This window comes from Argopecten irradians, chromosome 3, assembly GCF_041381155.1.
Source record: "Argopecten irradians isolate NY chromosome 3, Ai_NY, whole genome shotgun sequence".
Classification (NCBI taxonomy): domain Eukaryota; kingdom Metazoa; phylum Mollusca; class Bivalvia; order Pectinida; family Pectinidae; genus Argopecten; species Argopecten irradians.
Genome location: NC_091136.1, coordinates 2983869 through 3128047, shown reverse-complemented (window position 1 = coordinate 3128047; position 144179 = coordinate 2983869). Strand labels below are relative to the sequence as shown.

At 35.2% G+C, this 144179-nt stretch overlaps 3 protein-coding genes and 1 pseudogene across 7 annotated transcripts; 2 read left to right on the top strand and 2 right to left on the bottom strand.

The window, feature by feature from the left end:
* Positions 1-4469: 4469 nt before the first annotated feature.
* LOC138317312 (EH domain-binding protein 1-like) lies at positions 4470-51289 on the bottom strand. Its single transcript, XM_069258882.1, has 6 exons — positions 51269-51289; positions 48727-48847; positions 48313-48412; positions 32534-32607; positions 15710-15824; positions 4470-5337 (listed from the first exon to the last, which is right to left on the bottom strand). The coding sequence occupies exons 2-6, from the start codon at positions 48809-48811 to the stop codon at positions 5253-5255; spliced, it is 459 nt and encodes a 152-aa protein (XP_069114983.1). The 5' UTR covers positions 48812-48847; positions 51269-51289; the 3' UTR covers positions 4470-5252.
* Positions 51290-57757: 6468 nt separating this feature from the next.
* On the top strand, positions 57758-59071 carry LOC138317153 (protein jagunal-like; annotated as a pseudogene).
* Positions 59072-89872: 30801 nt separating this feature from the next.
* LOC138317310 (EH domain-binding protein 1-like) lies at positions 89873-130442 on the bottom strand. Of its 5 annotated transcripts, none has more exons than XM_069258877.1 (21): positions 130352-130442; positions 118152-118322; positions 114458-114515; positions 113844-113993; positions 112689-112870; positions 111441-111703; positions 108741-109290; positions 107854-107923; positions 107420-107586; positions 106655-106703; positions 105463-106244; positions 105140-105182; positions 102713-102901; positions 101932-102076; positions 100996-101061; positions 98385-98506; positions 96718-96799; positions 94070-94137; positions 92849-92875; positions 90316-90436; positions 89873-90000 (listed from the first exon to the last, which is right to left on the bottom strand). In XM_069258877.1, exons 2-21 carry the CDS (start codon positions 118250-118252, stop codon positions 89897-89899), a joined length of 3339 nt encoding a protein of 1112 aa, XP_069114978.1. In that variant the 5' UTR covers positions 118253-118322; positions 130352-130442; the 3' UTR covers positions 89873-89896. The 5 variants fall into 5 exon arrangements, with proteins under 5 accessions (XP_069114978.1, XP_069114982.1, XP_069114979.1 ...); XM_069258881.1 differs by having other exon boundaries at positions 111543-111703; XM_069258878.1 differs by lacking the exon at positions 130352-130442 and adding an exon at positions 119259-119365.
* Positions 130443-130818: 376 nt separating this feature from the next.
* On the top strand, positions 130819-142694 carry LOC138317309 (uncharacterized). The gene is made up of 9 exons (XM_069258876.1): positions 130819-130906; positions 133417-133559; positions 133710-133965; positions 134221-134289; positions 134688-135401; positions 135865-136043; positions 136375-136527; positions 137135-137272; positions 138005-142694. Exons 1-9 carry the CDS (start codon positions 130819-130821, stop codon positions 138401-138403), a joined length of 2139 nt encoding a protein of 712 aa, XP_069114977.1. The 3' UTR covers positions 138404-142694.
* Positions 142695-144179: the final 1485 nt, after the last annotated feature.

Genomic DNA, 144179 nt, shown 5'->3' with positions numbered 1-144179 from the left:
TCTTAATGACCCTACCTAATTGAAATTCCAATAAAGATTAATTAAGAGCGTTATCTTTCATCAACAAATGTACAGCGGATGTTTAGAGAAAACTACACAAGTATAACCTTAAGCTACACCCTGATAACATATATACTGTAAAACGAAATGCCCCATCCAGAATAAAAATTCACAACTGTTGTTTTTGAGAGCTGCCAAATTCATTTTTGTTATATAAGAACTATCAATCTTTTGAACCAAAATGTAACTTTCTATTTATCTTCAGATATATTGATAAAGCGAGAAGGTTTCTGATCACAGGGATTTGTACAAAAACTGGAACATTTCTGACCACAGGGCCTTGTACAAAACTGGAACATTTCTGATCACAGGGCCTTGTACAAACTTCCTATTGGTCACATGATACCTTCAGATTTAAAACATCAATTTCTGTACCCTTAACGTCTTCATACAACTACCAATTCATAATATCTTTATTATCTTATTATCTTTAACTAAGTACAGTTACAGGATTTTTCATGCCATCCTGCCGACGATCCAAGCTTAGTCTGGCAGTGACATTTTATAATCAAGAGTTACATGCCCTTGTTATGATACATCACATGACACTGTGAGTAGCTCCATGCCCAGCTTAATCTAACAAATCTTATTTGTTCTTAAATATATCACAAAATAAAATTTCTGGAATATGACACTTTCACCACATATTTTGAATAAATTAAATGCTATAATTGAATAAATAACATCTAAATTGAATGGATTTCTTTGTTTCTAGAATAATAGGATATTAAAGCTACAGTATGTAATGGTATTATACTTATTGATAATGTAGAATTTGTGTCATATTTTAATAAAGATATTGAAATAAAGAATAAATACATAATGGGCTCTTAAATAAAACGGGCTTTCTTTACATCTATACATGTATTGAAATTAATTTAACATTTTATGGCATATATATTATTATTGATATCAATTGTTGACATTTTTTATATTCCCAAGGAACACAATTTAAAGAAAATATTATATACAGAGAAATGTGCACCTCTATCCTGTCAGAAATATTGGGTTGTGAAATGTAAATATGGATCCTCAATTTCCAATTGTGCCACTCTTGCCACCTACCTTAAACAAAATAAATTCATCACTGTTTATAGAAAAACTTGATTATTGTTTAAAAGTAAAATATTGAAATGCAGATGTATGTGATTTTTTTAAAAACTTGAATTAAAAAAAAATATATTAAGTAATTTTATTCAGTTACAAAAGTTACTTACTTTACACCATAACCACCATTGAAAAGTTAATTTTACGTCAAGATAAAAACATTAAAGATAATTAATTGCATCCCGAAAAAATTCCATGGCACTATTTCCTATATGGAATGAAGTACTGATTGCACATGCACCAAAAGCTAAATGAATTATTAAATATTATTTTTGTGTTAATTAGACATATATATACACGATTAAACACCAATTACTATTCAAATGATGAGTTTCATTTATGCTCTGTCGCGATGGAGCATCCTTAAAAGTAAAATATTGAAATGCAGATGTATGTGATTTTTTTAAAAACTTGAATTAAAAAAAAATATATATATATTGAAATTATTGAATTTGTCCCTGAATAACCTATATATTATTTCATCTACTTATTGTCATTCTCTCTCTTCTTTCTCCATTCCACTCTGTCACTCCATCACCCCTGTTCCTCCACCTTTATGATAAATAATTTATCAAGAATAAATGTGTGTTATAAAATTAACAGGAAAACTTAGGAATATCATACAAATCTGTTTTTACAAATCTGTTTTTACATGTGCACTTTTTTTTCTTTTGATATCAAACAATTTCTTATTTGTTTTCTGAGCTCTGTACTCAAATGAAGACACATTTTTTTTGATAATGGTTGATATGGTTGTTCAATTTTTTTCTTTGACTTTTACAATCAAACCTGTCTCTAAGGGACACCAAAGGGATATAGCAAAATGTCCTTAATGGGCACTATGCCCTTCATACAAAAGTCCATCATATCAGTAAATTGCATCAGATGGGGTTGATGAGCCTGTATGTTAAAGACAATTATATAAAAGTGTCCTTTACAGAAAAGTGTCCTTAAAACAGAATTGAGAATTAAACATCTTTTGCATAACTTATGTCAAGGATAGATATGATATTATAAAGACCCATGTGCTTATGATAACAGTAACAATTCATACCTAGATCGTCTGCCTGTTTATGTACATACGGTACCGGATCTAATAAATCCCCTCTTCAATGGATCAAGTATATTTCTGGCTTTGTGATATCTTCAGCTTAAAAGAAGACTTCATATTGAAAGGTATTAATAACTTTTCTGGTATCTTGTGTTCAGTATTTAGAAAACACTTAATCCATTTGAAATCTACATCTTTATGATGGGATATTCTGATTGTGTTTCCTTCCTGGCAATAATTTTTAAACCCTGTCATAATAATCCTTCTTGGGACAAACAACCAAACCTCCTGTCCTCAGCCCATTACAATCTAAACATAAGTCTCCGTCGGCTCTCGAGCATTGTTGATTCCTAGACCTTACACCAATACCCTAAGTCAACACGAGCACATTCCTACACAAGGGTGTGTCAGAGTTTACATACACCCATACCTATATCCTTCTGTGGTTTGTGCCACATGTGTGTCACCCATGTCCTACTATCCTTTACTTGGTTGCGGTACACGTGTGTCACCCATGTCCTACTATCCTTTACTTGGTTGTGGCACACGTGTGTCACCCATGTGTATCTTTACTTGGTTGTGGCACACATGTCCTTCTATCTTTACTTGGTTGTGGCACACGTGTGTCACCCATGTCCTACTATCCTTTACTTGGTTGTGGCACACGTGTGTCACCCATGTCCTTCTATCCTTTACTTGGTTGTGGCACACGTGTGTCACCCATGTCCTACTATCCTTTACTTGGTTGTGGCACACGTGTGTCACCCATGTCCTTCTATCTTTACTTGGTTGTGGCACACGTGTGTCACCCATGTCCTTCTATCCTTTACTTGGTTGTGGCACACGTGTGTCACCCATGTCCTACTATCCTTTACTTGGTTGTGGCACACGTGTGTCACCCATGTCCTTCTATCTTTACTTGGTTGTGGCACACGTGTGTCACCCATGTCCTTCTATCCTTTACTTGGTTGTGGCACACGTGTGTCACCCATGTCCTACTATCCTTTACTTGGTTGTGGCACACGTGTGTCACCCATGTCCTACTATCCTTTACTTGGTTGTGGCACACATGTGTCACCCATGTCCTACTATCCTTTACTTGGTTGTGGCATACGTGTGTCACCCATGTCCTACTATCCTTTACTTGGTTGTGGCACACGTGTGTCACCCATGTCCTACTATCCTTTACTTGGTTGTGGCACACGTGTGTCACCCATGTCCTTCTATCTTTACTTGGTTGTGGCACACATGTGTCACCCATGTCCTACTATCCTTTACTTGGTTGTGGCACACGTGTGTCACCCATGTCCTTCTATCTTTACTTGGTTGTGGCACACATGTGTCACCCATGTCCTACTATCCTTTACTTGGTTGTGGCACACGTGTGTCACCCATGTCCTTCTATCTTTACTTGGTTGTGGCACACGTGTGTCACCCATGTCCTTCTATCTTTACTTGGTTGTGGCACACGTGTGTCACCCATGTCCTACTATCCTTTACTTGGTTGTGGCACACGTGTGTCACCCATGTCCTACTATCTTTACTTTACTTGGTTGTGGCACACGTGTGTCACCCATGTGTCCTACTATCCTTTACTTGGTTGTGGCACACGTGTGTCACCCATGTCCTTCTATCTTTACTTGGTTGTGGCACACGTGTGTCACCCATGTCCTTCTATCCTTTACTTGGTTGTGGCACACGTGTGTCACCCATGTCCTTCTATCTTTACTTGGTTGTGGCACACGTGTGTCACCCATGTCCTACTATCCTTTACTTGGTTGTGGCACACATGTGTCACCCATGTCCTACTATCCTTTACTTGGTTGTGGCACACGTGTGTCACCCATGTCCTTCTATCTTTACTTGGTTGTGGCACACGTGTGTCACCCATGTCCTACTATCCTTTACTTGGTTGTGGCACACGTGTGTCACCCATGTCCTTCTATCCTTTACTTGGTTGTGGCACACATGTGTCACCCATGTCCTACTATCCTTTACTTGGTTGTGGCACACGTGTGTCACCCATGTCCTTCTATCTTTACTTGGTTGTGGCACACGTGTGTCACCCATGTCCTTCTATCTTTACTTGGTTGTGGCACACGTGTGTCACCCATGTCCTACTATCCTTTACTTGGTTGTGGCACACGTGTGTCACCCATGTCCTTCTATCTTTACTTGGTTGTGGCACACATGTGTCACCCATGTCCTACTATCCTTTACTTGGTTGTGGCACACGTGTGTCACCCACCCATGTCCTTCTATCTTTACTTGGTTGTGGCACACGTGTGTCACCCATGTCCTACTATCCTTTACTTGGTTGTGGCACACATGTGTCACCCATGTCCTACTATCCTTTACTTGGTTGCGGCACATGTGTGTCTCACTTGCTTTTGTAAAAGGTGGTTCCAACTTGGGTAGTTCCATCATAGAGGTTGACATTATTTAATCTTAACTTCCAGGTGTGTGTCATCCAAATTAAAGAGGCAGAATTCTTTTTCTCGGTTTTGATGCATGCTAAGTCATAACTTCTTTCAAATTGTTGTACAGTACCATTAATGTTAAGGTGTTGGTTGCAAATTCCACAGGAAATAACACTCCTAGACGTTTGTGCAACATCCATGAATAAGGGATGCCACATAAATAGTTGATGCCACATAAATTAGCTTGTGATTGGGCATCGATAGTTGGTGCCACATATATTGACCAGGTAGGGATGCCACACAGATAGTTGATGCCACATTGACCAATTAAGGATGCCACACCAATAATTGATGCCACATCGACCAGGTAAGGATGCCACACTGATAATTGATGCCACATCGACCAGGTAATTATGACACACCGATAGTTGGTGCCACATCCATCAAGTAAGGATGTCACACTGATAATTGATGCCACATCGATCAAGTAAGGATGCCACACCGATAGTTCGACCTGAGTTCAGGACGTTACACCAGTTTCTATCCATCCTGATAAGAGGCTGTTTAGGCTGGCAGTAAAGTCACTCCTCGTAGAAGCACGTCACGGTGGTTGTTTACTGAACACAACATTGTTTATCCTGGTGGTGAAGAAACTTCCCCTCCGACACGACCTGGTCAAGCTTCTCCTCATCCTCGATTCTGTAAACAATAAAACATGATAATAGAAATGTGAAGCCTTCCCCTGACCTGATATGGTGCTAATAGTGACCTTATATGGTGTTTAGTGACCTAATACGGTGCTCACTACATCCTCCATTCTGTAAATAAAACAGGATTTTAGATGGAAGAATTCTCTCTCACCAATCATTCATACAACATCATAATTTTTCTTACAAAACAACAATACAATATTATATTAGAGATGTAAAGATTTCCCCTGGCCTAATATGACGGTTATTGACATAATATGGTTCTCACTTCATCCTCACTTCTGTAAAAGATACAATATCTTACAAGATGGAGGATTTCCATTAAAAATCTTTTAGAGAATCATGAGATTGAAGGTTACGTGTGTAGAGTTGTTAGCACAGCACTGCATGGCTGTAGGTTGGTGATTTTTTTCTTGGAACTGAAACTCAACTATCACAAAACCCTGCTATGCTCTTAAATGGATTTTACCAGCTAAAATGACCTAAAGAGATAATCAAATTCAACCAATGAAATATTATAGAGTTATCTGCTTTTTCCAATGAAAGAATATGTTTTACCTGTGAATTGTGAGCCAGGTAAAGTTCCAAACTGCCTGTAGCTCGGAGTGTATAGTAATGCCAGTATATACGAGTATTCAGAATATTTAATAAGGATGTTTTATAGCAGCTTCTTAGCCTGTAAGTAACTTGTTGGAGTGTTAGTAATAGCATTAAGGCAATCCGTTTGTGGAATTTTAAATCTGTTTTGTAAATATTACATGTACCAAGGCCAAAGAGGAAACAGTAATACAGACAGTCCACAATGTTGGGAGGTTTTCGGCTGAAATTTAATTACATTTATATTTCAAATCTAATTTTAGCCCACAAAATATCCTAATGACTGGATATATAAAATTGCATTTGTTTTCTAATGGTTTTATTTTTGTTGCCTTTTTTTCCTATTTATAACACAGGTAAGGTTTTTAACAAAACAAAGCTAGTATTGTTTGATTTCCATTATAAAAATAGTGACAACGCATTCTAATATTATCAAATCAATCACCATGAACATGAAAGAAATTCAACTGAAGCCAATTTAACAAAAGGAAGAGAGAATCATTTGATGTTACATGTCTTCAACGGTAGGTTCATTTAACACCGTGTAATATTACATGAACATGTTAAATATGTGGAAAGTGAAAGTAAGAATTGGGCTAATTTAACAAGAGCTGCGGGAGATAGATTGGCAATAAGGCCTGAGGACCAGATGTCACAGGGTCGCAATCCACTGTCACTGTTCTGTGAGGCAGAAAAACACAAATAGGACCAATGCTGGCCGGCCTCTGCATCTTAATTCACAGTTAATGAAGCGAAGATATACATCAACCCAGCCAGTTTAAAAGTAGAGAAACATTAAGACAACTAGCACGTTAAAATTGCGAATGATTTTTTTTCCTGTCGTCTATATATATCTCTGGCAATGTTACCTGTTTACTGTAGAGAGCTTATAGCTGTTTTAATTCCACTCAAGTGACCTCTCTCAATTCATCTGCAGCGGACATGGTAATGGGTGAATAAAAAGATGTGCAGAAAATTGCGAAGGGAACTGGTGAAACCATCAACTTGTAGTTTCAGATGAATGAGCTTGAATGGCAGCCCAACATGAAGAAATTATCTTTTCATCACCAAACCATTACGCCTGTGGCACTATCTATTCAGATGTCCATACACTAGGGAAAACACAGCCATTTATACTATCAAATATGGAAACATCAGTCTTATATAGACAGCCAATTTGATGACTTCATCTATAGACCATTAACATACTTATTACCTGTAAATAAAGAGGTTACAAGGTGATGCTGCAACCAACTGGAGGCTACACCATTACGACGGGGAATGAAATGAGGCCACATGTACACAGGGAAAGAAAGGAAGCCGCAACATTAGGACGAGGAATGAAAGGAGGCCACATGTACACAAAGAATGAAAGGAGACCACACCATTAGGACGGGGAATGAAAGGAGGCCACAGCATTAGGACACGGAATGAAAGGAGGCCACAACATTAGGACAGGGAATGAACGAACGCCACATTAGCACAGTGAATGAAAGAATGCCACATTCGGATGGGGAATGAGAGGAATAAAAGGAGGCCACAACATAAGGACAGGGAATGAAAGGAGGCCACAGCATTAGGACAGGGAATGAAAGGAGGCCACAACATAAGGACAGGGAATGAAAGGAAGCCACAGCATTAGAACAGGGAATGAAAGGAGGCCACAACATAAGGACAGGGAATGTAAGGAAGCCACAGCATTAGGACAGGGAATGTAAGGAAGCCACAGCATTAGGACAGGGAATGTAAGGAAGCCACAGCATTAGGACAGGGAATGAAAGGAAGTCACAGCATTAGGACAAAGAATGAAAGGAAGCCACAGCATTAGGACAGGGAATGTAAGGAAGTCACAGCATTAGGACAGGGAATGTAAGGAAGCCACAGCATTAGGACAGGGAATGTAAGGAAGCCACAGCATTAGGACAGGGATGTAAGGAAGCCACAGGACATGGCGGAATTAAAGGAAGCACAGCATAGGACAGGGAATGTAAGGAAGCACAGCATTAGGAAGGGAATGTAAGGAAACCACAGCATTAGGACAGGGAATGTAAGGAAGCCACAGCATTAGGACAGGGAATGTAAGGAGGCCACAGGACAGGAATGTAAGGAAGCCACAGCATCAGGACAGGAAATGTAAGGAAGCACACATTAGGAAGGGAATGTAAGGAAGCCACAGCATCAGGACAGGGAATGTAAGGAAGCACAGCATTAGGACAGGAAATGTAAGGAAGTCACAGCATTAGGTAAGGAAACCACACATTAGGACAGGAATGTAAGGAAGCCACAGCATAGGACAGGGAATGTAAGGAAGCCACAGCATTAGGAAGGGAATGTAAGGAAGCCACAGCATTAGGACAGGGAAGAAGAAGCACGCATAGGAGGAAGGAGCCACAACATTAGGACAGGAATGTAAGGAAGTCACAGCATTAGGAAAGGGAATGTAAGGAAACCACAGCATTAGGGCAGGGAATATAAGGAAGCCACAGCATTAGGACAGGGAATGAAAGGAGGCCACAACATTAGGACAGGGAATGTAAGGAAGCCACAGCATCAGGACAGGGAATGTAAGGAAGCCACAGCATTAGGACAGGAAATGTAAGGAAGTCACAGCATTAGGAAAGGGAATGTAAGGAAACCACAGCATTAGGACAAGGAATGTAAGGAAGCCACAGCATTAGGACAGGAAATGTAAGGAAGTCACAGCATTAGGACAGGGAATGTAAGGAAGCCACAGCATTAGGACAGGGAATGTAAGGAAGCCACAGCATTAGGACAGGGAATGTAAGGAAGCCACAGCATTAGGACAGGGAATGTAAGGAAACCACAGCATTAGGACAGGAAATGTAAGGAAGCCACAGCATTAGGACAGGGAATGTAAGGAAGCCACAGCATTAGGACAGGGAATGTAAGGAAGCCACAGCATTAGGACAGGGAATGAAAGGAAGCCACAGCATTAGGACAGGGAATGTAAGGAAGCCACAGCATTAGGACAACATTAGGACAGGGAATGTAAGGCCAAGCATCAGGACAGGGAATGTAAGGAAGTCACAGCATTAGGACAGGAATGTAAAATGTAGGAAAGGAATGTAAGGAAACCACAACATTAGGACAGGGAATGTAAGGAAGCCACAGCATCAGGACAGGGAATGTAAGGAAGTCACAGCATTAGGAAAGGGAATGTAAGGAAACCACAGCATTAGGACAAGGAATGAAAGGAAGCCACAGCATTAGGACAGGAATGAAAGGAGGCCACAACATTAGGACAGGGAATGTAAGGAAGCCACAGCATTAGGACAGGGAATGTAAGGAAGGCCACAACATTAGGACACGAATGTAAGGAGCCACAGCATTAGGACAGGGAATGTAAGGAAGCCACAACACATAGGACAGGGAATGTAAGGAAGCCACAACATTAGGACAGGGAATGTAAGGAGGCCACAGCATTAGGACAGGGAATGAAAGGAGGCACAACATTAGGACAGGGAATGAAAGAAGGCCACAGCATTAGGACAAGGATTAAGGACACAACATTGACAGGAATGAAAGGAAGCCACACATTAGGACAGGAAATGTAGGAAGCGACAACATTAGGACAGGAAATGTAAGGAAGCCACAACATTAGGACAGGGAATGTAAGGAAGCCACAACATTAGGACAGGGAATGTAAGGAAGCCACAGCATTAGGACAGGGAATGTAAGGAAGCCACAGCATTAGGACAGGGAATGTAAGGAAGCCACAGCATTAGGACAGGAAATGTAAGGAAGCCACAACATTAGGACAGGAAATGTAAGGAAGCCACAACATTAGGACAGGAAATGTAAGGAGGCAACAGCATCAGGACAGGGAATGTAAGGAAGCCACGGCATTAGGACAGGAAATGTAAGGAAGCCACAGCATTAGGACAAGGAATGAAAGGAAGCCACAGCATTAGGACAAGGAATGTAAGGAAGCCACAACATTAGGACAGGAAATGTAAGGAGGCCACAGCATAGGACAGGGAATGTAAGGAAGCCACAGCATTAGGACAGGGAATGTAAGGAAGCCACAGCATTAGGACAGGGAATGTAAGGAAGCCACAGCATTAGGACAGGGAATGTAAGGAAGCCACAGCATTAGGACAGGAAATGTAAGGAAGCCACAACATTAGGACAGGAAATGTAAGGAAGCCACAACATTAGGACAGGAAATGTAAGGAAGCCACAACATTAGGACAGGAAATGTAAGGAGGCAACAGCATCAGGACAGGGAATGTAAGGAAGCCACGGCATTAGGACAGGAAATGTAAGGAAGCCACAGCATTAGGACAAGGAATGAAAGGAAGCCACAGCATTAGGACAAGGAATGTAAGGAAGCCACAGCATTAGGACAGGAATGAAAGGAAGCCACAACATTAGGACAAGGAATGTAAGGAAGCCACAGCATTAGGACAGGGAATGTAAGGAAGCCACAAGCATTAGGACAGGGAATGTAAGGAAGCCACAGCATTAGGACAGGGAATGAAAGGAAGCCACAGCATTAGGACAGGAAATGTAAGGAAGCCACAACATTAGGACAGGAAATGTAAGGAGGCAACAGCATTAGGACAGGGAATGAAAGGAAGCCACAGCATTAGGACAGGAAATGTAAGGAAGCCACAACATTAGGACAGGAAATGTAAGGAGGCAACAGCATCAGGACAGGGAATGTAAGGAAGCCAAAGCATTAGGACAAGGAATGTAAGGAAGCCACAGCATTAGGACAGGGAATGAAAGGAAGCCACAGCATTAGGACAGGGAATGTAAGGAAGCCACAACATTAGGACAGGAAATGTAAGGAGGCAACAGCATCAGGACAGGGAATGTAAGGAAGCCAAAGCATTAGGACAAGGAATGAAAGGAAGCCACAGCATTAGGACAGGGAATGAAAGGAAGCCACAGCATTAGGACAGGAATGAAAGGAAAACATAAGTTCAACAATTTGTTCACATTTTGTTTTGATTTGACACTTTAAAGGTTATCTTATTTCAATGTCGATTGTTTTAGCTATTTTCCATTTTTTTATCAATAAACAATATTATTTACCAATGTCTATAAAAATTCTAATGGCAAAACAAATCTATAGAGCAGAGAAAATATCATAAAATATAACTACATGTACTGTATGTAATAAATATTGGTAACGTTTGGGCCCCATTCTCAATTACATGTATTTTATAAATATTGGTAATGTGTGCGCTCTAGTATGCATCTACTATACTTTATAAATACTGGTAATGTTTGGGCCCAATTCTCAATTACATGTACTTTATAATTACTGGTAATGTTTGGGCCCAATTCTCAATTACATGTACTTTATAAATACTGGTAATGTTTGGGCCCAATTCTCAATTACATGTACTTTATAATTACTGGTAATGTTTGGGCCCAATTCTCAATTACATGTACTTTATAAATACTGGTAATGTTTGGGCCCAATTCTCAATTACATGTACTTTATAAATACTGGTAATGTTTGGGCCCAATTCTCAATTACATGTACTTTATAAATATTGTTAATATTTGAGCTCTATAGTATGTCTGTACTATACTTTATAAATATTGGTAATGTTTGAGCTCTATAGTATACATGTACTATACTTTATAAATATTGGTAATGTTTGAGCTCTATAGTATACATGTACTATACTTTATAAATATTGGTAATATTTGAGCTCTATAGTATACATGTACTATACTTTATAAATATTGGTAATGTTTGATCTCTATAGTATGCCTGTACTATACTTTATAAACATTGGTAATATTTGAGCTCTATAGTATACATGTACTATACTTTATAAATTATTGGTAATGTTTGATCTCTATAGTATGCCTGTACTATACTTTATAAACATTGGTAATGTTTGATCTCTATAGTATGCCTGTACTATACTTTATAAACATTGGTAATATTTGAGCTCTATAGTATACATGTACTATACTTTATAAATATTGGTAATGTTTGATCTCTATAGTATACATGTACTATACTTTATAAATATTGGTAATGTTTGATCTCTATAGTATGCCTGTACTATACTTTATAAATATTGGTAATGTTTGAGCTCTATAGTATGCCTGTACTATACTTTATAAATATTGGTAATGTTTGATCTCTATAGTATGCCTGTACTATACTTTATAAATATTGGTAACGTTTGAGCTCTATAGTATGCCTGTACTATACTTTATAAATATTGGTAATGTTTGATCTCTATAGTATGCCTGTACTATACTTTATAAATATTGGTAATGTTTGAGCTCTATAGTATGCCTGTACTATACTTTATAAATATTGGTAATATTTGATCTCTATAGTATGCCTGTACTATACTTTATAAATATTGGTAACGTTTGATCTCTATAGTATGCCTGTACTATACTTTATAAATATTGGTAACGTTTGATCTCTATAGTATGCCTGTACTATACTTTATAAATATTGGTAACGTTTGATCTCTATAGTATGCCTGTACTATACTTTGTAAATATTGGTAATGTTTGAGCTCTATAGTATGCCTGTACTATACTTTATAAATATTGGTAACGTTTGATCTCTATAGTATGCCTGTACTATACTTTATAAACAGTACAAAGCAACCCAAAAGAGCAGATACTAAATTAAAGAAAATAATTTAATTGCCAATTTACATTTTAACAACCCCAATTATGTGCATTTTGATGAATGTGCAAATTTGTTTTTAAATCTAATTGACAAATCTGTTTGTCGATAAATGGTAGAAATGCTGCTGTTAAATTAACAAACTCTTCACAAATGTTCTACAAGAGTTTGAGTTTTTTTTGTTTCATGTGACATGGGTTTGGGATATGAATTAGCGTGATTTTGTCTTGTCATCTACAATAGGAGGTAGCGGTGATTACATTGTCTTGAAGGCATGAGTTAAATCCCCTGTGAGTTGGAGCTAGCCCGTTAAAACATATCCATCCCTGATTCCGTGTGACAGGCCTATTGGCCACCTAGCTGTCCATAAGAAGATTACATATTTAATTAGTCTCCCTTGAAAGGACAATAAGGGATTAGGTATTGAGCTTTAAAAGGGATTAAACGCCAGAAAATTTACAGTTACACAAAATCTATGCTTCGCATTCATCATAAATTGAACAATATTTTTTTTCTTTTATTTTCCGTTAAAGTATTAAACTTTTAGGAATTCACTTTTCCCATTGTGTAAGGGGATTAAATGAATGTGAGGTAGAAATTTAGCTAAAATGGCCTGTTTACAAGAACTAATACTGATTGTTTTGGAGATAGGGTGTACCAGTAAACATCAGCATCTGAGCTGCATTGTCATCAACTGTCTCATCCATACTTCCTAAATGGTTAACAACAAGAGGACATTGGGGCCTGCGATTGACAAACTGAGTTTATGGCCCAGCATATAAACTATTCTCAGACAGATTTTTTACTTATGTATATGATTCTACAAAAACTTGAGTAAAATATCAGTCTAAGAGAAAGGTTTATTGTGTCAGGCCCTGATACTGTATATTGATGTTAGAATTAATGTTGACTCGTTTTGATGCCTTATGTCCATCTGCTCCTTGATTCTACATGGGACCAATATCGGCAAAATATCAAACTGCTATTCCGTCTTTTCATATTACAGAGTTAGCTCCCGTGCGGGTAGGTATGAATAGTTACATTATTATTTTGTGAGAGCAATTCAAATTCTTGGAGAAAGAATGATATCACGCTCGCAAACACATGACGTCACAATCAGTACCTACTTGCAGGGCAGATAACTCTCAGTAATAATCAAATGAATAATATATTCCATTGGATGAGCCAAGAGTCACTGGATTCATAAGTCTGATAAAGAACATTAAGACCATTCTATACATATCTAGATTTGTTCCACCTATAAAGAATAATTGATAAGAGCTAAGATTCTGATTAAAATGTTTATTGGTTAATGTGATCCCTCTGTGGGCGGGAGTCGATCAGGACCCTTTTTGTCTGTGGGAGGGAGTCAATCAGGACCCTTTTTGTCTGTGGGAGGGAGTCGATCAGGACCCTTTTTGTCTGTGGGAGGGAGTCGATCAGGACCCTTTTTGTCTGTGGGAGGGAGTCGATCAGGACCAATTTGAATGTCATGTTAAAGTGTCATCTCACAAACAGAATGATAATTATACCAAAATCTCATTCATCTTCTATAACCATTGATCAAATAATACTCAGAAATGTGTTTTCCAAAATTATAAAACTTGAATGTCTCACCTGTAAGACAATCCTAAAATTCACAATTGTTTGTAAAGGGCCATCATTAATTAATCAATTGAGGCCTTTTGATCAATGAGATTGAATATCTGATTCTACCATATCTGGGAGACATAAAGAAGATCTAGAATTTCTAATGACTTAAGACACCTTTTGGCCTCTTAGAATTGTATAACATTTGTAGTCGACTTATAAATTTCTGCATTTCCTAGAATTTGGATCAGGAGTATTTCTAATGAACAAAAAATCATATATTTTTTTTATGAAAAAACTAAAATATTACACTTCTAAGAAATGAAGCAGAGACAAATCTATATGCAAAATGTCTTGTAAGAGATCAATGTCATCAGAACTTCATCAAATATTTTTTCGTTAATGTCAATGTAAATCTTTTTTCTCTCAAAAATTTCTATCAATAATAAAAAAAAATCTGCCTTATTTAAAAGTTCTATGTAATTTAATCATGGAGACATGATGAAGACGTGACATTTGATTATATTGGTAAGGCGCATCCCAGGACAGCTGATCGAAACCCTTCATTTTATGGCCGTAATCCATTGATATACAAAATGGAGTCCACTTAGCGTGGTGATAAATGACTGATACCTGAAACACGAGCCAGGTATTTTACTTCTAAAGGAGCTTAGTGTAGTAATTACATAGAGGAAACTGGTGGTATGAAAATGAGATGGCTGGCACAAGAATTAGCTCGCACGACAACGTTACTGGACGACGTCACGAAACATACGGGTTGTCGAAGTAACAAGATAACCTTGTACTGGTGCCCGTTAAAGGAGCATACTCAAGTGCACTTTTAACTCACAGAAACAAAAAATTACTGAAGTCATTAGTTCAACAGGTGTTAGGGGAGATAAATCAAAAGGGAAAGAGGTGAATGAAAGAGAACCAGAGGCATCAATGGATAGAAGGAGAAAGAGACAGAGAAAGAGATAGAGAGAAACAAGAATTACCAGTTATTAGCTCTACAGGTGTTAGTATACTGATAAGTTAATAGGGAAGAAAGTGAAAGACAGAGGAAAAAAGACATCGGTAAAAACTAAGAGAGAGAGAAAGAGGTAGAAAGAAACTCACAGAAACAAAAATCAACAAAGTAATTAATTCTACAGGTGTTAGGGAAAATCCGTCAAAAGGGAGATAAGTGAAAGGAAGAAGAAGAAAGAAAGGTAGGAATAAAGAGACAGAGAAAGATGCAGAGAGAAACAAGATAAAAGCGACAGAAAGAAAGAGATTAAAACTAATAATAAAATGTAAAATGTAAATGCTATCATCTCCATACATCAAAGCAGTACGAGTCTATGAGAAATCAAGATTGACTGGATGTGATGGGACAGGACAGAAAGATATAAGGTATTGTACACATACAAACCCCATCCGCACCTATTTCATGGCAGGAGACATAGTAAGTAATGGAAGATAACAGGAAAAACAAAGAGAGAAGACGACGAAAAAGGGAATTCATAGGAGGAAGAATTTAATGGAAACTTACGCTCGTTCCTGCGTATCAAGATGCTGGACAAGTTCATCACGCTTGTTGACGATAGCAACAAGTTCCTCCAGCAGTAACTTCTCTCTGTGTTTCTGTGCCTGGGTTTTCTGCCAGTCTGAAAAATAAATTAAATCACTGTCATACGAACATTTAAGTTCTGATGATAAAATTATTATTCTGTAATAAAAACAATGTGAATAGACAAACACAAAAACAATTAAGTGTTCAAATGATTTCTAAAAATCTGACGACATATATTGTTTTCAAAGAAATATTCGAAAATTTTTTTCTTCAATTAGTGACATTATAGTGAAAAGAATAAAAACACTGTATTCGAACCAGTAAACGCCCCCATCCCTATAAGCAGCCCTCCCCTTTTTAGGCTTCAATTTCACTTAATTTGAATTAAATACAGACTGAAAATATGAAAACTTTGTTGGTTAACTTACTGATTTCTTTTGCAAATTGATAATTGGTTTACTTTGCAGAATAATTTTACGAAAGGCAAGTTAAAATTTGTTTCTATTAAGCGCCCCCAGAGTTGTTCAATTTGTTAAGCACCCTAGGTGCTTATGTGGTGGAATATGGTCAGACATTTTTTTTTCACAAATAAGCATTTACAGTTTTTTGGTTTTTTAAAAAATATTACATCCTCGTTACTTCAAATTATTAAACTAATCATGATTTTTATCAGTTTAAAAATCACCCATAACTATTTTCACCATATAATATACAACTTTTGATAAAAACAGCGTACGTCATCATAAAAGGTAAAAGTAACAAGCCACAAATCCTCTTTGGTAAATGTCAAAATGTTAACTATCAAATCGTGCTGATGATTATTTTATTTACCAGAACCTCTGGGACCCTTTATATCATAAACAAATCATCTTGATGTTTAACAGGGAAATAGGGCCTCTGCTTTATACTGGGAATTTAAAAGGAATTGTTTCCAAAGTTAAACCTTAATCAATCTATTCATATTCCCAAAGTCTATGTCAGCTTTAGACTGAATTCTTGAATCTCTACAAACAAGTTTTAAGGAAATATCTTCAATGTGAATATGTAGCAGGAGAAATATATAGATGGCAGAATTCTATCACAAAAAAAAAATATTTCCCTCAAATATCAGTATAAGCACAACATAAATATGTGGTAAATGGATATATTATAAGACAAACAGACAGACGGCCAAACGACGGACGGCCAGAAAATTTACAACATTTAATGAAAGCCTTCCTATGATATTATACTGATTTACTTCCTGAACTCGGGGAGGTCTGTATCTTAACAAAAAAAAAAAAAAAAAAAAACTTACGAAAAAGTAAACCGCAATGAACGCTGTATATCAAAAGATTTTTTTTTTTAACAGTGGGTTTTAAAGTCAACAGGAAACAGAAGAGGGCCAATTAGAGTAAAGGAGAGTTGAACATATAAATTAAGGTCAGACATTTGAGAACCTTATCTGTAACATAAACAAATAATACAGGTATACACTCAAAATACCTGAATAAACACGATAAAAAACACCTGTTACAATACAAATAGATAAACTGTGAAAAAAACATCACCTTTCTCTGTCAAACCAATATTGATCTTACGCTGGCTTATTTATTTATATCTTATTTTCAAACAAACACAAATTAGGCCAGACAGTGTATGGTGGATTCGACAAAAGGTGTTAAGTCGTCATTGTGAAAACAAACAATGTTTATTATGGAATACGATCGGCCATAATACTGCCATCAATATCAATTTACACTTCTAATACTCTCATTAAACCCTCACCAAAACACATTTACCACTGTCTTCAGTCCATAATCATACAATTTAGTTACGTCTCAAGAACCTGTCAAACAGTCACGCATGACTGACTACAAATCGGAATAACTTTTATTCCTTTTGATATTTTTCTTTCTTCAGTTTTATTGAGTCAATTTGTTTTGGAGATAATTAGCATTGCCTTTTAGCCACCACATGCCCGCAAATATGATTTAGTATCATTAACAAACATAAACATGAACTGTTTGATTGGCTTAAATGGCCGATTCGCTGTAATACTTATACAGGATGTCGACTCAGGGAAACGGACAATTAAATAACCCAAAAATCCACCACACCAATCAATCACACTTCCAAATCTTGTAGATTATGTAAATATCTCGCGATAGCAATTGTACGTTGATAGGAGTCACAGGATCACTCAACCGTACTGCCTTCTCCGAAATCTGACACACAACCAAAGACAAAAAAAAGATGCCTCAATTTCATACATGGAAACTGTTTTTTAAGCATAAAATTTATTCAATATTGTTCTGACTGAATCGCGGTGGCACGAAACATTTCATATCCTGTCTGTGACGACGCTACACCAATAAACTGGTGTCTGACAATGTATCGTCGGCTAGCTGTTCAATCAGTCAGAAAAAATATCTTTTCTTCTCTCGTCAAAATAAAGTTACAGTAAGGCTCTATACCGTCTTCTGTCATTGCCCTCCACCTAAAGAAAATAAACCGGAATGAAAAACGGCATGAAAAGATGTAGTGTCATTGCAGCTTTGTCTTAGTAATTGTACCCGTCGACGAAGACGGTCAGATATTGTCAAAATACGGAGAAAATTGGTGTAATGTTTTTATCACTTCTTAGGTGAGAATAGCAATTACAAAATTGATTCATTAAGTTAATTTACCATAAAAATGATTAAATTAACCATATATAATGTAACTTAATGTTTTATATAATTATTTAGAATATTTAGTATATGATTGTCCAATATCCTCTGTAAATTATAGTGTATGATTGTCCACTGTTTGTATACTACTGTACTAATAACCTATCAGTTAACACATTCTAAATCAGATTCCTGGTTGTAATCTGGATATGTCAATAGAATCATAAATGGTCATACACTTAAAAAAAAAAAAATTCTAAATAATATTTTCTTTCTCTCAATGTTTTAATTCTTAACCTCATATTCTTAATTTATATGCCTATTCAAAGTTTTTTTTTAATTTTTGTAATACCAAGTTATAAACTTTTATTTCAATAATCAACAAAATGTTGACAATATTTCAATACAATTTTAAATGTTTTGCACACACAGCAAGGAGATAAAAACAATTTCTATTATTGGTGAATTTGTAAGGCTTCTTATATACAATTATATATATAGCATACCAAGTCTAAAATATAACACTGACTTTAAACTAAAATCTAAATTTTAATATATATTTTTAATATCAAACTAAAATGTTCAACAAAATTGCAAAAGTAATTATAACATTCTTGCAAAAATTACTGATTACAAGAGAATATTTTTGCTGAATTAAAGATGCTCCAACGCTGACAAATGGTATTTTTTCACTATCAAAAACAGCCATAGACGATTTAGTATTTTTCTTCAGTTACAAAAGTTACTAACTTTACATCATAACTGTCGTTGAAAAGTTTGAGCTTCTAATTTTACTTCAAATTAAAAATATAACAAATAATTAATTGCATCCCGAGAAAATTCCGTGGCACTATATCCTATATGAAATGAAGTAGTGATTGCACACAACCCAAAGGCAAATTTTTTTTTATATTATTTTTTTGGTGTTAATTAGACATATATATACATAATTAAACACCACTTATTGTTCAAATGATGAATATCATATATGCTCTGTCAGCAGTGGAGCATCTTTAAGTGATAACTTTACATATTAGTGTTATTTTTCCATGGAGGAGAAAAATTTCTTACAATATTTTGTTAATTAAATTAAAACAAATATATTTGCTTGTTAGATTGCCTACCGGTATGTTATTGTAAGTACAATGGCATCAGCTCAGTATGAAAATTATCATAGAGTGCATTAAATAAGAATTTTTTAAAATGATGAGATGGCATGATTTGTTTCATCTCTATACAACAGATTAATTGTTCTATGAAAAATTATGAAACTTTTAGAATCAATTGTTGCCATCAAGATGATTTACAATAAACATTGACTGTATAACATGACAGTATTTCTGGTAAATTTAATTAGAAATTTTTTAGCTTTTATTTTCATAATTTAGAAACTGCTTTGCAATGATGATCTGATCGATTTACACTTGTTTTGGACGAAATTTTCTTTGCTAGTCTTGGTTGTGCGTTTCTTGATGAGAAATTGAATGATAGGGTGTTTTCCTGGAATTAATAGACATTTAACCCGGCTGATAATTGTGGGGCAAGCAGGGAGAGGAAAAGTGGGAGATTTCTGTGGTAGTCAAACATTGTTGTGTGATCAGATGATGGATTAAGGAGGGGATTGTCAGTCCTTACACTGCAGGTGTCGGCCTCTCCCGTAATCTGTGTACATATCACTGTGAGTCTGCCCGAGAGAGTGGAGCTTTGGGAGGGGAGGTGGGAGGATCCATGCCTAGTTAACAGCCAAACACGTGTACCGTGACTCCCTCGCCATTGTCTGTTCGGAACTCTTCAGTGTATAGGTTTTCATGTTGATGAGTCGAGATGAAACTTGACTCTGTGTCTCACTGTCGAGCTCATTGTGATCAGGTGGAGGGGGCGAGGGTTGGGCGGGTGGCGGGCACTCTCACACCCCATAACATCATGTCAGTTTAAGTCTGCAAATCATCGCAGGACAAACAAAAAGACAGAGACAACGTTAGTTCATGAACTGAGTTAAAGTCCATCAATATGAATCCCCCTCTCAGTAATAAATGGCCATACATTGATAACTACAATTATGAAGATATTTGTCGGGCTTCAAGCCTCCTTCCTCCCTAATAGTCTTATCCCCGACCCCGTAAATACAGACACGCATATTACGTCGCGTCCTCGTCCGTCGCCCGATGCTGCTGTCACATGTATGTACTCCTAATGGGAGTTGTAAAGCTGTTTTAATGGTCAAAAGAAAAAGCCTTGGGTTCCCCTGGGACTGACTTTCACTTTATAGTTGCTGTTTCTTACGGGTTTCCTTTAATTTTATTTGCCCATTTTTTACAGTGAAGATGTAAAAAATCGGCAAATAAAACTGATGATACTGTCAACAGAACTGACTGATGGGGCGTGAAGTACGCCATGCTCTTAATTCCATGATAAAAATCTCAAAGACCATTAGTATCTCAGACGAGGTTAGGTTGTGAAAACTTAGGTCAGCATCGCAAACAAACCGCCTACCATAGGCCAAGCAAACTACCTACACGGGCCAAACAAACCACCTAGCCATACAAGTCACCTTTGTGGGCCAAACAAACCACATACACAGGCCAAAGAAACCGCATACACAGGCCAAAAAAACCACATGCATCGTCATCATTTTGTGTTTTATGATCTGTTAACAGACATGCTCATTTAAAGATGTGTCAAGTTTAGGATATTGAAGTAAGTCAATATAACTGAAGAAGACAATTTGGCCAGTATGGCCAGTACCTAGCAACTGTCCCACATTGGATTCAAATTTGTAACTCAGGGGTGGAGGTTTTTAAATGTGTGTCGCGACACTTAACCACGCAGACACTGTGGCATCAGCTCATCCTGGTACTTCTGGCCAGTTGAGCTTAAACATTGAATAAAATCATTAATGAATGTCATGAAGAAAAATATTTTTGATTTAAGTAAACTTCATGCCATTATTGTCAGCATCATTTGTCTCACTATGTACCCATACATACAGCTATTTGTGTACAGTACAGGTCACTGACAAAATATCTCAAGATTTCAGTTCAACTCGGATGAGTGTACCTGGTATAGAAACCCCTGTTATACACAGTTCATATAGGTATGCACATTGATTAGAAACCTGTGCCAATTTTTATTCATTTTTACCACGACAACAGAGAAAAGAAAGTGAAAGCTGTTCCTCAGTGGCAGCAATAATTGACGGTGTACAAGGTGAAGCAGACGTTACTTTTAATCTGACGTCGTGTAGAAACTTGGAGAGGCTGTGGTCTTTTCACGCTCCATTTATCAACGCTATTGTCCATCGCTCCAAATGGGCCCTTCATTCTTATACAATATTTCATATTCATGATAATTTTCCATTGATACACAAATTGACTGGGATTGTGCGTGTATGTTTACGGCTCTCGTCTAACAGGTAAGGCCGTTAAAATGTTTGCACACAGGCTGTTTCCCTGAACAGCTGGGACAAGAGAATAGATGACTGATTGATGAGGCCAAACAGTTCCAAAATACTGCACATACACCAAGTTTGCCGGAGACATTTCGCGGGGCCACAGCAGCATGACTATCAATCGACCATTTACTTTTATTTTTACAGCAGGACATTGATTTTTACGAAGCTGGTATGTCTTAAGGTGTCACACCGCCATTGTGAGCAAATTTTATTGTTGTCTTTTTTTACCATAAACATTAACCAAACTGTCTACACACATGGTGCTGGCGGGGCAGACTGCCAAACACTTTTACATAACGGACCTGTAACTAGTACCATACAAATGCCTCACCAAACGCGGGTTAGATTGGCTGGTTGATTAAGAATATCATTCTATAAACAGCTTATAAGGGTTTAGGGTTACACTTGTATGTAGCATACTTGTAAGTAGGTTTAGGGTTACACTTGTATGTAGCATACTTGTAAGTAGTATCATACAAATTCCTCATCAAATAAGGGTTTAAGGTTACACTTGTATGAAGCATACTTGTTTCTAGTATCATACAAATTCCTCATCAAATAAGGGTTAGGGTTACACTTGTATGTAGCATACTTGTTTCTAGTATCATACAAATTCCTCATCAAATAAGGGTTAGGGTTACACTTGTATGAAGCATACTTGTTTCTAGTATCATACAAATTCCTCATCAAATAAGGGTTAGGGTTACACTTGTATGAAGCATACTTGTTTCTAGTATCATACAAATTCCTCATCAAATAAGGGTTTAAGGTTACACTTGTATGTAGCATACTTGTTTCTAGTATCATACAAATTCCTCATCAAATAAGGGTTAGGGTTACACTTGTATGAAGCATACTTGTTTCTAGTATCATACAAATTCCTCATCAAATAAGGGTTAGGGTTACACTTGTATGTAGCATACTGTTCAGTAGTAGTATCATACAAATTCCTCATCAAATAAGGGTTAGGGTTACACTTGTATGTAGCATACTTGTTTCTAGTATCATACAAATTCCTCATCAAATATGGTTAGGGTTACACTTGTATGAGCATACTTGTTTCTAGTATCATACAAATTCCTCATCAAATATGGGTTAGGGTTACACTTGTATGTAGCATACTTGTTTCTAGTATCATACAAATTCCTCATCAAATAAGGGTTAGGGTTACACTTGTATGAAGCATACTTGTTTCTAGTATCATACAAATTCCTCATCAAATATGGGTTAGGGTTACACTTGTATGAAGCAAACTTGTTTCTAGTATCATACAAATTCCTCATCAAATATGGGTTAGGGTTACACTTGTATGAAGCATACTTGTTTCTAGTATCATACAAATTCCTCATCAAATATGGGTTAGGGTTACACTTGTATGAAGCATACTTGTTTCTAGTATCATACAAATTCCTCATCAAATAAGGGTTTAGGGTTACACTTGTATGTAGCATACTTGTTTCTAGTATCATACAAATTCCTCATCAAATAAGGGTTAGGGTTACACTTGTATGAAGCATACTTGTTTCTAGTATCATACAAATTCCTCATCAAATAAGGGTTAGGGTTACACTTGTATGAAGCATACTTGTTTCTAGTATCATACAAATTCCTCATCAAATATGGGTTAGGGTTACACTTGTATGTAGCATACTTGTTTCTAGTATCATACAAATTCCTCATCAAATAAGGGTTAGGGTTACACTTGTATGAAGCATACTTGTTTCTAGTATCATACAAATTCCTCATCAAATATGGGTTAGGGTTACACTTGTATGAAGCATACTTGTTTCTAGTATCATACAAATTCCTCATCAAATAAGGGTTAGGGTTACACTTGTTCGTAGCATACCTGTAACCTGAATATCATACAATTTCCTTACGAGATATTTGACAAGTATAATCAAATACATGTAATTACCCAAGGAAAGACATAAGGCCATTAAATTCAATAAAACGCCATTACTATAATCTTTTTCATTTTGTTCAATGATAAATTAATTTGATTTTATCAAAATTCAAGGCAAATCTCAATGCAACATTTTGAACTCTGCTAAAATTGAATCTGGAAAATATTTCTTTAAAGAACGCATTTGACCATTTTCGTCCTAACAATCTCCATCCAAACCCGGTTAATGTGATGGTGACAAAAGTCTCGACACCCTGGTCAGAATCAGCGGTTGTCTGCCGTCTGCTCCAGGGAGTCTCCAGCTCTAACACCACCGGCACACCTGTGTCCGTCAATAATCTCACAGGAAATTATGTGTCCTTTCCATGTCTGCGACTTAGCACATTTTTCAAGTACTAGCTGGTAAAGCTTCTCTTGACAGGCAATACATATTGTTTGGTGTTTTCTCTGTTTGAGAAATAAAACCTATCTATGCTTTACACTACATTTTAAGTTAGAAGTCCTGAAAAATCCAGGAAGCAATGGAATATGATTAAGAAATCCAAGTAACAATTGGCATAGAATTAAGAAATCAAGAAAATTTCAAATAGAATTAAAATATCCAGCTAACATGGCCTAGAATGAAGAAATTCAGGTAACAATTGGCATCGAATGAAGAAATTCAGGTAACAATTGGCATCAAATTCATAAATCCAGTAAAAACATGGCTAAGAATAAGAAATCTACGAAACGTGGCATAGAATAACGGTAAAAAAATCTAAAAAATCTAGCAAAGAACTAAGAAATCCAAGAAACATTTGGCACGATGCCAGTTCAATCCTCTGAATTTAATTTAAATGTCTTCCTCTGCAAAAATGAGTAAAAAACCTTATTGTTTATATTTCATTCCATCGCAAAATTACAAATGGTATCGGCCTGGTATTTGGTAACATGGGGTAACTTTGTCATATTCAAATTGTCAGTCTTAATTATTCAAATTGTCAGTCTTAATTATTCAAATTGTCAGTCTTAATTATTCAAATTGTCAGTCTTAATTATTCAAATTGTCAGTCTTAATTTTAAATAAGACAGCTTCATGTTAGTAGCATGGCATAGTACTGTTGTGACAAATTACAAACTGGGAAAATACTCATTGAATATAACTCAAAAGGAGTTGTTGTAAATAGGAAACTAATCATTTGATAAACAGGAGCCTCTTCTTTCTTTAGTTCAATTTCAGGATGTACTATGGTATGGAACTGCAGGAAAGCTTGAGGACCACAGACAGGTAAGGTATGCAATGTCAATACCTATCATGTCTGCTCCAGGTGGGCTTCAAATCTAGGACCTAAAGGTGGAGGGCTAAATAAGGTAGAATGTTAGGACATTTTAATATACTGAACACTTTTGGTCATTCCTCTCTGACCCTGCAAGGATTACACTACTGACCCTTCATATTTTGAATTTAGAGTTAAAATCCCATTATGGGGGAGTTGCCATGAACATTTGTACTTTTTTTCTCTCTCTCTTTTCCATGATATATAATACAAGCACATCCTATCTTCTGTATAATTCTTATTTTGATTCCATAGGAATACATAATTAAGTTAAATATCATCATGATGGATCCATTTATCAGTTACATAGATAAGTTTGTTACAAACATGATCTTTTGGTAACATGCAGAATACACAGAAAGAAATAGGCTATATCCATCAGGATTGTAATGGTAGAATTGGATAGACAGAAGGAAATAGTCTATATCCATCACAGATTGTAATAGTAACATTGGATAAACAAAAGGAAATAGGCTATATCCATCAGGATTCTTTTGCAATTTTCTGTAACATTTCGCTGACAGCCTTCCCTATCACAAGTCAATACCACAAAGTGCTCGAGTCCAGCTAATAACCTATCAACCTTACTGTACCTGCTGACAAACGTCAGATCACAAGGCAACATTCTCAGGTAAAATCGCGGATTTCATCTTAAGAGGCCTAATTCACTTGAATATACCTGTGACAAAAAAAATACCCGTTACCTGAATAACGGTAAATTGATGAGTATAGTCATCAGACAAAAGCTCCCTATCTTCAGATTCATCATCTCAATTAGAAAATAGGATAAAAATTTGTTCATCACCGAGACCAGTGGCAAAGAAACTTAGTGTCATAGCAGCAAGTTTGATCTTGATGGATATGCAGATCAAATGGAGCTGCCTTCTGATTGGGCAATCAGGGGATGAAACCGTATTAGTTTGGCGGTGTGATCAGTGCCAATTAATTACTGTCCCTACTTGAATCACACTGATGCAGTGATTTCAGACACTCCTGTACCCTTCAAACTCCTGCCTGAGGTTAAGGCTTACGACACGGCACGCGAACCTGATGGGGCAAGAATGTCAGCTAATGTATGTTCAGATATTAGTATGAACTATGATTTTTGTTTTCTCATCTTCTTACACTTCCACAGTGTTCTCTCCATATCACGATGAGGCCACTTAAAGTTTAATGCAAAAATTAAAAGAATAAATCTATTATTTCTTGTGATACAGTTCATTAAAAATATGGTTACTATTTTTATTCGTTCATTAAAATAGTGTACATGCACTCAACACTATTTTCTTATAACAAAATGATAATTTATCTGTCTGTCGTTTTTTCTGCGTTCCTGAGAAACCAGAAAAATTTAATATAATATATTTGCAATATGAAATAATGTGATAGTTAAATTCATAATCAGCTAATTATCCTTTTTCTTTTAATTCTATTTTGAACAAGTATTTATTACGTAACTTTCACTGTATATAAAAATATGGTTTCTGTTCTGAATTTTGCCTGTTTCAGCTACCATCTAATTAGTATAACCTCAATAACTCTAAAACCATCTTAATCATCATGGATTTCAGTGAAATAATATGAAGCAATATTTTGCAATTAATATTTCAAATTTTTCTCAATTTCCTTCGAATCTGACCTCATCCCTAAATTGTCTGTATTCTAATTCCTTCAAATAAACAGGTCACGAGCTGACTTCCTGTACACAAATAGAACCAGAAGAAAATTGCCTGATGAATTCTGCTCTAATTTCGAGGAGGATTTTTTAAGAATTATATTTTTTAAACAAATCTTTTTTAGTGTTCAAATTTTTTTTTATTATTAGAACAAAATCCTTTTTTACTATCTCATTAAGATGTTTTCAGAATTTTACAGAACAATGAGAAATAACATTTTTTATTTGTTCATTTTCTTTTCTTTTAAATTTTTTTTTTCTTATATACATCCTAAATCTAGTTAGCAAAGTTCTAAATACTCTAAATGTTAGCAAATTCTTCCATTCTATTAAGAGTATGATAAAACAATGGAACAGAAAACCTATTGTTCATTCAATGATAGTGTAAATATGCTTTAGATTCTATTACACATCATGTAATAGATCAGATCCGCAGTAAAGGCTCATATTTACCGACACCATTCATGTCTAAATACTCACAATCTGCCTCTCATTGACATTTAAATGAACAAATTTACGGAAAAAACGTAAAACACATTACAATAGCATATGTCACCAGTGTGCTTTCACTGCCGAACTAAGCAATACGACAGAAACTCAGGTAGACAACCTAACACCCAAATTACAAAACAAACTGTAAGCTTAATGTACTAAAAAATTCCAGAGACATTACCAGAAAATTGAGTTAAAAAAAGGTAAAAATATTTTTGGTAGTATTTATTTTCAATCTACAAAAATAAGTGATTTATGTAACACATATTCATAGTACAGAAGATCTGATGATTGAAATAAAATAAGGGTATGTTTATATGTTTAACGGTCCTCGGCTGATCGTACTTTGATGGTTTAGTCTAGAAACGTTAACAGAGGAAGTGGTGAAGAGAGAGTGCTGGTCATGTTTGATGATAAAACAGGTGAACAGACGGAGAAATCGTGCAGGCAGGTAGAATCACCTGAGTGTTAACTGTCCACAGATCGATCAGCGATGGAAATAGAGACATATGGAACCTGACAAGACAAACGGGGAGAGTAGAATCACGGCCAGAAACAGGAACCCACCATACAAATCAACACTTAATGCATGCATCACCTTATGACAGAGCTAACCCAACTTAAAACAATCACACTGTCATTTTGTCAAGCCATCAAAAACAAACCATCGGCGCTTTCTTCAGCCTGATGGATGGGCTGGCTTTGTTACTCAGCTACAGCAGCTGACAAGACACAGGTAACAATGGCCAGGTGAGAGGTCACATGACCTCCACGTCCAGTTTGACCGACAGCAAGTCTGTCCACCCAACCATACGGCCAAACAAAAGACTCGGAACACTGCCATATGGTCTTTCCCTTTCGTTCTCATCACCGTACATAAGAAATTGGTGGCTTTGTTCTATAATTGCTTGTCCATAACTTGATACACTAATCTTACGGTAATTGTTAAAGAATAACCTGGTCATGTCTATAATGTTTACATCTGGAATCAAACGGATTCTTCTAGGAAAGAATAACAAAACAGAAAAATAATTTCATAGTACCGTTACCAAAAAAATATGAATTTATGAGAATAAATAATTTTAAATGTTTGTTTTTTTTATACTCTAACTTGTTGATTTAATTAATTTTACATTATTGGTTGTTGTAATATAAGTGATCCTTATCAAAACTTCATTCTTGTGACTAAAAGAGACTTTTCAGGTAAGTAGGACAGATAATTAATAGTTTCTGGCAACTTGAAAATGATTATACACAATGTATATCATTTATCAGGCCTTCTATAATTTTTTTCACTCTTTCAACACATTTCAAATTTTTAAATGGATTTATCTATGCTGGAGAAGATATTTTTCTCTTTATTTTTCTCTCTCTCAAATCTTAGTTATTATTATCATTATAATTTATAAAATATAATTTCCATATGCCATCAGATAATTTTATTGTTTTCAATATATAATCAGATAATTTGTTTGTATTTCTATCATTAGATACCAGGTAATCCTCTGTGTTCTATCTCTTGTATCTCCTGATAATTTTACATTCATTCTTTCTAAGATAATTTTTGTGATTTATTCAGTGTATCTCTTGAACAAATTGTATATCTCCAGGTAATTTTCAGTTAACTATCTGCAGATAATTACGCTGAGTTTTAGTGAGTTAAGAACCATAAAAATTAAACCAATATTAAATAGAAGCTCCCAACAGCATATTTTTCATATCCATTACACTCCGACGATCCCGTTATCTAGCGGAAGAGCAGTGATTTACCTGAGCAGGTAATACAGGTGTAAATAGGTGTGTATTGTTATCCAGGGTTAATTACAACCTTCCTACCAACAGTCAATAGTAGCTTCTCCCATTCAATAAAGAGCTGTGTGCATTCAAGCGTGAACCCCTTAAACCTCGGAATTCTCATCTTGGTTGCTATCAATTACATTATTTAGTGACATGAAAAGAAAATTTTCTTGCTTTAAGTTTCGATTTTGAAAAACATTGCTTTCAAGGTAATGTTGTAATGAAACATGTTGTAATGAAACAAACACTGCTATTGGTCAGTGATTAGTTTATAATTAATTTATAACAATTTTGATATTTGTTTTCTTTAAATTAATTTTATATAACAATTTTGATATTTGTTTTCTTTAAATTTATCAAATTTTAATGGATAGGTTTGTGATTTGTTTATTTAATTGTTATCAAAAACATGGAAACCAAAGAATGGATAAAACTGATATGAAAAAGAAACAAATATATATCATAAATCAACATATTAATATCATAAATAAGAAAATAATAGATTATAGATAAATAATGATAAATATTAGATATATATAGGAAAGAGGGACAAAAAAAAGTTGCCAACTCAAAAAGTATTAAAAGATGTACTAAAGATAGGAATGAAAATAAAACTTCAAAAAACATTATATATTCCTTATATCATGGTATCAATTTCACAAATATATATTATAAGCTTCAGATTGTTATTTAAACTAAATCAATTATTTTTTTTTTTTAATATTTTTTTATTTTTTTTTTTTTTCTATGATCAATATTTTCTTTGTTCCATTGGAAAGGTGAAATCTCTTCTAAATAATTTATGCCAAAACTTAATACATATCTTCGAGCGAATATCGTCACTTCAGAGTGAAACAGTTTCAATTCAGGTAGATAAATAAAACAACAAACCAAACAACAGATCACTGAAAGGTCAGTCAAGTATTGTCCACTGAGCTTGACCAGCAAAAATAACCAGAGGAGTAAGAAACAAATGTTTTTACGATTTGACTGCAACAAAGTTTGATTATAAGGCTGAGTAGTGCTTGTTACACAGGTGCCCTAAACAAACGAACTGGTCAAATGTCCAGCGGAACTGACCAGTCCAGTGGTGGACAAACTAGAGTGGTCAGTCATGGACACCTAAGTGTCAACACCACATAGGTAAACACTGACCGGCCAATTACAAACTAATTATAGCTACGAATGAAACAACTAGAATAACATTTACCTACAATACGAGTAAGGATATTCCCCCTATGATAACAAAGTTCCTGTAATTGACCCAAAAATTCGAACTGACTATTCAATGGCCGGAGATTAGTGGACGCTGTTGTCCAGACATAATGAAAGTATGATAACATCATTATGGCCAGGACAAATGTAAAAGCAATTCTCACACCAGCAAGTAACAGTATATAGAGGACTTAAATTCCAAGTTTATAGTCCAACATAATTAGTGTTAAATGATACAGGAATATACTCGAATATTCTATTGATATCGTTAACTTATAATAGATGTCAATCGCTTCGTGTCATATAATTCTGACAGGTGAACCATTTTTGCTTCCTTTTGTACAAAAAAATCCTACAATCCAAAAATACTGAAACAATATTTTGGAGGGTTCATTATATTCAGTTAATCTACAAATGGTGTCTTAGGACAAAACCAAAATAAGAAGGCATCAGAAAAATAAAGAATAACTTAATTATCAGTAATCAAATGTATATATGTATGTGTAATTACAATTAATGTGTATACTATTACGGCTTAATTATTACCAAAACACTTGTATTGTGATAGTTGACCACGATACATGATACAAGTTTATTGCTTTATTGAGTTTTAGGGCTAATTTTTCAAGAATCTTAAATTTTCCTCTTCTCTCTCTCTCTCTCTCTCCGAAAAAAAAAAAATCAAAAAAAAAAATCATATCTTCAGTGTATCAAAGACTTATAAATTATAATCACTGATGGTATAAATAATTAAATTTGTTAATGATTTTTAATAATTATATAAGGTCAATGATTAAACTATAATTGACTTAATTAATGCCTAACATTTAGCAGTTAAAACAGTCATACTGATCATATCATTTTAAATTTAAATACAATATTATTTTTACAGTCCATCAAATAATTATTGTTATATAGACCAGAAATTTATTTGAATCTATATAATATATCAATAATTATATTGTGAATTGTACAATCTCTGCTATGTTTTATATATTTGATAATTTGGGATTTTATGCATTATTATACATGTAAAAACCAAGACATGACTATAAACATCTGTATTTATACAATAAAATATCCTCAAACTGAAAATTTATATATATATATAAAGCCATATTTTTGTCTGTTCTTTTTACACATTATTTTTCCCTTCAGATTTAATTTCAAATAAGACAAAGCTCAGTATATCAATAATTAAGTTTTGTTTGACTGACATAAAAAAATTGGTGCACGTGGTTCATTGGGTATAAATCTCGATTTCACGCTAAGTATATGTCAAACTGTGTAATATTACAGTGGTCTTATAATATATATAAAACAAACATTTGGTACAAGCATATGCATATTCAGAGATTGTACAAAGAATATTAGAAATATGCGTTTGAGATATACCTAAAATCAAATAAAATTGTATAATGTATAGCTCTTTCAATGTTCATTTTTAAAAATAATCTGATTTCTAAATTTTATTGTATTGCTGCTTTAAAAAAATTCCACATCATTTTTTATTAAGATCAATTACATTCCATTTTAATTATTTTTTCTCTGTTTTAAATGATATCAAATTTCAACTGGAAATGATTAGATAGTGCTATTTTAATGGCCGCAAATAAAATGGTACATTCCACGAAAAATAATCAATTATTATTTTAGCATCAAAATTATGAAAGTAAAGAACTATCATTGAAATGAAATGATTGACAAACAAATTGTCAGATATTGAGACACATTCCTCACAGATAAAAGTTTCAAAACTAAATAATGTTTTATATTGGAAAGAAACCTTACAATAATTTTCAATTGTCTTAAATATAAAGATATATACAATCCATTAACACCAATGAAATGAGAATTTAAACACAAAATTTTAGTTTTCTATGTCAATTATTTGTAATTTTATCTATATCTAAATTATGAGACTATTTTTTCAAGAATTAAACTTGATAACATGATAAATCTCTTGAAGAACAGATTTAAAGATTTGAGTGTAGCTACTTGACTGTCAAGACTTTTAGTAGCCAGTACTTTAAAATATATCTCCTGGAAAAAAATCCTGAATCTCGATACAATATCAAAATCTAAAAAGATTATATCTAATTTTTTCCTGTAGACTTTTAAATGAAATGACAAAAAGATAAATGTCTTGAACTTTTAATTAGGTGCCAAAACAATAGTTGTCGTAGATTGTTAATATTTGTATTTGTTAGTCAGTAACAAACCATATCTGTAGTAAGTGAACTGTGACAGTATTTCCTGTACGGACTTGTACAACACACCAGGCTTGTCAACATACTAACCTTCTATAGACATCATAGCACGCAGTTCACGATTCAACAACTCAAATCGACGTTCCAAATCGTCCTCTTTTTCTCTGCAGAAGAACAAATGTAAAACTTTTACTCCTGTTAGTTAGAGGTTACAAACAAGAATAGCTCTTCCTGCATGCTACTTATATATGCTGAGAAACTTTACAGAAAAGCTGATTTCTTAACTAGTATTATAGTAATGGGTTTATGTCTAAAGATGATAATATTTTCACAATATACTTACAAGACTTAGAAGTTTTCTCTTGGGACAGCTATGTAACTTATCCTTCCTAAACCTTTATTTGAGTAAATGAGAAAAAACTACTAATACTGGGGATCTGTCAGGCACATTTTGGGAGAAATTGCACATTTGGGCAGATTATGGCAACGGGGAAAGGGTAGAGACGAAACAGCTGGCAGAAAAGGCTGAAATTAAGATAAAGAAATAAAGAAGCTAAAGAGATTGTGGGCTTGGATTGATGTACACTGTGAGCCAGCTAAGACTACGTAAGACCGGCAAACAGCAGAAAGCTGCTTATACTCTTAATATTTTTCTCCTAAGGAGCTTGGCTTGAATGTTTCAGATAAAGTCTTAAATGGTCTTTGAAAAATTCATTCCACCAGCCACATTTGCTGTGTGGGGTTTCCTTGCCGGTCTTCTCTGCTGTCAAGCAAGGAAATGAAACAGAATCCTTGGAGGATATTAAGCCTGCGATTTATTAGACGAGAGGAGATATAAACAGCCACCATACCCAGTCAACAGAAATTCTGAGACTGACAAATCAGAACACCGACAGTTTTCTCCTGCGACATCATAAAACAGCCGCCCCAATCTGCCAAGACAACGTTGAGGGTCGCATAACTTGGCTAATTGTGATATTAAACACACTAATGATTATAACATTCTGCCGCCTAATTTCCTGGAACTCGTCCAAGTGCTCATATTTTTGCTAAAATTGTTTATTTCCAGAAATGTTGTTTTTTGGAGTGTAGTGGCATGCTATTGGGGGGAAATGATAAAATGTCCTTGCTAGGACTTCACTGTGAATCACTGTACCATCGCCGCCGCGCTCCTCAAGGATTCTGATGAGGTTCTACGGCAGCTAGTTCTTAGACTGATTCTCTGCTTTCCATACATAATGAAATATGGAAGTAAAACATGTTTATCAAATTGATAAATCATCAATGGTATCTCCATCAATTTGTATAATGAAACTTTCTCATAATCTCCATGGAATTTTACAATCTAATTTCAAACATTTTCTTTTCATTTCATTTAGTTATGAAATTACAAATATTACTTTAAATGCAATTAAAATGCTTACAAAATGTGTCTTTTCATCAACAGAAAAGTATTTTGGTACATCTTCATCGAAAAAAACAAAAAAAACAAAAAATTCTTTATTTTTTGAATTCAGTTTAATACAAAGGTAAAGATTGTTAGCATAAGAGAGCTTAAGAAAGTTTAAAAACTTTTTAATATCGTAGGAAATGTGAGCTAAAGATTATACTCCAGTATTGACAGAGCTGATAACAGGATATATTGTCCTATCTAAACAAACAACCGACTTCAGGAAATAGGCATTAACTGATGATTTTCAGGATGTAAATATCAAGATAATCATGACATTCTCCACGTTTTACATCCTTAAGAATTTAACAATATTTTCTGAATGCTGTCACCGTCTTTTCCATAGATAACCATGAAACTCTGTGTTATATAATCATGAAATCTTTTTAAACATCTCTAAGTTTTTGTCATTAAACAAACAGGATCTTTTATCAATTTAACAAATTATTGATTGATGACGTATCAAAATTAAATTTTCATCAAAACAATTCTTGATTAATGGCGTAAGAAAATTAAACTTTCATAACTTTTAATAATTTTTGATTGATGTTGTATCAAAATGATACAAAACTATTTATCTAGTGATTAACGCTACATGATCCATGACTTCTATAGAAAGTACATTTACAGAGAACTGATTCTTATTTTTGAATTTCAGGGAAATCAGCTTCACTATTTACAGCCATTAGATGTTACGTCACACGGCAATAAGACTGACTACAACTTCTTTGTAAAATTATATCAATGTATCAAAACTACTGTCAGCACTAATGGCTTCCAAAATTCATGTCTAAAATAGGATTTTTATTTATTTCAATTCAGCTTCACTTTTTCATTTAAGCTGAATGCATTGCACAAATCTGTTTTAAAACTTATGTTAAATTCTCCACTGAAGGAGCGTGGTCTGTCACTGAGTAACACTATCGTAATTAATCACAAAATGTTTTTCTACAAATATCTCCATTTTTTTAATTTTTTTTTATCAAATTGACGGTTACACATCTTGTGTTAAATCAAATAAAAAACTGCAGCCTGATCTATGGGTGATTTGTCAAATTCTCTTTAAATATTTAAGTTACTGTTAAGTCAACAGAAAGGTACAAAGTGAACAAATTCTAGCATATGTGTGTCGGTGAATTCAATAAAAAGTCCAGATTTGTACAGCACTTTCATGATGGCGATCAATCAACAACAGAAATTCTAACCTAGAAAAAAAAGACTATCAAATAGTTTTTTTGTTTTTAACCATATGCCAATACATTTTTTTAAAATCAATTATGGCCATTTTTTTTTTAGATTTGCAATTTGTACTTTTGATGAAGGTGACAATGAAAATGCATCACATCAAATGATTTCCCCCCCCCCCACATATTTAAAAAAAATAATAATAAAGAATTAAATGTTGTATGCATGATAAAAAAAATAATTACTGACATATACATGTTTATATTTTTGAGCAACTTTGGAGGTTTATTTCCTAGAAAAATATATAAAAGTATTTAATTTCATTTAAGATTTTTTAATATATTGTATTTAAGATGTTTTCTTTTAATTCTTGTTGAATTTTTGAAAATTATTTTATTTTATTTTTTCATACCGACTATAATGTTTCTGTTTTCCCTCTCCGATACAATACTTATTAATGACAATGCTAAATTATGCTATCAACATGAATTATGTTTTAATTAAACAGATGTTCACACTATACAATATATTTTCTATGTTCATACAGTATTTTTTCAATTATAATTATCAAATTACTTATAATAAAAAATTATGAACACTGGAAATATTGTTCCGTAGTTATATGTTAGTGATTTTTTTTGACATACCTGCACTACATTTTTTTCCAACTTTAATCTTAATGATACAAATTCTGTATAAAAAATACAACACATCTATTGAAGTATTTACTGTTTGTCAAACATATTTATTATACCGATATCACACGAGTTATAACGACTAAACAACAGGATATTGGAGGTGTTTAATAATCTCCAAAACTCTTAGACACAGTATTAAGAGGCCGCGTTGGTCTCAGAAACATGGCGCGGTGCCAGCAATGAAATAATACAAGATTTAATCTTTTATGACAAAATATGAATTCCATAATGACATGGGTCTCATTAGGCATAACGGTCCCTGTGGCTGTCCGTCTAATCTCCCTAAGTTACTCAACGTATCCAAAGACTACGGCCCTGGAATGTCTACACAGTGGCCGGTTTATGGACGGATTTAGACAGGTGCTACAACAATATGGCTACACATGAATACTATTTTCATTAATCATTATCCCTCCTACTAGTTCCCTAATATTCTTAACCGGGTCAATATTGTTTCTCAACATTTTCAAAATAACATCAAGTTCTATAGAAAATTACTCACGGCCTTACAATTTTTCGACTAGAATAACATTATTTGGCTTGCTTTTATAGACTTCCAAACTAATTTTTGCGTCTCACTTATTTGGAATATTCCACTCTGAAATATGGTCTTTAGAGCATGTTTAGTCATGTTTGTTTTATTCCTGACAGGTGCCCTAATTAGTCCTAATACGACCGGGTCACATACGGGGATTATTAGGGGATAAACATTACACCATATTAACAACACTATCGCCGTGTTACGCTCCCGTTTGTAATATTATGTTATCATAACAGCTAATATTATTTCGCACTACGCCTGTGGATTAGGACCTTCAGACAAAAAAAAAGGTGTTTTTTCTATATTGTTTAATGTCTATTGTTTAATGTCATTTATTATGTAATGCCTGTGACACTTTAACATTAGGGATAGCGACAGCGCTTGATCTAACTTCTGGCGGTTTTTTATTAGAGATGATAGCAGCTTAAAGTAATGGAATCCAGAAGGAAAACTGATCTATGTTTAACCATTTCCTTATTGTGAAATAGTTATTCAAGTAATACATCAGTTAGTTTGATTTCATTGACATCTCAGATTTACCAGTAGGGTCATTTAAGGATATGACAGGTTTAAGACATATTAGAAAGCCGGAGTATCCAGAGAAAACCAATGACCAACAGTCAGTACAATGCAACAAATATGTGGGGCTCAAAATCATGTTCCACATGATGAAGGCTTAAAAAGTGTTAGAATATTCCTGAACATCTTGACAACTTCATTCCCTTTTGAAATATTTTTCAAATTGGGAAAAATAACCTATTTAAGGTAGTATAATCAGAATTGCGTCCATGATCTTAAACGAGGCACCATCCTTATAGTATAATCATGCATTCAGCTCATGATCATCTAGAAGTATGGCCACTAAATTAATGGACAAACTATACAGATATCATTTGTGACCTTGACCTTTAAGTCTTTGAAAATTCTCAAATGATCAAACAGTCCAGGACCTAGCTATACTATCTGTATTTTATTGTAGGAAGGATGTGCAAGAATCCTTGTTTATACAATTGAGTGGTTGTTGTATGTGAACAATGAGGTTTTTTTGTCTATGGATATTTCCATTTCTATTGTTACCGACTATATTTATAAATAATTATCTATTTCGTAGCCTCCTTTTTAGAGCCCCAGACTATCATAATATGTTTTCTTTTGGAAAAAGATTAAACAATGAACTTAATGAGTGCACTGATGACCCCACAAATCACATTTAAACATGTCCAAATATGTCAAAAATTTATTTCCATATTCTTGTTTTAGAAAAATGATAAATTTATTTCCTTATCACCTAATTTTGGCAATACAATTATGTGAATTTATTTTCCCTGCTTATAATATTTTGTACATTATGAACTTTGTTCATAAAAAAGTCTAATAGTGTATTCACCTATTGGGAAAATACCAGAACCATTAAAATTTTATTAATTGTGAAATTAAGCACACACACAAATACACACATTTATAGTAATTTGTCACAGATAAATGTTCCTGAAATTTGCAAAAGTAAATCACATGCAAAAGAAAATCAGTTTACAGTTGTTTATAGCATGTTCTTAGAAAATTATTACTTTGTTCACTTTCTGGATACCCATCATGCAGAGCAGATAGCTTAAAATATGCTTAAGAAGGGGAAGAAAGGAGAGCAAATAAAGTCTCAAGTGTAGCTTTTTTTCCTCCAATGACCTGGGCCTCCAGTAGCGACTTTCCTCCCTCCTTTAAATTCCCAATGCCAAATAACCTTTGTTTCATAACTGAATACATCTTTTCAAAGAATAGAAGGAAGAACAATTCTAAACATGATAAAATTCAAAACACACTAAAGATGCCAGTTAAGGTTACAGATAATTAATAGGAGAGGAAATAAGTTGGTGCGGTTGGTCAGTGCGGCAGACAAATGCAAAGGTCAGTGCGTAGTGGCCAGTGGCTATTTTGTCATAACTTTGATGTTAATAAAACGTTGTATAGCTGCCAACACAACCCAAAGTAAACAGTCAGGGTAGGAACCTCTCCCACTTTAGTTTAGAAAACAACAACTCCTCTGAAGACATAATCAAAACGGCAAGTTGTTTTAAAACACATATGGGATTAGCGGAACAAATCCTCTTTTACTAATCCTGCCCCAAAAGCAAATTTTTTTTTTGGTGTCGTTCTGGGTGATTGATGATGACAAGTACCGCTTTCTGGCGGGATTTGGACAAGGCGCGACCAATTCAAGCACGGGGAATGTTTAGTATCAGTAATCCTATACTGAGTGGCCTAACAAGCGCTAGATTTTTAATGTAAACATATTCCTTTTCAGTGTACTCTTCACCAAGCTGACTTTTATAGACAAACTGCAGTGCACCATTACTAGACTGATTTACTGGTAATTTATTTCCAGGTGATTAAGGCAGCAACTACTGAAAGCTTGTCAAACAGTTTAACTCTGTATATCTGTTTTGTACATATACTTAACCGAAGTAGGTCTTCAATGATACCTGTGAATCGGGTTATGGTGTTAAAATCACACCTTAAGCTCATCATATTGTGGCTTTTATAGAGTCATAGGTCAACAATCATAAAGATTAGAGAAAAAACATACATATTAGTAGGAGACAAGGTATTCAATACACTCTACACAGTCATTACAACGGATCATCACAGAGTATATCCGAGGTGTTTGTATTTCAGTAGTAATAGCAAGACACTATTAAACCGCTCTCTCTCTCTTTTTCAAATAGATTCTCCGTATGCTGACTAGATGTTGACACTTTTTATTGATTTTTTTTATTTGATCTAAATTTTTTAATTTTTTTTATGAATGATTTATATGTAATCCAAATGTTTTTTTTTTTTTTTTAATTTTATACATAAAAGATAAAAAATATATAAAAATCTATGCATCCAATTTTAAAACAGGAACATTTATTCTAGTTAGTAAAACTGGAAAAAATCAATGCTCCACTGTCATTCCTTTTTAAAGTAAATAGTAATTTTTCATTACCAAAAAATAACATGATATTAAGTAAAGGTCCTACCACCACAATTCTTTTTATTTTTGTCAATAACTAGAACATAAATATCTATTACCAAGTAAATGAAATCTCTCTGAGCATAAGTACAGGTAAGTACTGCTAACTCTCAATTAACACAGGTTCATGCCTATTCCGTTTTTGCATATTACAGAGTTAGCTCCCTTGCGGGTAGGTATTGATTGTTACGTCATTATTTTGTGAGCGCAATTTACCTCGTTTTCTCCAAGAAGAATGATGTTACGCTCGCAAACACATGACGTCACAATTAATACCTAACCGCAAGGGCAGATAACTCTGTAATATGCAAATACAGAATAAGCTAAAGTAAATCTTGATTAGCAAATATGTATCTGTATAAGCTAAGGTATTGTATTAGCAAAAATGAATTACCTATTAGCAATTTAGCAAAACTAAATCTCTAATAGAAAGTAAAATTTCCATCAGCAAAGGTATATCTCTATTAGCAAAAGTAAATATCTATTAGCAAATTAGCAAAGGTAATTATCTATTAGCAAAGGTAAATCTAATTTAGCAGGGAAAGGAATTTATATAAGCTTTAAGCTTGTTTTCCGATCCCGAAATGTGTTTATTTACTGTATTATATGTATCATTATATGAATAAAATACTGTTTAAACTAAATCTAATTAGTAAAAGCAAATATCTATTAGCAAATTAGTTAAGGTAAATATATATTAGCAAATTAACAAATGTAAATCTTCATTAACAAAAAGTCATCCAAAAGTCAATCTTATTACTAATGATAAATACATCTTTTACACATAAGGTTAATAATTCTGACTACATTTGATTATGACTTCACAAAAATTTTGATTCTAAGAAAACAGGATTTAAATACTAAAATTAGAAGAAAATGAGCTAAAATAAGAATGTGCCCTGTGGGGAGTAAAAGTTATTAAAGGAAAGCCATTGTTAGTTTAGGGTGGACTGGGGTTGGTGGGGGAGGAAATATTACTCAAATCAATGGAACTTGAGACTCAGTAAAATGAATAATACAGGAAAGCAGTGTATTGTTAGCAATGCTTTCATTATACACAAACATACTACAGAGTCAATATTTCCTCAACTAAGAGAAATTCCATGTTGACATAAACAAGAGGGTTTGTTTGTACAGTACAATGACATATCTAATTAGTTACCAAAACTGGCCCTACCCCCAGTGATATGTAGACTCAGCGTGAAGGAGCAGTGAAGTGCGACCACATCGCCCAACAAACATGCATTACACAACGCGACAACGTTAGAATATTATCGTCGTGTTTACCTAGGCCCCAATCTCATTTTACCCTACACCACTTAGTTTTGTTCTCCATTAAATGTGCCATCTCTCTAGGACTGAAGCTGTGCAATGGAAATGGTTCATTAAATTATTCAATTTGTAAAAACAGGCCCAGCTGTATTGACTGACAAGGCTTGAGTGGACACACACCTGAAAATGGTCATTTAAACTGGACGATGGTCAGTACTCTGTCCACAGGTATGCTATTGTACAATCTGGAATTTGTCAATAATCATTCCACAAGTATCGAAATGTTTTTAATGAGCCATGGGACGCCAATATTTGGACAAATTTTTGCACAATTGCTTTTGAAGAAATGTGTATATGGACACCCTTATTGGTTTGGATACTTCACATCTCGTACAGGACTCAAATTTGTGCTTTTTATGTAGTTAAGGCCACTTGATATTAAACCTGACCTATCCTGTCTAAAATTAGAGTAATTACGAGGGTAGGTCAGTTTGGACAGACAAACAGACAAAAGAACTGTGAAAGTTTGAGAAAGAAATATGAATTTTGAGAATTTATCTTTTTTTAAAATTATCTTTTTGGTTACCTCCCTTTATATTCAGGTTCAACTTTAGGTTATAATGAAGGCTATTTTTTGAAAACATTTCACCTACAATTAAATTGTTCGTATTTTGGCACTATCCCCATGGTGACGATTAATTGATTTATAGAACTTTCTTCGCAAATGGACTTAAGGTCACCATAAAAAGGTGACTTGAGGACAAAACCTGTCTGATTTCTTTATCCGTTTTATTTCCTTTTTTGAAACAGAAGTATTTTTTTTTATTTCCCTTTCCATCCGTTCCTATATCTCTATAGCAGTTTGAAAACTAAATGTCCATAATTTGAAGATGTATCTAAAATGACAGTTTCCCTAACACACCTCGTGTTTATGTGGGCACATTTAAAGGTTAATTATGACGTTATCTACATAATAACTGAGTAAATATACTGGATACTTTGTCCTATTTGGACAAAAACACTTAACAATATAGGATTCTAATGGGGCTCTCGAGTTGGGTGTGAGCATGACAGATAATTACGTATTAATACGCTATGGCCGTCAAAATGATATAGTGGTGATAATCGGATCCATCATCAATTTCTACACCAAAACTATCATGAACAATTTGACAGGCATTTTACCCTTATATTTCACCTAAAACCTACAGACTGAGCACGTTGTTCCATCCAAAAAAATCTTAATTTGCAAATTAATACAAAAAATATATATACTTGATGCACATAAAAAAAATTAATGTTCATTTGATTAAATACATGTATAAAGGAATTATCTAGAAAGAAAAAATAAGTTAACAATTCAATAAAAAAAATGAAGATGACAAAATTTTTTATATTTGAATAATCTTAAGCTGGGGTGGTGGGGTGTTGGAGGATGTTAAAATTTTTTAGAGCTCAAAAAAGTGAAGTCATCTTGAAGTTAGGGGTCCTCCTATAATAGATAGATAAATAATTGAAAGGTTTAATCTGAATCTAGTTAAATATGTGCTTTTATCATTTAGTCTATCGCAATGAAGCAAACACAATCTAATATTGGACACGATTAAATCTTGATTAAGGTTCACAGAAATGGAGAATGTGTTACAATATATATGTATGTGCTGTATATGTTCATATAAATGTAACGCCGATCCTCCTACTTAATCAAACTTCAGATCAATGTGTCGATTTACACATGACAGCCTCCATTGTACACCAATTCACTTTCAAAACGTCGCCACCATCATTGAGCGGTGTAGCAAAGCATATGTATCATTGGACGATGTTCCAAAGCATATGTGGCACACTTAAAGTATCGTTAGGGACACCTGTGACTGAAGTGATAATCCAGAGCATTTGTGTAAATTCATGCAGAATCAATCATGTGACATCATATGAAATCATCTGTTCTTATTTATCAGCTACAACACAAATGGTTCCAGACGGCCAGAAAACATAAACACGGCACCTTACGCTGTGATTGTTTGTTTTGATGGTGCGTAAGAAAATCACATTGTTGTATACTTACATACACAATCAATACACTGCCAAATGTCACACTCATAAAAATCGCTCAGTTCAGAATTATCATTTATCATTTATCAATATCCAGTTATAGGAAAAAATTATCATAAACACTTCTCAGTCTCAAGTGCTTTAAGAAAAATCTGAGATATATATCGAAATTAATTATTTCAGATATTAAAGATGCTCCACTGCTGACAAATGGTATTTTTTCACTATCAAAAACAGGAGCAGACGATTTAGTATTTTTCTTCAGTTACAAAAGTTAGTTACTTTACACCATTATCACCTTTGAAAACTTTGAACTTCTAATTTTACTTCAAGTTAAAAATATGAAAAATAATTAATTGCATCCCGAAAAAAATCTGTGACTCTATATCCTATATGGAATGAAGTACTAATTACGCATGCAACCAAATGCAAAATAGAATTTTTTATATTATTTTTTTGCGTTAACTAGATATATATATACACAATTAAACACCAAATGATGGATATCATTTATGCTCTGTCGGCGGTGGAGCATTTTTAACTTTATGAAGAAAATTCCCAGAGCTTAGAAGAAATGTGTGATCTACCCCCCCCCCCCCCCCCCTCCCTCCGTCCTCCTCCACTTTCCACTTTCAGTTATATTCTCTTATTCCCTTGCAGAATTTAACCTTTGGACCATGGGGCACTGGTCAAGGCTAGCTGCAGAAGAAAAGCTTGTTTGAGCTCAATACATGTATCCTCTAATGCTTTAAGTGGTGTACTGCAATTCATTTTTTTTTTATTCCTAAGCAACTAATATGAAGTTTTTTTTTACCTCATTCTGACTTTGTTAATTATGACATGAAATGCCTTTCTATGAATAAAAAGAATTGAACACTTTAGTACTTTTACCCTAGAAATAAAAAAAATATACACAATTTTAAACAATTCAAATTCTCCAAAACTCAAATGATGACAAAACAAAATATACTGAGTGCAGGAAATATCTTAAAGTCTTGCCAACATCGAGAGTTGGTGATGTTGAGTTGTTGACAGGGAGCAGCAAAGAGATCACTAGACCGTCGTGCCACAGAGAAAGTCAAATGGCAAAGGGTCTATCTACAAAGTAATATGGCCAGAGCCCAGCAGACCTTTAATGACACGAAGATTTGTAGTGAGGAAACCGAGGCTTAGTGAGAAAATCGTTACTTGGCAGGCATGGAAATGTTGTGGTTTATGATAAAACAAGCCAAGGAAACCATTCGCAATAGCCTAAGAAGCAGGAATTAACACAGTCTTTAATAGGGGTTTCATTATCTTTCAGGAAAAATTGCAATTTCAGGGGGTAATTTTCTATGCTATCGGTATGTTATCTGATGTAATTCAGCCCAAATCAGGTGGTTCCACAGGCAGGTTTAAGCAACAAAAAGTAGCGGGTACCACCTGATGTTGAAAACTCCTGCCTTAAAATCTATGCAGTAAGCACTGAATTATGCCAGTTATTTATAATTTTAGCAAATTTTTCACTTTTCACTTTCTGCAGTGTATCTCTGTTCTCAGAGTATAGATAGTGGTTTAGTTTGTTTTAAAAGATGCTCCACGCCCAACAGAGCATAAACGATACTCATCATTGGATAAACAATTGGTTTTTAATCATGTATATGTCTAATTAACACAAAAAATAATACAAAATTATTGATTAGGACATAGTGCCACAGAACTTGTTCGGGATACCTTTTTTTTTTTTTTTTTTTTTAAATTTTGAAGTAAAATTAGAAGCTCAAACTTTTCAAAGGTGCAAAGTAAGTAACTTTTATTACTGAAGAAAAATTCTTATTTGTCTGCTCCTGTTTTCAACAGAGAAAAAATACTGTTTGTCAGCGGTGGAGCATGCATCTTTAAAATGTTTGAAAATAAGCCAGAGTATCTGAATAAAAACCACTGACTAGTCTGTACCCGAGATTCAAATTTGCAGCCAAGACATGGAAGGCTATATGTAATTTAACACCTTAACCACTAAGCCACCGTGACTGCTGATTTGAAATACATAGGTTATAGTACATATAAAGGTTAATGCTCCACTTCTTATCTTCCATATTGTTTCCATTACGCTTTAAAGAATCACATATACCATTTTTATCTTAAAGCATTCCATTTTCTTTTAATTTTGTCCTACTGTGAGGCACATAAAATACAATGATGGTATCATTAAAAATTCCTGCTGTTTTAGGATCAAGACGATAATCCTAAAAGGGCTAAACACGATTTAACAATTATCTTCGACAGGAAAGACAACTACCCCGCATAAGTATTGATCTTAAACGACATCTTTACCTGCCTCATGCTATTATCATGGTACTATCTATACATAGTGAGATGAGGATGTGTCGCTTCAAAAAATAAAATGAATAGCATGTCTCCAAAAACAGGATTTACATGACTGCATAATTATCCTGATGTATTTTTAGGACTTTTAACAATATCACAATGGTAATGACATTATTCATGTTTTTAATCATCAATCATTTTTTAAAAAGTCAATAATTATATCTTATTCTGTAATGTATATACTTAATATAATTTTGCTATTCAGATTCATCAAAAACCTATCTTAATATTTTAATAGCAAAGAAAATTTTCAATTCTGAAATATTGATTTCTTTGCAACGCTTCATAAATATATCATTTACTTGAACAAAAACAAATATAGTAAATCTGTCTGATTTAACAACTGCATGATATTGCATTGAATACAACAAATATGGAAGATTTACAACAAGAGGCCCATGGGCCTTAACGGTCATCTCACTATTGGCACAGCTAGTACAACATAGTCGTTTAAAGATTTTAGCCTATTTGACCCCCTGTAAATGAAGATCAAAATATGGTAGCCCTTCATCCCAGCATGTCACAGACCCAATATCAGGTCTCTAAGCCTTTTAGTTATTCATAATCAAAGTGCCAAGGCCACTCATAGATGCTGTGAATGAAGGACTCAAACAAAGGAATTAAAAATCTGTTTTTCATTTAAATATTGAATTTAGTATACTAAGTGTGCAGTGTTGAATTTTAGAGTTAAACATATATATACGGTATAACATATATTTATTTTATGATATTTAAAGTTGTTTCAAGAACAATAAGTTGAATAACTCATTTTCCTAAAATAACTGAAATAATTTTAACATTTAAATTATTTCTGAAATAACGATTTCAACACCAATAAATCCGGTCAGAATCTGAGTAGAACCTATCATTTTTTATAATTCTTTATTAATCACTAAAATTATCATTTTTATCAATGTCTCTTAAATGTAAAAGACAAAAGAATAATAAGTTAACATATCCCTATCTTAATATCCACTTAATATTTTAGAATATTTTCGGAAAAATATAATCCCAGGACCTTCAAGGTCAGTCCAAGGTCATTAATTTGAACAAACTTGGTAACCCTTCCACTCAGCATGCTGCAGGCCAAATATAAGTATCCTGGGCCTTTCGGTTCTTGAGAGGAGTTGTTTAAAGATTTTAGTATATTTGACCCCTGTGACCTTGAATGACGGTCAAGGTCATTCATTTGAACAAACTTGGTAGCCCTTCATCCCAGCATGATGCAGGTCCAATATGAACATTCTAGACCTTTCCATTCTTGAGAGGAGTTGTTTAAAGATTTTAGTCTATTTAACCCCATGACCTTGAATGATCAAGGTCATTTATTTGAACAAACTTGGTTGGACTTAATCCCAGCATGTTGCAAGCCCAATATGAGAACCCTGAGTCTTTCTGTTCATGAGAAGACGTCGTTTAAAGATATTAGCAAATATGACCTCTGTGACCTTGAATGCAGGTCAAAGTCATTTAATTGAAAATATTTGGTCTTCCTTCATCGCAACATGCTGCAGGCCCAATATGGGTATCCTGGGCCTTTTAGTTCCTGAGAAGAAGCCATTTAAAGATTTTAGCCTATTTCACCCATATGACCTTGAATGAAGATCAATGTCTACATTTGAACAAACTTGGTAGCCCTTCATCCCATGACCAGCATGTCAAGGGCCCAATATCAGGTTTCTAGGCCTCTTCGTTATTCACAAGACGTTGTTTAAAGGATTTAAGCCTATTTGACCTCTGAAACCTTAAATGAAGGTCAAAGTAATTTATTAGAACAGGTAGTCCTTCATACCAGCATGCTGCAGGCCCAATACGATTTTAGCCTTTTTGACCCCTGTGACCTTGAATGAAGGGTAAGGTCATTCATTTGAACAAACTTGATAGTCCTCATCCATGCATGTTACTGGCCCAATATCAGGTCTCCAGGCCTCTTAGTGATTCAAAAGAATTTGTTTAAAAGATTTTAGCCTATTTGACCCCTGTGACCTTAAATGAAGGCCAAGGTCATTCATTTGAACAAACTTGGTAGCCCTTCATCCTAGCATGCTGCAGGCCAAATATCAGTATCCTGAGCCTTTTGGTTCTAGGGAAGAAGTCGTTTAAGATTTTAGTCTTTTTGACCCCTGTAACCTTGAATGAGGGTCAAGGTCATTTATTTGAACAAACTTGGTAGCCCTTCATCCCAGCATGTCATCGGCCCAATATCAGGTCTCCATGCCTCTTAGTTATTCAAAAGAAGTTGTTAAAGGATTTTAGCCCAATTGACCTCTGTGACCTAAAATGAAGGTTAAGGTCATTCATTTGAACAATATTGGTAGCCCTTCATCCCAGCATGAACCGGCCCAATATCAGTACCCTGTGCCTTCTGGTTCTTGAGAAGTCATTTAAAGATTTTAGTGGTTTTGACCCCCGTGACCTTGAATGAAGGTCAAGGTCATTCATTTGAACAAACTTAGCAGCCCTTCATTCCAGCATGCTACAGGCCAAATATTAATACCCTGGGCCTTTCGGTTATTGAGAAGAAGTCGTTTGATTGAAAAGTTTACGCACGGCGGACAGTGCACAACGACGGTCGGTGCTTGATGACAATAGGTCATCCGGACCCTTCGGGTCAGATGACCTAAAAATTCTGGGAGGGAAGACAGTTAGGAACGTATGGGATGTAAAACAGAGGTGTTGTAGGGATATTAATGAAGGCTAATGAATGTTAGACCTACAAATTCTGGAATGGGAAAAGGGAAATAACTCTAGATTGAGTAAATCTTAGAGAAAGAACCAGCTGTTACGTCTACCACCACCTAAAGGATTGTATGAAAGATAAGAATCACACACATTTGAGAAATTTCAATTTCACTAAAAACCTACTTCCTCCTTCTTAGAATCATCAGAGATAATATCTACATTTGAGGTGTATCAAAACTGGAACAAGAGGCCCTAATGGCCTTAATCATCATTCAACTTCCCGAAGCATGCAACTGTTACACTAAACACAAAAAGAATGCTATGTAGCACCTTTTGAAAAATTATGAAAATTCAGAAAATGTGTTAGCTGAATCAATTCAGGTGAGTTTTAAAGTTGAATCAATATGATGAAACTGAAAAAGTATTGTTGTTTAGGAGTGATGGTTTGAAGTTGGCTCCTGTGTAAAGGGAGATAACTCCATTAAAAGCAAAGCTAAAGGGTTAAGCCAAGTGTAAAGGGAGAAAACTCTTCTAATTTTGATAAAAGCAAACAAAAAACTGGTAACCCTGACATATTTCTTCCTGATGCTTAGGTTATGGATTACTTACAGTATATTGAGCTGCATCTGTCGGCGAATGAGAGCGTTTCGTTTGTTGACCAGTAAAAACCATTCCTGCATGAGCTTCTCTTCTAATGCTTTGTTTTTACCTAAAATTCAGAAAAAATGGAGTTCCATCCCAAAAGTTTTCCTTTTTATCTCCATAAAAAAACAGCATATCATATGTCACTGTAAAGCTTTGGTTTTTACCAAAAATTATGAAAAAATACATTTCCATCCCTATTACATGTATTTTCTCTCTCTTTTTTTCTCTCTCTCAAGAAACAAAACACCATATCATATTACACTATAAAGCTTTTTTTTACTACAACAACACCACCTGGTGTCTGTCACTTGGCCCAATCTGCCTTTTCTTTTCATAACATCATTTACGGGCAAGTTGATAATTTTAATACCGACATACCTTTGGCCATGACGACTCGGAGCTGACTCTCTAAACCCTGAGCTTCGTCGTCGATCTGTTTCTGCTCTCTCTCTAAAGCCTCCATCTCACTGTGGACATACTGGTTGGTGTCCTGTAAGTTCTGAGGAATCAAACAGTACAAGTTAATGGCAGGTTTATACAGAAAACCTGGTTCCTTGACAATAAGGTATATCTTTTAATTATTTAGTGATGAACAACTTCAGGTGTATCTATAAAAGCTTTAAGTTTCAATTAATTATAGTGAAGAATTAATATAACCTGCTTTGAAAAAGACTTTTTCTACAGATATAATGCACTTTGAATTTTCATTTTGTGTAAAGACTGTGCAATATGTTTTTGTTTCAAACTGTTTGTAATTTTGATCTTAAAAGATAACTCTTATTTATCTCTTTCCTTATGCACGTAAATTGTAAATACAAACCACAGAAACCAATTAGGACCCCGTGATATTAAAAGTTTGAAGTGTATGTGTGTGTTTGCTGTAAAAGTTTGAAGTGTATGTGTGTGTTAGCTGTAAAAGTTTGAAGTGTATGTGTGTGTTAGCTGTAAAAGTTTGAAGTGTATGTGTGTGTTAGCTGTAAAAGTTTGAAGTGTATGTGTGTGTTAGCTGTAAAAGTTTGAAGTGTATGTGTGTGTTAGCTGTAAAAGTTTGAAGTGTATGTGTGTGTTAGCTGTAAAAGTTTGAAGTGTATGTGTGTGTTAGCTGTAAAAGTTTGAAGTGTATGTGTGTGTTAGCTGTAAAAGTTTGAAGTGTATGTGTGTGTTAGCTGTAAAAGTTTGAAGTGTATGTGTGTGTTAGCTGTAAAAGTTTGAAGTGTATGTGTGTGTTAGCTGTAAAAGTTTGAAGTGTATGTGTGTGTTAGCTGTAAAAGTTTGAAGTGTATGTTACATGTAGCTGTAAAAGTTTGAAGTGTATGTGTGTGTTAGATGTAAAAGTTTGAAGTGTATGTGTGTGTTAGCTGTAAAAGTTTGAAGTGTATGTGTGTGTTAGCTGTAAAAGTTTGAAGTGTATGTTACATGTAGCTGTAAAAGTTTGAAGTGTATGTGTGTGTTAGCTGTAAAAGTTTGAAGTGTATGTGTGTGTTAGCTGTAAAAGTTTGAAGTGTATGTGTGTGTTAGCTGTAAAAGTTTGAAGTGTATGTGTGTGTTAGCTGTAAAAGTTTGAAGTGTATGTGTGTGTTAGCTGTAAAAGTTTGAAGTGTATGTGTGTGTTAGCTGTAAAAGTTTGAAGTGTATGTGTGTGTTAGCTGTAAAAGTTTGAAGTGTATGTTACATGTTAGCTGTAAAAGTTTGAAGTGTATGTGTGTGTTAGCTGTAAAAGTTTGAAGTGTATGTGTGTGTTAGCTGTAAAAGTTTGAAGTGTATGTGTGTGTTAGCTGTAAAAGTTTCAAGTGTATGTGTGTGTTAGCTGTAAAAGTTTGAAGTGTATGTGTGTGTTAGCTGTAAAAGTTTGAAGTGTATGTGTGTGTTAGCTGTAAAAGTTTGAAGTGTATGTGTGTGTTAGCTGTAAAAGTTTGAAGTGTATGTGTGTGTTAGCTGTAAAAGAACCAAACTTAGAGTTCATCTCTTCAGGTTTATTGAAGAAAAAACATGTTTTTTAAGTATTAAATGTTCACTTCAAACAAAACAAAAATAACAACAGAACTGTTACACTATAATGTTGTTTGAATTTTATTCAATTTAAATACCTTTTATTCTAACCCGAGTTTCATTAATTTTAAAAAAATATTTGGCTCATTTAAATGAAATTTTGCATTGTTTTCAAACCCAGTGAGTCCCATGGCCCGATATGTACACATGCACAGAAATCCTAGATCTATCTCTGCTCAATAAGAATTAAATGTGGCATCATTCCAACATTCGTCTGAAGGTAATGCATAGATTTAGCGACTGGTATGAACTGCATAACATTCTATAATCATATCATAATACAGGGATCGGTCATGCAGTGAACAGGGGAAATAAACAATGCAAGGTTGTTGTTTTTTTAACTAGAGCATGTTTGTGAAATTCTTTCAACTTATTGAATAAAATTTAAAATGAAAAAGTTAATTAAAACATGACAAAACAACTTTATAACACAAAATGTTAATTAAAACATGACTATTATATCTTTTGTTGTCATATCAATGTTTAAGTATGATGTTAATTCATGTGTAGATTTCACGTTATCGTAACTAACAGATCCGTGTGAATTACACATTTCGATATGTGATAAAAATATTGTATTTTAATAGGTATAGTAATAAATACGGTCTAGCTGTCTATTTACTTAAATTACAAGATTCAGAAGAGAGTGTCTCTCTGCTTGCTATAAAGAGAAATATGATGATCGGTTCAGACGCAGGAAACTCCCTGTGGTCAGGAAACTCCTTGTAAAGAAAATAGATGCATATGCAATGATCTGGGATGTAAGGAATATGGGGGTAGAATCATGTTGCATTCAGTTTCAAAGCGGAGGATGAATTATAGATTAGTAATTAGTGTCCCATTATTCAGAGGAAAGTGACGGCAACATTACCAGGTAAGCTTCAGTGTCCGAATGAACCTAGAATATCAAAATACTCATACATCGAGGGTCCATGTGTAAATCTACGTCCTAATTATGGATTAATTGGTTAATGTAATAGCTAGGTGTAAACAAAACAATTGCATTCATCCTAATTAAAAAAGATCTTGTCTGATTCAAAAGAGATCCAAGAGGTATCTAGATAATCACGCTTGAATGATCTTCATCAGTCAATGTAGAAGGATCTTGTTTCTTGTATTTTTTTCGTCTCTCTACTTTTTTTAAATAACACAAGCTTTCATAAATTAACTGTCGTAATACTGTCTGGAATATACACACCTGAAAGGACCATACAATTACAATATTCAAGACTGCTACCAGTCAAATAAGCAGTTTTCTTGTTGAACCCAAAATTGGAATAAGCATATATAACAAGCTATAAGGAATCAAGTAAGGTTTACTTAATACTTTCTGAGAAATAGCAGTATGAACTAGAATTGTCAAAATCAAAGAGGGCTGCCAGGTGACCATTATTTTTACAACTGGTCCTAAAAATATTTACTGCAAAACAGTTACCAGAGCTTAAAGGTAATGATAAGATAGCCGATTCTGTATGATGTCTAAACTGACAATCTTAAGGTAATGATAAGATAGCCGATTCTGTATGATGTCTAAACTGACAATCTTAAGGTAATGATAAGATAGCCGATTCTGTATGATGTCTAAACTGACAATCTTAAGGTAATGATAAGATAGCTGATTCTGTATGATGTCTAAACTGACAATCTTAAGGTAATGATAAGATAGCTGATTCTGTATGATGTCTAAACTGACAATCTTAAGGTAATGATAAGATAGCTGATTCTGTATGATGTCTAAACTGACAATCTTAAGGTAATGATAAGATAGCTGATTCTGTATGATGTCTAAACTGACAATCTTAAGGTAATGATAAGATAGCTGATTCTGTATGATGTCTAAACTGACAATCTTAAGGTAATGATAAGATAGCCGATTCCGTATGATGTCTAAACTGACAATCTTAAGGTAATGATAAGATAGCCGATTCTGTATGATGTCTAAACTGACAATCTTAAGGTAATGATAAGATAGCTGATTCTGTATGATGTCTAAACTGACAATCTTAAGGTAATGATAAGATAGCTGATTCTGTATGATGTCTAAACTGACAATCTTAAGGTAATGATAAGATAGCTGATTCTGTATGATGTCTAAACTGAAATCTTAAGGTAATGATAAGATAGCTGATTCTGTATGATGTCTAAACTGACAATCTTAAGGTAATGATAAGATAGCCGATTCCGTATGATGTCTAAACTGACAATCTTAAGGTAATGATAAGATAGCCGATTCTGTATGATGTCTAAACTGACAATCTTAAGGTAATGATAAGATAGCTGATTCTGTATGATGTCTAAACTGAAATCTTAAGGTAATGATAAGATAGCTGATTCTGTATGATGTCTAAACTGACAATCTTAAGGTAATGATAAGATAGCTGATTCTGTATGATGTCTAAACTGACAATCTTAAGGTAATGATAAAATAGCTGATTCTGTATGATGTCTAAACTGACAATCTTAAGGTAATGATAAGATAGCTGATTCTGTATGATGTCTAAACTGACAATCTTAAGGTAATGATAAGATAGCTGATTCTGTATGATGTCTAAACTGACAATCTTAAGGTAATGATAAGATAGCTGATTCTGTATGATGTCTAAACTGACAATCTTAAGGTAATGATAAGATAGCCGATTCTGTATGATGTCTAAACTGACAATCTTAAGGTAATGATAAGATAGCTGATTCTGTATGATGTCTAAACTGACAATCTTAAGGTAATGATAAGATAGCCGATTCTGTATGATGTCTAAACTGACAATCTTAAGGTAATGATAAGATAGCTGATTCTGTATGATGTCTAAACTGACAATCTTAAGGTAATGATAAGATAGCTGATTCTGTATGATGTCTAAACTGACAATCTTAAGGTAATGATAAGATAGCTGATTCTGTATGATGTCTAAACTGACAATCTTAAGGTAATGATAAGATAGCCGATTCTGTATGATGTCTAAACTGACAATCTTAAGGTAATGATAAGATAGCCGATTCCGTATGATGTCTAAACTGACAATCTTAAGGTAATGATAAGATAGCCGATTCCGTATGATGTCTAAACTGACAATCTTAAGGTAATGATAAGATAGCCGATTCTGTATGATGTCTAAACTGAAATCTTAAGGTAATGATAAGATAGCTGATTCTGTATGATGTCTAAACTGACAATCTTAAGGTAATGATAAGATAGCCGATTCTGTATGATGTCTAAACTGACAATCTTAAGGTAATGATAAGATAGCCGATTCTGTATGATGTCTAAACTGACAATCTTAAGGTAATGATAAGATAGCCGATTCTGTATGATGTCTAAACTGACAATCTTAAGGTAATGATAAGATAGCCGATTCTGTATGATGTCTAAACTGACAATCTTAAGGTAATGATAAGATAGCTGATTCTGTATGATGTCTAAACTGACAATCTTAAGGTAATGATAAGATAGCTGATTCTGTATGATGTCTAAACTGACAATCTTAAGGTAATGATAAGATAGCCGATTCCGTATGATGTCTAAACTGACAATCTTAAGGTAATGATAAGATAGCCGATTCTGTATGATGTCTAAACTGACAATCTTAAGGTAATGATAAGATAGCCGATTCCGTATGATGTCTAAACTGACAATCTTAAGGTAATGATAAGATAGCCGATTCCGTATGATGTCTAAACTGACAATCTTAAGGTAATGATAAGATAGCTGATTCTGTATGATGTCTAAACTGACAATCTTAAGGTAATGATAAGATAGCTGATTCTGTATGATGTCTAAACTGACAATCTTAAGGTAATGATAAGATAGCTGATTCTGTATGATGTCTAAACTGACAATCTTAAGGTAATGATAAGATAGCCGATTCCGTATGATGTCTAAACTGACAATCTTAAGGTAATGATAAGATAGCTGATTCTGTATGATGTCTAAACTGACAATCTTAAGGTAATGATAAGATAGCTGATTCTGTATGATGTCTAAACTGACAATCTTAAGGTATTGATAAGATAGCTGATTCTGTATGATGTCTAAACTGACAATCTTAAGGTAATGATAAGATAGCTGATTCTGTATGATGTCTAAACTGACAATCTTAAGGTAATGATAAGATAGCTGATTCTGTATGATGTCTAAACTGACAATCTTAAGGTAATGATAAGATAGCCGATTCTGTATGATGTCTAAACTGAAATCTTAAGGTAATGATAAGATAGCTGATTCTGTATGATGTCTAAACTGACAATCTTAAGGTAATGATAAGATAGCCGATTCCGTATGATGTCTAAACTGACAATCTTAAGGTAATGATAAGATAGCTGATTCTGTATGATGTCTAAACTGACAATCTTAAGGTAATGATAAGATAGCTGATTCTGTATGATGTCTAAACTGACAATCTTAAGGTAATGATAAGATAGCTGATTCTGTATGATGTCTAAACTGAAATCTTAAGGTAATGATAAGATAGCTGATTCTGTATGATGTCTAAACTGACAATCTTAAGGTAATGATAAGATAGCCGATTCCGTATGATGTCTAAACTGACAATCTTAAGGTAATGATAAGATAGCCGATTCTGTATGATGGTCTAAACTGACAATCTTAAGGTAATGATAAGATAGCCGATTCTGTATGATGTCTAAACTGAAATCTTAAGGTAATGATAAGATAGCTGATTCTGTATGATGTCTAAACTGACAATCTTAAGGTAATGATAAGATAGCTGATTCTGTATGATGTCTAAACTGACAATCTTAAGGTAATGATAAGATAGCTGATTCTGTATGATGTCTAAACTGACAATCTTAAGGTAATGATAAGATAGCTGATTCTGTATGATGTCTAAACTGACAATCTTAAGGTAATGATAAGATAGCTGATTCTGTATGATGTCTAAACTGACAAATCTTAAGGTAATGATAAGATAGCCGATTCTGTATGATGTCTAAACTGACAATCTTAAGGTAATGATAAGATAGCCGATTCTGTATGATGTCTAAACTGACAATCTTAAGGTAATGATAAGATAGCCGATTCTGTATGATGTCTAAACTGACAATCTTAAGGTAATGATAAGATAGCCGATTCTGTATGATGTCTAAACTGACAATCTTAAGGTAATGATAAGATAGCCGATTCTGTATGATGTCTAAACTGACAATCTTAAGGTAATGATAAGATAGCTGATTCTGTATGATGTCTAAACTGACAATCTTAAGGTAATGATAAGATAGCTGATTCTGTATGATGTCTAAACTGACAATCTTAAGGTAATGATAAGATAGCTGATTCTGTATGATGTCTAAACTGACAATCTTAAGGTAATGATAAGATAGCCGATTCTGTATGATGTCTAAACTGACAATCTTAAGGTAATGATAAGATAGCCGATTCCGTATGATGTCTAAACTGACAATCTTAAGGTAATGATAAGATAGCCGATTCCGTATGATGTCTAAACTGACAATCTTAAGGTAATGATAAGATAGCCGATTCTGTATGATGTCTAAACTGACAATCTTAAGGTAATGATAAGATAGCCGATTCTGTATGATGTCTAAACTGACAATCTTAAGGTAATGATAAGATAGCCGATTCTGTATGATGTCTAAACTGACAATCTTAAGGTAATGATAAGATAGCCGATTCTGTATGATGTCTAAACTGACAATCTTAAGGTAATGATAAGATAGCCGATTCTGTATGATGTCTAAACTGACAATCTTAAGGTAATGATAAGATAGCTGATTCTGTATGATGTCTAAAACTGACAATCTTAAGGTAATGATAAGATAGCTGATTCTGTATGATGTCTAAACTGACAATCTTAAGGTAATGATAAGATAGCCGATTCTGTATGATGTCTAAACTGACAATCTTAAGGTAATGATAAGATAGCCGATTCTGTATGATGTCTAAACTGACAATCTTAAGGTAATGATAAGATAGCCGATTCTGTATGATGTCTAAACTGACAATCTTAAGGTAATGATAAGATAGCCGATTCCGTATGATGTCTAAACTGACAATCTTAAGGTAATGATAAGATAGCCGATTCTGTATGATGTCTAAACTGACAATCTTAAGGTAATGATAAGATAGCCGATTCTGTATGATGTCTAAACTGACAATCTTAAGGTAATGATAAGATAGCTGATTCTGTATGATGTCTAAACTGACAATCTTAAGTAAGAAAAGCTCTGTAAGGTAAACGCATTAAGTAATGATAAGATAGCTGATTCTGTATGATGTCTAAACTGACAATCTTAAGGTAATGATAAGATAGCGATTCTGTATGATGTCTAAACTGACAATCTTAAGGTAATGATAAGATAGCCGATTCTGTATGATGTCTAAACTGACAATCTTAAGGTAATGATAAGATAGCCTGTATGATGTCTAAACTGACAATGAGGTAATGATAAGATAGCTGATTCTGTATGATGTCTAAACTGACAATCTTAAAGGCTCTGGGTAATGTCCCCTGGCCGAGACACACCAAAGTCTATAATAATGGTAGTTTCTGCTCCTGCTTAGCGCTCAGCAAACAGGGAGTGGGACGACTGGTTCGCCCATTGTCAATATAATGTGACCGGATGGAGTGCGTTGCTTGGTGTCTTCGGCAGCATGCTTCAGTGATATAGCACTGTAAAAAGGGCAACAGTTCCACTATACAAGAAGACACGACATGAATATACCGCAGTCTCCCAAAACATGCACCTCGCACAACATACACGCAACACACCGCATACATTGGAGGCCGTCCTTACATGACCATAGCTGTTAATAGGAAGTTAATTAATCAAACAAACAAACAAAAATAGTGAAGAAAAATGTAATTCAGGATTTGCTAGTTTTCTACAATATTCTGCAAGAAAGTAGACAAACATTTCCATCATTTGTCATAATAATCCATGTTTCTAGTGGCTGCTTCATTAATATTTGTTATCCAGTTCTGGACATGTTTACGATCACTATATAATACCACTTGAATTATGTTGGTCATGCCATTTTGCTAAATGTAGTAGGAATGCATCTAATATTACAACACAAATGTTTTATTTATCTTTAAATCAGAATTATATTCATCTTTTATTGGTTTATCTTTACTTGATTTAAATATCAATTGTAATATATTTACCAGTCATATGTCAGTGATATGGCCATATTAGGGATTTGCTTAGTGATTGATTTGAAAGTCGCTCACTTAGGACCAAATATACACAAAAGAATGAAATTATCGCAAAGTTTATTTCAAATTTAAGTTTATTTACAAATTACATATATCAGTATAATAAAGAAATATTTATACTACCAGGTAATTTTATTCAAGAAGGTCAAGAACTACCTGTAGATGTAACCATGGCCAGTAGGTATTGAAGCCATTGATGTACATAATATATATATCTTAGTCTTGCAAAATGTTAGAAGATAACAGCATTGGTAGACAAGATCAATAGCCTTCCCTGGCAAATTTCTACACCATTAACAAGAGAAGATTAGATTATATAAAGCATATACATATTGATGGCAAAATGCCCATAACAGAATTTCATCATCATATGTCTGCTAGGATTATTCTTATCATGTGATTCACACTATTATAGTATTATATTATTCCGTGTTATTTTCATTTCCCTTTTAATAAAAATGTCGTCATCTTGAGATATGTACTATACAGTTCTAGTAATTCTACTTGTCATTTGTGGATTTTGATATGATTATCATAAACATCTTAATAGTATAAATTTCTCAAAGGCTTTGTGTTGTGTGAAGAAATTCCATAGACATGGATTTTTTTCTTAAAGTTACATAAAATTATTTGTTTTTTTCTTTCATTTCAGTACAATGAATAAATCCCGTTTGAAGATGGTGCTGGTACTACAGATACTATTATGCTTGATGCTGGTGATACGAGTACTGCCGGGAATGACTGCCTTTCTAGGACTTACAATGTTTGAACGCCTAAAACAATGGGACTTCCCTGCCCCACGTCCTTGGGAATACATATGGATCATCAACTTTTTGGCAGGAATATTAGGTCTGAAGTCACTCCCAAAGAATGACTTGCCCCTTTTGAGGCAGTATGTCATAGGAACAGTAGTTTTCGGAATTTGCGCCGTTGGCTATGGTGTTTTTGATCAGGTTAGATGATTTATATGCCTACTTGAATGAGAAGAAGTCTATTGGAACCATTCAGGGATACCCAGCAGTGATTGTGTGGTTTATGTTTCTAACCATGGCTATACAGCTACATTGTTTTGGACTTTATTTTGCAAAACAGTTATACAATTCTTGGCGACCAAGATCAGAGAAGAAGAGAAAGTGAAGCTAATAACATTATTCATTTATTTTATAATTATGTGTGCTTGTTTTATTTGTCAGTTTGAAACTACAGTTTATATTTGTTCATTTTTTGAAAGCAAGAACATATCTATTCCTAGTTCTTTACTTGTATAACTTTATGAGCAGTTGAACCTTGTTAGATTATAAGACCCTTTCCAATTTTCTGCTCGAATTTTTAATTGTTTTTTGAGTCTTTTCTAGTGAAATAAAGTGATTGCCAAAAGTAAGATCTTTCCTTATTTTATCATCAATGAGGAAAATTAATTTGTTGCGACTTTGAATTAGGGTTTTGAAAATCTAGAGGAAATTAAAGATAATAGAAAAAAAAAATATAGGCGATAAACAAAATATCAAATGGCTTGGCATTGTGGTAGCTAACAACAGCAAATAAAGATGATAATGATATATATATATAGAAGTATATATATAACCTTTACGTGAAATCTTTCACTGAAATATTCATTTTAAATTTTAATTTATTGTGCGATACCAGGTATATACTCACCAACCATTCCTGCTGCCTGGTATATATACTCTGGAGAGTCCGCTGGAAATATCCCTTTTTGTTCTCATATGCTTCCACTCATTGGTAAATATCACAGTACAGGGTCTCGTCTATTTTTGTTATATATCTGTTTTTAATGAAATGTAAGTTTTGGTGCATTTTGTATTTAATTCTAAGGAGGAAAAAAAGACATAATTCAATGCATGATTTCTATTCATCATAGACACTAGTACTCCAATCATAATCAAATACTGCCTGTGTTATATAGATTTGATGGTTTCGAAAATTGAAATTATTTATTCTTGTAGCTTTTAAGATTGGTTTTGAATAACAAACTTTTCACTGTACATGACGTGAACTTTAGTTAAAGTTTCTGACAATTTTCTGTAATGAAATTTAAAGTATCATGGTACAATTACAGTGTATTTATTGAAACTCTTTTTTCTAAATAGGTTTTTCATCATGCCAATTTACCTTAATTTTGCCTATCATAAGTTTATCATTATTCTAGAAAAAAAATATTACACTTTATCTGAACTAAGACTAATTATCCATATCTACTCCTAATTATCCCAATCTACTCCTATTAAATTTCCCCTTTTAAGTTGTTTTCTTATTTCAATAGTAGATAATGTGTACTGTAAGATGTTGTGTTGTTGACAATTCCATAGTTTCCATATTTTACGCTGTAACTTGTTATTATATATAGCAATATGATGTGTTCAGAATTTCTCCTTTTTGGACCATTCATAATTACTGTTGATTATTCTACAGAGCTGTGTGGTAAATGTTATTTTTTGACTGTTGTAAGCATATAACTGAGTGAGAATTGTGTTATATGATTTTAATTACCGTAAGCGTGTCGTGCTTTATATTTGCCTGTACATGTATTTAAGTATCCAGTAGGTTTCTTATTTGGAAAATTGTATTTTTAAAACTTACTATCAGCTATTTAGATTATTGTTGATAAGTTACACATTTTTTCACAGATCTGTAATGTGTACAATATGTAATGATTATCAGATAACAGATTCAATTCTTCCAGCCATTTACATCTGTTACCATAATTTTTTTCCCAACATATTAAATTTGAACCAAAGAATACAAATGATCTACAAATAAGTGTGTGGAAGTGTATATCTTATTAGTTCACTGATTTTTCAGTATTGTACTTTAAATCTTGTGATATTAAATCTTGTGATAACCAATCTTGTATAGAATCTTTAAAATTATTTTCAGAAATTTTGCTCAAGTCACAACAATATATATATCGTATCAATATTATATTATGGCATTTAGTTGGAAGAGTTGGAACATATAATCATGAAGTGTGAGACTCAGCATATTAGTTGAAGATTATGTTCTAAAAACTAAAACAAATTGTAGGAATTTATAATTTTGTAAATGACTGCATAAAATGCATCCAGGATGATTTTATTATATAAATAACAGTTTTTAAACAGAAAAGCAATACAGATGATTTATAAATAATAACAAATATTAGAAACTCTTATAGTATATACTGATATATAAGATGCAATTCTATTTCTTGCAAAAAAAATAGATTATTAGGACCAGGAAAGAAATAGGTGCCTACAAATGTTCCTACGATAAATGTGAAATAGAGACAATGAACTCCACTTTTACTTCTATGTCTATGCAATCAGGATAATGTAAAATATTGTTTTTACTAATTAGGTAGCAGATTTTCTATATTTTTATGTAGAACCTTGAAATTTTATGAACTTGTTTAAATCTTCTTATATGCACTTATGTATAATGAAGGCAAAGTTTTTGACAGGAAGCTTAAAGCACTTATTTGTTGTTGTTACATTATTGTGTTCAGAGAAAGTAATGTACATTTTTGTGTTTACCATGTGCAATAGGACACCTTTTATTTACTACACAATCTTGAGTTGGTCTCTAAATGTATTCATCCTTGCTCTATAATATGCCAAATGTAAAGTTTGGGATTGCTTTGATCTTACTTTAATAATTATCTTTGAGACCTGTACCTGAGCTTTCATCTAGATATGTTGTTTGAAAGCAAAATGATGTTTATTAGATATTCCTTTGTATTGAAGACAGGATTTTTTGTTTAAATATATAAAGCTCATTTTCATGTAAGACTTTAACCAAGTAATTGCAACAATGACTGCTGGTTATATAAGTTAAAATTTTTGCTGCTGTTCCTACTTTCCGTTTTGTTTAAGTGCTGGCCTGAACATGCACTTTGTGTAGAAGACTACATAATCTACTCAGGTAAAATTTTAAGGGGAGAGGAAATAGATAGATAGCCAAATGAAACTTATCTTTCCTGTTGTGACACAAGGTTTTTATAAGTTTGACCTTTCAGCATACATGTGGAACTGAAGTTGACAAGTTTTCTTGTACTAAGGAACTAAAACTTTGTTTACAATGCATGCCACACAAAGAAATTGCTTGCTTTTTAGTTAGAATTTTGGTTTCTTTCCTGCTCTGTATGCAGAAATATTTATATAATGTAAGCATAAAGAGTTTATCTACTCCATATGTTGCATTGTTAAAATTTTGAGCATGCTCTTAGATATTTATCAAATCGGCTAACATAAATTTTATGAAACATAGACAAAAAAGTGATAACAATTTTTGTTGTAGTTGTTGAACTCTAGTATTGATTTATGTGTGGAGCAACCTGAATTGTATTGCCCATTTTTTTCCAAACTTGACATTAATTAGCATAGAAAAAACATTGAATTATCTAACCATAATATCCTAGAATTCCCATAAGACAACGAGGGATTGTTTGTGTGCCATCTATAGCAGCATTGATTACCAGTACATTGTATTTAGTACATACCGTTTTACAGAGGTATCTGCCCTATTGGTATATATTTTATTGTTGCATCACGTGTTTGTTGGCATAACATTCAAACTCTTTTTTGGAAAAAACAATATAATGTTCACTTACAAACTTATGATGTCACAATCAATACCTACTGGCAAGGGCAGATAACTCTGTAACATGTAGAATATTTTAAGTCTTGAACTTTTACACCGTTCCACTAGTCTGGTTTCACAGTGTCCCATTAATTTAGGAGGATAATTAAGAGAAAATACATTTTGACTGCACTCCTGGTTTCGAATGTATAGATTTTGAATAGTATCTTGATGGCAGCTTTATTACAGTTCCGTAGTAGTATCTCTTAGAAATACAACACAGAGACTTGAACATCGAATTTCAATCAAAATGAATTTTTACTGAAGCTTGTGAAAAAATTGTCAAAGATACACAATTTGTTTTAGTGAGAACTATTCTCTGTTCTACAGTATATTAATGTGTGTACAACAAGCTACCACTAGGAGATAGAAAAGTCCTAATTTACTACGCAAAGTCCTAGTTTATAGGACTTCCGCTGTAGACTAGGACAAGTTTTATTATATTAAGACCGTTCACCCAAGATTAGGTCTTTTCGTTTTAGATTAGGCTTGTCGTTTTATATTAGGACTTGTCGTTTTATATTAGGACTTGTCGCTGAAGATTAGACGGTCCCCCACCGCTGTCGATCACAGCCGGTTTACCTGTGTTTCAGCTAGGCCAGCAAAGCAAGAGCTGGCTGACTGCCAAGTTTGTGCTAGTCCGCCACCGTTCAGGCTTAGCCGAGTATTTGACACCGGTAATGTGTCGATTTCTGAGATAAAATATGTACGTTTATCATCATGTATGTGATGTGGGGTAATAAAACAGTATTCAATCATCACAGTTTTGATTTCTTTCTTGTAATATATGTGAAAATAAAACAGTATTCAATCATTATATGTGATTTGTTATTTTTTTATTAGTGCACGCCTCTTTTCTCATGCGTGCGTTATATACGATAATAATCTTCACAACTGTAGATGTATATGGCGAAATAAAACAGTATTCAATCATTATAGTGTTGATTTGTTTCTTGTAATATATATTTGATACTATGTGAACGATGTCTCTACTTTTATTAGTGCACGCCTCTTATCTCATGCGTGCGTTATATACGATAATTATCTTCTCAACTGCAGATGTATATTGGGAAATAAAACAGTATTTAATCATTATAGTGTTGATTTGTTTCTTGTAATATATATTTGATATTATGTGAACGATGTCTCTACTTTTATTAGTGCATGCCTCTTTCCTCATGCGTGCGTTATATACGATAATTATCTTCACAACTGGAGATGTATATGTGAAAATAAAACAGTATTCGATCATTAATAGTGTTGATTTGTTTCTTGTAATATATTTATTATGTGAACGATGTCTCTACTTTTATTAGTGCATGCCTCTTTTCTCATGCGTGCGTTATATACGATAATTATCTTCACAACTGGAGATGTATATGTGAAAATAAAACAGTATTCGATCATTAATAGTGTTGATTTGTTTCTTGTAATATATATCTGATACTATGTGAACAATGTCTCAATTTTTAATTCACATGACGGTTTTTTCAACAAAAATAGGGATGTCCGTCTTTGTTGTGGTTATAACAGAGACTTGGCTTTATATCTGTTAATTGTTTGTAAGTCTGTTTCAAGTCAATGAGACGAGAGGTAATAAAAGAATTTAATTGTTTACCCGCTTGTTCGACGACCATTCAATGTGTCAATCAAGCCTCGTTAGTTACATGGGGCGGGTTTACATCAAAATCGTCATCTTGCTGTTTCGTCGCGTAGCTGTCAATCACTTGGCCGTTAACACCGGTAAGCCTAAAACTCGTCATTTAAGAAAAAAAAATCGTAATTTAACTGGTAAAACTCGTAATATAAGAAAAAAGTCGTAAAAATTACGACTTTCCGGTTATTTTACAAATGGTTAAGTTATTTTACGAGTTGTATTTTCGCAAGCCTTGCCCGGAGGCTATATTCTTCACATGGAGATGTGAAGACTCCCGCTGTGAGACCATGCTTCGCCGGCACAGCAAATTTACCTGTGTCCGGCCGGCTACGTCCCAAGATACTTACTGTGGGCATTCCTTGTATTTTGTTATGTTTATGATGTGTGTTACTGTTACAACAGTTTAATAACGTAACCTGCAGTTCTCGTTTCAGATATATCGTAGGACCAGAGAAGATCGAAGAAACTACCAAATTAACATCGTGATGCATAACTGATGAAAAGATGAACAGGATTAATTTTGAACCTATTAAATTACAATACACTGTCTGTCTCTTGTTTATTTTTTACGAACAGCTAGTTGATTGTATAAATCCTTGCTAAAGATTTTTAATTCTATTTCAGATATCGTAGGACCAGTGCAGGAGAAAAACATGATAGTAATTCATTATTCATCATTTTTACAACCGAAGAATATTTGTATTCATTTTGAAACCATAGAACATCATTTAATTACTATGTCTGTAATAAACCTTTGCCGATCGGCACTTAGGGTGACCGGTATCATATGCTTCACAGTGTTAAAAGATTACACAAATATGTTTTAATTACCTCCTGTATAGACTTCTGAAGTACCAGCGATTACTAAAGGGAACATCCATGATTTTGGTAAGTAATAGTATGTAGGTCCAAATTTGTCAAACAGCAATGATTTATCTAACACAAATGTACCACCCCACGTGCTTGCCTTGGACCATACCAAATATCTTTAGGGTGCAAAGGTATAAATTTCCTGCCATCAGTGTTCAACTCTCAAGTAAATGTCCCTCCCCCAAAAAGAAATGGCGTCTCTCATGTTATTTAAAAGGCCGCTTGTCATTGAAGTTGGGTAGCTGCCAAGATTCAGTGAGAGAAGTGATGACAAGGGGCGGAGTCAATCAGATACCAATCAAGGTACACTTTGTAATCTGATTGGATACAATATACCATACACTGAAATCGGAATGCACTGTCGCTGACTCGCTGACTGATTTTATATTATCGGCACGCAGATTATGACGAAAAAATCGTAACATTATCATCCACAATAATATACCAAATATACCGATGACATAAGTTTCTCATAAATATTTACAAAGTTTGTATCAAAAATCCTAAATATCAAATTTAAAAATATTTGGACATTCATATGTATAAATTATTATATTAGTTAATGATATATGCAATATTAGTTAATGATATATGCAGTTACAACTCGATTCAAATATAATTACTAAAAGTTACAAATTGTGTGTTCTCAGTAGTTCTAATTTATCTGCCAAATTGTATATTAAGAGAGGAACATGTGCAGACACGTTAACAGCAATTTGTTATCCAGACGATTTAAACTTTAGATTTAGGGCCGTGTTATTAATTAAGCATGATTAAGGGTCCTGATGAAAAAAATAAAAGACACTCTGAGAGAGACAGAAACAGCTGTGAGCGCCAGCTACGCACGATATGGTCAGCCCTCTTTAGCCAGGCTTACTTAGTTACTGCAGTATACAGGTATAGAAATTACGCAGCACGACATTGGCTATTCGGAAGTTTTCTGATTTTGCTACTCGAAATCTACTATTTGTATTAGACAAAGACATCTTTAGGCTCGTTTGTTTTCGTCTGACACGTGCATGATTTATTTTTCAAGTAAGCAATGGTATGGTTAAAGTTCATTAAGTCCCACGATCGATTTCAGACATAATGCAATTAATAGATGCATTAACATACATGCAAAAAAATATGTTTAGAATCATACCTTAATTCGTATAGGCACTTTATTCGTATGTGAAGGTTTCGTGAAAAAAGTCAGAACTTTGTGAAGTGGGTTTCACTAATCCCGAGACGGGTTTTAGATAACATAATCAAGAACATGTACGTCCTTGATATAATATTTATGTATATGTGGTTCCAAGCTTTATTTACCAAACCATTCCGTGTACAATTTAATAAATAAATCTGCCGATATTTTAAAATGTGTTCTGATTAATGTTACGTGTTTTTACCTCATTGTGTTTTATTCAATAAAGGCATTTTTCAGAAATATCAAGAAGTTTAGGTAGCGTAATATATATATTTCGTCTTCATGTCACAACAAGTTATGGTTTCAACAAACTTAACGTAAATATGATTGATTTTCAGGAAAAATTCACGTTTCATCTAAAATAGTAATTCCCCCAACACAAGACGATACATACATCATGAGAATATAGTACCAAACAGGTAGCGAGTTGTCCTAATTTCAAAAGTGTGTATAACCAGAGACATCGATAATTTATTACGTCTACGTCTCTGTTATATTATGTCTACGTCTCTGGAATAACTCATGTTATATTATGTCTACGTCTCTGGAATAACCCACGGGAAAAAATCACAACCATTGTAAACTAAATCACAACCTGTGGTACCTGGCCGCGGGCAAAGCGTTACGAAGACCATGGGGGGTCACACCTCTTGATAGCAGGGAAAGCCCACCTGTTGTGTTTGATTGACAGCCACAGGTACGCTAATTAGCAATTGATCCATGTCACTGCAACTCACAGGTAAGTGCCCGAGCATGCTACGTGTACAAAAATTACTTCCCAGAATACATCTTCTTACCAGAGATTTAGATTATCTGTCTCCTTTCTTACCAATATCTTGGATGTGTATGTGCCTCGATTTTAAATCATTGAAAAATATCCGTCAATTATCAAAATGTTAATAATGTTTCTTTCCTAGCTGATCTAAATTTCAGCTAGACATAAAGTTTTCAAAACAAACAACCCCATTCATATAGTAGTAATTAGTGACGTCACAATGGCCAGTTAAGCTCCGCCAACTGGTGGTCTCTTTGGTTATTTGTATTACATTACACGGTTTTTTTAATTTACTATTTCTTCCTTATTTTCCAACCGATCCTTCAATGTCGCACACCAAAATGGAGATGGGATTATTCACTTTCCAATGATGTCTTCAAATTTACGCTGACATTTTGTGTCGATAGTTATCAACTTACCTGTATTTTTCTCACTATATAGACAACCAGTAAGCGTGGCATAATAATTGACCAGTGAGTGTGACGTCAGCCTGTATGGCACTATATATTTCAACAAGGATTTCCTTGATTTCAACAATTAAAACGTCTTTCTGTTCGAATATGAACTTGTCTGGCTAAAAATAACAACCGGTAATATTTAATAGACATGTTAAAGAGTGGAAATTTTAACGTTATAACTTGAAGCGACCATGCAATTTTAATAGACATGCATTTTAATCATTATCCAATGTAAACCTACGAAAACTCCACGGATCGTTTACCTGTAATTTACTAGGGTGTGTGTGTTTGTGTGTTCGCCAACTGTGAGTGACTGGTTAGCTTAACCGATCCATATATCATCAATAATGTGTCTGAATCTACTTAATAACAAAGATTGTATTCTTCACATTGAATAAACATGGACTTGAATAAAGAACTATTTTGTCAATATTTTGAATAATTTAAGAAATCTTCATATTTCGAGTAAAATTGCATATGAAACTCTGAAAGCAAATCTAGCAATGCTCCTTACATAGGAAACGCCATATCCCGGCTGTAGGCCGTGTGCAAAAAGTCAAAACACGCGGGATTTAATAGATGCCTGAACTGACCTATAATAAGTGTTTTGCGATTAATTACTACATAATTAACAATCTACAAGGTTCTGCAAGGTTAGTAATATTTTCAATCGTATTATTATATATATTTCTAGCCATCTCTTGGATCTGGTATCGTAGTAAGTTTACTCACAATGCGATTATTGCAAGCCAATGTATCTGTTGTCCGATTAATTAGTTAATGATCTCGAACTCAAACACACTTATTACGTATTGTGACGATTTAAAGTGACTAGATTCTAATCTTTTCAAAAATTTCTGATAACTATTCATGTGTTATATCTGTAGACATTGAAATGTGCACGGAGTACGGCGGACCGCCGATGTTTTGGACAATCAGTTTCAGGTTACGGTGACTAATTTAAAGAAAACAAAACAATGCGATTTTATTGTTATTTCCTCTAAATACAACACTTTTTCACGAGATAATAATTTGATTTATTTCAAAATCAATCCTGTTCATCATCTTCAACAGTCATGCATCACGATGTTTCGTTTCTCTGAAATAGAACTAAAAATCTTTCGCAAGGATAAAATTATACGATCAACCAGCTGTTTGTAAAAAATAAACAAGAGACAGACAGTGTATGTTGTATAATTTAATAATTTCAAAATTAATCCTGTTCATCTCTTCAACAGTTATGCATCACAATGTTAATTTGGTAGTTTCTTCGATCTTCTCTGGTCCTACGATATATCTGAAACGAGAACAGCAGGTTAAAGTAATTGTAACACACATCACAAACGTAATAAAATACAAGAAATGGCTTCTAGATAGTAGCCCAGAAATGCCCACAGTAAGTATCTTGGGATGTTGACCGGCCAGTTAGCCGGCCGGACACAGGTAAATCACAGCGGGAGTCTTCACACCTCCCGGTGAAGAATATAGCCTCCGGGCAAGGCTTGCAAAAAATCGTAAATCTACAACTAGTAAACTAACTTAACTATTCGTAAAATAAGTGGAAAGTCGTGATTTTTCTTATATTACGAGTTTTACCAGTTAAATTACGAGTTCTTTCTTCTTAAATTACGAGTTCACTCAACACCTTCGGCGCCAATCTCTTTGCTACTGTTTGGTCGCTGAAGACGACCACTCTTTTACAAATGGAATATTTAGCACACACGCCTACTTTTAATATTGAAAACATTTAAACATCACTGTACCGTAAAGTGATTCAACATAATTAAGATATTGTTCACGAATTGGATCAGTACTAATTAATTCATACTAGCCATGGTCTTTTAACATATCAACAAAAACGGACATCCTTCTCTACTTCCTTATTTTTAATGTCATGTGCATAAATGGAAATAAAATATATCTATGTTTTCATGAGTTTGCTCTTTATAATTATATATCAAAAATAACTTTAATGATTAATGCGATCAACTTAATAATTGTCTTAAATATTAACATTTATATATATATATATTAATGCGTACGCATGAGAAAAGAGGCGTGCATTAATTAAAGTAGAGACATCGTTCACATAGTATCAGAGATATATTATTACAAGAAACAAATCAACACTATTAATGGCTGAATACTGTTTTATTTTCCCATATACATCTGCAGTTGTAAAGATAATTATCGTATAATTATATAATGCACGCATGAGGAAAGAGGCGTGCACTAATAAAAGTAGAGACATCGTTCACATAGTATCAAATATATCGTACAAGAAACAAATCAACACTATAATGATTGAATACTGTTTTATTTCGCCATATACATCTACAGTTGTGAAGATAATTATCGTATATTATTGAGGAAAGAGGCATGCACTAATAAAAATTGAGACATCGTTCACATAGTATCAAATATATCGTACAAGAAACAAATCAACACTATAATGATTGAATACTGTTTTATTTCGCCATATACATCTACAGTTGTGAAGATAATTATCGTATATTATTGAGGAAAGAGGCATGCACTAATAAAAATTGAGACATCGTTCACATAGTATCAAATATATCGTACAAGAAACAAATCAAAACTGTGATGATCGAATACTGTTTTATTTCCCAATATACATCTGCAGTTGAGAAGATAATTATCGTATATAACGCACGCATGAGATAAGAGACGTGCACTAATAAAAGTAGAGACATCGTTCACATAGTATCAAATATATCGTACAAGAAACAAATCAACACTATAATAATTGAATACTGTTTTATTTTCCAATATATATCTACAGTTGTGAAGATAATTATCGTATATAACGCACGCACGAGGAAAGAGGCATGCACTAATAAAAATTGAGACATCGTTCACATAGTATCAAATATATCGTACAAGAAACAAATCAACACTATAATGATTGAATACTGTTTTATTTTCACATATATATCTACAGTTGTGAAGATAATTATCGTATATAACGCACGCATGAGAAAAGAGGCGTGCACTAATAAAAGTAGAGACATCGTTCACATAGTATCAAATATATATATTACAAGAAACAAATCAAAACTGTGATGATTGAATACTGTTTTATTTCGCCATATATATCTACAGTTGTGAAGATAATTATCGTATACATAACGCACTCACGAGAAAAAAGGCGTGCACTAATAAAAATTGAGACATCGTTCACATAGTATCAAATATATCTTATACAAGAAACAAATCAACACTATAATGATTGAATACTGTTTTATTTCGCCATATACATCTACAGTTGTGAAGATAATTATCGTATATAACGCACGCATGAGAAAAGAGGCGTGCACTAATAAAAGTAGAGACATCGTTCACATAGTATCAAATATATATTACAAGAAACAAATCAACACTATAATTGATTGAATACTGTTTTATTTCGCCATATACTTCTGCAGTTGTGAAGATAATTATCGTATATATAACGCACGCATGAGAAAAAAGGCGTGCACTAATAAAAATTGAGACATCGTTCACATAGTATCAAATATATATATTACAAGAAAGAAATCAAAACTGTGATGATTGAATACTGTTTTATTACCCCACATCACATACATGATAAACGTACATATTTTATCTCAGAAATCGACACATTACCGGTGTCAAATACTCGGCTAAGCCTGAACGGTGGCGGACTAGCACAAACTTGGCAGTCAGCCAGCTCTTGCTTTGCTGGCCTAGCTGAAACACAGGTAAACCGGCTGTGATCGACAGCGGTGGGGGACCGTCTAATCTTCAGCGACAAGTCCTAATATAAAACGACAAGTCCTAATATAAAACGACAAGCCTAATCTAAAACGAAAAGACCTAATCTTGGGTGAACGGTCCTAATATAATAAAACTTGTCCTAATCTACAGCGGAAGTCCTATAAACTAGGACTTTGCGTAGTAAATTAGGACTTTTCTATCTCCTAGTGAGCTGGGATCTCTTGAACGGAGCCCCTGAAGCAATCCGGGCGCCAACCAGGCATCCCTTCGTCTGCTCAGCTAATTTCCTCGTCGTCAATATTCATCATACTGCACAAATCACATTTCTTTTACAAATAGAGTCTGTGAGTTGTTCACTCGGCATGACTTTCAACTCGTCTGACAGATGTCGCTTCCAAATATCATACAACTATGGAAACAGTCCGAGGGGTTTTCGAAAGTTTCTTTTGATGTGTTTCGTGACACTCGGGGTTGTAGGTATCCCTACCATAGACTGGTGCTTGGTGTATAAATTATTTTATCTACTCTAACCTTGTGTGCTTTAAACATCTGCTTCCATCATCACCACAAACTTATCAACTTCCAATCGCACATGTACACACAAACATACGGACCTTAAAGGTAGTTCATAATTAAAAAAAATGAATTCATTGAAAAGGGAACGTAAAAATTAATGCATGCACATGGAAAGTTTTTTTTTCTCCAACTTCACCTTTCACATGAAAATATTAACCCTAGCTACATGTAGGTACCCTCATGACCTTAGGGAAAATAAGAAAAAATCGACAATAACTTTTGAAGATATATTTTGTAATTGAATGCAAAGCGGCCGATTTCATTCTCTATGAATCTCTAATGAAAAAAAGTATTTTCATTACTGCATCTGATCTGCGTATTACAGCAGCCTGTTTGGGTCACGCTGAAAAAAAATGATGTTTTTTATAACGACATAATATTTTTTTCATTGTGACCCTAACAGGCTTCCGTGGCGTGGCCAACTGACGCGGAAAAGACATGGTTTGACAGACCAAATTTATGTAAAACGTGAATATCGAAACATACATTTTTTTACCATATGTTAATAATTTAAACAAACTATATTCGAAAAAAACTCATCATGAACATACTAAGGCAGGATATAGATAAATAAAATGTCACATACATGTATGATCGTGCCGGTCAGATTTCGCCAACATATTTTATTGGTAAGATTTTTTTATAATATATATATACTGCATTTATTTTGATATCTTTAAAACTTTAAATAACTTAATTAACTTGCAATATCATTGAATATAAATAGTCCTCATTCAGCAGATGTACGTAAAGTCTATGCTTGTGGGATCAACATAACTTGTGGTACATATTTCGATTTTATGTCAAAATTACTATTGTTTGAATCCACCATTAATAACGGTACTCGTAAATGTTGTATGTCTTAAAAAATAGGCGCATATTGTATACATAGGCGTTGATTCCTAACTTTTTCAGGATAATCTCATAATATTTACGTTCTGAAATGGAACAGTTTATGGAATGTTCTGTTTATAATACATGTATGTCGGTCAGTGAACTACCAAGCTGATTTGTTAGATACAAACACATCGACTTTTTATTTAATATTTCCGTTTGATAATTACCCACATCCTCTCGCGAGACCACGTGACCAGTGTTTATATACCCCCATCAACCATGTAAATCTATTTGGAGTCCTAACACGCGCGTGTGAAAATATAAGATTCCGACAGCAGCCAAAATCATTTATGAAATTGTAAATCTTCTTTTTGAAAATGTGATAATGCTACATTATCTTCAATTTGTTCATGAATCAATATTGATCTAGTTACAAACTTCAAATGTTCCCAAAACGCAGATATGACCAAAGAAACCTACTAAATGGGCATGTGACATCTATATTAATAACTGAAATTAGTTCAAATCTTAGTCTATCGCAAAATGAACCGGCACTTATTACCGACTAGCCAACTTTTGGAGTAAGTCGAGCCTAAGCACTGGCGTTTGGTTCTATAGATATAGATATATAGAAATTCCCCCTCTCTCTCTATATATATGTAAAACTATATTACATGTTACACAGAGAAAACTATCTATTAAGTTAAACGCCTGTGACGAAAGTCCGTTTAGTAAAAGGCAGACCTGGCAACAGCAGGCATCTTTTAGACAGAACATTTTGATACGTTTTGGATATCTATATTAAAAATCTCGGTAAAAAATGTATACATACGTACCTGACATATCATGAGATGAATTAATTAATCTTTGCTAGCCATTTATATTAATATATACCCACAAAACACTTGAAAATATAAATACCAAAATAGAGTAGAAATATATGACGTAGTTAGTAGACTACAACCTATTCAAAGGTCCATTTGGGCTGTATTTTATTCTATTGTATAGTAAAGACTTTTTATCACAAAACGATATCCCGAGATTTCCGATTGCACTTGAGAATCGATTCCTGGCTGTCTCAGTGAAAGATAAATTCGCCTACACGTAAAAACTGTTCCAATCTGCAGTCTGGTATCTTTTTTAATACTTCTTATGTTAAAAAAATCAAGTCGTAGAGAAAAACATTTATTTACTTATTAAGAAAATTGTTTCTTAGTGAGCCATCTTATATCTTACCAAACGTGTTTAATAAGACACACCCTCCTTAGTATGTGCGCATTAGGCAAGGAGAGCGCTATACATAAGTGTATACGAGTGGTCTCCCTTCTCCAGAATGCGCACATTTCAGCTTCAGGAGGTAGATAAAATGATATATAATCTATCGACCCTTTGATAAGGTTTTTCGTGAGGTCCTTATACACATTTATTTCTACATTGAAATAGGAGTATAATTGTTGTTTTTGATAAAGACAATCACCAATCTGCAGAGCTTATAGAGACATTAGGCTAAGATAGTGGGCTTTAGGTATGGTCAATCATTTTACAGAAGGATGAACTTTATATATATAATATATTGATTTCTGTATTGATTTAGGAATATAAATGTTCTGTAATAAAGATATTTACCTCCTTCAATCAATGACGAATTAAAGGAGAATAAAATTCGGCATTCAAGGACGTTACGCCAATCAAAGATAAAATACTACGCCAATTAAGGACTCTACAAAAGCAAGGACATTTTAAAGCTTCGAAATCCAAGGGCGCAAAGTTCAGACAATCAATGACGTAAAGCTCCGTACGTCAATCAAGGACGACGTAAAGCTTCGGCATCTAAGGGCGCAAAGCTCAGCACATCAAGGAAGATTAAACTTCAGCATACAAAAACATAAATTAAGAGTCGCCATCCAAAAATAGTTCAGCTCCTCCAATAAAATACGTTTCAAGAACGTATATCCGCCATTTAAGGACGCTAAGCTTCGTCGACATCTATATATGGGCGTTCAGTTCCGACATCTACGGGCGTCCAGCTTCACAACCAAAACTTTTAAAGAAACATCTACCAAAAAGTCAATTCCTATCAGTGAGTTCTAAGCCCCGCTAGGCAAGACGTTATGCCAATAAGACACATCAGACAATGCTTTTACCTACATTAGTGCTAGTTAAAGACTGTACAATTACCTTTATACAGCTGCGGTATGCTACAGAACCGCCGACGTCCTCAGCCGAGGCCATCCCTCATTTTGTGTTTCGAACACTCTCAGGATGGGGATCCTCAGTATTGATCGGCATGATTTGGATTACGTGGATTTGGCCTTGGTTGACTGGACCTGATGCTCTTCCGCTCTTTCTCTAAAATATCTGCCAGCTCCTTTAGGAATTCGTTGTGGCGCCATGTATAATCTTCCTTTGTGCTATGGCCACATGACAAGGCGTGAGTATATGTTGGAGAGCTCCTCTTTGTCAGCACAGTGGACAGTTGTTTTTACTTCTAGGTATCATCTATGGAGATTTGCTGGTATTGGTAGCACATTATACACAGATCGGAGGAGAAATCGCACTTGGAATTGCGGGTTTTCAGATTTCTGTCCTGGATAGTAAACGTGGTTCTGTGGTCCCATCTTGTCCAGGCCCTCTGGATGCCTAGTTCCACTGCTTTGGTCCGTCTTCTTTCTTCTTCATCACTTCTTATCTCCTTCTGTACCAAAGTTTCTCCTCTCTGCAACATCTGTTTTCTTCCAGAGAGTGGTTTTAGCTGCTTCCCTACAGCGATTGTCCCCACAATGTATTTGTGTCGCAACCGTCTCTCTGCTTCACCGACTGCCTCGGATGCTGACCAACTTTCTGCCAGTTCGTACTTCTACACCTGCTAGCATCATCATTGGATTCTTTTAAGGTCATAACTAAAGGATGTTAAAAACCATTAAATCAATGGTATTAAACTGGATGAAAAATGACAGTCATTGGTTCTTTAAGGACGCTTGGTTCAACCAATCAATTTCAAGAAATTTAGAAATCAAGGAGGTCGAATTCTGTCGATCTGGTTTACAGAATTCAATCAATGAAAGGCTTAAAGTTATTTAAAGGCCATCCAGCCAATCGCCTTATCAGAGATCTAGAAATTGGTGACAGTCTATGTTGACCCATTCAAATGTCTTTAGAACATTTTCAGAAACACTTTAAATAGTGGTCGTAGAATTTCAGTAAAAATTCCATGTGCAAGTTTCAAAATTGGTTTACATTAAGTTACATTAATACAAACTCATATTTCTCAAAGATCCCATGGCTTATTTAATCCAATATAATTGGATGGTCCAGACAAAATTATCCAAGTTCATTTTATTGGAATGGTATGATTGGGTCACCAGTCCTTTCGACTTTTTCTGAATTCTGAATATGTTTCTAGACTGTAAACTAATTCCCAACATTGCTGAGGTTCATTCCTAAGTGTAATATTTACATGTATATACATTGCACATGCATAATTGCATATGAATCTTGAAATAAAAAAAAAAAAAACAGTAAATAAAATTCAACAAACAAAATTTTATTTTCATATGTTTTAAAAAATGAATACAATTGTTTGGCAAGGTTATTATTGCATATAAATACTGGACTTGATTGCAGAAAGAAATAACAGAAATGTAATTCTATATTTATAGTTTGTAAATATACACATCAAAGAATCTTAATCAAATAGTTGGTCAGCCTTACAAAACCAAAAACCAAATTTGTTCCAATAAATATTCCTTCAAGAGAAAATATCTGATGGCTTTTAAATTATGTATTTCTTCAAGAAATACAGTATATTAAAAGAAGATGATACAAAAATAAAACTGATATCGAAATTTAGATCAACAAACTAGCATCATCCACATACCAAAGCATCAGCAATTAAACTTAATTGTGCATATACACTTTATAAGCCTGAGCTTATAATAGAACATAAAACATGTTTTAAAAAAAAAGTCATTAAAAATTGTATCAAAAAGACTTCTCAGAATAAAAAAATGAAAAATAATAATAATGATAAAACTCAAGAAATAAATAACCAACATAGACAAGACACTCGAGGACCTTGGCGCACACTCTAAGAAATGTCAATAAACTTCCTCATCAACTTTTCCTTTCTTTTTCTCCTTCATTCAAAACATTATAAAATGTAATGATATCAGCAAGCCACCTCAATTATAATCTAGGTGTTTGTATAGGGAAACATACAATCGGAAAATGTACCACTCAGACATTTCCGGCACGCATGGAAGTGCTTTTCTAAGCTTGCCAAAAGAGGCCCAGGAGGTTTTCCGATTGAGAAAACTTGGAACAAGGAAGACTATGTGTAAGAAAATTAAAATACACAGAAAAAGAAAACTACAATCAGAAAATGTACTACTCAGACATTTCCGGCACGCATGGAAGTGTTTTTTCCAGGCATGCAAGAAAATTCCAGGAGGTTTTCCGATTGAGTAAACTGGGGCCAAGGGGAAGACCATGTAAGAAAATTAAAATATACAGAAAAAGAAACTACAATCAGAAAATGTACCACTCAGACATTTCCGGCACGCATGGAAGTGCTTTTCCAAGCTTGCCAGAAAGGCCCACGAGGTTTTCCGATTGAGTAAACTGGGCCCAAGGGAAAACCCTGTAAGAAAATTAAAATATACAGAAAAAGAAAATACAATCAGAAAATGTACCACTCAGACATATGCCGGCACGCATGGAAGTGCTTTTCCAAGCTTGCCAGAAAGGCCCAGGAGGTTTTCCGATTGAGCAAACCTGGGACAAATGAAGATCATGTATGAAAATTTTAATAAACAGAAAAAGAAACTACAATAGAAAATGTACCACTCAGACATTTCCGGCACGTATGGAAGTGCTTTTCCAAGCTTGCCAGAAAGGCCCAGGAGGTTTTCCGATTGAACAAACCTGGGACAAATGAAGATCATGTATGAAAATTTTAATAAACAGAAAAAGGAACTACAATCGGAAAAAATGTACCACTCAGATATTTTCCGTAGGCTTGGAAGTGATTTTCCATGCTTGCCAGATAGGCCCATGAGGTTTTCCGATTGAGCAAACTTGGGACAAATGAAGACCATTTATGAAAAATATTTAATAAACAGAAAAAGAAACTACAAATGGAAAATGTCCCACTCAGACATCTTTGGGACAAAGGAAGACCATGGAATGAAAGGCGATTTGATTTGCTCACTATTTGCTGATATTCAGCTCAAATTGAGCAAAATGATTACATATTTTGGTCGTAAATAAATAGGTAAATAAATAAATAACAATTAATAGATATTTGTCCATCATCCTTGCCGCTATAAGTTGTACCAAATGATTATTATTGAGTCTGATTTTAAATGTCAGCCATAGAACCTATAAAGTTAAAATTTTTCCAGAATACTGAGTAAACAATAAACATCGCACAAGAATTTGAAATTTCCTTGGCTAAAAGTTTGGTGAATATTTCATGATCAACTTACGCAAAATTCATTATTTATTAGGGAAAATGAAAGAGAAAATGAATAGAAATCTGAATTATTTGTGACTTAAACGATGTTATGTAAATAAAACAAGTTATAAAAATATAATGTATGTCAAACTTTGCATAGAATTGGAAATACAGTTAAAAGTATTGCACAATCAGTGTAGAGTGTATCACTTGGTTACATGTAAATGCTTATATTTAGATAAATCTTAAAAAAATTCAAAAGCACTAACTATTGTATATAACAGAGGTAGATAGAGAAAGCATATTGATTCAATATAAGCCCTATATTGATGACAAGTTCACCCTGTGAACATGATCGAAATCATACGCAAAACCTATTTTTAATATTTGAAACCATTGCTGCCTTTCATAAAGAAGGAGGATTGTTTCCAGAATTTAGAACCAGCGTTGCTCGCTTTTCATAGGTAGGGATGACGTAATCTTCTTCAAAAATCTTCGTCATAGTCATCTCTGTAATGTAAAACATAGTCATCTCTGTAATGTAAGTAAAACATAGTCATATCTGTAATGTAAAAAATCGAGATGTAATGTAAAACATAGTCATCTCTGTAATGTAAATCAATCAATTGTTTAACATTCTCATTGTTATTTAAACAAGCATTTATTGTATGTAGTGAGTTGTGCCAATTGGATTTCCCCCTCGAAATACTCATTATTTCTGATTTTTATAATCACACGATCTAATTCCAATATTAGAGAATTTTGTTTTGAAATTTTAGATGCTGAATAATAATCTTAGCACAATATTTTAGATTTGAAACAAAGTTCATGGTAAAATATGACTTGCTCTTTTACTCTTTTGCCTTGGTATTAGAATTACAACAGACATTAAATAGCAATAACAATACAAAATGTATCAATACAGTTTAGGCCATTAAATACTAATTAATCATTTTAATCTAATTGATAGGATAACATTGTATATCGACCATCTAATGAACACACCTTCTGGAAAATAGTTGTGTCAGGACACAGCTTGCTTGGAAATCTGAAAATAAACATGGAAAATAAGGTTTTGACAAAACATACAATAAAAAAAATTATGGTTGTAAAAGTAACTCACCAAAAATAAATGCTCCCTTTTAACATCAATATTATTATCCACAAACTTCAAGTTTAATGGTGTTATGATAAACTTACTGTCAATGATACTTGGGCATAGGCTTTAATGTTGGAAGAGGTAATGGTTTCTGGACACTGTCACACTGACATTTGGATCATTGGTCGTTGCATTCTCTCGCTAGACATTTATCATGGGCACTTGCACCTCATTGATTTGCATTCAGTGGGATTTTTTACTATCCATCTTGTCCTCCAGGACATTTCCAGGGCCTCATTTGTCCGGTACATTCCTCCTGACCTTTGACGACCACCAGATATTGAGTTCATTGGTTTGTGAGTATTTATTTCCTCGTTGCACAGGCCTCTTAAATCATCCCAGGGCTCATTGATCGGTAAGAGTCTTCGCTTGAACTTAGACCAGATGGGGGGGCGGGGTCCCTGCATTCAGATTTGGTTCACGGTAAAGGTGGCCTCCTGAAACTTTGTGTACTTGCTAGTTCCTTCAACAATTAACAAGCCCTTCTGGCTAAGAGTATTGCAAGATTCCATTTTTTGTGGTCAATTTGCTATTCTGTATAATTTTCTTGATTATTGGTAAGCTCTGCAAATAAATATATAATGCAAAGTTAGCAAATAATTTTAAATATTTTTTTACTGTGACACAGTAAAGCTAAGCTGATCCTCAGAGATTGATAACACATCAAGCTGACTAACCTGTCTCCTCCCCATTTTAATTTTAATGCATATATCAGTGGCTCAGATTTTAATGAATGCTTAAAATTTTAACAGGTTAGGACCTTTAATATATGGGATTTTTTTTAGACATGAACCATTATATCATAACTTCTAAAATCAGAGATCAATCTGGTTGCCGTTGATAAACCTCAAGAAAAATTTTTTTTTGTCCAATCTATCTACATACTTACTATCAGCATTCTCGAAGTCACAACGAAACTATATAGGCCCTGGATATCTGCCATGGATTTGCGGTATGTGTACTTGTGTACCTCCATGTCTGACTCAGGTTTTCAGATATTATAACAGTTTTGCTGACTGATTTTGCTGGTTTTACCATTTTCACTTCCGCTGATGACTTTTTAGTAACCTTTCCTTTAGGTATTTGTGGTTTAGAATTTCTGACATTGGTTTTGTCCATCTTGGAGTCTGAGTGTGATGTTTTAGTTGGTTTAACTTGTCTTTGGCCGTTTTTGTCTCAGACTTGACAATCTTGGCAGTTTTTACTATCGCAGTGGATTTGACTGCTTTTATTTCAGCCTTGGCAATTTTGGCAGGTTTAGCATCAGCTGAGTTTGATTTGTTTTATTTCAGACTCTGTCCTTTTTTCACCACTTTGACGTTTCTTCTTTTTCTTGGGTTTTTCTTCCTCAAACTCTGCTGGGTTTGAACGTGAGTCAATGAATTCCTGTAGCAGTTTGTTGAATGTTTCTAAATTCTTTTCAAGTCTGAGTTTCTCTTTGCGGTAAATTTCTTTCACTTCAGCATACGATTCATCACCTTCTGTATCACTTCCACTCAAGCTGCTAGATTTGGGTTTGGACTTCTCCACAGTTGGTACGAAGAAAGTCCTTTCTGAACCAGATCTATAACTGTTCTTTTCTTCTAAAATAGCAAAGCAAGAGCTGGCTGACTGCCAAGTTTGTGCTAGTCCGCCACCGTTCAGGCTTAGCCGAGTATCCACACCGCTTATGTGTCGATTTCTGAGATAAAATATGTACGTTTATAAACAGTATTCAATCATCACAGTTTTGAATTGTTTCTTGTAATATATATCTTTGATACTATGTGAACGATGTCTCAATTTTTATTAGTGCACGCCTTTTTTCTCTCATACGTGCGTTATATACGATAATTATCTTCACAACTGTAGATGTATATGGCGAAATAAAACAGTATTCAATCATTATAGTGTTGATTTGTTTCTTGTAATATATATTTGATACTATGTGAACGATGTCTCTACTTTTATTAGTGCACGCCTCTTTTCTCATGCGTGCGTTATATAAGATAAATATCTTCACAACTGTAGATGTATATGGCGAAATAAAACAGTATTCAATCATTATAGTGTTGATTTGTTTCTTGTAATATATATATTTGATGCTATGTGAACGATGTCTCAATTTTTATTAGTGCACGCCTTTTTTCTCTCTCATGCGTGCGTTATATACGATAATTATCTTCACAACTGTAGATATATATGGCGAAATAAAACAGTATTCAATCATTATAGTGTTGATTTGTTTCTTCTAATATATATTTGATATTATGTGAACGATGTCTCTACATTTATTAGTGCACGCCTCTTTTCTCATGCGTGCGTTATATAAGATAAATATCTTCACAACTGTAGATGTATATGGCGAAATAAAACAGTATTCAATCATTATAGTGTCGATTTGTTTCTTGTAATATATATTTGATACTATATACTATGTGAACGATGTCTCTACTTTTATTAGTGCACGTCTCTTTTCTCATGCGTGCGTTATATAAGATAAATATCTTCACAACTGCAGATGTATATGGCGAAATAAAACAGTATTCAATCATCACAGTTTTGATTTGTTTCTTGTAATATATATATTTGATGCTATGTGAACGATGTCTCAATTTTTATTAGTGCACGCCTTTTTTCTCTCTCATGCGTGCGTTATATACGATAATTATCTTCACAACTGTAGATATATAGGGAAAAATAAAACAGGATTCAATCATTATAGTGTTGATTTGTTTCTTGTAAGATATATATTTGATGCTATGTGAACGATGTCGCAATTGTTATTAGTGCTCGCATCTTTCCTCATGCGTGCATTATATAATTATACGATAATTATCTTTACAACTGCAGATGTATATGGGAAAATAAAACAGTATTCAGCCATTGATAGTGTTGATTTGTTTCTTGTAATAATATATATGGGATACTATGTGAACGATGTCTCTACTTTAATTAATGCACGCCTCTTTTCTCATGGGTACGCATTAACACATATATATATATATAAATGTTAATATTTATGACAATTATTAAGTTGATCGCATTAATCATTAAAATTATTTCTGATATATAATAATAAAGAGCAAACTCATGAAAACATAGATATATTTTATTTCCATTTATGCACCTGACATTAAAAATAAGGAAGTAGAGAAGGATGTCCGTTTTTGTTGATATGTTAAATGACCATGGCTAGTATGAATTAATTAGTACTGATCCAATTCGTGAACAATATCTTAATTATGTTGAATCACTTTACGGTACAGTGGTGTTTAAATGTTTTCAATATTAAAAGTAGGCTTGTGTGCTAAATATTCCATTTGTAAAAGAGTGGTCGTCTTCAGCGACCAAACAGTAGCAAAGAGATTGACGCCGAAGGTGTTGAGTGAACTCGTAATTTAAGAAGAAAGAACTCGTAATTTAACTGGTAAAACTCGTAATATAAGAAAAATCACGACTTTCCACTTATTTTACGAATAGTTAAGTTAGTTTACCAGTTGTAGATTTACGATTTTTTGTAAGCCTTGCCCGGAGGCTATATTCTTCACCGGGAGGTGTGAAGACTCCCGCTGTGATTTACCTGTGTCTGGCCGGTCAACATCCCAAGATACTTACTGTGGGCATTTCTGGGGTACTATCTAGAAGCCATTTCTTGTATTTTATTACGTTTGTGATGTGTGTTACAATTACTTTAACCTGCTGTTCTCGTTTCAGATATATCGTAGGACCAGAGAAGATCGAAGAAACTACCAAATTAACATCGTGATGCATAACTGTTGAAGAAATGAACAGGATTAATTTTGAAATTATTAAATTATACAACATACACTGTCTGTCTCTTGTTTATTTTTTTACAAACAGCTGGTTGATCGTATAAATCCTTGCGAAAGATTTTTAGTTCTATTTCAGAGAAACGAAAGATCGTGATGCATGACTGTTGAAGATGATGAACAGGATTGATTTTGAAATAAATCAAATTATTATCTCGTGAAAAAGTGTTGTATTTAGAGGAAATAACAATAAAATCGCATTGTTTTGTTTTCTTTAAATTAGTCACCGTAACCTGAAACTGATTGTCCAAAACATCGGCGGTCCGCCGTACTCCGTGCACATTTCAATGTCTAGAGATATAACACATGAATAGTTATCAGAAATTTTTGAAAAGATTAGAATCTAATCACTTTAAATCGTCACAATACGTAATAAGTGTGTTTGACTTCGAGATCATTAACTAATTAATCGGACAGTAGATACGTTGGCTTGCAATAATCGCATTGTGAGTAAACTTACTACGATACCAGATCCAAGAGATGACTAGAAATATATATAATAATACGATTGAAAATATTACTAACCTTGCAGAACCTTGTAGATTATTAATTATGTAGTAATTAATCGCAAAACACTTATTATAGGTCAGTTCAGGCATCTAATAAATCCCGCGTGTTTTGACTTTTTGCACACGTCCTGCAACCGGGATATGGCGTTTCCTATGTAAGGAGCATTGCTAGATTTGCTTTCAGAGTTTCATATGCAATTTTACTAGAAATATGAAGATTTCTTAAATTATTCAAAATATTGACAAAATAGTTCTTTATTCAAGTCCATGTTTATTCAATGTGAAGAATACAATCTTTGTTATTAAGTAGATTCAGACACATTATTGATGATATATGGATCGGTTAAGCTAACCAGTCACTCACAGTTGGCGGACACACAAACACACACACCCTAGTAAATTACAGGTAAGCGATCCGTGGAGTTTTCGTGGGTTTACATTGGATAATGATTAAAATGCATGTCTATTAAAATTGCATGGTCGCTTCAAGTTATAACGTTAAAATTTCCACTCTTTAACATGTCTATTAAATATTACCGATTGTTATTTTTAGCCAGACAAGTTCATATTCGAACAGAAAGACGTTTTAATTGTTGAAATCAAGGAAATCCTTGTTGAAATATATAGTGCCATACAGGCTGACGTCACACTCACTGGTCAATTATTATGCCACGCTTACTGGTTGTCTATATAGTGAGAAAAATACAGGTAAGTTGATAACTATCGACACAAAATGTCAGCGTAAATTTGAAGACATCATTGGAAAGTGAATAATCCCATCTCCATTTTGGTGTGTGACATTGAAGGATCGGTTGGAAAATAAGGAAGAAATAGTAAATTAAAAAAATCCGTGTAATGTAATACAAATAACCAAAGAGACCACCAGTGGGCGGAGCTTAACTGGCCATTGTGACGTCACTAATTACTGCTATATGAATGGGGTTGTTTGTTTTGAAAACTTTATGTCTAGCTGAAATTTAGATCCGCTAGGTAAGCAACATTATTAACATTTTGATCATTGACGGATATTTTTTAATGATTTAAAAGCGAGGCACATGCACATCCTTGATATTGGTGAGAAAGGAGACAGATAATCCAAATCTCTGGTAAGAAGATGTATTCTGGGAAGTAATTTTTGTACACGTAGCATGCTCGGGCACTTACCTGTGAGTTGCAGTGACATGGATCAATTGCTAATTAGCGTACCTGTGGCTGTCAATCAAACGCAACAGGTGGGCTTTCCCTGCTATCAAGAGGTGTGACCCCCATGGTCTTCGTAACGCTTTGCCCGCGGCCAGGTACCACAGGTTGTGATTTAGTTTACAATGGTTGTGATTTTTTCCCCGTGAGTTATTCCAGAGACGCAGAGACGTTGACATAATATAACTTGAGTTATTCCAGAGACGTAGACATAATATAACAGAGACGTAGACATAATAAATTATCGATGTCTCTGGTTATACACACTTTTGAAATTAGGACAACTCGCTACCTGTTTGGTACTATATTCTCATGATGTATGTATCGTCTTGTGTTGAAATTACTATTTTAGATGAAACATGAATTTTTCCTGAAAATCAATCATATTTTACGTTTAGTTTGTTGAAACCATAACTTGTTGTGACATGAAGACGAAATATATATATTACGCTACCTGAACTTCTTGATATTTCTGAAAAATGCCTTTATTGAATAAAACACAATGAGGTAAAAACACGTAACATTAATCAGAACACATTTTAAAATATCGGCAGATTTATTTATTAAATTGTACACGGAATGGTTTGGTAAATAAAGCTTGGAACCACATATACATAAATATTATATCAAGGACGTACATGTTCTTGATTATGTTATCTAAAACCCGTCTCGGGATTAGTCAAACCCACTTCACAAAGTTCTGACTTTTTTCACGAAACCTTCCCATACGAATAAAGTGCCTATACGAATAAAGGTACGATTCTATACAGATTTTTTTGCATGTATGTTAATGCATCTATTAATTGCATTATGTCTGAAATCGATCCTGGGACTTATTAATCATACCATTGCTTACTTGAAAAATAAATCATGCACGTGTCAGACGAAAACAAACGAGCCTAAAGATGTCTATGTCTAATACAAATAGTAGATTTCGAGTAGCAAAATCAGAAAACTTCCGAATAGCCAATGTCGTGCTGCGTAATTTCTATACCTGTATACTGCAGTAACTAAGTAAGCCTGGCTAAAGAGGGCTGACCATATCGTCCGTAGCTGGCACTCACAGCTGTTTCTGTCTCTCTCAGAGTGTCTTTTATTTTTTTCATCAGGACCCTTAATCATGCTTAATTAATAACACGGCCCTAAATCTAAAGTTTAAATCGTCTGGATAACAAATTGCTGTTAACGTGTCTGCACATGTTCCTATCTCAATATACAATTTGGCAGATAAATTAGAACTACTGAGAACACACAATTTGTAACTTTTAGTAATTATATTTGAGTCGAGTTGTAACTGCATATATCATTAACTAATATTGCATATATCATTAACTAATATAATAATTTATACATATGAATATCCAAATATTTTTAAATTTGATATTTAGGATTTTTGATACAAACTTTGTAAATGTTATACGAGAAACTTATGTCATCGGTATATTTGGTATATTATTGTGGATGATAATGTTACGATTTTTTCGTCATAATCTGCGTGCCGATAATATAAAATCAGTCAGCGAGTCAGTGACAGTGCATTCCGATTTCAGTGTATGGTATATTGTATCCAATCAGATTACAAAGTGTACCTTGATTGGTATCTGATTGACTCCGCCCCTTGTCATCACTTCTCTCACTGAATCTTGGCAGCTACCCAACTTCAATGACAAGCGGCCTTTTAAATAACACGAGAGACGCCATTTCTTTTTGAGGGAGGGACATTTACTTGAGAGTTGAACACTGATGGCAGGAAATATATACCTTTGCACCCTAAAGATATTTGGTATGGTCCAAGGCAAGCACATGGGGTGGTACATTTGTGTTAAATAAATCATTGCTGTTTGACAAATTTGGACCTACATACTATTACTTACCAAAATCATGGATGTTCCCTTTAGTAATCGCTGGTACTTCAGAAGTCTATACAGGAGGTAATTAAAACATATTTGTGTAATCTTTTAACACTGTGAAGCATATATGGATACCGGTCACCCTAAGTGCCGATCGGCAAAGGTTTATTACAGACATAGTAATTAAATGATGTTCTATGGTTTCAAAATGAATACAAATATTCTTCGGTTGTAAAAATGATGAATAATGAATTACTATCATGTTTTCCTACGATATCTGAAATAGAATTAAAAATCTTTAGCAAGGATTTATACGATCAACTAGCTGTTCGTAAAAAATAAACAAGAGACAGACAGTGTATTGTAATTTAATAGGTTCAAAATTAATCCTGTTCATCTTTTCATCAGTTATGCATCACGATGTTAATTTGGTAGTTTCTTCGATCTTCTCTGGTCCTACGATATATCTGAAACGAGAACTGCAGGTTACGTTATTAAACTGTTGTAACAGTAACACACATCACAAACATAACAAAATACAAGCAATGGCTTCTAAATAGGAGCCCAGAATGCCCACAGTAAGTATCTTGGGACGTAGCCGGCCGGACACGGGTAAATTTGCTGTGCCGGCGAGGCATGGTCTCACAGCGGGAGTCTTCACATCTCCATGTGAAGAATATAGCCTCCGGGCAAGGCTTGCGAAAATACAACTCGTAAAATAACTTAACCATTTGTAAAATAACCGGAAAGTCGTAATTTTTACGAATTTTTTCTTATATTACAAGTTTTAACAGTTAAATTAAGAATTTTTTCTTAAATGACGAGTTTTAGGCTTACCGGTGTTAACAGCCAAGTGATTGACAGCTACGCGACGAAACAGCAAGATGACGATTTTGATGTAAACCCGCCCCATGTAACTGACGAGGCTTGATTGACACATTGAATGGTCGTCGAATAAGCGGGTAACCAATTGAATTCTTTTATAATCGACTTGAAACAGACTTACAAACAATTAACAGATATAAAGCCAAGTCTCTGTTATAACCACAACAAAGACGGACATCCCTATTTTTGTTGAAAAAACCGTCATGTGAATTAAAAATTGAGACATTGTTCACATAGTATCAGATATATATTACAAGAAACAAATCAACACTAATGATCGAATACTGTTTTACTTTCCCCTATATATCTACAGTTGTGAAGATAAATATCGTATATATAACGCACGCATGAGAAAAGAGGCGTGCACTAAAAAAATATAACAAATCAACACTATAATGATTGAATACTGTTTTATTTTCACATATACATCTCCAGTTGTGAAGATAATTATCGTACATAACGCACGCATGAGGAAAGAGGCATGCACTAATAAAAGTAGAGACATCGTTCACATAATATCAAATATATATTACAAGAAACAAATCAACACTATAATGATTAAATACTGTTTTATTTCGCCATATACATCTGCAGTTGAGAAGATAATTATCGTACATAACGCACGCATGAGGAAAGAGGCATGCACTAATAAAAGTAGAGACATCGTTGACATAATATCAAATATATATTACAAGAAACAAATCAAAACTGTGATGATTGAATACTGTTTTATTTCGCCATATATATCTACAGTTGTGAAGATAATTATCGTATATAACGCACGCATGAGAAAAGAGGCGTGCACTAATAAAAATTGAGACATCGTTCACATAGTATCAAAGATATATATTACAAGAAACAATTCAGAACTGTGATGATTGAATACTGTTTTATTACCCCACATCACATACATGATAAACGTACATATCTCAGAAATCGACACAATACCGGTGTCAAATAAACGCCTGAACGGTGGCGGACTAGCACAAACTTGGCAGTCAGCCAGCTCTTGCTTTGCTGGCCTAGCTGAAACACAGGTAAACCGGCTGTGATCGACAGCGGTGGGGGACCGTCTAATCTTCAGCGACAAGTCCTAATATAAAACGACAAGTCCTAATATAAAACGACAAGCCTAATCCTGGGTAACCAAGTCCTAGAACTCGTGAACGGTCCTAATATAATAAAACTTGTCCTAGTCTACAGCGGAAGTCCTATAAAATAGGACTTTGCGTAGTAAATTAGGACGCGCTTTTCTATCTCCTAGTGTATGAGAACCCTGGAGTCTTTCTGTTCATGAGACAAGACGTCGTTTAAAGATAATTAGGCATATGTGACCTCTGTGTCCTTGACTGCAGGTCGTCAAAGTCACTTTATTTGAAAATATGTGGTCTTCTTTCATCGCAACATGCTTCATTGGTAATCTGGGCCTTTTATTCCTGAGAAGCAAGCTCATTTAAAGATTTTAGCCTATTCTGACCCCATTCATGACCTTGGAATGAAGGATCAATGTCTACATTTTTGAACAAAAACTTGGTAGGCCCTTCATCCTATGACCTGCATGTTCAAAGGGGCCCAATATTCTGGTTTCTAGGACTGCTTCGTTATTCACAAGGACGTTGCTTTAAAGGAATTTATTTAGCCTATTGGACCTCTGAAAACTTAAATGAAGGTCAAAGTAATTTATTTGAACAAGGTCCAGTTCCTTCATACCAGTTTCTATCTCCTAGTGTCAGGTCTCCAGGCTCTTAGTGATTCAAAAGAATTTGTTATAAAGATTTTAGCCTATTTGACCCCTGTGACCTTGAATGAAGGTCAAGGGTCATTCATTTGAACAAACTTAGCAGCCCTTCATTCCAGCATGCTACAGGCCAAATATTAATACCCTGGGCCTTTCGGTTATTGAGAAGAAGTCGTTTGATTGAAAAGTTTACGCACAGCGGACAGTGCACAACGACGGTCGGTGCATGATGACAATAGGTCATCCGACCCTTCGGGTCAGATGACCTAAAAATTCCTGGAGGGAAGACAGTTAGGAACGTATGGGATGTAAAACAGAGGTGTTATAGGGATATTAATGAAGGCTAATGAATGTTAGATCTACAAATTCTGGAATGGGAAAAGGGAAATAACTCTAGATTGAGTAAATCTTAGAGAAAGAACCAGCTGTTACGTCTACCACCACCTAAAGGATTGTATGAAAGATAAGAATCACACACATTTGAGAAATTTCAATTTCACTAAAAACCTACTTCCTCCTTCTTAGAATCATCAGAGATAATATCTACATTTGAGGTGTATCAAAACTGGAACAAGAGGCCCTAATGCATTGCCTTAAATCATCATTCAACTTCCCGAAGCATGCAAATGTTACACTAAACACAAAAAGAATGCTATGTAGCACCTTTTGAAAAATTATGAAAATTCAGAAAATGTGTTAGCTGAATCAATTCAGGTGAGTTTTAAAGTTGAATCAAATATGATGAAACTGAAAAAGTATAGTTGTTTAGGACAGATGGTTTGAAGTTGGCTCCTGTGTAAAGGGAAATAACTCCATTAAAAGCAAAGCTAAAGGGTTAAGCCAAGTGTAAAGGGAGAAAAAACTCTTCTAATTTTGATAAAAGCAAACAAAAAAACTGGTAACCCTGACATATTTCTTCCTGATGCTTAGGTTATGGATTACTTACAGTATATTGAGCTGCATCTGTCGGCGAATGAGAGCGTTTCGTTTGTTGACCAGTAAAAACCATTCCTGCATGAGCTTCTCTTCTAATGCTTTGTTTTTACCTAAAATTCAGAAAAAAATGGAGTTCCATCCCAAAAGTTTTCCTTTTTATCTCCATAAACAAAACAGCATGTCATATGTCACTGTAAAGCTTTGGTTTTTACCAAAAATTATGAAAAAATTACATTTCCATCCCTAATTATTTTCTTTCTCTTTTTTTTCTCTCTCTCAAGAAACAAAAAATCATATCATATTACACTATAAAGCTTTTTTTTTTACTACAACAACACCACCTGGTGTCTGTCACTTGGCCCAATCTGCCTTTTCTTTTCATAACATCATTTATGGGCAAGTTGATAATTTTAATACCGACATACCTTTGGCCATGACGACTCGGAGCTGACTCTCTAAACCCTGAGCTTCGTCGTCGATCTGTTTCTGCTCTCTCTCTAAAGCCTCCATCTCACTGTGGACATACTGGTTGGTGTCCTGTAAGTTCTGAGGAATCAAACAGTACAACATGTTAATGGCAGGTTTATACAGAAAAACCTAGTTCCTTGACAATAAGGCATATCTCTTAATTATTTAGTGATGAACAACTTCAGGTGTATCTCTAAAAGTTTAAGTTTCAATTAATTATAGTGAAGGATTGATATTACCTGCTTTGAAAAAGAAACACACTTTCAAAGTAATTTGAAGTGTATTAAAAAACATATAAAAGCTCAACAGATAAAAAAGTTTATAAAGTGCATTTGACTTTTTCTCCAGATTCAATGCACTTTGAATTTTCAATTTGTGTAAAGACTGTGCAATATATTTTTGTTTCAAACTGTTTGTAATTTTGATCTTAAAAGATAAATACAAAACACAGAAACCAATTAGGACCCAGTGATATTAAAGTTTGAAGTAAATGTGTGTGTTAGCTGTAAAAGTTTCAATTGTATGCGTGTGTTAGCTATAAAAATTTGAAGTGTATGTGTGTGTTAGCTGTAAAAGTTTGAAGTGTATGTGTGTGTTAGCTGTAAAAGTTTCAATTGTATGCGTGTGTTAGCTATAAAAATTTGAAGTGTATGTGTGTGTTAGCTGTAAAAGTTTGAAGTGTATGTGAGTGTTAGCTGTAAAAGTTTGAAGTGTAAGTGTGTGTTAGCTGTAAAAGTTTGAAGTGTATGTGTGTGTTAGCTGTAAAAGTTTGAAGTGTATGTGTGTGTTAGCTGTAAAAGTTTCAATTGTATGCGTGTGTTAGCTATAAAAATTTGAAGTGTATGTGTGTGTTAGCTGTAAAAGTTTGAAGTGTATGTGTGTGTTAGATGTAAAAGTTTGAAGTGTATGTGTGTGTTAGCTGTAAAAGTTTGAAGTGTATGTGTGTGTTAGCTGTAAAAGTTTGAAGTGTATGTGTGTGTTAGCTGTAAAAGTTTGAAGTGTATGTTAGCTGTAAAAGTTTTTGAAGTTTGAAGTGTATGTGTGTGTTAGATGTAAAAGTTTGAAGTGTATGTGTGTGTTAGCTGTAAAAGTTTGAAGTGTATGTGTGTGTTAGCTGTAAAAGTTTGAAGTGTATGTTAGCTGTAAAAGTTTGAAGTGTATGTGTGTGTTAGCTGTAAAACTTTGAAGTGTATGTTACATGTAGCTGTAAAAGTTTGAAGTGTATGTGTGTGTTAGCTGTAAAACTTTGAAGTGTATGTGTGTGTTAGCTGTAAAAGTTTCAGTATATGGGTTGTGTTAAGCTGTCAAGTTTGAAGTGTATGTTAGTGTAAAAAGTTTGAAGTGTATGTGTGTGTTAGCTGTAAAACTTTGAAGTGTATGTTAGCTGTAAAAGTTTGAAGTGTATGTGTGTGTTAGCTGTAAAACTTTGAAGTGTATGTGTGTGTTAGCTGTAAAAGAACCAAACTTAGAGTTCATCTCTTCAGGTTTATATTAAATGTTCACTTCAAACAAAACAAAAATAACAACAGAACTGTTACACTATAATGTAGTTTGATTTTTATTCAATTTAAATACCCTTTTATCTATCCCGAGTTTCATTAATTTAATTAACATTGGGCTCATTTAAATGAAATTTTGCATTGTTTTCAAATCCAGTGAGTCCCATGGCCCGATCTACATGCACAGAAATCCCTAGATCTATCTCTGCTCAATAAGAATAATTGAATCTTGACTTCTTAAATAATAAGAAAATGAGAAGCAATATGGAAAGTACATGTATAATAGAACCCCCATTTCAAATGTAGCATCATTCCAACATTCGTCTGAAGGTAATGCATAGATTTAGCAAATGGTATGAACTGCATAACATTCTATAATCATATCATAATACAGGGATCAGTCATGCAGTGAACAGGGAAAATAAACAATGCAAGTTTTTTTTGTTTTTTTTTTTTTTACCTAGAGCATGTTTGTGAAATTCTTTCAACTTATCAAATAAAATTTAAAATGAAAAAGTTAATTAAAACATGACAAAACAACTTTCTAACACAAAATGTTAATTAAAACATGACTATTATATCTTTTGTTGTCATATCAATGCTTAAGTATGATGTTAATTCATGTGTAGATTTCAAGTCATCGTAACTAACAGATCTGTGTGAATTAAACATTTCTAAATGTGATAAAAATATTGTATTTTAATAGATATAGAAATAAATACGGTCTAGCTGTCTATTTACATAAATTACAAGATTCAGAAGAGAGTGTCTCTCTGCTTGCTATAAAGAGAAATATGATGATTGGTTCAGACGCAGGAAAACTCCCTGTGGTCAGGAAACTCCTTGTAAAGAAAATAGATGCATATGCAATGATCTGGGATGTAAGGAATATGGGGGTAGAATCATGTTGCATTCAGTTTCAAAGCGGAGGATGAATTATAGATTAGTAATTAGTGTCCCATTATTCAGAGGAAAGTGACGGCAACATTACCAGGTAAGCTTCAGTGTCCGAATGAACCTAGAATATCAAAATACTCATACATCGGGGGTCCATGTGTGTAAATCTACGTCCTAATTATGGATTAATTGGTTAATGTAATAGCTAGGTGTAAACAAAACAATTGCATTCATCCTAATTAAAAAAGATCTTGTCTGATTCAAAAGAGATCCAAGAGGTATCTAGATAATCACGCTTGAATGATCTTCATCAGTCAATGTAATTAATCACGCTTGAATGATCTTCATCAGTCAATGTAATTAATCACGCTTGAATGATCTTCATCAGTCAATGTAATTAATCACGCTTGAATGATCTTCATCAGTCAATGTAATTAATCACGCTTGAATGATCTTCATCAGTCAATGTAATTAATCACGCTTGAATGATCTTCATCAGTCAATGTAATTAATCACGCTTGAATGATCTTCATCAGTCAATGTAGAAGGATCTTGTCTTTTGTATTTTTTTCGTCTCTCTACTTTTTTTGAATAACACAAGCTTTCATAACTTAACTGTCGTAATACTGTCTGGAATGTACACACCTGAAAGGACCATACAATTACAATATTCAAGACTGCTACCAGTCAAATAAGCAGTTTTCTTGTTGAACCCAAAATTGGAATAAGCATATATAACAAGCTATAAGGAATCAAGTGAGATTTACTTGTTACTTTCTGAGAAATAGCAGTATGAACTAGAGTTGTCAAAATCAAAGAGGGCTGCCAGGTGACCATTATTTTTACAACTGGTCCTAAAAATATTTACTGCAAAGCAGTTACCAGAGCTTAACGGTAATGATAAGATAGCCGATTCCGGATGATGTCTAAACTGACAATCTTGTATACTAATAGGTATACTTTATCAAGGTCAATAGAATTAAAAGGACTACTGGTAATTATAACGGATGTTTTTTAAAAGTTAGATTCCTAATTTTCTTGTGTATGTGCCTTCTATTATTTTTAATGTGATTTTAAATGCCATTCCATTAGATAACAAGTCATATATATATTCAGACAGTTAGTACAGCTTTCAGGAATCTAGATAATTAAGTAGCATACACCTTTTAATCTGTGACATGTTAGAGATATATAGAGGTACATGTACTGTGTTTTCATAAATGTGTAATAAATAATAATATTTACATCCTCATCTGAAAAGATTACATGACGTTACATTTAGTATTTTATAACAAAGAAAGAGTTTATGACTCACTTCGTCTCGTTTACTCATCAACTCGTCAAAGTCAAGCGAGTCTCGGGTATCACCTGATCCTTCACTTCCTGTTAACAAAGTAACGATATCAGTTGGTCAAATTTCAGGAGACTTAATTTACCTCAACAACATCAGTAAGTCAAAATTTCACGAGACTCAATTTACCTCAACGACATCAGTTAGTCAAATTTCATGAGACTTAATTTACCTCAACGACATCAGTTAGTCAAATTTCAGGAGACTTAATTTACCTCAAAGACATCAGTTGGTCAAATTTCAGGAGACTTAATTTACCTCAACGACATCAGCTAGTCAAAATTTCAGGAGACTTAATTTACCTCAACGACATCAGTTAGTCAAAATTTCAGGAGACTTAATTTACCTCAATGACATCAGTTAGTCAAAATTTCTCAAGACTTAAGGATGTACACCTCTGAGAAGTCAAAATTTTCTTGTATTAAACTTTTTTTCTCATATAGATTTTTAGAAAAAGGAGTTCATTCACCATGAAAGAAAATGGAAGAAAAAAACATATGTCCGTGTGCTCGTTTTTGAGCTTTTGTCCCTTAAAGACACCTAGTTGACAAAATATTGGATTTTATGGGAATTTTGCAGTTTTGACCATATAAGACAGAGATTAAAGCCATAATTTCCTAATGAGGTGTTTGATATGTATGAATGTTTGTAGAATTCATTTTCTAGTAGTCTTCTTTAAAAATATACCAGTTTTGATCAAATAGACTAATATTTTTTCTCAGAATAACAACATATGCTACCCCTACCCCTTAATTTTGAGCTACAAAATGCACCATTTGAAGCCATTTTTGCCAAATTCAACCCTTTACAGAAAAAGTTCTGGTATTAAACTTTTGTTATTATTTTGCATATCAATAGGGAAACGGTCGTTCTTTCTAAATCAGGAAGAAAAATTGGGGGTCCGTGTGCTTACTTTTTTGCCCCATTTGAATTTTTGTTATTTTTCAGTATTTTAGAGAAAAAAATTAAAGTGCCAAAATTATCATTTAATGTAAAAATAAAGTCACAAAAGTGTATCGTTTCACATATTAATGCTAAATATTTTAATTGCTACGAACCTAGTAACGATTTGCAGCAAAAATTAGCTAAATACAGCTTAAAATGATGGCGCAGTAATGATTTAAGTAAAAACAATTTCAGGAAAAAATGGTAAAACTGTGGCTCTACTTGAAGCGAAAAAAAGACACAATTTCAAAATGGCCGCCAAATGGGCCATTTCTTATAATCCCCGTATAAAAAAAATCTACTAAAAATAGAAATGTAATTTTTTGACAAAATTTGCATCTGGCAACTTGCTACATATACTGATAAATTATATTTGAAAATCTCATAACTTCTTTGATCTGTGTTGAAACGAGACTTCAATGGGACTGAAACCTCAGAAGAATACATCCTTAATTTAATTCTCAAGGTTTATAAAATCCAGAAATTTAATGCTTGAAGTAAGAATTATTGAATGACCAGCAATAAAGTCTGCTCAGGAATAAGCCCCCTTCTTTTTAAAATCTGCTAGTCTTATGGAATTATATTCATATCTGCAATCAGCTTACCCATACCATAATTTTTTGTTTGTCCTTAATTTGTTCTAAAAATGATCTTGTGTACAAATACAAAGGCTAATCTGACTTATAAAAATAATGACCTAGAAATCTCTGATATCATTTAATGAATTTGTGGTTGTTTATGTCCAATTTGTGGTCTGATAATACTTACCTTCAATGGAAATTTCTCCGCTGAATGACAGAGGAGACTACTTACCATCAATGGAGATTTCTCCGCTGAATGACAACGGAGACTACTTACCGTCAATGGAGATTTCTCCGCTGAATGACAGAGGAGACTACTTACCGTCAATGGAGATTTCTCGCTGAATGACAGAGGAGAATACTTACCATCAATGGAGATTTCTCCGCTGAATGACAGAGGAGACTACTTACCGTCAATGGAGATTTCTCCGCTGAATGACAGAGGAGACTACTTACCATCAATGGAGATTTCTCCGCTGAATGACAGAGGAGAATACTTACTGTCAATGGAGATTTCTCCGCTGAATGACAGAGGAGACTACTTACCGTCAATGGAGATTTCTCCGCTGAATGACAGAGGAGAATACTTACCGTCAATGGAGATTTCTCCGCTGAATGACAGAGGAGAATACTTACCGTCAATGGAGATTTCTCCGCTGAATGACAGAGGAGACTACTTACCGTCAATGGAGATTTCTCCGCTGAATGACAGAGGAGACTACTTACCGTCAATGGAGATTTCTCCGCTGAATGACAGAGGAGACTACTTACCGTCAATGGAGATTTCTCCGCTGAATGACAGAGGAGAATACTTACCGTCAATGGAGATTTCTCCGCTGAATGACAGGGGTGACTACTTACCGTCAATGGAGATTTCTCCACTGAATGACAGAGGAGACTACTTACCGTCAATGGAGATTTCTCCGCTGAATGACAGAGGAGAATACTTACCGTCAATGGAGATTTCTCCGCTGAATGACAGAGGAGACTACTTACCGTCAATGGAGATTTCTCCGCTGAATGACAGAGGAGACTACTTACCGTCAATGGAGATTTCTCCGCTGAATGACAGAGGAGAATACTTACCGTCAATGGAGATTTCTCCGCTGAATGACAGAGGAGAAACAGGTGTAATGACTTTCCTCCCATTGACTGGTTTAACTTCCTCCTGGGATAAACAGATCAAAGGTGAAAGGGTTAGTTGTAAACATCAACATGTTTCAGGTATTGTGTAGATGTTTAAGGTGTTGAGTAGATGTTTCAGGTGTTGTGTAGATGTTTTAGGTGTTGTGTAGATGTTTTAGGTGTTGTGTAGATGTTTTAGGTGTTGTGTAGATGTTTTAGGTGTTGTGTAGATGTTTCAGGTGTTGTGCAGATGTTTTAGGTGTTGTGTAAATGTTTTAGGTGTTGTGTAGATATTTTAGGTGTTGTGTAGATGTTTCAGGTGTTGTGTAGATGTTTTAGGTGTTGTGTAAATGTTTTAGGTGTTGTGTAGATGTTTCAGGTGTTGTGTAGATGTTTTAGGTGTTGTGTAGATGTTTTAGGTGTTGTGTAGATGTTTTAGGTGTTGTGTAGATATTTTAGGTGTTGTGTAGATGTTTTATGTGTTGTTTGAATGCTTCAGGTGTTTTGTAGGTGTTGTGTAGAGGTTTAAGGTGTCATGTAAATGTTTAAGGTTTTGTTTGAATGCTTCAGGCTTTGTGTGAATACCTGTGGGGATGTTGTTATGTTGGGATTTGTACCTGTGGGGTGTTGTTTTGTGGGGATTTGTACCTGTGGGGATGGTGTTTTGTCATGAATATTCCGGTAGGGATGGTGTTATGTTGAATATATACATGTGGGGATGCTGTTTTATGGGAATATATACCTGTGGGAATGGTGTTATGTTGAATATATACCTGAAGGGATGGTGTTATGTTGAATATATACCTGTGGGGATGGTGTTTTGTCGTAATATATACATGTACGGATGGTGTTGTTTCGGAATATATACCTGTTTGGATGGTGTTATGTTGAATATATACCTGTATGGATGGTGTTATGTTGAATATATACCTGTTTGGATGGTGTTATGTTGAATATATACCTGTAGGGATGGTGTTATGTATGTTGAATATATTCCTGTGAGGATGGAGTTATGTATGTTAAATATATACCTGTGGGGATGGTGTTATGTTGAATATATACCTTTGAGGATTGTGTTGTGTTGAATATATACCTGTATAATTCATTTTGTTATATTGAATATATACCTGTGGGGATGGTGTTATGTTGAACATATACCTGTGGGGATGGTGTTATGTTGAATATATACCTGTGGGGATGGTGTTGTATTGAATATATAACTGTGGGGATGGTGTTATTTTGAAAATATACCTGTTTGGATGGTGTTATATTGAATATATACCTGTGGGGATGGTGTTGTGTTGAATATATACCTGTGGGAATGGTGTTATATTGAATATATACCTGTGAGGATGGTGTTTTGTTGAGTACAGTGTATATACCAGTGGGAATGGTGTTATGTTGAATATATATGTGGGGATGATGTTATGTTGAATATATACCTATGAGGATGGTGTTATGTTGAATATATACCTATGAGGATGGTGTTATGTTGAATACATACCTGTGGGGATGGTTTTATGTTGAATACATACCTGTGGGGATGGTTTTGTGTTGAATATATGCCTGTGAGGATGGTGTTTTGTTGAGTAAATACCTGTGGGGATGGTTTTATGTTGAATATATACCTGTGGGGAAGGTGTTTTGTCCTGAGATAATTGAGACACTAGGTCTGTCCTCTTCACACTAAACCGCTTCAGTTTAAGGTCCAGTTTCTTAGGAACTTCACTTTTAGTTGCATCAAGTGTCACTGTAGAGAAAGAAAAAAGAAAATAGTTTTATTAAATTATTATCTTAATAGGTGACTACCTTCATTTTAGATTGAACGTATTATATTTTTCATCTCGTGAGATATTCATTTGTATTAATCTTTTTTTCAAATATATGCATGTATTATATAGAAGACAATGTACTGCTATTTACCTTGATGAAATCACTGTATGTTTGTTAATTACAGGTACAAATATAATGTACAGAAGTTGGTAAAATAAAATTGAGATTTTAATCAGGTTTTGGTTATTTCTCTCAATGAAGAAGATGAATGACACAACAATGACCTATAGATCTAGAGTAACTTACAATATTTTAGTATTTTTTTTTTAAAACTTAATGATTATTCAGATCATTTAATAATGTAATGAATTTTCATCTGAAAAATAATCAACTGGAAATGCATGCAATGATCACATAAATCCCAGAGGAAAACCTCCATATCCCCTGTACTAAACATAATACTACATATGGTTAATAAATTAATGTTCTTACTTTGTAATATTCAATCATGTAATGGTTTACAAAACTAATGAGTATACAATTCATAAAAAGTTAATGCATATCAACAAATTGTGATACCTGGAAGCTGGAGACTTCTAACAAAATCAAAGATAAATGAAAACATGCCTTGGATATAACAAAATACTAAAGAAGCAGTGATTCAAAAAGCATTGCAAAGTCAACAGCCATCAATAGTTTGTTTAGTGTAGATACCATTCACTGTGGAAACAAACACCACCTTTTGAAGTCAATATAAGATACAAATTAAAGATGCACTTAACGTGTCATTAATTAGTGAGTGTGTTCTATAAATAGAAGCAGGCCCGCTGTCAGTGTTTTAATGTAAGCAGGGTTAACAAGCAGTGCCCACCATCCCAGGGTTACAAGGGGAGACAACTGTCATCCATACAAGGACAGAAAGCAAAATCCACCTCTATGGACTAGAAAATCTCTGGTCGCGGCATAACTAAGGGAGACCAGACAATCTCATTTAATAAGGGCAGATAACTCCACCTTACTTAGGGAGATATTTCTCTAACCCAAGAGACCAGACAATCGCATTTAAATAAGGGTAGATAACTCTATCTTTCAAGGAAATAACAGCAGTTAAGTTAACAGATATGATAGTGGTAGCAGACTGTGGAGGCTTAGACTTGTGGTATTTACTTTGTTTCTTTTAGGGTTTATTTTTCACTGATGTACTTAGGTCACCATTCTAAATACAGGTCAAAACAATCTAATTTAGGTACCCACCACAGGAAATTGTAGGTTTCCTGGTTACTGATGTAAAAACATCAGGCAGAATGACCGCCCAATGGACAAATAAAAAGTTATCTTTATAATCAGGTGGGCTTTGTACAAAACTAGAACACTGACACGTCAGAAAGGGCCCCGCTATGTGTCTGACGTGCTTAAGTGGAAAAGTAGTATTTTGACAACAAATTCTTCCGTGTTAGCTATATGTTGCTAATAAATAATTAATGTCAACATTAATTGGGAAACCGATGATGGTAAATTATTATAATTCTTTGGAAAAAGCCTTCCAAGTATTTAACTTGAATCCTGATTCCAAGCTAACATTACATTAAGAGCATACAATTAACTCAAATAAATTTGACCTTGACCTTTGACTTAGTAACCTTGGCCCATGACCTTACCTTTGGACAGTCAACTCCTTGTTTAATTCTGAACAACTTTGCATCATAATGTTATAACAAAATGTTTATCAGTTAAGAGCAACAACATTGTGATTTTTTTAAATGTTAAAATCCAAGATGGCCGATTTTTTAATTTAATTTCAGCCTGAAAAATTACCAAGCAGATCTAGGATGGATGGGGAATCATCATGTAAAATATGGGGAAAATACTCCACTCCCTTCCATCATTAATGTGCAAAAGAAAAAAAACGGACAGACGGACGGACGGACAGACAGACGGACAACCTGATTACTATAGGGCACCCGCATCTCGATGCGGGGCCCTAATAAAATTGTTCTTTGCCATTCCCAACTCCAAGAAGATGGCTTTATCAAGTAGGTGATATTTTATGTACAGAGGTGGCTGTTAGGTTTTACCTTGTCAAATTATGATTTATTTTTAATTACAAAAAAGAATTTTTAATTTTAACACCTCTCTAGAATAAAATATCATATTTTGCGATCGCAGGAATACTCACAAAGCCTCATTGGACATTTTCATTCAATTTTTTCTGATGGAATCTGAACCATGTTTAAAATGGTATACAACAAAGAAAATAGCAAAAAACAGATAATAAATAATTCTCTATTATGCAAATCTTTTTTTTAACTGAATTCCTTATCTTTCTTTGATGTACTGTAGTCTGCTACCAGTATCCCTAGTTAGGAGAAATAACCCTTTCTTGAAAAAAGGGAAGTAATTATCATTATAATAATGGAGTCCCTGTTATAAGGGGAGGTAATCCTTCACCAGAGAAGATATTCTTACCACTTCTCATCACAAATAGTTGTGAAGATGTAATTCTTTTGGCTTTAGGCTGAGCCTTCCTTAACACTGGCGTGCCGAACAAAACATTACAAAGAAATGAAAGTTACATTCACAACATTAACACAAAATAAACATCAGACAAGAATAATCAACACAGAAAAATGAACAAAATATGTTACTAATGCAAGAAATAAGATGATAAAAAAAGACGTCTGTGCAAGAAGAAGTACTAAATTGAAGAATTTTTTTAGACTACAAGCATGCATTTGAAACAAATGAATAAATGGCATTGATTCTGATAAGCCAAAAGTGAAAGTGTTGTATCCGAAAGTAAATAATATCAAATGTGTCTATAATTCTTTTAAAGCCAAAGGGAAACTGCTGTGTCCAAAAGTAAATAACATTAAAGGTGTCTATCATTCTTTCAAATAAGTGACCAATCACTGCTTTTGTTGCACACCCCGACCACTCCCAATTAAAAAAATTCTATCTAAGAAAAAGTAAAAACAAACCTTCTGTTGGTAGTGAATTTCAGTGCATCAAATAAAACTTAAACCAAAATTAAATGTGAAATAAAAATTGTAAATCAAGCCATTGTTATCCTCAATATTGCAGGGGTTACTATCACCGTTGTTATAACTACCTCTGGACTATATGTCCAAAAAAAATGAAGGCTCTGTGACAACAGGCTGTATACTGCATAGCTGCTGGGCGCCACTGTCTCTGATCAGCAAAGGAAGTCTCCGCAGCCTGTGATTGGTCAGTTTTTTTTCTCCTGAAATGCCTTCAGTTTGACTACTACATAGTCCAGGGGTAATATAACGACAGTGATATTAACCTGAGGAATATCAAGGATGAACCATTGCATAAAGTAAATCTCTATTTTGAATTACAACTAAATTGGTTACCATGACAGTGATACTATAAATGGCATACCTGACTCCCTGTCCGTATCCTGTGACCCCTCCGAGGTCGTACTGGACTGTCGTGTTATTCCTTTGGTTTGGTCCAGACTCGCACGAGCCTCTTCTATCAACAACTTGGCTCTCTCTCGTAATCGCTTTTGTTTTTCTTCATTACTCTTTTAAAATAAGATGTCCATTTTGTTTATAAAAATAAATAAGAGGTTCATATGACCTGTATCATTCACCTACTTAACGAAATCCACATGAAAAAATAATGATCAGATGTTAAAAAAATAGGTGGCCAGACTGGCAGTAATCAAATCTCAAAGCAAATTCATCCAACAGTAGCTATCGGTCAGTATACATGCGCCTGATAATCAAACCAGGGGAAATAACTCATTCAGATATATTTATGTATAATATGGCTTGTAATCAAACCAGGGGAAATAACTCATTCAGATATATGTATTATCAAGGCCGTTTTTATTTATTCTGAATGACCGGTTCCAATGTTTGTAAAAGTCAGTATTTCAAGCATAAATCCTAACGGACCAACAGTTTATGATACAGGCCTGTGAGGGCGTTGTCAAGGCTTGTCTGAAAACAACATAAAATCACCAGGTCCGTCTTTAATTCATAAACGAACAACTAGATCCAACCTGTCAAGCAGCATAATCAAAAACGGCTCAGGTGTCTTATAATCAAATCAGGGGAAATAACTCTGATGTAATAGGAAATGAGACTAGTAATCAAAACAGGGGAGGAAACTCTGAAGAAATTTATATATACTGTTTAAAATTTTCTTGTTTTACCTGTGTAGGACTAGATGGAGATGGAATAGGTTTTGTGGCTTCCTTCTCAGGAGAACCGGGACTGACTGGCTCTGATGGTTTTTGAGCAGATCTCACTGGTGTGTCAAGGCCAGCGTCCTTCCGTGCCTGCTCCAGAAGTAGCTTCGCCCGCTCCTTCAGCTCTTCATGGCGAGACTTTTGATTGGTAGGCTATGATAAAAACCAATTCATTATATAAAATAGATGAAAAATTCAATACGTCTGGAATTAACTGGTGTATATGATTTAAATTTACAATTTCCTCTTTTAAACTAAATCATAAGGTAAAAGGGAGATAATTTTGAGCGTTTGCAACAATATCTCCATCACATGAAATTTTTTAAGAGGAGAATATTCATTTTCATTTCAAAATATGTTATTAAATCAAAAGATTTAATTCTGGATCGGGCAGCAGGGGAGAATATTGATGCAACAAATCTACAATTCAATGGAACTTTCAATATATAATTTTGTCTTGTTAGACTTAAAACAAGAGGCCCAGAGGGCCTGTATCGCTCACCTGGTTTTTTGTTAGTAATTATCACAAAACTCTGACAATAAGAAAAAAAAGCAAAATTGACTCCCAAAGTTTAATTTTGAATCACAACCATACAATGATGCTATTGATACCATACAAATATGCTATCCAATACATAGGTTCAGAGACAAAGTAATTTATATGAAAGTAGTAGCCTAATTGACCTTTTTGACCTCGCATCTCTTGCCGTCTAAGGCCCCGGGGGTCAGCCCTATCGTTTGTACAATTTCAAATCCCAACCCTATAAGGATGCTACCATTGCATTATAAGTGCTCTTCCATTCTTAGTTGCAGAGAAGAAGTTGTTTATATGGAAATAGCTAAATCAACCCCTTTTGACCCCACCCTTCAGGCCCTCGGGGGGTCAGCCCCATCATTAGCAAAATTTTAAATCCAAACCCTATAAGGATGTAACCATTGCATTATGAGCATAATCCCATGTTAAGTTGCAGAGAAAAAGTCATTTATATGGAAATTGACCCCTTTTGACCCCACCCCTCAGGCCCCCGGGGGTCAGCCCTATCATTTGCACAATTTGGAATCCCCACCCTATAAGGATGCTACCATTGCATTATGGGTGCTATACCATGCTTAGTTGCAGAGAAGAAGTCGTTTATATGGAAATAGCCAAATTGACCCCTTTTGACCCCGCCTCTCAGGCCCCCTGGGGGTCAGCCCCATCATTTGCACAATTTGGAATCCCCACCCTATAACGATACTACCATTGCATTATGAGTGCTATCTCTTGCTTAGTTTCAGAGAAGAAGTCGTTTTTATGGAAATAGCCAAATTGGCCCCTTTTGACCCCGCCCCTCAGGCCCCCGGGGGGGTCAGCCCTTTCGTTTGTATAATTTCAAATTCCAACCCTATAAGGATGCTACCATTGCATTATAAGTGCTCTTCCATTCTTAGTTGCAGAGAAGAAGTTGTTTATAAGGAAATAGCTAAATTGACCCCTTTTGACCCCGCCCCTCAGGCCCCCGGGAGGTCAGCCCCATCATTTGTACAATTTTGAATCCCCACCCTATAAGGATGCTACCATTGCATTATGGGTGCTATCCAATGCTTGGTTTCAGAGAAGAAGTCGTTTATATGGAAATAGCAAAATTGAGCCCTTTTGACCCCGCCCCTCGGGCCAGCTGGGGGTCAGCCCCATCATTTGTACAATTTTGAATTCCCACCCTATAACGATACTACCATTGCATTATGAGTGCTATCTCTTGCTTAGTTTCAGAGAAGAAGTCGTTTTTATGGAAATAGCCAAATTGGCCACTTTTGACCCCGCCCCTCAGGCCCCCGGGGGGGGTCAGCCCCATCATTTGTACAATTTTGAATCCCCACCCTATAAGGATGCTACCATTGCATTATGGGTGCTATCCTATGCTTGGTTTCAGAGAAGAAGTCGTTTATATGGAAATAGCCAAATTGACCCCCTTTGGCCCCGCCCCTCAGGCCCCGGGGGGGATCAGCCCCATCATTTGTACAATTTTCAGATAGTAGCCCATAAGGATGCTACCAGTCAAATTTTGTTGAAATCCGACAAGCGGTTATGGAGAAGAAGTCGATTGTTGAAGGACGCCGGACGCTGCGGTATCCCATAAGCTCACCTCGGTCCTTCGGACCAGGTGAGCTGCTAATAAGCAGTGTAATACTGTAAACCATAATGGCAAATAAATTTTATGATTTCTTATTCAAAACAAGTTTACAAAGATTAACTTTCACAAATTTGAAAATAAAATGTAATTATATTTGAATATAAGCAAAGTTCAATAAACATTTATGAATTTATTGTGATTGTGAAATTTAATTGCACACATAAGAAAGTTGCTTTTTACAGTAAGATTACAATAGATGGGACTAGTCAAATCTCACCTTATCTGGAGTACTGGTAGCCACAGGTTTGTCCATAACACGCCTGAAACAACCATCAACACATAATCATGGAAATTGCCTATTACACTTTCTTAATTTAGAAAATCAAATAACCTCTGTGACCCTGAGTATCTGTAAAGGTCATTCATTTGAACAAATGAGGAAGCCCTTTTTAAATTCAACTTCACAAGGGCTCAATATCAAGCCTATAGACCTCTTAAAATTGTAATACACTGTGCATAAGACAAAAGTTGAACGGAAAAGGTCATCTAAAACCTAGTCCCAGGTGGCTTTGAATGGGGGTTATCCAGGGCCATACTTACGCCTCGGCTGGGGTTCCTCCGCGAGAAGATTGAGCACTCCGAGAGGGGCTTGTAGAGTTACTGGTGGGTATAGAAGATCCGCCATGGGAGCCTACATCAAGTCCCTCACTACTAATCTCATCGTCGGAGTCCGAATCAAACGGATTGTACAACTGTTTTCGTGTCATCACAGGCTTTTTGTCCTTGGAAGTATTGTCTTTTGCAGGAGAATTACGCTCTTTTGTGGCAGAATGTGAGTCATTTTTGCCAGAATGGCTTTCTTTAGAACTGGGCTTAGCAGGTGGGGGAGAACTTTGTTTAGTCACTTCAGAATCCACAGCTAAAACCTTTTTACCATGCCCTTTACTTACAATGTTACTATCAGTTTGAGAGTCTGACCCTGGAGTGCTATCACGACTGTGTTTTACTCCATGTGGCTCATGTCCTTTCTCTTTACTTGTTCTCCTTCGTCTCCCACCGTCTGTTGTGTCGCCCCGATCCTCCACCACAGGGATATTTTCCTTACTAGGAGAGCGGTGTTTCACCACCTTTGACTGAGGTTGGCCCCCATACATCTCGTTTGAGATCTCAGCCTCTACCTGGCGGTCTACCTCGCCCAGCGTGTAGGTACTCTCCGCCGTGTTAATACCAATTTGTTGGATCTCGAGTGTTTGGCCGGTGAAATACACTCTTAACTGGTGGAGGTAGGTCATCACAGCAAGCTTGTCAGGGACCTGGAGCAGGACCATGTCTGATGGCTCTATCACACGTGGGATTCCTAACTTGGCTGTAGCATCAAACGCCTGTGGTAAAACAAAGGAATATACAGCCAAGCTCTGATGTTAATCATCAAACCCCTGTGGTATAATAAAGGAAGATACATACAATCAGTTGAAGCAATAGAAAATACAGTCTAGCTCTGACCTAAAACATTCTACTTTTAACAAACTTTATTTGATATCTCCATTTGTTATTTTGAATATTTCACTCTTTTGCAAAATTGTCCTTTTTGTTTATGTACCTGCTTTCTAACACCAAGGTCATCTACAAATGTGCTAGGTTTCAGTAATGTTGTACAGTATAGAACCACCAGAATTTTGTACAAAGGACTTTCAAGTGAAGAAAGAACACCCTTGGTGGAATAAATGACCTCAAGGGGACATATATATTAATGTGTAGGTTTAGATACATAGAGATCTGTTACAATACTTACAATTTTGTTATTTCCTTTGATGTCATGGGAAGCCAGGGACTTGAAGTTTCTGGAAAAGTCATATATAATTAGCATTATATATATAACCATTGTTGCTTCACTAAAGATATTTTTTAACAATAAATGGTTATAAATAAACATCCCCTACTGGATGGCCATACTGACAACTTGACTCTTTACTTTTAATTGACCCTTTTTTCTACCAATGGTTTAGACATGGAAACATTTATTCACAAAAATATGTTAAAAATCCTCTGAGAAACCAATTAAATAACTGTAGGACTATATTGCACAACAAAGAAACCCACGAAATGTAACAAGAGGCTTAGAGGGCCTGTACTGCTCATCTAGCTTTGTAAACCCAGCAATGTCATATATGAGTAAGGTAATTATCCCGTATGGTTTTTGATAGATGCACATAGTGTTCCCTCCCTGGAATGACCATAACTTGTTATTGTTGGCACTTTTGTATCCCATCAACTGAAATCTCAGAACAGATTTCTGCTCTATATAATTTCACCTTTCAACACTGCCACCCTTGCATATGGTACCACCATCTGCCATTTGGATTACCAATTATCATTGGTCTGAATATCTTTAAAATTCCCTCAATATTTCAATATTGGACCCTGTGCCTTGACCCCTATGGGCCCATAATCACAATACATATATAGGTTCATGGACGCTGAAGAATGTTGAATTGCAAACCAAATAAGAACAAATCTGATGATGATAGTGGGATAAAAATTAAAACATTATACGCACACAAGATCAGGTCGAAAATGATGAACAATGGCACAGAAAGCCATCCCATTCCTCCAGGAAGTTGTCAAGTTGGTGACCTTGACCCCTTTGTAACCTTTGGTGACCTCTTTGCACCAGTCCAGCAGATTCTGACTGGAGCTGTTACTGTTGTGTGTAGGAGATTCATTCTGAAATGAAATTATGTAAAATTCATCGCAATATATCAATAGATGTGACACTATCTTTGACTGCTTTTAAATTAGTTTTGACATTCGTGAATGACTAAAAATATTTTCAACTGTTTGAATATTACATTTTACATTTGACAAATGAAACATGACAATAAGCGGATTCCACTCTACCATACAAAGACCATAAGATGTAATCTCCAATATTATTTCTATTGTTATAAACATGTCCTTTAACTTGTAAGTAAAACAAGATATATCTTTTACCTGGTTAAGGTCCAAGGCCTCCAACACATTTCTGTTTTCTCCTTTAACAGGAGAGGACTCAGATGATAATCTAAAATAGATAAAATTGTCACAATACTGTACAAACAATAATGTTTATACATATACTGAAAAGCAAACATTTACACAGAGGCTTGGCCATACCAGTAAGATATTACTGGGGATATGATACAGTGGAAGGGAGGTAATTCAACTTAACAGGTAAAATTCTGCATCAGGGTTATCACATACAACTTCTTACTATTGCATTATGGTACAGGGACCTGCATGCTAAATTTATATACAATTATGAGATATACATCTTACTTGATAAAAGTATTCTTTAAAGATGCTCCACTGCCTATAGAGCATTAACGATGCCCATCATTTGAACATTAACTGAGGTTATAATGTGTAATTAACATAAAAATACATATGAAATAATTTAGTTTGCTTTTGGTACATGAACTATCAGTACTAGTACTTCATTCAATATAGGGCATAGATTTTTTCCGGGACGCAATTAATTATTTTTAATATTTTTTATCTTGAAGTAAAATAAGAAGCTCAAACTTTTCAATGGTGTAAAGTAAGTAACTTTTGTAAGTGAAAAAAATATCATTTGTAAGAGGTGAAGCATTTTTAACCTTCAGTAAATTAATAAAATTGGCAAAATATTAACTTTGAACTTTCCCAAAGATTCCAAATAAAGAGGTTTTTTTTTAGTTTTTTTTTTACACAAAAACTAGAAATACTACACAAATATGTTATGTATTCAACTAAGCCATTGCATGAGCTCACCAGCCCTTTGGGCAAATTGAGCCTAAACATTCCTACTCTGATCAAAGCTTTTCTCTTGACAAGAGGGCATCAATGTTTCAGGTATTTACCGTTTACTGGGACTAGATGCAGTGGATGAGAATTCCGTGGATGTCTCCATGGAATCCGGCTGTGCCTCTGGGGGAGGTGTAATAGGCCGTAGGAGTTTCCGTTTGGTTTCTGGTGTAGACGGTGGTGTTCCTTCATATATAGGTCTCTCTATGGCTGAGTGCTCTGACCTCGACGTCTTGAGTTTTACTTGTGGTTTGTGTTTTGGGGAGGAGTCACCGTTTTGAGGGACAGGTGGAGCGGGAGCCTTCTTTTTGGTTTTTGATGGCAATGTATTGAACTTCAGTGGTGTGTTCTGCTGGCTATGTTTCTGAGCATCGTGGACCAGTCTCTCTGACAACGGACTTGTCATGCCAATAGCTCTGTCTGGTGGGGTTGGTTCATCGAATGGGTTATAATCCAGACTGCTGGATTTACTGGGCTCTGTACTGCTGGCTAGCTTACTGGAATCCTCTTCTGTACTGCCAGCCTTACTGTCCACTCCCTCAGAACTCCCACTCTCCTCAAATGGATTTAGACTTTCTTTTTTCTCTGGCTTTTTCTTGACAGGCTCTACAAACAGATAATATAAGTTTGCTTTGGATAAACTAATAAACTTCTATATTGGCATATTGAAATATGAGAATAAAATTGTTATTTGATGAAGCTGTACTTACTGAATTTGATTGTATCTATATAACTAAACCTGACTTACAAAAATACACAATTTGATTTTATATGTACACTTCTGTTGAAATGGTACATATATTATGTAGTCACTTACCTCATATACTGGCCTTAAATATTTTATGTTTCTCAAGATTTTGAGATGGCGATAGAATTCTGTATTTTTTCAATCTGATTAAAATCAGCTGTTTGGTACTCCGCTTACTCCGTTTGTAGCAGATCACGAAGTAAGCGGAGTACCAAACAGCTGATTTTTATCAGAATGTTTTTTTTTTTACTATCATCAGAAATAGATATTTAAAGCATTGAAGATCTTATAAGTCAACATACTTCTCTACTGGCCAGAAACGCATCTGGATCAAATTCAATCTGATTAAAATACAGATCCTTATTATCACTATGTTGGATAAGAGGATCTGAGAACATCCCATTAGGGGTCACGTCAAGATGACCTTTTGAAATGGCCAATCAAAGTAGCACTGCCAGAATCTTGACAGGGGACGAAATAGTTTGAAAAAGCTATCCAATTTATTTTCGTGTATGTAACCATCTTGCCCGAGGTGTACAACAAAGGGGCGAAAAGACGTTTTCAACTGATGTTGTAAGGTGTAGAAACTGCATTTGCTCTGAAGTACGTGGTATAAAGGTCATCTGGACGTGACCCCTTATGGGATATTGTCAGATCCTCTATTGAATGGAGTGGTTATAAGGATCTGTGTTTTAATCAGATTGGATCAAATTTTTCATTTTTTTATAATCAAACTTCAGGCAATAATTAGTGATAACACAGGAAATAAAAGAATCAATGTGATTGTGTTTCGTGTTATAATTACATGATCATGGTATAAGTATTCAACATAATGAATTCAGAATCAATGTGATTGTGTTTCGTGTTATAATTACATGATCATGGTATAAGTATTCAACATAATGAATTCAGAACACACTAAAACCAAGTGCATGCAAGTTTATATATATAATAATTATGCAGAAAACATAACATCTACCAGGGTACAAATAATACATAGACTAGTGAAACTCTTATATTGCTTCATGTCATGATTTGGTATGAAACAAAATATGACCATGAACCAAATTATGACCAGGTCGGTGACCAATAATTTTCGACGTACAGAAGAATCAAACAAACCTTTGGTGAACACAGGAAGAAACTAAGAAATAAACACTGGAATGTGTAAAGTCAAAACAATGAAAATACTCATGTTTACATCAATATCTGGCAGTCTTCATTTCTATATACATTGTAGTGTGTACATAAAATATTCTGTACACCAATCATGATACCTAAATAAATCTTTTATCATATAAATAGCTTGTTCTTGCAGAAGTCAAATATTTAGACAAGTTATTTGTATTTCCCAAGGACAGGATGCTTTCAAAAATTTAATATGCTTTCTGTACAATGGAACTGTCAACTATTGATGGTATATTCAAACAAGCAATAACTTAACATCCCAGAGAGATCTTGGCAATCACCATTAAATGAACTATTATGTATAAAAAATATCTCATCTCGACCCCTTTTTCTTCTTTTGCTAGGAAAATTGAGAGCACAAAATGGCAACAATCTCAATTGTCCAAAATTTCAAAATAACTCTTTACTACTGGTTAACAAATTTGGACACCAAATGATTAAGAAAACCCTAATTGTTAGAATTAAGAAAGATCCCTTTGTAACATTAAAAAAAAAAATTTAACAACTGCTATTCTGTATAAGCATATTACAGAGTTATTGGCCCTTGCAGGTAGGTATTGATTGTGACATCATGTAATTGCGAACGTAAGGTCATACTTTTCAGAGTAAATTTCGCTCACAAAACAATAACGTTAGAATGGATTCAAACCTGCAAGGGAGGTAACTCTGTGATATGCAAAGACGGAATAATAAACTGAAGGTATGGCAGACAGCTGTATTATAGACATCAGACGAAAGGCAATTTAAATAACCCACCATCTGATGATAGCCGGCTAACGAAACGAAAATTAACAAAAAAAGAAAAAAACGGAAATAATACCAAACCATGCTTCATGATCACCAGAACACTCCAAATCAGGGTCACCAAAAGGATTGGAGTCGGAGTAAAACGGATTACTATAATCCTCATCAAACGGATTACCATCATCCATATCGTCCAGCTTAGACAATTCGGATGTTATCTCCGATATTTTCGAAGAGAAGCTTTTATCTTCCACATCTTCATCCTCCAGTTCCTCCAAGTTCCCTATGTCGGTGCGGCCAATACTCAGCATACTCGCCACACTCTGCATGTCCTCGTCTCTGATTGGAGAGAAACAAAATGAAACATAACCCTGGTGGGAAACCATGTATGATTTATAATTAATCAGTGAGAAATACTTTTCTGTTTTGTAATTTTCTAGGAAAAGAGACCCACTTTCTTAAAATGAAAGATAGAACTTTTTTCTTTCTTCCTTTGTCCATCGATATATGTGGAGATGCTACACTCTAAATACTACCCTTGTTAAAATGAATGATGGACCTTTCTTTTCTTCCTTTGTCCATTATATTGATGTATTTAGAGAAACTACTTACTAAATAATTCCTTTGCAAAGTTAACTTCGGGCTTTCTCTCCGTACAGAGAAACACACACAGAGATACTTACGTGGCTTTCCTCCCTTAGAAACACACACAAGATACTTACTGCTTTCAAACACACACAGAGATACTTACGTGTGACTCTCCTTCCCGTAGAACACACACAGAGATACTTACGTGGCCTTTCCTCCCGTAGAAACACACACAGAGATACTTACGTGGCCTTTCCCTCCAGAAACAACACAAGATACTTACGTGGCTTTCCCCCAAAACACACACAGAGATACTTACGTGCCTTTCCCTCCCAGAAACACACACAGAGATACTTACGTGGCCTTTCCCTCCCGTAGAAACACACACAGAGATACTTACGTGCTTTCCCTCCCGTAGAAACACACACAGAGATACTTACGTGGCCTTTCCCTCCCGTAGAAACACACACAGAGATACTTACGTGGCCTTTCCCTCCCGAAGAAACACACACAGAGATACTTACATGGCCTTTCCCTCCCGTAGAAACACACTTTCAGAGATACTTACGTGGCCTTTCCCTCCCATAGAAACACACACAGAGATACTTACGTGGCCTTTCCCTCCCGTAGAAACACACACAGAGATACTTACGTGGCCTTTCCCTCCCGTAGAAACACACACAGAGATACTTACGTGGCCTTTCCCTCCCGTAGAAACACACACAGAGATACTTACGTGGCCTTTCCCTCCCGTAGAAACACACAGGACAGTGTAAACTGTATGGAGGCAGATACAATCTTTCTTGTAAGTGGCTTCAGCTTCAGTTTCATCGTATGTTGTGTAGGAACCTGTGTCGCAAAGTCCTTCATGTTGATAGGGGCTGTGGCTAGCACTTTCCTTCTGCCTCCACGCGACATCTGTCAACAAAACAATTTTTTTATATTTTATTTTAAATTATTTGAACTGATAAGATATCCACCTATTAACCAAAATTCATAAGGATCTTGTACAAATAGAACAGCATAAAGAAAAGATATCGTATTTGACCCAATAAATGCTCAGGGCACTTAAAAAATGAAGCAAATAAGGGGGTGTTTAATAGAAACAAATTTGGACTAGCCTGTCATGAAATTATTCTACAAAGTAAGCTGGAAATCAATTTGCTAAAGAAATCATTAAGTAAATCAATACAATTCCAAACAACTGTCTTCCAGAGAGAGAAAAATACATAATTCAAACAGTACAAATGTCTCTTCTTTTACAAATTTTCAACCTCTTGGCCATCTGCAGGTACATAGAACCAACCCAATACAGTTTTAAATATTTTCTGTCTGCATTTAATTCAAATTAAGTGAAATTGAAGCCTAAAAAGATGGCTTATAGGGATAGAGGCGCTTATTGGGTCAAATACGGTAAGTCATATAAGTTCGCTGTATGAACTCATGAAATACTGTATATTATATATTAACTATGTGTGAGTGCACGTGACTGTATGAAAATTTCTCGTTCACATTGATAATACAGAAACAAATAACATCTCTTCTCATTTCCTTTAAATAACTGTGTTACAGTATCTGTATATACATATTACATGTATCTTATAACATCTCTTCTCATTTCCTTTAAATAACTGTGTTACAGTATCTGTATATACATATTACATGTATCTTATAACATCTCTTCTCATTTCCTTTAAATAACTGTGTTACAGTATCTGTATATACATATTATATGTATCTTATAACATCTCTTCTCATTTCCTTTAAATAACTGTGTTATAGTATCTGTTTATATATATAATATGTATCTTATAACATCTCTTCTCATTTCCTTTAAATAACTGTGTTACAGTATCTGTATATACATATTATATGTATCTTATGTTCTCACATCCTCTATAGCAAACATCCATTCCTTGTCTTCAAAATCAGGATGATTATGGTCACGGAACAATGTCACTTGTATCTCCACATTTTCTGGAACAGTCCATGTTACCATGCCTCGGTATGGATTCTGGATCGTCGGTTCCCATGTGTGTGGCTTAAAAAAAATAATCAAAATACTATCTATGAAGAATGATGTCAATTGTATTTTGTTTCACGATTTTCATTTATCTCTATACATGATACTTTAATTTAAGCTAATACAGAAAAGCATAATTGTAAAATGCATTATTGCCAGTTAATATGGCAGGTCATAATGTTTCCGATTTGGGTCTAAAATTAGAAAAATTCTGTAATTTCGTTTTAAGGGTATACATAATTCAACCAATTAATTATATTTAATGGATCAAACTTTAGCAATGGAACCATGACAATTACCCAAGAAATTATGAAAATATAATTCCCATGAAAATATCTGACTTTATAATGTATATTGCTTAGCCAGAGAACAAGATGATGTAAAAAGTTACACCACAAACGTGGAGCACTTAGCACAAGCCATTCTGGTACCCAAACCATATATATTGTAATGAATAGTTGAACAGAGAATAAAACACGTACCTGTGTTGACTTCCTCCTACTCCTTCTCGTCCATACCACACAAAGCTTGTTTGGCTGCCTGAACATAAAATCATGTAAAAGTCTTTTAATTTTCTGTCAAATTCTAACATTAATTTGAACAAATTTCACTGGTACATGATCATGATCCACTACCATAATTACACTGCATCTGTTAACCAGGAAACTTGAGACATGTCACATGTACGTGATTCAAGATTATCGAGCAATATATATGCCACAGTCTTATACAATTCTACCAAGCTTTCCCATTATGTTACAGGCTTCAATGCTTTTTACACGCCAGCCCAGAAATCTGTAATTGTTTTGAATAAACAGTTCTGACGCATATCATGACATAAGCTTGTTTAATTATTATAAGAATACACCAGATAAGAATTTCATAAGATATTAGAATCAATCATTATTTTAGGTAATGTGAGCTTAAACAAGAAGCCCAGAGGGCCTGTATCGCTCACCTGGTTTGTAATGCCAAGTAATGTTCTGAATATAAGTTCATTGTTTCTTTTCTGAAGAAATTTGGATATTTACCTCTTATTCCCCTATTGGGACCCACTCTTTCTCCTCCAGGGGGGTCAAAGCCAAACTTTATACGAATTCTGTTAACCCCAAGGATGTTTCTGGCCAAATTTGGTTACAATCCATGCAGAACTCTAAGACAAGTAGAATTTTTTAGGATTTACCTCTATTTCCCCTATTGGGCCCCGCGCCTCCTGCCTCGGGGAGGTCAGAGCCAAAATTTATACAAGTTCTGTTCCCCTTCCCCCAAAGATGTTTCTGGCCAAATTTGGTAAAAATCCATGCAGAACTCTAGGACAAGTAGCAATTTATACGATTTACCTCTATTACCCCTATTGGGCCCTGCCCCTCCTGCCCCCAGGGGGTCAGAGCTAAAATTTTATACAAGTTCTGTTCCCCTTCCCCCAAGGATGTTTCTGGCCAAATTTGGTTACAATCCATGCAGAACTCTAGGACAAGTAGCGATTTATAGGATTTACCTCTATTACCCCTATTGGGCCCCGCCCCTCCTGCCCCCGAGTGGTCAGAGCCAAAATTTATACAAGTTCTGTTCCCCTTCCCCCAAGGATGTTTCTGGCCAAATTTGGTTACAATCCATGCAGAACTCTAGGACAAGTAGCAATTTATAGGATTTACCTCTATTTCCCCAATTGGGCCCCATCCCTCCTGCCCCTGGGGGTCAGAGCCAAAATTTATACAAGTTCTGTTCCCCTTCCCCCAAGGATGTTTCTGGCCAAATTTGGTTACAATCCATGCAGAACTCTAGGACAAGTAGCAATTTATACGATTTACCTCTATTACCCCTATTGGGCCCCGCCCCTCCTGCCCCCAGGGGGTCAGAGCTAAAATTTATACAAGTTCTGTTCCCCTTCCCCCAAGGATGTTTCTGGCCAAATTTGGTTACAATCCATGCAGAACTCTAGGACAAGTAGCGATTTATAGGATTTACCTCTATTACCCCTATTGGGCCCCGCCCCTCCTGCCCCCGAGTGGTCAGAGCCAAAATTTATACAAGTTCTGTTCCCCTTCCCCCAAGGATGTTTCTGGCCAAATTTGGTTACAATCCATGCAGAACTCTAGGACAAGTAGCAATTTATAGGATTTACCTCTATTTCCCCAATTGGGCCCCATCCCTCCTGCCCCCTGGGGGTCAGAGCCAAAATTTATACAAGTTCTGTTCCCCTTCCCCCAAGGATGTTTCTGGCCAAATTTGGTTACAATCCATGCAGAACTCTAGGACAAGTAGCAATTTATACGATTTACCTCTATTACCCCTATTGGGCCCGCCCCTCCTGCCCCCAGGGGGTCAGAGCTAAAATTTATACAAGTTCTGTTCCCCTTCCCCCAAGGATGTTTCTGGCCAAATTTGGTTACAATCCATGCAGAACTCTAGGACAAGTAGCGATTTATAGGATTTACCTCTATCACCCCTATTGGGCCCCGCCCCTCCTGCCCCCTAAGGGTCAGAGCCAAAATTTATACAAGTTCTGTTCCCCTTCCCCCAAGGATGTTTCTGGCCAAATTTGGTCACAATCCATGCAGAACTCTAGGACAAGTAGCGATTTATAGGATTTACCTCTATTACCCCAATTGGGCCCCGCCCCTCCTGCCCCCTGGGGTTCAGAACCAAGTTCTGTTCCCCTTCCCCCAAGGATGTTTCTGGCCAAATTTGGTTACAATCCATGCAGAACTCTAGGACAAGTAGCGATTTATAGGATTTACCTCTATTTCCCCTATTGGGCCCCGCCCCTCCTGCCCCCAGGGGGTCAGAGCCAAAATTTATACATGTTCTGTTCCCCTTCCCCCAAGGATGTTTGTGGCCAAATTTGGTTACAATCCATGCAGAACTCTAGGACAAGTAGCGATTTATAGGATTTACCTCTATTACCCCTATTGGGCCCCGCCCCTCCTGCCCCCTGGGGGTTAGAGCCAAAATTTATACAAGTTCTGTTCCCCTTCCCCCAAGGATGTTTCTGGCCAAATTTGGTTACAATCCATGCAGAACTCTAGGACAAGTAGCGATTTATAGGATTTACCTCTATTACCCCTATTGGGCCCCGCTCCTCCTGCCCCAAGGGTGTCAGAGCCAAAATTTATATAAGTTCTGTTCCCCTTCCCCCAAGGATGTTTCTGGCCAAATTTGGTCACAATCCATGCAGAACTCTAGGACAAGTAGCGATTTATAGGATTTACCTCTATTACCCCAATTGGGCCCCGCCCCTCCTGCCCCCTGGGGGTCAGAGCCAAGTTCTGTTCCCCTTCCCCCAAGGATGTTTCTGGCCAAATTTGGTTACAATCCATGCAGAACTCTAGGACAAGTAGCGATTTATAGGATTTACCTCTATTACCCCTATTAGGCCCCGCCCCTCCTGCCCCCTGGGGGTCAGAGCCAAAATTTATACAAGTTCTGTTCCCCTTCCCCCAAGGATGTTTGTGGCCAAATTTGGTTACAATCCATGCAGAACTCTAGGACAAGTAGCGATTTATAGGATTTACCTCTATTACCCCTATTGGGCCCCGCCCCTCCTGCCCCCTGGGGGTCAGAGCCAAAATTTATACAAGTTCTGTTCCCCTTCCCCCAAGGATGTTTCTGGCCAAATTTGGTTACAATCCATGCAGAACTCTAGGACAAGTAGCGATTTATAGGATTTACCTCTATTACCCCTATTGGGCCCCGCTCCTCCTGCCCCAAGGGTGTCAGAGCCAAAATTTATACAAGTTCTGTTCCCCTTCCCCCAAGGATGTTTCTGGCCAAATTTGGTTACAATCCATACAGAACTCTAGGACAAGTAGAGATTTATAGGATTTACCTCTATCACCCCTATTGGGCCCCGCCCCTCCTGCCCCCTGGGGGTCAGAGCCAAAATTTATACAAGTTCTGTTCCCCTTCCCCCAAGGATATTTCTGGCCAAATTTGGTTACAATCCATCCAGAACTCTATGACTAGTAGCGATTTAAAGGAAATGTTGACGGACGGAGGACGGACGGACGGAGGACGGACGGACGACGGACGCCGCGCCATGACATAAGCTCACCGGCCCTTTGGGCCAGGTGAGCTAAAAATGAATAGTCTGATCATTTTCTTGAAACTTTGTCAGAGGATGGAAGGGCAAATAGTAGGTTATAGGAATAGACTCACACCTTAACTAAAACTCACCATTTTTTGGTACACTCAACTTCCAGTTCCTGGTATGAAGTGGTGAACTGGTACTTGGATGCTGATTTCCCGACTCGCTGAAGTCTCTTCCAAACACTCATTTTATTTATCAGTCTAGGATACTGGACATTGGTCAATCTTGTTTACCGTCCTGGTCAACATGTTCAAAACCTGTAGAGATATAATCAACCATGCATAAAAAAAATAAAAAGTTAGACCTCATACTGACAGTCACAGAAAACTGATGAATATTAAAATTACCTACCATATTTGACTCAATAAGAGCCCAGTGATTTTTCAGGGTATTTTGGGAAAAAAGTTTTTGTAACAAATTGGGAATTTTTAATCGCACAAAGATCAGTTTAATTTTTGGGAAAAAATTTCCCATTACTGAACATTGTATTATAGGTAATTAAATATTGTAAAACAGTAAACTGTTTCATTTTATCAAAAGATGTTGACCATCACAACAGCTTCAGAGTAGGTTGTTTTAGATTAAACAACAAGGGGAGAGATTTTCGGGTTTTGTTTGTCTCTCTGAGATTTCATTTGGTAAATTTTCATTGTAATTGGGGAAAAAAATTTGGGGGTTTGGCATTGGGAATGGGGTTGTTTACTGACCCCAGTTATAAAAGGAGAAAAATCACTGGAGCCCATGTCCCTATAACTGCCCCTCCCTTTTTTGAGGCCTCATTTCAATGCCCATAAGACAAAAATATCAAAACTGTGTGGGTTTGTAATAATTTTGTCTTATTAAGCACCTTTTCATTTTTTTTAAAAGCCCTGAGTGCTTATGGGTCGTAGTATACTGTAGTATAATTCCATTTAGTAACAGTTTATATATATAGTGATCTGCATCAAACCTGGAAAGTTGGTTTATCATGTAGATATACACTTAACTTGGGTACATAGCAGATGTGATAAAATACAAGTGGAAGTGATTATATTTAGTGTACATGTCTATCGTGATGATCAAGGTAGACGTTCTCAGCTTAAGGCTGTGATATATATAACTGTCATGTACATCATACATATATGCATGCAAGCTTAAGCATTTCAAGCAATAAAAATTTAACAAACATATCATATTGATTTTGATAAAATAACCTTGTAAAAAATCATCCGAAAAGCATTTAGTCCCTCTAGGTTACAGTGTCCCATCTCACATATTCCTCTAAAAAGCACTCTTCTATATAACCATTGCATCTCTTAGCTCATTACAGTATACTTTCCTTCCTGTTGACCTTTGAACCTCCATGTTGGTGTATATGTGCATGCAGACACAACATTACAATATATCTTGTGAGAAATGTATATCAAATATGTATATATATTTATATATACTCATGTATAGTGCAAATATGCACCTAAAGTAATTAATCATAAAGAAATATTTGTCAATGATAAACATTGTGTGGAGTGACAGAGATACTTATTATATCTATGTTACATTGATTATTTAGGTGAATTTTTGGTACACATGTTAGCAAAATACATAATGTCCAATAAACAATCTATTGACCAGCCCATTATTCATACCGTATTCGACCAAATAAGTGCCAAAGGCATTTAAAAAAAGAAAAGGTGCTTAATAAGACAATTATTGCCAACCTTTATAGTTTTGATAATTTTGGTCTTATGCTTGGGCAATTGAAATGAGGCCTCATATAGGGAAGGGGCGCTTATAGGGACATGAGTGCTTATTATTTATTGGTCGAATACGGTAATTATATAAGATGTGTCCAATTTAATTGATGACAACTTTGAGGCGTTACCTTAATTATATACTATATGTGTTCTCTATAAAGGCATAAGTCATATTTGGCTGGTACCAGAGAAAATATCCCCGTTAAAAAGGATCTCATTTTGCAATTCCTGCAACAAATATTATGTTTCATGACTAGTAATATAATATGTCTATAAGATTAATATATTAAGTGTTACAACCCTCCAACCCTTGACCTATTCAAATATGTGTTGTATACATGTAGTACACCCATTTCCGTTTGACCACAAGAGTACTTAAAATTTCTTTTTGCAAAGAATTTCCTGTTCCTGCTTTTATGTTATTGTTACCGGTATTGTTTCTATATGTCATATATATGTCTTATAAACAAGAGGCCCAGAGGGCCTGTATCGCTCACCTGGTTTGTAATGCCAAGTTATGTTCTGAATACAGGTTCATTGTTTCTTTTCTGAAGGAATTTTAATATTTACCTCTAAATCCCCTATTGGGCCCCACCCCTCCCGCCCCCAGGGGTTCAGAGCCAAAATTTATACAAGTTCTGTTCCCCTTCCCCCAAGGATGTTTATGGCCAAATTTGGTCACAATCCAAGCAAAACTCTAGGACAAGAAGTGATTTATAGGATTTACCACTATTACCCCTATTGGGCCCCACCCGTCCTGCCTTCGGGGCCAGAGTCAAAATTTATACAAGTTCTGTTCCCCTTCCCCAAAGGATGCTTGTGGCCAAATTTGGTTACATTCCATTAAGAACTCTATGATTAGTAGCGATATAAAGGATTTACCTCTATTTCCCCTATTGGGCCCTGCCCCTCCTGCCCCCGGGGGACCAGAGCCAAAATTTAAACAAATTCTGTTCCCCTTCCCCAAAGGATGTTTGTGGCCAAATTTGGTTACATTCCATTCAGAGCTCTATGACGAGAAGCGATTTAAAGGATTTAAAAGGATTTACCTTTATTTCCCCTATTGGGCCCCGCCCCTCCTGCCCCCGGGGGGTCAGAGCCAAAATTTATACAAGTTCTGTTCCCCTTCCCCCAAGGATGTTTGTGGCCAAATTTAGTTACATTCCATTCAGAACTCTACGACAAGTAGCGATTTTAAGGATTTACCTCTATTTCCCCTATTGGGCCCCGCCCCTCCTGACCCGGGGGATCAGAGCCAAAATTTATACAAGTTCTGTTCCCCTTCCCCCAAGGATGTTTGTGGCCAAATTTAGTTACATTCCATTCAGAACTCTATGACTAGTAGCGATTTAAAGGATTTATCTCTATTTCCCCTATTGGGCCCCGCCCCTCCTGCCCCCAGGGGACCAGAGCCAAAATTTATAAAAATTCTGTTCCCCTTACCCCAAGGATGTTTGTGGCCAAATTTGGTTACATTCCATTCAGAACTCTATGACTAGTAGCGATTTAAAGGATTTACCTCTATTTCCCCTATTGGGCCCCGCCCCTCCTGCCCCAAGGGGACCAGAGTCAAAATTTATACAATTTCTGTTCCCCTTCCCCCAAGGATGTTTGTGGCCAAATTTGGTTACAATTCATGTAGAACTCTATGACTAGTAGCGATTTAAAGGATTTACCTCTATTTCCCCTATTGGGCCCCGCCCCTCCTGCCCCCGGGGGACCAGAGCCAAAATTTATACAAGTTCTGTTCCCCTTCCCCCAAGGATGTTTGTGGCCAAATTTGGTTACATTCAATTCAGAACTCTATGACAAGTAGCGATTTAAAGGATTTACCTCTATTACCCCTATTGGGCCCCGCCCCTCCTGCCCCCGGGGGGTCAGAGCCAAAATTTATACAAGTTCTGTTCCCCTTCCCCCAAGGATGTTTGTGGCCAAATTTGGTTACATTCCATTCAGAACTCTATGACTTGTAGCGATTTAAAGGATTTACCTTTATTTCCCCTGAGGGGCTCTGCCCCTCCTGCCCCCGGGGGATCAGAGCCAAAATTTATACAAGTTCTGTTCCCCTTCCCCCAAGGATGTTTGTGGCTAATTTTGGTTACAATCCATGCAGAACTCTAGGACAAGTAGCGATTTAAAAGATTTACCTCTATTACCCCTATTGGGCCCCGCCCCTCCTGCCCCTGGGGGACCAGAGCCAAAATTTACACAAGTTCTGTTCCCCCTCCCCCAAGGATGTTTGTGGTCAAATTTGGTTACAATCCATGCAGAACTCTAGGACAAGTAGCGATTTATAGGATTTACCTCTATTTCCCCTATTGGGCCCCCGGCCCCTCCTGCCCCGGGGGGGACAGAGCCAAAATTTATACAAGTTCTGTTCCCCCTCCCCCAAGGATGTTTGTGGCCAAATTTGGTTACAATCCATGCAGAACTCTATGACTAGTAGCGATTTAAAGGAAATGTTGACGGACGGACGGACGGACGGACGACGGACGGACGGACGGACGGACGGACGACGGACGCCGCGCCATGACATAAGCTCACCGGCCCTTCGGGCCAGGTGAGCTAAAAAAGCTCCACTGAGCTTTTTAGCTAGTTTTGTAATGTTTAAAACTATGACTTTTAATATATCTATGACTTAAATGTAGATATATATACATAGACCGTGCCAAAATCTAAATTATTCACATTTTTAAAAAGCCCCCCACTGAGTAGACTGGCCATCATTCTCTAGAATATTGAAAACTTCACTAAAATTTGCTTTCATTATCTATAGCTAGACATTGGTCAAAAATGTAATTTGATACACCACGTTTGGCTGGGTGTGAAGCAACAACCTCAGAAAGAGATTAGTCTTGCCTTAGGAACATTAGATCCCTCATTAACACTGGCTAGCCAGTCTATTATCTGATCATCTGTGAAGTTACTGACCACACCTAATAATAAGTTTCAAACTAGGGGGAGATAATCTAGTATAGTATAGCATTGTGCTGAGAAAGTCTTATCAACAACTTAGGGCGCCCATGGCCTCTGAGCTAGAGCTTTGCAATGTTTCAAATTACCACGGTGACTCTATCTACATTTATACGACTTACAAAAATACTATTGCAAGAGGCCCGTGGGCCTTAACAGTCATCTGACTATTGGCACAATACAACATAGTCGTTAAAGATTTTAGCCTATTTGACCCCTGTGACCTTAAATGAAGGTCAAGGTCATTCATTTGAACAAACTTGGTAGCCCAATATCAGTGCCCTGGTCCTTCTGGTTCTTGAGAAGGAGTTGTTTAAAGTTTTAGCCTTTTTGACCACTGCGACCTTGAATGAACAGAAGGTCAAGGTCATTCATTTGAACAAACTTGATAGCCTTTTATCCCAGCATGCTACAGACCCAATATCAGTACCCTGGGCCTTCTGGTTCTTGAGAAGAAGTCGTTTAAAGATTTTAGCCTTTTTGACCCCTGTGACCTTGAAAGAAGGTCAAGGTCATTCATTTGAACAAACTTGGTAGCCCTTTATCCCAGTATACTACAGACCAAATATCAGTACCCTTGGCCTTCTGGTTATTGACTATTGGCACAATACAACATAGTCATTTAAAGATTTTAGCCATTTAATTTTGACCCCTGTGATCTTGAATGAAGTTCGGAATTTAAGGTCATTCATTTGTGGTAACCCTTCATCCCAGCATGTTGCAGGCCCAATATGAGAATCCTGGGCCATCTGGTTCTTGAGAAGAGGTTGTTTAAAAGCTTTTAGCCTATTTGACCCCTGTGACCATTCATTTGAAACAAGAGGCCCAGAGGGCCTGTATCGCTCACCTGGTTTGTAATGCCAAGTAATGTTCTAAATACAGGTTCATTGTTTCTTTTCTGAAGGAATTAGAATATTTACCTCTAATTCACCTACTGGGCCCTACCCATCCTACCCCCGGGGGGTCAGAGCCAACATTTATAGAAGTTCTGTTCCCCTTCCCCCATGGATGTTTGTGGCCAAATTTGGTCACAATCCATGCAGAACTCTAGGACAAGTAGCGATTTATAGGATTTACCTCTATTGCCCCTATTGGGCTCCATCCCTCTTGCCCCCGGGGGGTCAGAGCCAACATTTATAGAAGTTCTGTTCCCCTTCCCCCAAGGATGTTTGTGGCCAAATTTGGTCACAATCCATGCAGAACTCTAGGACAAGTAGCGATTTATAGGATTTACCTCTATTTCCCCTATTGGGCCCCCGCCCCTCCTGCCCCCGGGGGGTCAGAGTCAAACTTTATACATGTTCTGTTCCCCTTCCCCAAAGGATGTTTGTGGCCAAATTTGATTACAATCCATGCAGAACTCTAGGACAAGTAGCGATTTATAGGATTTACCTCTATTTCCCCTATTGGGCCCCGCCCCTCCTGCCCCCGGGGGGTCAGAACCAAACTTTATACAAGTTCTGTTCCCCTTCCCCCAAGGATGTTTGTGGCCAAATTTGGTTACAATCCATGCAGAACTCTAGGACAAGTAGCGATTTATAGGATTTACCTCTATTTCCCCTATTGGGCCCCGCCCCTCCTGCCCTCGGGGGGTCAGAGCCAAACTTTATACAAGTTCTGTTCCCCTTTCCTCAAGGATGTTTGTGGCCAAATTTGGTCACAATCCATGCAGAACTCTAGGACAAGTAGCGATTTATAGGATTTACCTCTATTTCCCCTATTGGGCCCCCGCCCCTCCTGCCCCCGGGGGGTCAGAGTCAAACTTTATACATGTTCTGTACCCCTTTCCTCAAGGATGTTTGTGGCCAAATTTGGTCACAATCCATGCAGAACTCTAGGACAAGTAGCGATTTATAGGATTTACCTCTATTTCCCCTATTGGGCCCCCGCCCCTCCTGCCCCCGGGGGGTCAGAGTCAAACTTTATACAAGTTCTGTTCCCCTTTCCCCAAGGATGTTTGTGGCCAAATTTGGTTACAATCCATGCAGAACTCTAGGACAAGTAGCGATTTATAGGATTAACCTCTATTTTCCCTATTGGGCCCTGCCCCTCATGCCCCCGGGGGTCAGAGCCTAACTTTATACAAGTTCTGTTCCCCTACCCCCAAGGATGTTTGTGGCCAAATTTGGTTACAATCCATGCAGAACTCTAGGACAAGTAGCGATTTATAGGATTTACCTCTATTTCCCCTATTGGGCCCCGCCCCTCCTGCCCCCGGGGGGTCAGAACCAAACTTTATACAAGTTCTGTTCCCCTTCCCCCAAGGATGTTTGTGGCCAAATTTGGTTACAATCCATGCAGAACTCTAGGACAAGTAGCGATTTATAGGATTTACCTCTATTTTCCCTATTGGGCCCCGCCACTCCTGCCCTCGGGGGGTCAGAGCCAAACTTTATACAAGTTCTGTTCCCCTTCTCCCAAAGATGTTTGTGGCCAAATTTTGGTCACAATCCATGCAGAACTCTAGGACAAGTAGCGGTTTATAGGATTTACCTCTATTTCCCCTTTTGGGCCCGCCCCTCATGCCCCCCGGGGTCAGAGCCTAACTTTATACAAGTTCTTTTCCCCTACCCCCAAGGATGTTTGTGGCCAAATTTGGTTACAATCCATGCAGAACTCTAGGACAAGTAGCGATTTATAGGATTTACCTCTATTTCCCCTATTGGGCCCCGCCCCTCCTGCCCCCGGGTGGTCAGAGCCAAACTTTATACAAGTTCTGTTCCCCTTCCCCCAAGGATGTTTGTGGCCAAATTTGGTTACAATCCATGCAGAACTCTAGGACAAGTAGCGATTTATAGGATTTACCTCTATTTCCCCTATTGGGCCCCGCCCCTCCTGCCCCCGGGTGGTCAGAGCCAAACTTTATACAAGTTCTGTTCCCCTTCCCCCAAGGATGTTTGTGGCCAAATTTGGTTACAATCCATGCAGAACTCTATGACTAGTAGCGATTTAAAGGAAATGTTGACGGACGGACGACGGATGGACGACGGACGACGGACGCCGCGCCATGACATAAGCTCACCGGCCCTTCGGGCCAGGTGAGCTAAAAACTTGGTAGCTCAATATCAGTGCCCTGGGCCTTCTGGTTCTTGAGAAGAAGTCGTTTAAAGAGTTTAGCCTTTTTTGACCACTGCGACCTTGAATGAAGGTCAAGGTCATTCATTTGAACAAACTTGATAGCCTATTATCCCAGCATGCTGCAGTCCAATATGAGAATCCTTGGCCTACTGGTTCTTGAGAAGAAGTTGTTTAAATATTTTAGCCTTTTTGACTTCTGTGACCTTGGATGAAGGTCAAGGTCATTCTTTTGAACAAACTTGGTAGCCCTTCATCCTAGCATACTACAGGCCAAATATCAGTACCCTTGGCCTTCTGGTTATTGAGAAGAAGTCGTTTGAATGAAAAGTTAATGCATATGGCGGATGGCGGACGGTGCACGGCGAACGACGACGGAGGGTGCATGATGACAATAGGTCATCCTTTGGGTCAGATGACCTAATAAATACCATATTCGACCCAATAAGCTCACATGACGTTTAAAAATTGGTATGAAAAATGAAAAGGTGCCAAGAAGACAAAATTATTGCAAATCTATAGAGTTTTGTGTAGTTTTGGTATAAATTTATGCCTAGGCAATTGAAATTGAGTCCTTAAAAAGGAAGAGGGGCGCTTATAGGGACATGGGCGCTTATGATATATTGGGTTGAATACGGTATATATATAGCTAGAGTCACATGTCAAAAGTCTTTCACATTTTTATGGCACATCATCAGTAAATATCCTGAAGTAATTTCTGTTTCCTTTATAACAACTTAATTATATATAATTATTTGAACTAAATCAAAACTTGTTTGTATTGTATATATCATGATGTAGTGTGGGAGTTATCTCCCATGTTTGTCAAACTTGCATGGGTCATTGTAATTAACATTTGTGACAATGAGATGCTCATAATTAGTGAACCGTAAGCTGTGGAAAAAAAATGTCAGCCACATTTTAAATCTATCTGTACTTATGACACATTATCTGATACAGTAAACATGCATGCCTTATAGTTAGCCTTTGAGACACATTATGTCTGCATGTAAATGATTGCCAAGTTCATGTAATATATATATATGTGATAAATTAATATTGCTAGAGGAATCACATTTTGTAAAACATTGTTAAATCCATGGGATGGGGGCGCTTATAATTATACAACTTCAACACCTTCTCTAGAAAAGGGGAGGGCGCTTATATGGGGAGGGGCCTTAATTAGGCAAAAAAAAAAATGTTTGTTTAGGGTTACTTTGACAAATAAAATAGGGTCGGTTGGTCAGGAAGGTTTTTTTTTTTTTTTTTTTTTTTTTTTAGTATTTTTCACTCTAAAGTGATGGTCGGAACCGGATTCTGAGTTCAAAATCCTGACTTTTAATATTTTTTTTGTAGAAAAGTGGAAAAAAAATTAGGGTCGAGGGTAGAAAATAAGGGTCGGTCGGGTAACCCTATTCAGACATTTTTGTTTTTGCCTTACGGCAAATACAGTATATATATTTTCGATATTGCAGTAGATGTTAACAATCATATATGATTTTCACAGAGAATTGACATTTGCTTAAAATGAACACTTGCTACAATTAAGAGACAGCAGGAAAAGTTGTAGACATCACTGAAATTGTTGGATTTTCCCATTCAGATACCATCGATAAGCTTTAAAGAAAGAGAAAGGAATGGAATAAACAGCAAAGCCGTACCGATGTCTGGAGACCTTTTTCTGGTATAAGCCTTGGAGTGTAGTATAGGGAAGCAGGTAGCAAAGAAGTGGAAAACACTTGTTGTTTAAATTAATCTATAGTTAGCTAGCCTTCTCAGTCTCCAAATGATATAAACATTATAGAAAATGTATTACCATGGTATAAGAAGAATGTTAAATTCAGCGAATACATAGTATTACAAACATGCCAAATGCAAGAACATATTAATGCTGATGCAACTCATGATCAGCTCCAGAGTAATTTTTATTGCTGCATGCAACTTTTCCAAGACAAATTCCTGTTAATATTAAAGGGACAATTCACTCAGGCTAATTCTTTTACATAACCAAGAAGCAAAATATGGCATAAATGTATTGTTCTACATTTCTTATGAAACATATAGCATAAAATATTGACAAGTTCCACGTCATTGTTTAGAATTTTAATTGATACCGTTATTACAAATCGTTGATCAATACGATTAAGCAGGTATAATATGTACGCTGTATCCATACCCAAGCCAAAGTCACGGATGTTTAACAAATGAACTGCATAACCACTGAGGAGGTGATAAAATGATTTTTTTAGACGAGCCAATTCACCTAATAAGGTAAACACACTATTGTCAGAGCGATTTGAGCAGTTCTAGACAAAAGTAGCATTACTCTACGAGCAAGGGACAGGGTGCGGCATACAAGAAGTTTGACCACAATGTGTAATGGCGGACAGCGAATGAGTTTGAACACTCCACACGCATTTCACCACCATGGGCTTTTCTGGCATATTACAGTAAAACCAACTGATCTAATTTCCATTAGAACTGGTTTTTTTCCGATATATGTACAAATTTTAATGTTCTTTTAGCCTGAATTGTCCCTTTAAGGTAAGGGGTCATGTAACAAAAATACTAAAATTTCAGGTACTATACATGTGCTACATTGTTTTTTAAGTTATGTTTGTTAATTTGCAATATTCCAAATGGCAAATTAAATGATGCAATGTACATGTTATGAAAAGGTAAAAAACCAACTGAGGTATGATCTGCTGTCAGAAAAAAAATGAAGAAATTTAACCCAATCTCTATTATATAAATCTAATACACATACATGTTTATGATAATTATAATAGCTAGGCCAAAACAGGCCTTGTTGTATCACACATGTAATTATAATGTATGTGTTTTATTATAATTAATGTCAGATGCTTTATTGTTGGTGTATATAATGAATCCCCGGTGCCGCGGTGGATATTAAGTCGCTAAATATATATGTTTGATCTGTACATGTGTCAGTGCACAGCAAATATGCAGTCGTATTGTGGTATCGTTTGTGTCGCAGAAGGAATAGAGCGGGATTGGACTGGGTCAAATAAATTGTCAGTAATGGTAGCTCAGCTGTAGACCATTCCGCTAGTGTTTGAAGGTCCCTTGTTCCGAATAATCCTAGTCACAAAACTTGGCTACCATCATATGTCTTCCAGGGCGAAGACTTTTGGAAAAGGAGGGAGGATCTTGAGTGTTGCATAATTTGACTGGGTCGATTATCAGTGACTAGCTAGCTAGAAGGTATAGCTCGATCTCTCTGTAAGTCATAGTTGAGAGAGCTTGAGGTACATACATATACCTTATAAAGTTATCATTATCATTTGACAGTGGAATTTGCAAATTAAGACTTTCATATATATATATATATATAGACAAGAGAGATAAAGATTACAAAATTGTTCATCAAGCTTTAACGTAATCATAATCTAATAAAATTTTTGGATTGGCATCCTAATTAACCTGACCAAGGATTAATTAAAAGTGAATCAGCTTTGTACAGAATATACTTTTGTACTATTCACATTTACCTATTTTAGGCTATTTATCACATAACTGGCCCGCCCAGCCATGTCATACGGTCATGTCATAAATATTGTAAGACATATGTGTTATAACACTAGTATATATGATGTCACATAGTTTTGATGTACGTATATGACAATAAATAATTATGACATTATACATAATCTATATATGACATCGCATGATTGTTTCAGTAGACTGAAACATCACATTCAATGTTATATAATTAATTTTTCTTTGTTTTCATACCAAATCTGGCTTTCTGATTCGCCAATATTTTTTCTGCATACCACTATGAAAAAAAAATCCGAGAATGGCGCGAAACCCCGACGTTAACGTGACTTCACAATAGAGACATTGACGTTGCGTATTGATTCGGAAAAAAGAATCCCTTGAAAAACCACTATAATGTTACATTTATACATACTTCATTTTATCAAATAGAGTATAAAATTAATTATAAGTATTGATGTCACTATACTATTTTTAAGTTGCCAATCCATATCTCTATGTATATATATATGTTTCTGTTTATAGAGATGAAATTAAAAGCTTTACTTATATTTCTATTGATAAAAGGTATGTGATAAACAGAATCTTACACTTGTGACTATGTGATATGAAATTTACCAAATTCGTTAAATAATTTGATATCCCCAGGCTAGGTCACTCGCCTAAAGGCTAAAGGCTCGTAACAATTCAAATTATTGAACTCGTTTGATAAATTTCATATAACATAGCCACTCGTGTAAGATCCTCTATATTACAAATACAGCAACATGTAAGATAGTATAAAATAAGTGAATATCGTCACAATTAACAAATTTTACATTTTACTTGGAAAACTATGACAACCACTGCTGTCAAATGATGAAGTTGCTGATGAGGAGAGAAGACTAATCCAAATTCAGCTCGACTCTTATTGACTCATTAGAGTTTATAAAATAAACACTTAAAAGATATAAACCATCACGACTATATTAGCGCCTCACACTTACTCTATTTGGCTGCAGGCAATGCTTTCGTCTGTTCTATTATTTGTTAGTCGACACAACTTTATCGTGTCGCCATTTTGACATTAGAGTAGGGATATCACGTGACTCCATGCAGACGATTTTTTTCAAAATGTAATTGTATGATAAATAACTGCAATATTTTAATGGTTGGGAGTGAATTTACTGTCTTTCAAAAGCAAATGTCATCCGTGTTAAACTAAACGTGAAAATATAATTCGAGTGAAACAACATTGTGTAGTTACCCTGTTACTAACAAACCAACTTCATGTTCCAACGCTCAATATATAAATATGATATATCCATAGTAATATTGTGAGTATATTGGTATCATATCATGATAATACATAATTAATATAATCATGAGCAGTCTTACAAAGAAAACAACTGCTTCTAAAATGTGTGAAATATAGACCCCATATTACGGACCATTAGAATCATGGTAAATAAATATGATAGCAGACGAGTGCTCGAAAATGGCGACAACCCGACAGCGTGAACAAACTCCGAAAAAGCCGTCTAAAGGAAAAGTGACGAAAGGTAAAACACAGACATTAGGTAAAATTAAAATAAGATGTTTCAAGGGACGTGAAAGACAATGCTGTAAAATATCCCCATATATACTGATCGCTGATTGGTCTGCGTCGGCTGCTACAACTATGAACATTTTCATACATTGTTGCGAATTTGTAACTTTGTTCGTTAATGGGGACATAACGCTTTATGTGAACATTGTATTTCATTGTAAAGATAGTTAATGTAGTAAGTTTTAGTGATTAGACAGAAATTGATGCTGACAGCTTCAGAAATATGCGTTTTAAAAGCAACTTGTAGCAGAAACCTGCATGGCAGACGCTACCAATATGGCGGCAAATACTCGGTAGTGTTGTCTGCTATTACAGCTCCTTACGACGACACTTTTACATCAATAGTAAACGTCCATATCGAAAATACGTATCTCTTAACTTATATTTAAATATCATAGATTATTGCTTCAACTTCATGTGAAATTTTAGTTGTACACGTATAAAAAATATTATATCAGAAATATTTCATTCATACATTTAAGACCGAAATAGTTTTGCTTCTAGATTAAAAAAAATCCACTTTTACTTTTAGATAGTTATATTAATTTCTGTTGTATTACTTGTAATATTCAATAATAAACAAAATATTCTTGTTTCTCGTGCATGGTAACACCCTTTAAAAATGAAGAGTCGGTAGCTATAGGTAGGGTTGTTTTTTTTAAATATTTTTTTTTCTTCATCCCAGTCTTGCAGTGAACTTTAGACTTTATTCAACCTTATATAAACCATGGACTTGATTCCCAGGAGACTATTGGTGTCTTAGATTTACAGAATTTGTACCAAAAATCTATATTTTGTGAAAAAACCAAACAAAATTTAGGTTGTTATTTGTTTGCTTCAGGACAAAACTGAAAAAAAATTTGAGTAGGCACTGATTTTATATTTTGTTTGCTTCAGAACAAAACTGATAAAAAGTTTATTTTTATTTATTTGTTTGGCCTCATCTGATTTATTTTATTGTGGCCCTGAATTTCAAGTTTTGGTACTGTCATTATTACATTACATTTGATAGTATTGTATTTTAGCCAAGGACGTATATGAGAAGGATAAGTCACACTGGGTTTTGGGGAAGTCCAAGGCAGGCACTTTTGTGCTTGTGCACTGACCGTGACATTGGGCGACGACTGATTTTCCTTTGATATCGGCCGGCGCAGCCTTTGATGTAGCTTGCGGGTGCGATGGTTTCACGTCTTACTTTCTGAAGCGGGGCCGTCATTTCAAGAGCTGTCAATTTTTTTTAATGAAAATTTAAGACATATCCTGTAAATATTCCGTCTTTAAAGCAAGTAATATACGTCGTGAAATTTAATAAACTTTACAATGGTGTTTCGTTTGACTCGATAAGACAAGTATTTGTTGAGAAAAACGGTTTTTATTCCCTCTTCATAGGTGTCTCGCGTGGTGTTTAGTAATGTAAAGAGCCAGTCACGAATCCTTCTCACTTATAAATCCTTGATTTTAGCATATCTTTTTCTTGAAAGCATTTCTCAATAAAGACAAATTTTTTTTTTTCTTTACCAACCTTCATACACCAACCTATTCAACACTAGTACTGTCAAGTAAACAGGTTTATTAAGGGGGAAAAAATCAAATTTGGGCACCTGGATTTTTTCCATGTTGCAAATAGATGCAAATCTGCTTGAGAATAATAATTTAAAAAAAAAAAAAACACCAACAAATATTTCTATGAATAAGGTAAAATTAAATGTTTTGATTAGACCAAAAATAAAATAGTTTGTTTGGAATTGGTCAACTGCAACTAGCTATAGACTCAAAAAATGTTTTATTTTATACAACTGAGATTTTTTTATTTGAAAACTTTGGAAATAATTAAGTTCCAGTTCTTAATTTGTCTGCTATAGCAACTTAGGGTACATTATCGACCCCTTAATGTGAATATCATAAATAACTCATCTTATGCCAATATATTTGTCAAACAATCTCCAAATTAAAAAAGATTAAGACATTCGGATCATTTTTTGGCTATTCCAGTATTGTGTGTTGTTAGCTACCACATATATTTGGGTGAGGCCAAATAAAAAAATATGTCTGTTTTAGGGTTACCCAATTGACCCTTATTTTTTACCCAAGACCCTGATTTTTTCCCCTCTTTTTTGCGAAAAAAAATTGAAAGTCACGATTTCGATTTCAGACTCCGGTTCTGGCCATTATTTTAGAGTTAAAGACACTAATGCCGAACTACCGACCTTATTTTTTTTTTGCGAATGTAACCCTAAACAGATGTATTAATTTTTTTTGGCCAGAATAATCAGATTCTTGCACATGAACACCTGACAAGTTTTTGGGAGCTTGATCAAGCTAACCGATCTAGTAGTAGTATCAGTGATCAGCTGGTGGGTGTTTAGACTCATTGCATACCATGCCACGTGGTGTAAAAAATTAGTGTAACATTCCTACCATTATACAGTACACAAAGAGTCTGTCATATAATATATTTTCTAGGTACCCATCACACTTTAAGAACCAGACAGTCCTCATTAAAGACAGATGAAGAAGAAGCCAGCGACCCTTCAGGATGCATGTCTTTGAATGTTCTCGCACAAGTGGCTTCGGCAACTCTACAGAAAGAACCAAAGAAAAAGAAGGTAATATATATATGGCATGAATATAGAAAATGTTGGCAACAGAATATGTCTATATTTTGTTGCGTTAAAATAAAATTTCCTGATTAGTTTCTAGGAGTGCCTGTTTTGCATCATTAAGATTTTCCTTTCCATATATATTTCATGTTTTAGCTGAGAAAGAGGAGTCTCCAGACTTTGGAGATGTTGGACTTGGATCAGATTCAAAGTTTGTCGGACAAAGCACTTCTTAGCTTCTTCTCAGAAATGAAATCCAATGAAATAACTCGTAACTTCACATACACTTGCTATCTGATGCCAAAGAAATGCCAGGAACAATACAAGAGTTTTGGGAATGAAACTCAGGCCAGGATGAGGATGAGAAGTCACCTACAGAAACACATTGAGAAACTGGTTGAAGAGTTTAATGGTATGATATGGTGGTATTGATAATTTGTTTTAATTAGTAGTTATTTAAAACATCAAGAAACCCTGTGAATTCTGTATATATTGAAACACTTGTGATGTTCAGTATAATAATGAAAATAAAAATATGCAGGGACAAAACATATAAAAGCTTTTATCAGGTTTAAATGAATTAAGGTCAATCATTGAAGTATCCAGTTATAAAAACATCATATAATATTCTGTTGACTAATAATTGATTATTTATTCTTATCTTTAGATCCCTCTGCAAAAGGAAAGCTTGTCTTTCAAGCAGAACCTATACATGTAAGGAACAAGAGAGTATCAGGTTAGTAATTATTGCTGAAGTCGCCACGTCTCTCATGTCTCACGTCATGTCTAGTTCTTTTCTCAAAACTGCGAGACAGATTGTTTTGAATTTGCACATGGTAATATAGCCTGTGGTATGTAAATGTGCAAAAGGAGTTTTCGAACAAGATTCAAGATACAAGGTAGTACAAATCTGGCTTTCAAATTTTCAGCCATTTTTCTTTCTCATTTCCACAATTTCCATCACATCAAAATATTTAAGGAGCAAACGCTGCCATATTGTTAACACTACAGTGGTTTGCCTGATAACAATATCTAGACCAGAACCTGATCAGCATTTAGTAGTACGGAAAGAGTTAAATGTATAGCTGTAGTAATCACATGTATCCTCATTCTTTATATTTTCTGTATTTTCAGTTCTTGCGAGCAAGAAAAAATCTGGAGTCAAGCGAACAAAATTTACAGCATTAAAACCAAGGGATGGAAACAACTCTGATTCTGAAGAACAAATTTCTAAGAAAACCATTCTTAGAGAAGCTCTTCTGGGTAAAGAAAAATCATTTGACTTGGAGTGCGAGGAAATGGCTGAGTTCTCAGATGATGATGAATACGAAAACATAATCTCCACTCCAAGTAAAAGAGGCAGACTTTCCCAAAAACAAGCAAATATCCAACAACCCAAATCTGCAGCCCATCAAGGTTTGAGGGGGAAATCTTACGGTAAAAAATCAGAGGAGGAAGAATCTGAATTAACTGAACAAGATGAAACTGAACGAAGGATGGAGGAGAACGAACAGTTTATAATTGATCTGCTTAGCCGTAATCAGCCACACCATGACCACTGCTACACAACTATATTTGGTAAAAAGAGAGGAATTGATGACATTGTACTTCATGACGCTTCTGATGAGGAGACAGAAGAGGATAATGATGATCACCTTCGTGCGTATAAGAAAAGGATCATCTGTCCTGAGAAAGGTGTAGAGCCTATACTTTGTCTGGGTAATGTGTCAGTCATGGACGAGTTAACAGGAACAGGCACTGACGAAGCCTCAAAAACAATCATTGTGTGTTCCGAGGAAATCATAGACGACCTTCTGCCCGATGACTATGAAGGACACAACGGACAAAGTCAGTACAGTTTCGCCACTTGTATTTATAGTTAAACAGGGTTAGATTGATCCCCTTGGGATCCTCTTAGTTCATTACATCTTGAGTTACCTTGAAAGGGAGTTTAAACAAGTTTTATTGTTGATAAACATAATTACATTCATTTAAACACAAGAAGGTAGATTCTGTATTGACCATTGGATTAGACAACAGGCAAGGCATATACTTGTCCTTATCTAGCTATAGTCACTTAACGAAAATAATATCTTTACATATGTCACTATTGTAATTACAATGTCATAATGTATGTAATAATAACTAAACCAATATCTGGTTTTAATGACCATAATTAGTTAAATTTAATAGCTAGTAATGAATGATAAATTTCTATTTTTGGTATTGTAGGTTTTCCCAAGAATCTATAATGTGAATGGGAAAACCGTCAGCCTTTCTTTACATAATGTGATCAATCTTTACATTTAAGGGCCTTACCCACCTATGCCAAAATCTGCACTTGCTAAGCGAGGTCGTATAGCTGTTCCGGAGGAGTGTGATCCTATCAGCGAGGAAGAGGAACCTCTCATGTTAAACCCAAAGAGGAGGAAGAAAGCCATCGTCCCTAGCCATCATGTGGAAAGGGAGGTCAATGTGGAATGGGAAAGGGTAAATACCATATGCTATAAATTTTGAAAATTTAGTGTTTTTTATAACTGGTTATGTTACAGTAAATGTTGTCATGATAATTAAGCTGAAGGTTATCAGATGACCTCTTGTTAAGCAACAAAATATTAACTATTGAAATACCTAAAGAGTATGACCATCTTTTTGAGTTAATTCTAAAAGACTCCAATTGAAGAAAGAAAAATAAACTTGCTGGACGAGAAATTAACCTTTGCTCCAGAAATTTCATAATCAAAAACATGAACTGGTCAAGAAAAAAATTTATTGCAGCGATACTGATCACCTGAAATATTCAAATGAACTTTTTCTACAGAAATTAGCTTTGAAATGCATTCGAGAGCTGAAGTTGAAGAAAAAAGAAGACCGATCCCCTCTTCACTGTAGAATTTGTAAGGACAAGAAGTTCACAGCTAGTGCTACTCTCATGTACCACTACAGAAGTCATGCAGGTAAGCTCCATCTTTCTGTAATATTCAGTAGGACTTATCTCCCATCCAATGTGTGGCCAGCACTAGAAAGGTAGTTTCACATAGTTATGTTTCTCTAGTGATATTTTATTATATAATATCCTCTTTATCTTATTATGAATATCAGATCTACAAACTTGTTTATTATAACCAAACAATTTGTGCTTTTCGCTATGGTGCTTTGTTGCTCATAATTAAATAAGAAATTGGTCATGACTGACTAGAAGTTAAAGATAAAATAATTTATTTTGCCTTTGGTGCATGCACAATCAATACTTCATTCCATATAGAATATAGTGCCACAGATTTTTTCCGGGATGTAATTAATAATTTTTCATATTTTTAACTTGAAGTAGAATTAGAAGCTCAAACTTCTAAATGGTGGTAATGGTGTAAAGTAAGTAAGTTCAGTAACTGAAGAAAAATATTACATCGTCGATAGTGAAAAAATACCATTTGTCAGCGATGGAGCATCTTTAAGGTTTTAACTTTAGTAATATTGTTATCAAGCTGAATGTGGCCAGGATTTATCATGTATGATGCATGTTACAGGAATCAAGCCGTTTGTGTGCCTTATATGTAATACCACGTTCACCCGCCAACAAGCCGTTTGTGTGCCTTATATGTAATACCACGTTCACCCGCCAACACAGCCTTAACTACCACATGTTGATCCATAACAACCAGAGCCGATTCACCTGTAAGGACTGTGGCAGGAAGTTCAGACATCCCAGTCACTTCAAGGTTTGTCTCTGTCAAAAATCAGGCATCCCAGTCACTTCAAGGTTTGTCTTGTCATCTGTCAAAAAAATCAGACATCCCAGTCACTTCAAGGTTTGTCTTGTATCTGTCAAAAATCAGACATGTCACTTCAAAAAATCAGACATCCCAGTCACTTCAAGGTTTGTCTTGTTATCTGTCAAAAATCAGGCATCCCAGTCACTTCAAGGTTTGTCTTGTCATCTGTCAAAAATCAGGCATCCCAGTCACTTCAAGGTTTGTCTTGTCATCTGTCAAAAATCAGACATCCCAGTCACTTCAAGGTTTGTCTTGTCATCTGTCAAAAATCAGACATCCCAGTCACTTCAAGGTTTATCTTGTTATCTGTCAAAAATCACCAACTCTTGTGAACCAAATCATTTATCAAATTGTAAATGTATTCAAATAACTACGATTTGCAAAAGATATGGAGTGTCATTAGTCATACGATAACTGACTGAGTTCAGGTTTTACTGACAATAGAAAAGGGGATCAGAATATTACTCTGCCAGGTATATGCTTGCTGGAAAAGACCAGCTGCTTTCTTTGTAACAGGATTTAGTGACATCCAATAAGTAGACAACCCCTGGCTAGCTAATCGATATCTATATTAAGTGGATGGACTATAGTAATTAGTATGTCGATATACCTCATTATATTTAAGTTAATGAAAGGTGAATATAATTTGATTTTAATACAGATATGCTTTACTTTCAGGAACACTTACGGCGACATACTGGAGAGACACCATTTGTTTGTACAGATTGTCCTCAGAAATTCAAAACAAGGAACACCTACAAAAGACATTTGAAGACAAGACACGGAAAACTATTGACCGCAGCAGGTATTCATGTTCTTAGTATAGAGGAGTTTGCAAAAATACGGACTAAACCTTATAGAAGGAATGCATCTGAGAAAAGGTCAAAAATTTTGTGTCGTAATCTTGACGCTCGTGTAAAATCTGAGCCTGTAGACACTGGTGTTCTACAACAGGACCGGACAGAGGAGGAGGAGGACGACGAGGACAGCGATGACAGCCCAGCAGACGAGGAGAATACTAGTCTCCAAAAACAACCTTACTATGTTCCTTTCACAGGTATAGCTGTCAAAACGTGAATGTCGACTAACAAATGGTTTCTTGTTAATTTGTAAACATATGCAAGTTTATTGTCTTATGTTCTGAACAATTTAATGCAGTTGCAATAATCATCATTTGATTGGCATCAGACTTTGCATTTTGTATATTGTCATTGAGAGATACATTTCATATGAGAATGTAATAAGCTCAGCTGCCTGAAGGCAAGGGGCCTTATGCTGTAGTGCAGCGTCTGTTGTCCATCAACAGTAAACTTGTCATTTGAATGACATCATTCTAAACTAATAATTGCTGGTAACATGCTGACATAAAGGGCTGCCATGTACTGGTAACTGACTTTGACCTTGCCAAAAGTTCACTGGGGTCAGATAGACTTCAGTCATATAATGACTCCTGTGATTCTCGATAGTGAATTTAAAAAGGCTGGAATTGTTGATTAATATTCAAAAGGCTTAAGAATCTTTAACTAAATGTGGCCATATTGCAAGTACTAGGATAATGAGGTGAGAGATTCAGGCCCATTGTTATGTTTGAAAATGTGTATTTTTACAGACCTGACTCTATGTGCTAGTTTTGTAGTAGTACTGTAACAATTTACTTTTATCTTGCAATAGCGAACACTTTCAATTTGGATTATGTTAATAATATTGAAGCATGCTTGCCCTTCACATGACATGTTTTGGAAATATATGCCAAGAATCATTATCCATATACAAATACCACAATCCACATTTGACAAAGGTCCAACAGAAGATTTCAGAACTGCTTAGCTATTTTCAGTACATGTTCTGAAATAACGATGGACATTGTGATGGCTGGTTGATTAAAATCTCTACGTCCTTTGAAACATTATTAAAGTCTAGTATGTTTGCTATATATTTTCACCTAAACTTGAAGCTTATATCAAGTAAAACATGCCATGGAATACAATTTTTAGTGGTCTAGGAATATGCTAATTATCTTTCAATGTAGTTTTACATAGAAAGATAAGAAAAAGCCCATTTTTTCCTCCTTTCTTTGATACTATAACAAATGAAATGGTGTGATAAGATAAGACTGGATTTAATTTTTCTTCAGTTGAATATTTTTTTGTGGTACAGTATTTAATGCGCCTAATATTCCCTCAAACGCGTTTTAGATTCGTTTGCGTTTCTTTCGTTTAGTTTCGTTTGCGTTTTGTTTAGTCGAGCGTTTTTCGTTTGCGTTTCGCGTTTTCGTTTGTTTGCATTTTGATTCGATTTCGTTTGCGTTGTGATTCGTGTTGGCTTTCGTTCGTTTGCGTTTGCGTGCGTTTGCGTTCCAATTCGTTTACCGGATGTTATTCATTGATATTTCATTAGGAATGGTTGACTGCGCATGTGTTGGCTAATCTAAAAGTGGAGTAGGTGTAGGCCGATAAATTTACGTGTTCTGGACAATGTAGTAAACATACACAAATAAATTTAAAAAAATCCTTTTGTATCTAGACATTAATTACATTTGATACATGTAACCTACACACATTGTTTGATAGTAAGGATCATTTGTATACCTTTCTGCAAGGTCTTATATAGTACTAGCTATACACGTGTATGTGCTACAGGGGGACAGGTATAATATACACTTGTAACACCCGCGGGGCTCGATAAAGTGGACTGAAGGATTACAGACAGGTGTGAACTCACGCCACAGGACGCCGTACTGCTGGTCATAATATATACATGTATATAACTCACTGGTGCATATTATAAAAAAAATATATCCGACTCATCACTGTTAGCATTGGATCACATTATTTTCTAGTGATACACACTATTCTAATAATAAAATAACACAATTAATAATATCTCAACCATAAAACAAATACTTTTTTACATATTTTATGTGAAATTAAGAACATACCGATATCAATAGATATCAAATCATCACTATAATAACAAGTTCTTCTGAAGTGTTTTCTTTTCTGAAACACATAATTTCTATAAAACAGTACTAGTATGTGTGACAAATTCAGAGCAGACTTATAGATTTTAGCATTGATTGAAGACTATTTGTACACATGCATGTTTTATAATTATTTTTAAAATCTCGCTTTATAAGTTAAAAAAATGTATTAATGCTTGGATATATATACGTAATCACATACTTATTGGATTTATAACAATTGCATATTTTCTAAGACAAGATATATTTTTCATAATGATAAATCGTACTAAATCAAAATTGTGAACGTAAAATAGACATCGCTTTCAAAATCCGGATCACTAAGCTACCGGAGTCCCGATCGACATTTATGATTGCATTCTGGTCTTCCGGTCACGCCTTCACTTCGTTTACGTTTTTCGTTTGCGCTTTTCGTTTTGCGTTTAGCGCTTGAAGAAACGCGTTTATCGTTTTACACTATTCGTTTTTCGTTTGGGTCCGTTTAACATTTCGTTTGCGTTTTGCGTTTCGCGCTCGTTTCGAGGGAATGTTAGACGCATTAAGTACTGTATGATGTACTTACTGGAATGAAATACATTGCATCTTTAAAAAAAAAATATTGCATTTCTTTTAAAAAATCATATCTGTTTTTCCTTGTACAGAGGAAATTTATGGATTATTTTCATACAACTAGACAAATAATAAGCCTGTGTTATGAAATGTTACCTAGGCTTTCAGTCTGATCTAACAGTTATTTCTCAGCTCTTGACGGTCTGAGAAGAAACTCGGATGGATTAGAGAGAAGACATTAAAAAACTAAGTGGACACTTTTTAGGGTCAAATTTATACCTTTTACTAAATCATGTAAGTCAAAATTCAGTTTAATAGATATAACTCATATTTTTGGTCTACATTTGATAAAAGCTTTTAATTCATGGTAAGCGCCTAATGATAATTGACTGTGGGGGAGCACTTATTATGACAATATAGGTTTAATTGGGTATATATCAAAATGAGGGCCAAGGCTTGTCTACATAAACACTGGCCTTAATTTCTAACGAGTTCGTTTATGTGTATGGTAATTTGTTTTACTTTTGATTTAGTTTCGTTTGCCTTTTCCTTTAGAAAAGAAATAATGAACCTGTATTCAGAACATAACTTGGCATTACAAACCAGGTGAACAGTACAGGCCCTCTGGGCCGCTTGTTTAGTATGATTGATGGAGATATGTGGTTGTAGTTTAAATCTGGAATTATCTTCATTCTACACTGTGATTTTGATTTATGTTATAATATGAAGTCTTTATATACCCATGCTGGCATGAAATAACTAAGCAGTATTCTAAATGATAAGATTTTTATTACCCGAGATATCTTTTTAAAGATATTATTCGTGTTGTAAAACATTTCGGTATGTATAATGCACCACAAGCCCACAAGAAAATTGTGTTTATCCTACAAACGTGAATGAGGATGCAGCTGACATTTTTTTTCTCAATAAATTTAAAGGAAACAGGGTAACGACGATTTGGCACGTGCATGATAGAATGGTATAAAATCCCTGTGATTTTTTTGTTAATGCTTGTTATTTGTTTAAATCACTTCTTATCATGTGTTTGCCAAGTGCTATAGATCGATTGCTGTTTTAAATTAAGTACATACATGTAAATCTTGCAAACAGATCTAGAATGTCTTGATAGATTTATTGCTTTGGTACGATCTTAAAATACCAAATTAGCCGCCCCAAAAGTTTGGGAGACAATCTTTGTGGGATAATGGCCCCTAAAGTGACTGAAAGTATTATTTTTGGTCATTTATATAATGTCTCAACGCTGCTTACGATCGAATCTACCTCTGAAGAGGAGTACACAGATCATAACACTTGGTTAGTAGCAAGGTGGACTTCTGAAGAACAACATACTGTTAGAGTTATGGCTCCTTGATGAACAAAAATAAGCCATGATTACAAATTATTTGAGAATCTCAAAGCAATTTGATATTTGATAGTGATGAAAATGGATATACATGTATGTTGAAACCAAAGTTTTGGAAAAATGAAAGTGCTGTTTTTGTTGCAGTCAAAAACAAAAGGAATGTGCGTAATGACCACTTTGAAAAGCACACAATTATGAATTCCTATCCTGAAATAATCTGATGCTCTTGCATGTGAACATATAACCTGGTGTTAAATTGGGCCTACTGGTAGGTCCTAAACAAAATGTTATTGTTACATTGTGTGTAGGTCGTACTTTTTGTTATTGTTATACTAGTTGTATATATAATGGACCAGTAATTTTAGAAATCTCATTTACAAACCTTGATATGGTAAGGTCTGCTGAATCTGTTACACATTTGTATATATACATCACTTGGATTTATATAAAAGTTATATTGAATAAATTATCATTAAATAATATAATGGGTGTTTCGTGGCTTTATTGACAATTTAGTTATTTCTGTCCATGTCTATTCTTGATCTAATATGCATTCTTTATTCTTGAATTTTTTGCTTAAGAATCAATGTTGTTATTTTTTTTTCAGTTTCGGATGGAGCTTAAACAGTTTTATGCAAACTGTTAAACAATTTAACTTCATGGTCACAAAATATCAGTTTCGGTTTCGGATAAACTATGTGGTCACTCAATTTCAAGTTTTCATCATCATGGGATTGAGCTGGAATGGTCCTGACCAAGTGATGTTTTTATCAGTTTAACGTCCTAATTCCATGATGGTAACCACAACCATCATAAAAACTATATTTAAACTTACTTAGTTACACGTATACGATAAGTAAAGACGTAAATAAAGGACAGCTACTCCGGATGAAATCCTAGAAGGTTTCCACAACCGCCATCTTAACAAACTCCAAACTACTCCCACCAATGCCACAAAGCGGAAACTTTTGTATGATACTGATATGATCTTAATTACAATGAAGTTTTGTAATTCATTCACTTTGATCCTAAACCGCAACATTGAAAATGACTTTTCTTCAGTTTTGCATTTGAGATTCAGCTCAAATTTATTTTGGTTGACAGAGTGAGATGTAACTCTAAGTTGTTCTTCATATTGTCATAAAATGTGTTGATGGGAATCCATATTATTTCCAGCATCATCCTGCTTCGTATTAATGAGTTTGCATTGACAGATGACCATATTTACAGAGATGAAGCCTGCATAGTATTGAAGAGATAACGAAAGTCTCTTCCCTTGTTAAAAGTTCCCGATATTGAGTTATTCGAATACATCGTATAGTCTCGCCATCCTGATGTCCTTCTATATATCCACACTATTCTGTTGCAATGTCTACACGCTCCCATTGCATTTCCTTTTAAGAATGGGGATGTGGTACAGTAATTAACGTTTATGCAAATCAATATTTATACCACAGAAAAAGATTTAAAATTCAATAAATATGTTATGCTCTCGTCAAGCTTCAAGCCACTCCCAACGTGTTGCCTTATATAGCAATGTTAACTGTAATACCGGCTTTAAAAACTAACTTAACGATGTGATTGCAAATTTCTTTCATACTTGCATGATTTTATTTCCAGCATATGGCAGCTTGTTCATCAGGTTTAGGGACCAGTGTTTCATCAACCATCTAACATTGCCACTATTTATGTAACACTTCTTTGAACAACTTCTAGCACGGAAGATGGAAAGGGTCGTATAGTGATATACAACGTAGCCATATCAGGAAATCTTAATACCGCACAAACGTTAATTACATATATTCTTAAAATTAGTGAAAGAGCTGTATAGGCCTTCGAACCCCTTAATTATTATGCAGAAGTTTTGTTTATCTAGATACATTGTACATTAATTGTTTGTTAATATATAGCTGCATAGCCAATTCAGGTTGACGAATGATTAACAATTGTGTGAAATCTGT

What these genes read in the sequence shown, in the direction of transcription:
- LOC138317312 (XM_069258882.1), bottom strand. Translation starts at nt 48,811, where the DNA reads ATGGAGGCTTTAGAGAGAGAGCAGAAACAGATCGACGACGAAGCTCAG. An exon ending in TGCTATGATGTCTATAGAAG is followed by an intron (nt 15,825 to 32,533) that starts GTTAGTATGTTG and finishes TTTATTTTTCAG; the next exon opens with ACTGGCAGAAAACCCAGGCA. An exon ending in CTTGATACGCAGGAACGAGC is followed by an intron (nt 5,338 to 15,709) that starts GTAAGTTTCCAT and finishes TATTGTTTACAG; the next exon opens with AATCGAGGATGAGGAGAAGC.
- LOC138317310 (XM_069258877.1), bottom strand. Translation starts at nt 118,252, where the DNA reads ATGAGTGTTTGGAAGAGACTTCAGCGAGTCGGGAAATCAGCATCCAAG. An exon ending in ACTATTTGTGATGAGAAGTG is followed by an intron (nt 98,507 to 100,995) that starts GTAAGAATATCT and finishes CTTTCTCTACAG; the next exon opens with TGACACTTGATGCAACTAAA. An exon ending in CGGAGAAATCTCCATTGACG is followed by an intron (nt 94,138 to 96,717) that starts GTAAGTATTCTC and finishes CTTTGTTAACAG; the next exon opens with GAAGTGAAGGATCAGGTGAT.
- LOC138317309 (XM_069258876.1), top strand. Translation starts at nt 130,819, where the DNA reads ATGATAGCAGACGAGTGCTCGAAAATGGCGACAACCCGACAGCGTGAA. An exon ending in TAAAGGAAAAGTGACGAAAG is followed by an intron (nt 130,907 to 133,416) that starts GTAAAACACAGA and finishes TATATTTTCTAG; the next exon opens with GTACCCATCACACTTTAAGA. An exon ending in AAGAACCAAAGAAAAAGAAG is followed by an intron (nt 133,560 to 133,709) that starts GTAATATATATA and finishes TTCATGTTTTAG; the next exon opens with CTGAGAAAGAGGAGTCTCCA.